The 144,179-nt window shown below is 39.3% G+C and overlaps 1 protein-coding gene across 1 annotated transcript; it reads right to left on the reverse strand.

Moving 5' to 3' along the window:
* Positions 1 to 24,657: 24,657 nt before the first annotated feature.
* Positions 24,658 to 71,807, reverse strand: TRHR (thyrotropin releasing hormone receptor). Its single transcript, XM_067711484.1, has 2 exons — positions 70,941 to 71,807; positions 24,658 to 30,830 (listed from the first exon to the last, which is right to left on the reverse strand). The coding sequence occupies exons 1-2, from the start codon at positions 71,727 to 71,729 to the stop codon at positions 30,423 to 30,425; spliced, it is 1,197 nt and encodes a 398-aa protein (XP_067567585.1). The 5' UTR covers positions 71,730 to 71,807; the 3' UTR covers positions 24,658 to 30,422.
* Positions 71,808 to 144,179: the final 72,372 nt, after the last annotated feature.

The following is a 144,179-nucleotide window of genomic DNA, read 5'->3' on the forward strand; positions in this document are numbered from 1 at the left end:
ACGTAGTCTTTTCAGATTGGTTTCTTTTACTCAGTAATATGCACTTAAGTTTCCTCTATGTCTTTTCATGGCTTGATAGCTCTTTTCTTTTTAGTGCTGAATGATATTCCATTGGCTAGATGTATAGTTTTTTATCTATTCACCTATTGAAAGACGTCTTAATCGCTTCCAAGTTTTGGCAGTTAAGAAAAAAGCTGGTATGAACATCTGTGTACGGGTTTTTGTGTGGATGTAAATTTTCAACTCATTTGGGTAAATATTAAGGAGCAAATCGCTGGATCGTATGGTAAGAGCAGGTTTAGTTTCGAAAGAAACTGTCTGTCTGTCTTGCAAAGTGGCTGTACCATTTTGCATTCTCACAAGCCATGAATGAGAGTTCCGGTTGCTCTACATCCTCAGCATCATTTGGTGTTGTCAGCGCTCTGGACTTTAGCCATTCTAATAGGTGTGTCGCAGTATCTCATTATTGTTTTCATTTGTATTTCCCCAATGACATAAAATGTGAAGCATCTTTTCTATATGCTTATTTGTCATCTGTGTATCTTTTTTGGTGAGGTGTCTATCTGTTCGGGTATTTTGCCTCTTTTTAGATTAGGGTTTTTTTTTTTTTAAATCAGGTTCTTATTGCTGAGTTTTAAGAGTTCTTTGTATGTTTTAATAGTCCTTCATCAGATATGTCTTTTGAAAATCTTTTCTCCCAGTCTGTGGTTTCTGTCTTCTCTTTCTCTTGATGGAACATCAATTAAAAAAATCTCCTCTGGTGATTTTAACATGTAACAGGATTAAGAACATGGAGCTCCAGCTAGAAATGTGAGGGATCCTTATAGAACCCTCAAGGGCTACATGCTTTAGGGGTTGAGAAAGTACAAAAGCAATCTTAAAAAACACCCTATTTGATTCTGGTGGGACTGTACCAGTAAGCAAACAATGTTGATGCCTGGTTAAAAAAAAGCACACACAAACATACCTTCAACCATGTAGGAACAAGAATTTCCTCATGCTAAAAGCAAATTCAGAGCTGCTCGTTCCCTGGCCCTGAGGGCATCACAGCAGCAGAACAAAGTCAGTGCAAAACACAGTGTGGCCTCTTTCCTTTCTCACTTTTAGGTTTTCTCCACTTAGCTCAGGCATTTGGAGTTCCCCTTGCACACTTCAGTTAGACCTGAGCCTCCCTGAAAGGCAGCCACACTAGCTGTTCCCAGCAGAGCATGGGGAGTGTTCTTCACTACTGTGTGCAGTGCAGCCCACCCCTACTCACTGCTGTGTTCAGGTCCCTGAGGGACCAGATACTGCCCCCCACAAAAATGAATGTCATCCCACTTCTGAAAGAGACTTCTGCCTTGAATCCCTATCTTTAGAGAACTTCCTGCCTAATATAGAAGGAATTGTAAAGGTCTCCTTTACTCTAATGCCTGAAAGCCTACATCAGTGTAGGACCTGCTTGCGATCTCTGGGGCCCCATCCTGACCCCTGTTCAATTCTGCAACAGAAGAGTCCCCTAAGCTACAACGGCTGATGCTATGTGGGAAGCAACTCTAGAAAGGGAGAGAGGGAAGGGGAAAGGACAGAGGTAGAAAGCATTGAATTATTTGGTAACCACTTGGAGTGAGCTACCCAATATAAATAATCCGGATTATGCCTGTGTGAAGTCTCTTCTTCACCCAGTAACCAGTGATCCTTAGTTATATGAGTCAGATCATGTCACCCCTCTTTTCAGACATCTCCAGTGGTCTCCCAACTCACTAAGAAGAAAGTCCAAAGTCCTTATCATGGTCTACAAGGCTCTATGGGACCTGCAACCCATTGGTTCTGCAACCCTGTCTCCCACTGCTCACTGAGCTTCAACTGCATTGGCCTCCTGGCTATGCTTGGTATGCGCCGAGCATCTCAGTTTGTAATTGCTATTCCCTGGGTCTGCAAGGTTCTTCTTCTGGAGGATGGCATGATCCCTCCCTTCCTTATGGGAGAGACAAGCTGACCCTCCTATTTAAGACATCACCCCATCCACCTCTGTCACTCTCTCTCCCCTTACCCTGCTTTGTATTTCTTCATAGTATTTACATCCCCTTGACACGTCAGAGAGTTTTTGTTTATTGTCTGTCTTCTCCCACTAGAATGCAACCTCCATCAGAGCAGAGGCTTTATCTTGTCCGCAACTGCATTCCCAGAGCCTAGATTGGTGATTATTAGACCTACATTGGTGTCAAGTAAAGTTTCAGAACATGTGCGGAGGGATCTTTCAAATGACACCCCTTAGCAGAGCCCTTTCTCCAGGACGCTAAGGACAGCTGTCCAACATTTCCACTTGAATGTCTCAGCATGTTAAAAGACTGTAAGCCACAGCAGAGCAAGGACTCTATTGTTTTGCCCACCAGTTTCGCCCCAGCACCCAAGACAATGTGGGTCTATGGCCTGTGCTCACTGTTTGTTGAATGAATGTTCAGAATTGAACACTTTCCCACCAGCCCAGCCATTAACCTGGGAGACAACCTTGATTTCTCCTCATTCTTCATCTTGTACATCATATGTCAATCCTTGGGGACTGTATCCCATTTACATCTATGAAATATACAGATTTCTCTCTAATCCTATGGCCACTACTCTAGTCTAGACTTCGTAAATCTCTGATTTCCTCTAATTCATTCTTTAGTTGACAGGTTTAAGAATTTTTCTATTAAAGCAGATCTGATCATGCCTTTTTTATTATGCTTAAAACTTGTTAAGGACTTCACATTGTGCTCAAGATACAGTCCAAACTCTTCAATATGACTGGCACAGATTGCATGATTAGATCCCTGCTTTGCTCTTTCATATCAAATTCTGTACACCAGACACACTGGCCCAAGGCTCTGTCTTAGCTCTGGACCTTTGCACAGGGTGTTCCTGCTGCCTGAAGAGCCTGGTTCTCTTCTCTCCATCCATACAGCTAACTCCTACTCCTGTTTTCACCCCCCTTCGAGATTGGATCATGTGCCTTTGCTGAAGCACCTCCTCAAAACACATGCATTCATTTGTACCCTTGTGAAGGTAAGGGCAGTGTCTAACTTGTTCTCCATTGTGTCACCAGTACTAATCCATCCCTGATACATAGAAATTTACCAAACTTTTTTAAAAAACAGATCTTTATTGGAGTATAATTACTTCACAACACTGTGTTAGTTTCTGTTGTATAACAAAGTGAATCAGTCATATGCATACATACGTCCCCATATCCCCTCCCTCTTGAGCCTCCCTCCCTCCCTCCCTATCCCACCCCTCTAGGTGGTCACAGAGCACGGAGCTGATCTCCCTGTGCTATGCTGCTGTATGTTTCTTGCTCAACTGAATCCTGTGTAGGCATAGTGATCAGTGTGTGTGGTGGTGAGAAGAGCATGCTGTGTTGTTTAAGTTTAAACATCTAGTATTTAGAGCAAGCCCTGTATTTCCACAATTGTTAGTTTCTTTATATGGACGGGGTAGGGTTCACATATGTATCCCTGTGGCCTAATACTGTGCCTGGCATGTTGTAAATGCTCAGAAAATGTTTGAAAAATGAAGGTTGCATATATTATTGCAGCAGAATTAAAAAACACACTGCACCTCAACTCTGGTAAAAAGGCAAAATAGTGGAAAGAATGAGAGCTTAGACAAAGAAAAACATTCAGATAATTTTGGTTGCTTTAATGTGGACTCTACTCCTGACTGTAGTAGAAATGGTCTTAATGCCTTAACCACCAAATAATTTCCAGTTTTACCACATTTTCTAAGATATTTGAACTGTTTAAGGGACATGCAGTATGAGTGTGAATGTGATGTTCACAGGATAACAATTAAATACACACACACACACACACACAAATCTTGACTCTTAGGTAATATGGTGTAGTGGTTGAGAACCTGAACTTAAGGGATCAGACAGACTTGGAATAACATACTGATGTGTCATTCCCTACATGTGGGAACTCAGGTAAATTAACCTCCCAAGTCTCAGTGTATTAGACTGTAAAATGGTAATAATAATACCTAAATTTTAAAATGATGTATTGACAAGAGGGAGGAGATATGGGGATATACGTATATGTATAGCTGATTCACTTTGTTGTAAAACAGAAACTAATACACCACTGTAAAACAATTATACTCCAATAAAGATGTTAAAAAAATAAAAATAAATAAAATGATGTATTGAGATAAATACTGTATATAGCACTTGATATACCAAGCATAAAGTATTTTAGAAATTGTGCCTGATTACTAATTATTATTAAAAGATAATCCAATTACCCTTCATGTAATTGAATTCCTACTGAGCAGTAGTTCATCCTTTGCTTCAACAAAGCCCTGAAGCTCTCTAGCCATCCTTTCATCAACACTAACTCACCATAATACCACCCAAACAGGTCTAATATTTTAAGGTTGCAAATGGAATACTGTAGGCCCACTCTTCACTAGTCAACAGAATTTCTGATACAAAAATATCAAAGATTATGCATTCTGGAAGGAGAACTAGGGAACCTCTAGGTGATCCCTCTAATGGAAATAGTCTAAATTTTCAATATAGGGGACATTATGGTGGGAGTTCTGGCTATTTTAATATAAGCCATGGATTAAGACTTGTTTGGAGGCAGGAGGATCAGGTAGCTATTTTATGAACATTCCCTCTGAAGATGAACAGTTAAGAGTGACGCATTGTGCATGAATGACAGGACGCAACACACCATCCTGAACTTTCAGCCTCTTGAGAAAACTGGGGGAAAAACACGAAAATTTTCCATATAAAAATGGAATGCGTTGAATTTTCTGAATCTTAACAGGACAGAGCAAAGAAGCTGACTTGCCAGAAGACTTTCTCCAAGTTTCGAGTAATGAGTCATTTAGAACAAAACATCTGTTGCATTTAGAAATTGACTATTGGGAGCAAAAACATTCACTGGAAAACAGAGAATTTGAATCTATGTCACAAGCAGTTTCACAAATAGTTTCCAAGACTAAAAAAAGAGAATTAGATTCAGCTCTCATGGCTAACAAACCAATATTGTTGCGTCATGCCAATTTTATTGTTTTTGTTCTATTATGAGCACTGATCTTTAAGATTCTCCTGAGACAAACAATCAGAGTGCAATTCTGAATGTCATTCTCATTTGATTACCTGTCATCCAAAACTCTGTTCTCTAAACTTGGCGTGCACATGTATTTGTTCTTCTAAACTATAGTTACATTGAAAATTAGAAGACCAACCTGTCCAAGATTGATTCTCAGTGGCATTATTATGTGATGAAAAGATAGCAGGCTTTGCAGTAAGGTCTAATTTGAATCCTGGCTTGGCCGTTGATGAGCTGTGGGAATTTGGAGTTACTTACCTTCAACTGAATGCAGTTGCCTCATATGTAACATAGGGAACATAATACCTATCTCACAGATTTGTTGTAAAGGACACATGAGTAACCATTGTGCTCATTACAGAGTCGTTTAAATGTTTTCCCTGTAGCTTCCCAAACTCCAGGGCAACTCTCATACAGTCTCCTTATAAATATCCTGGAATGCAGTACAGGGACAAAAAGTGTTTTTGATGGAAAGGCATCTTGCATTGGTCCTTGGACCCCGTGGGTAGCCACTGTCAAATTCTGTTTTCCGATGAAAGGTGTTTCAGAAGGGATCTCATGTACTCGATAATCAGCTTAGAAAAAACCTAAAGTTTATTTACTGTTTCATGGTTCACAGAAAACCGAATAATTAAACACTAATATGCCAGTTGTTTATTGATTGACTTCTATGATCTTGGCCCGTTTTACACATCATTTCAACCTTAAAACAACTGGATTTAGTTTGTATTTTGATCACCCGAAGTAACAGAGGGAAGCCCTGAGATGCAGAGTTGTGCTCACTGAAAGTAAGTGGCAAATTCAGTGTCCGATTCTAAAACTGGGCACTTTCACTTCATCACTCTGCCTCCCCAAATAGCATCTTTGGGATGTGTAAGTGGTTCAAGATCCAGGATTACTTAACACACCCTACTCAGTATATTCACATTGTAATTTTAGGAATTTGATTTCCTTTGCTCCCTTCTATGTCCTTTTCCAACAACTATAAATTGTTTTTTATTACTTTAAAAATTTGATTCCAATCTGATGTCTAAATAAGCCAAACTTATACATCTAAATTGTATTTCTCCCTGAATTCCTACCTTTCTCCCTCAGGGCCTTCCCCACCTTTTATTCTCCTTCCTTTGGTCACGTCACTCTATTAAATATTACATATGCATTTACAAATACATACATATAGAAATATATCAAAGAACTCCAGATGTCTAGTCAGAAAATGATGCTAAAACAAACATGGCCTCCTTCCCGTTTTACCTATTAACTAGTCCTGGCCATTCCACAGTCGTTTGTAAAATATGGACATGCATCTCTGAACCTGGATCAATGTTTCTTCCATATCTTCTCCATGGTTGGGGCATGTCTGGTCTAGGCCAAGAGTCAAAACTCCTTCTAATTTTAGATGTATACTCTCTAAACGAAAGAAATGCTATCCAGTAAATTGTTTGGCAGTTCTTTTTCTCCTTTTCTTCCTGAGGAAACAGATTACTACCTAACTTTCTTCTATTTGGAAACATTTCACTAGCCATTGAACTAGAGCCTTTGAGGTTTATTCATAACATACCACATGAAGAGTTGGAAAACATTCCGGTTTGATCACCAGAAAAAGCCCAAAAGTGGAAACACTTGCAGAAAGGAAAAGAATGAAGGGTCAACATATATACAAACTAACTGCACTGAAGTGAAATGAAATGAATTCCAATGAAGAATGGATTCCCATGGATATATATGTTCTGGTTCTGAATTAAGTTTTTTAGAGCAAAGGAAACTAACAACCCCTTTTAATGATAATTAAGGAAACTTTTATATAAAAACTTTAAGAAATTAAGACATTAGTTAAAGGAATTTTCTCTTGCCCTTTTCCATGAGAATTTCTGCCTAAAGTAATTTACTTGGCTTACTGTTTCCAAGGCTTCTGATGCTTTATTTGCGTTTGGTTAGAAATCCCCTAAAATTATACACTAAAGAATAAGTATGCTATAAAAGTATATGCCTAAAAGTGAATATTAAAGAATATTCTAAAGGATAGGTACTACTCTAAAGGATAGGAGAAGGATGATGCTTTAATTCGTAGCATCAACTTATCCTAAAGATGATGGAGGTCATATATGTTACTAGGGTAAAATCCTCAAACACCATATGACACGTATACAATAATACCCCATATTTCAAAAACAGTCCTCAATCTCCCATCTTCTGCTATTGTATCAGATACCACGTATATGTTATAACCCATGCCTCAAGTTTTGGATTAGGAAATACTACCAAAGCACACATGGACAAAACAACAACTAAAACAAACAAAAAAACCCACAACAAAATCCAGCCATTTCTTGTTTACAAGGGACTTAGCCAAAGGAAAAAAAAGCAGGACACAGAAAGTCTGGAAATAACAAGATACAAAAAATGTACTAGGAAAATATTAACAAAGTAAAAGAGAATGTGGCAATTATTAGTAGAGAAAAAATTATATTTCTATGAATTACTATAATGGATCTTTCTGGGATGAGAGTGTTAGATGAGACAAAGAGATATTGCATATTTTAGAAGTAAAAGATTTTATATTAAACAAGTAAATATGACCTATATACATCTAAATGCATAGCTATAAAATATGTAAGGCAAAATATTAGAAATACAAGAAATGGATATACCTACAACTGTTGCAGAAAAATCTAACAAATTTTTCTTAGAAATTAATTGATAAAGAATAAAAAAGTATATAGCAGATATAAATAATTACCAAACTATATTTTCAGTTCATGGATGCAAAGTTCTCTGCATGTTTATTAGATATACAGTCATTTTTTGTATATATGGATATGGAAAGTCTCACTAAGAAAAGAGACTATATACTAGTCCACTAACTAAATAGAAAAATTATTTTAAAAATGGGTATAATAAGGAGTATTTGATCATAATGCAATCAAATTAAATAAAGAAATTTATAGTAAAACTCTAATCACTTAGAAATTTAATCTTTTCTAAATAAATTTTGGCTTGAAAAGAAAATCAAAAAATTAAAATTTATATTGTAACAGAAGACAAATGAGAACATAATTTGAACATAAGTTTCATATGTTCATAAGTTCCATGGCGCTCCTCTGTGTACTCACAGGACCTGGTACTTCCCCCAGAAACATATCACATCACACATGTACAGGGAGCCCTTGGTTTACTGTTGTATTTCGGTGCCTGGCTCACTGGCTGGCACATCAATAGTTGCTGAAAAAACAAATGAGTTGAAGCAACTGACAAAGGATTAATCTCCAAAATATACAAGCAGCTCACGCAGCTCAATATCAAAAAAACAAACAACCCAATCCAAAAATGGGCAGAAGACCTAAACAGACAATTCTCCAAAGAAGATATACAGATTGCCAACAAACACATGAAAGGATGCTCAACATTACTAATCATTCATTACAGAAATGCAAATCAGAACTAAAATGAGGTATCACCTCACACCAGTCAGAATGGCCATCATCAAAAAATCTACAAACAATAAATGCTGGAGAGGGTGTGGAGAAAAGGGAGCCCTCTTGCACTGTTGGTGGGAATGTAAATTGATACAGCCACTGTGGAGAACAGTATGAAGGTTCCTTAAAAAACTAAAAATAGAACTGCCATATGACCCAGCAATCCCACTACTGGATATATACCCTGAGAAAACCATAATTCAAAAAGAGTCATGTACCACAATGTCCACTGCAGCACTATTTACAATAGCCAGGGCAGGGAAGCAACCTAAGTGTCCATGACAGATGAATGGATAAAGAAGATGTGGCACATATATACAATGGAATATTACTCAGCCCTAAAAAGAAATGAAATTGAGTTATTTGTAATGAGGTGGATGGAACTGGAGTCTGTCACACAGTGACTTAAGTTGAAAAGAGAAAAACAAATACCGTATGCTAACACATATATATTGAATCTAAAGAAAAAAAAGCTTCATGAAGAACCTAGGGGCAGGAAAGGAATAATGACGCAGACATAGAGAATGGACTTGAGGACATGGGGAGGCAGAAGGGTAAGCTGGGATGAAGTGAGAGAGTATCAATGACATATATATACTACCAAATATAAAATAGATAGCTAGTGGGAAGCAGCTGCATCACAAGGGGAGATCAGCTCGGTGCCTTGTGACCACCTAGAGGGGTGGGATGGGGAGGGTGGGAGGGAGTATAAGAGGGAGGGTATGTGGGGATATATGTATACATATATGTGATTCATTTTGTTATACAGCAGAAACTAACACAACATTGTAAAGCAATTACACTCCTATAAAGGTGTTAAAAAAAAAAAGAAAGGAAAGTGCTCCCTGAGAGAGTTTAATAATATGAGCCAAGGTATCTCAAAACCCACTACAGTTAAAATCCCAGGAACAAATCGAAAGAGAAGATAAGAAGGGTTATATACTCCATGCAAGCCTACCTTTTGTTCTAATATAAAAATTCCACTCTTGAGTATATATACGAAAAAATGAAAACACTAATTTGAAAAACTACATGCACCCCAGTGTTCACATCAGCATTATTTACGTTTGCCAAAACAAGAAAGCAACTTATGTTTCCATTAACAGATGAATGGATAAAGAAGATGTGAGATATATACACATATTCATACAACGGAATACTAGTCAGTCATAGAAAAGAATGAAAATTTGCCATTTGCAACAACGTGGATGTAGATGGAGGGTATTCTGCTAAGAAAAATCAGTCAGACAGAGAAAGAGAAATACTGTATGATATCACTTACATGTAGACTCTAAAGATAAACTAGTGAATATAACAAAACAGAAACAGATTCACAGATATAGAGAACAAACTAGTGGTTACCAGTGGGAAGTGAGGAAGAGGGAGGGGCTAGATAGGGGTAAGGGACTGAGAGGTACAAACTACCATGTATAAAATAAATAAGCTACAAGAATATATTGTACAGCACAGGGAATACAGCCAATATTTTATAATAACTATAAATGGAATATAACCTTTAAAAATTGTGAATCACTATGTTGGACACCCAAACTTATAATGTACACCAATTATACCTCAATAAACCCACCCCACACACAAAATATATATATAAATTCCTAACTTGGAAGGCAAGAATTAATATGTTCATTTTATGGCTGAAAATGAAATTAGAGCACTTCAGTGAATGAATAATCTGTGTTGCTTATCTTGCTAAGTAGCATACTAATTTATGGTTTCTTATTGGTGCCCAAACACCAGGAATCATGGGAAGCAGTGTAATGTATTAAAGAAGGATACTTTTACGTATCTGAAAAACATTCAGGTCAAATTAAGTAACAGTTCACATGGTAAGAATTAGGTTGTATCAAGAAGTTAGTCAATTTTTCAGGCAGACAGGGTTAATACTGCTAGTGATGGGGTGGGCAGCTATCAACATGCTATGATGGGTCGGGGACAAAAGACCTGCCTGCCCAAAGAGGCTTTTTCTTCCAGCCTTTCTGAAAATCCTCTTGGAGCCACTTGTACTGTCAGTGTCTCCAAGTGGATCTGGCAAATGAATTAATGCCTCATTGGACAGCACGATACCTTAACCTCCTTTATAAAAATGACAATTTATTTTGACATGAGTGTCCGTCTGGTGGATCTAGGGCAAGGGCTCTCCGTGTTCCCAAGGTGATCAGGGATCATCTTGTGACTCAGTTAAGGTAGAGTAACACTCGTAATCTACCGATGATTGATGGTTAAGTGGGAATAAGGGTTCAGTGTCTTAGAATCTAAGTCCTGTCCTTTATTGATTCCTACACCACTTATCCATTCTTTCCTGAAATCTTAGCAATTTTTCTGTTCATTAACATTCTTTGACATTTTCATGCTTGTTCATATTTTGTGCTTTGCCCATAACGTTCCCTTTCCTGAAAAATGTATTTTTCAGTTTTTTTCTCTATCTCAAGATTTTACCTATTTTAAGGACCTTTCTTAAATGCTTCCTCCTTTGTAATGGCTGTCCTGATATCTTCAGGAAGAATTTACCATTTATTATATGTGATTCCAAATACTTTGCTGATCGCTAGGTTAAAAAGCTTATTTCAGTGTAGCTGTGCATGTGTCAATTCACAACGGAGGATGGGGGTGGCCTTGACCTTGCACAGTGTACATTGTAGGTGCTCAATAAAAAATTATTACTTAGTAAATGAGCTTTCATTATATAATTCACTGACTCCAGGTGGCATGGGTCGATGACTCGGAGAATGTGTAATCTAAGCTAACTCTCAGGAACTAACACTTGCAGACAGCTTGTATCTGAAGGATTTATAAACTCAAATCATTGCCTCAGATTGCAAAGTCTGATTTAAAAAAACTGGCCTTTGGGGCTTCCCTGGTGGTGCAGTGGTTGAGAGTCCACCTGCTGATGCAGGGGACAGGGGTTCGTGCCCTGGTCCGGGAAGATCCCACATGCCGCGGAGCGGCTGGGCCCGTGAGCCATGGCCGCTGAGCCTGCGCGTCCGGAGCCTGTGCTCCGCAACAGGAGAGGCCACAACAGTGGGAGGCCCGCGTATTGCAAAAAAAAAAAAAAAAAAACACAAAACCTGGCCTTTGGAGTTCAACAGGCTATGCTCTAATCAGATCATATTCATTCTTCCATTCGGTGAAATGGATTTTAGCTTGAACAATCATTTATTCAATTCTCTGCAGAGTACAGCTTAGACTTAGATATATGCAGGTTATTCTGTCATTCAGGTTTAATTCTGTTTTTGATGCTGGAGGCTGCTGACATAGTGGAGTCCCGGATGGAAACCTAGGCTGTGCACCCACAGGGGGTTCAGGACCAGGTGCATCCAGCCTTGTCTGAATGGCTGACAGTGGGGAGTCACCAGCAACTGATTTTCTGGAGGTTATTTGAAAGCCTCATTGTGAGGAGCTCACCCACAAAGAAGGAAAAGTTACGGAATGAAACCTTGGTGTGAATACAATGTGGCGTTTTGAATTTAGGAGTGTGATTTATGGCTCAACCCTCTTAGCATCAATTAAGTTATCTGTGAACTCAGACCAGAACCATTTTTCTTTTTCATGCTACTTGCATACTGATGACAGAAATAACTGTAGACCTTTAGAAAGTTGCTCTTCCAAGTTGCTCAAAATAAAGAGAAACCCCTGCAATTTCCGAAATGTGTCCAAGTTGCTCAAAATAAAGAGAAACCCCTGCAATTTGCAAAATGTGTAAGCTACTCCCAGGTGGTTCTTGGTCCATAGTTTCTCTTTCCTACAGCCTCTTCCTCAGGAAAACAATCTCCCCACATGACTACTAAACCCAGGACTGCTGGCTGACGGCCCTTCAACACACCTTCTTCCTTCCTGCCCAAATCCTGGTTTTGCTCACCTATCTGTCCCTGCACCACACAGCGCACATGAGTAAGAGGAAACTGACACCATCTCCAGTACCAAGTGTGGATAATAATTAGCCTAAAGGAATCATCACATGGAATTCTCCTGGCAACTATTACTGATGCAGGAGTGGGCTTCTGACTTTAGTTGGCTCAATGAGCTTAAAGTGAAAGACATATTCCTTCCTTGAGAGCAGTGATTTCTCTCTTTCCCCCCCCTTCCCCCTCCTTCTTCCCCTCCCTCCCTCTCCCCCTCCTTCTAGATGTGAACAAGAGACCACATGGCTATAGTCGCTGCTGGCAGCCATCTTAGGACCAAAACAAGGACCATTAGGATAAAGCAAACACTCTATAGACAGCAGAGCAGAAAGACAGAAAAATCTGGGTCTCTGATATTGTAGCTTGAGCCCATGAATCAAATCACCCTGCAGTTTACTGCCATACTTCGTGTTATGCGAAATAATACAGTTCCTTATTGTTTAAGCCTAGACGAGTCATGGCTTCTGTTACTGCAGTTGAAACCGTACCAACAGATATATTATGAAAATAGCTAATTATGAAACTGCGAACACAAAATTTTGTGTTGTACTCAAACAAAACTTAAAGTTAACCTGACTCATTTAGTGGTTTATGTAATTGTTATCACACTGCATAATAATTAGATATATTATAAACAATGCACACAAATGACTAATTTCCCAGGGAGACAGTGGGAGAAGGTGACATGGAGCAATGAAGAGCTTACCTTATTCAGAACTATGGATGGAAATGTTCTACCCCACTTACTTCTAAGAAAAGGAGCTCCACATACATTTGTGATCAATAATCAGCTCCCAATTGGAAAGGGACTGTTGCTTATCGAGTACTTACTGGAAGACGAGCAGTCTCCTGGGTGCTTTTTATATAGTTGGAGTCATGCAGTCATTGCGAGCAGTAGATGTGGAAGAGTGGCTTAGAACTTGTTCCATTGGGGCACGTGCTGGATGCAGCCAATTTTGAATTGAAAGAGCAGATGGGGTATACATCTTCTCTACTCTGCTTCACCCAAATTCCACACTTGGATTCCCAAGATGACTGTTCTCTTGGCGAAATCAATCTTTCCCAGAGCACAGCCACTTTGCCCCAAGGGGCTGGTTCCAGAGGAACTTCCGATATCAGCCACATACAGTGTCAGAATCAGCCCTCCCACATAAAACTCTTAGGCCCTGGTGTTAAGGCTGGATCAACAGCTGAAATAGCTACCCTTTTTTGTCAAGGTAAATTTATTTCAGGTGCTGCATTGCTTGTCGATGAAACCTGACTGGCGCAATCCCAGAAAGCCCCATTGGGTCTCACCAAGTTCTGTTCTCAGGAACAGTGTTGGATCTGTGGTCCCTTATTCCCCAGAAGTCCTCTGGGCTCCTAGGTAACGCTTTTGAGATCCTGACTTGATCAAGTTTAAAAAGCACTAATCTAAGAGTGCCTGCTTTCCTACACTTGAACAACCAAGGGGGCTGCACAAGTGATTCAGCACTTTATAAAGGATTGTTAACATTTATATAAAACAACACATATTCAAATTATACACATGTATATGTATGCAAAATCAGATCATTACACAAATGTTCCATATCTTTTTAAAGGTCTCATGGAATTCCATCTATAAGAATACCATAATTTACTAAATCAATCTTCTAACGATGAACTTTTAGATTGTTTCTTTTTTTTCTCTTCTATAAATATTTCCTCACAACACCAAATGCATAAGTTTAAACGTTCCTGGTAACATTTTAAAAAAACTGTTCAAACTGACCTTGGGGAAATCCAGAATCACTGTAAATGAATATGGGGACTATTGTGGAACGTGTCACTAAGTCTACCAGAGAGATTACGAGCCAGAACCACATAGCTGCTCCTTTTCAGGGCAAACGCTACCCGCGTAATGGACCCTCATTCCTCTTCTTTGACCGTTTCCTTGCTGTGTCCTGTTGGGCCCTATTAGCCTCCCACAACTACTTCCTCAGCTTTTCGTGTTTCCTCTGCTCTCCCCCCAGGTGACTCCTGACCAAGGCCTTGCTCCGATTCCGCCAGCCAGGCACTGGGGTGCTTCAGGGAGCCCAGTCCACGGCTCTCTGCTTTCTTCCTCAGCCTTTTTTGGAACTGACAGCTTGCCCCAGCCCAGCTCTCTGTGACCACACGAGGGTTTTAAATTGTTCTGAGTAAGGCAGGAGTTATGGGAAGGCTGAAGAGCAGTGCTGAGGCTGGGAAGTTGAAAACTTAGGGAAAACCCGCCATTGGGCCGCACCCACCGGCCCTGCAAGGCCTGTACTTGCCCAGCTTTAAGACCCAAGAAGGGGCCTGGAACCAGCAACAGAGACATCAGTGGTTTAATGCGTGGGGGAAACTTACGTGTCTGAACCAAGGTCCTGGAGCGACACCCCACCGTGTGCAGCTGACCGCGGACAGGACATGGCGGCGTTCTTGGCGTTCTTCGCCGAAGATTGCTAGTTATAGGGGGAATTGACAGCAGGTGGGCTCATTAGTTACCAGGGAAACCAGCAGAGGGGTACGCCCCTTCCGGCCCCTTTGATGAGAACAATCACCAGCTGGGGCCTGGGGCAAGTACTAGGCAAGTCAGTCAAGTGCCTAGGGCTTAGGTGAAGCAGGCACTGGTCGAGAAGGGGATTACAGAGAGCGAGAGAACAGCCATGTTGAGTGGCCTGACCATACACCCACCTTCAGAGCACAGATCCCACTCTTTCCCTAGGTGCCTTTCAGCGATGATATTTGATATTCTACTTTATTTCCTTTTTGCCCCAGGCTAATGTTTCAACGACTGCACCTGAGCTGCAAGTTTCATTTATTTTTATCTTCTGTTGGTAAGCATCTGGACCCTACATTTTGAGAGGCACTGGCTTCTGACTCTATTAGTCCTTCTAGCCCTCCTTAGAGCTCCTGGAGACCCAGGTGCTTCCCCTGCCTCTGCTCTCGCGGTAATGAAGAGGCTGTGCTGCTCAGTCATTTAGTCATTCATTCATATTCATAGAAAAGCATAAAGACAGTTTGCTTAATTACACGGCTTGATGCTGCCATGTGTCTCCCAATTCTCCGTGTGTGGTTTCATCAGTGTAACAGTCACTCTCCATGAATTTAAGACCTTTAATTGCTGGGGAAATTTCTCCAGGAGAAGTAAGATGCAAAGAGGGAAATTGACTTCCAGGATTCCATTTAAAGGATGCTTATTTGACTCTGGTCTTATTGAGGCTGAGATTTGCATGTACAAACCAAAATTAAACTTCTGGTTTGCATTCTTCATTTGCTAATGAAAGTTTGTATTTACCTGCAGGTGAAGATTTAGACCTCACTCTCTCCTGAGATCACTGTGAAAGAAGGGAATGGATAATTGGATGGTCTCTAAAACATGGAGAGAAAAATGCAGGTTTTCACCATAAAATTGAATTACGGGAATCTATCAGTTAATGTTTACAGGTTGTGAGGAAGTAGAGTGTAGCTTCTGTGACTTTCCTCCGAATGCACTGAACAAATCCAGCCGTTCTAGGTTTGTTGGGTAGAATGCTTTGCGATCTCAGTGCAGAGTCTATAGGATTTCAAAACAACAGCTGGGGGGACTTCCCTGGTGGTCCAGTGACTAAGACTCCGTGCTCCCAATGCAGGGGGCCTGGGTTTGATCCCTGGTCAGGGAACTAGATCCCACATGCTACAACTAAGAGTTTGCACAGTGCAACCAAGAGTTTGCGTGCCACAACTAAAGATCTGGCAAGCCGCAACCGAAGATCCCTCTTGTGGCAATGAAGATCCCGCATGCCACAATTAAGACCCAGTGCAGCCAAATAAATAAATATTTAAAAACAAACAAACAAAACAACCGCTGGGAAGTAGAATAAATATCATCAAATACATTTGCTTTGAGCATCTTAAGAGCTAGATCTCCCTGTTTGATTTCAAAATTCCACTTTTATCAGTTGGTCAAACTAAGCAGTATTTTTTTCTTTCCAGTCATTTAGGGTCTGATGAAAGAAATATATGTTTCACTCTGGCTCTGCCCCTCACTCAAGCTGTCTGAATGCTTGAGGCTACTGCTGGCTGAGATATGATCTGAAGCCAGGACTGATCATGTCTGAAGCTGGCATTAGTATTACTTGTTTGGGTAGGATTGAACTAAGATTTGAAGTAAGCTAAGGATCCCTTGAGTTTTGGGGTTTTTTTCCCATTTGTTCTTACAAGTTACAGAAAGAAGAAATAAACCAGCACATCTACTTTGTTCCTCAAATTTAATCTGTTTTCAATACAGCTGTAATTTTTACGGACCCGAAACTGGGATTTAGTCACCACTCTGGTGGGCCAGTGCCCTTCATTATTTACATTCATGAGCTGAGTTGTATTAAAGGAGAAAAAGATGCCAGAGTTGGAAAGTTTTGTGATGAGTGTCTGAGAGGAGAGGTGGGGGAGAAGAAAAGGATATTATTATGGTGCTTTTCCCCAGCCTTTCAAGAGCTTATTTTTATAGGAATCATTGCTACACACAGAACATAAGCAGTGGTATGCAGAGCCAAGCTTATCTCAAAACATGGTATAAAATAGGGGAAAGAAGGGGATTATACATGGAGTAAGGGAAAAAATGCAGTTGGGTTTTGTGTGTGTGTGTTCTTTTGTGGGGGGTGGGGGTTTGGGCAACTCTAACACTTTACATCTTTCAAAGTCAGAAGAGATGTTTCCTTGGGCAAATCTACATTGTCGTGATGAGAACGTCAGCTAGGAGATACTATCTTGTTGTTTTGCCTCAATAAAGAGGCTGAAGTTGAAGACAAATAAGACAGGTCCTGAGCAAAGCGATATACCCCCAGGTCTGCAAGAAATAACTGAAAGGGAGACTGAGGCCTTGTTGTTAGGCAGGCGGGTTGACCAGCCAGTGAAATTATGTATAATACTAATGTTACTGTGACTTCATTTATATCCAGAGACCGGTGAATCCCAGGAAGATCCAGAATATATTTGCTTCTGTTTTAGATACAACTATCTGTTTGGGACACCGGATTTCAATTTGCTTGGAAACAGAGACACTGCACTCTTGCCTTAGGGCACTTTGAGTTAATGTCACATTATTGGCAGACAAGATCATCCTCTTTTGCTTCATTTCCATTGTTTCAGCATATTTGCATTCAACGTCTTTTTCTAAAATCTGATGAGAAAACTTTTCTGTTTGTTTTGTGCTGTATCAAAATAGGAGATTGTAGAAAGTGGTATCCTCCTAGGGGTGATAAGAACAAATGTGAAAGCTGCCTCTTGGCAAAGGGTAGTGTATGGAATGAGTCAGCTGCCTTTTTAAACAGAGGGCTGAGAATGGAGGGGGTGGGATGTAGGAAGGGCAACACATAGGAGTTTTGGTGAGTCTTCTAGATTGTGGACTTGCAATGAGAACAGTAAGAGGATGAAGGGTACCAAGAGTAACTCTTAAAAATTTTAAAGAAAGAATTTGTCACCCATTAATAGCTTAAATATTCAAATAGCTGCCTATCTGGTTGGCTCAGCTATCTCTCTATCATCTGTCATCTATCAGTCATCTATCCATTCACCCATCTATCTTCCTTAAATATATGATGTCAATCCTCAGTACAATAAGAATATTTTCTTCAATTTATAGTACCAGAAAAATTATAACTTTATGTTTATGTGGTTTTGATTTTAAAAATTGTATATTTAACTTATGACTTATATTGCTTTTTTGGTGGGTAAAACAGTGGTAAATTGAATACACACTTAGGATCTTTTCTGGGAAATAGTCCCTGATCAGAGTAAAAAGAGTCTCTATCAATGAACTCTTGCACCATGCTGATGTTTTAGCATCCTGACCTTAATAATGCTCCGTGAGGGACCAGGAGGAGAATGAACGGGAAGAAAATGAGAACGGTTACGAGAAATAGATGGTGGAGAAGGAGGTAGCATACTAGCTCATTTAGCACAACTAGTCACATGGTACCACTTGCCTGCAGAGGGGCTGGGATATGTAGTCTTCCTTGTGTCCATGATGGGGAATAGAGCCAGTAATCTTTATGCTTTATACGGTGCTCACAAAGATAACTTTATTGGACGTGGAAGCTCCAATTCCTCTGAAATTCTAAAAAAAATTCTCACAATGTCTATTGTTATCTATCCTTATTTCGTGACTCATGTGTGTGTCACTGTGCCAGATACATTGCACACAGTTCTTATTTAAATTTACCTAAATGTTGTTTTGGTCACTTTATAGATGCTCAGGGAAATTACACAGTCACCCTGAGATTACATAGTTAACAGTTGTACTAGTGGGATTTCAACCAACATCTACTTTAAAGTCTCAAAAGTAAGCTCCCACATTGTGATTTGATATTCACCAAAGCTGGACTGATCAGTCTTTGTAGCAGCTGGTGAATGTTGAGATCATCTTCCCTTTGAGTTGACTACTTTCTTCCACTGGCTGGAATTCTAAAAGTCTGGAGAGTCTAATTCCTGACACACTCTTCTTTTGGAGAACCATACTAGAGGCCTGGATTATTCTCCATTACCATAATGATCAAAACATTTTTTTTTCTTTTAAAAACTCTATATAAGCCTCAGCATATAAAATGTCCTAAAACAAAATAATCCTTTCAGTTATTCTGTTATAAACTGTATGGGTCACTACTTGTGATCCCAAATTAAAGTCTGTCATGTTACTTGGGATAGATTTTTTAATAATACACACACACACACACACACACACACACACACACACACACACAAACACATACACAAGATTTTAATAATTTTTATTGGTTTCTGGGACATTTTTCATTCCTACTTTGGTGGTTAATCAGAATTTTAAAACTCGTAACTAAGAGGTTCTTTCTCTTCCCAATAAACACTTGTATTTAAAATATTTAAAACATTGATGATCAAATTCTTCAAACATGCGCCTGCTTTGCTCTGGGAAATACACAATCGATAGTTGGGGCAGCATGTGTTTCTGCTCATCCCATTCCTGAAAAGACACTGAAATTCCCCTTCATGTGAATAGTAATCACAATGTTCAAGTGAGAACATAGGAGCTTAATGTTGGTCAGGTCTGCCTGGTCTTTGAGTCTCTTCAGTCTCCTTTGTAGGGCTGGGGTCACTTGACATCACTTTGAAAGCTCAGTCTCATTCCAGGCTCTCAAAGAAGTTGTGACTTCAGCTGGGTCTATGTAAACACTTACAGCTCGTGACTGTACTGCTCCACACAGCACCAAGTCACCCACACTTCAGCATGGCTCTGATTATTTACATTGATATTTGTCCAGTTAGATCTCTGAATATCATTAATTTCTTTCAAGTGCTCTCCTTGTCTAAGTCAATAAACAATTATGATGAACTTCCCAGTATCAAGTATATGTAGTGTAAGATGTATGCTACCAGTCATGGTGTTGGCACGTTGTAGATGCTCACTACCCATTTGTTGCCTTAAATTGAATTATGTAGATGCCATTTTTCCTAATAGACTGGACTCCCTCTGTGTTTCCACAGATGGATGGACCCTCACCTCAACTTCCTTCTCACAGTGCCTGCTAAATGCAGGAAGCAGTTTTAGTGCTGGGTTCCAATCTCTTTGGGTCTCCTAAGTGCCACTCTATTGATTATGTCATACCAGTAATAAGACATGGTCATATTAATTTTTATAAAATCCCAAACACATGTAACTGATATAAGAAATTAAAGGACAGCAATTCGTACTCATCGTATCCATTGCCATTTCCGATCAGTGAGCAGAAGTACAGTGTGAGGTATAACCTAGGAGAACAATATGAAATGTGGGTAAACTTAGCAAATGCTCAATTTGAAAGAAGCTGTAGTTCACCATTTGGCTTGAGCGGGTTACCAATATGGAAACTGGGGGCTGGTCAGGCTGAAGACCTTCTAAAGAACCTTTTGAAGATGCTCAGAAAGATGAGCATCTTCCACCAGAAGATGAGAGGCTGGCGCTTTTGTCCACTGGTTTTCATCCCTCACTGTCTTAATGTATTAAGATAGTTTTTTAAATTAGTCAAATGGCAAAATTAGGCAAACCTTCTTAACAAAACCACTAGCAAAGCTCATAACTGTCAAACCATAATTCAAGTGCAGGGATTATTTTTGCAAGGAGCTCTTTGAATGTCTCTCACTTGAATCAGTTAGCTTCGTATTTTGTTATATAGTAGTATAAACCAGAAAAGCCCCATCCTAACCCCAAATACACACAAACACACTGCCAGATTACAGAATATAGAGAAGCATAAAATAATTAAAAAACCAAACTGACCATAGACAGCCTTCTTCGTTTCATCCATATAACCATACGTTGACTAAAATATATCATGCATCTACTACATGACTTCACAGGTATTATAAAATGGACACTAGTTGACTTCAAGGAGTTTCTAATGACTCTGCCATTGCCAAGGTACCCTCAGAGAAACTCCATCATTGTTGATTAAAACAGTGTTTCAACTTTTACCTCACACTCCAGACCTTGAAAATCACGTCTTATGTCTTCAGCTATTATGGCAGGTGACATGGTTGTGGCAATTTCCAAGGTCTAAGAAAGACTAACTCTTAAACTGAAAAAAAAAAACCTGAAAAAGAGGTGACAATAGCAACAATTAAAATACTTGTTTGTTTGTTTAGCTTCTTAGTACTATTAGCTATGACTGGACAGATGTGTACAGAAACATCTTTAGACAGTATCCCAACAGTCGAAGGGAAGAAATATAATAACAACAACTAAAAGGAAATAAAACAAGGATTAATGAAAATAACTTTTCCAAGTATCATATTGTGTTGGATTTATTGAAAGAAGTTCTTTCAGAATTTAATAACTTCTAATATAGCACAAAATTTATGAATCACAGAAAAAAAAAGTTGTTTCTCTATACTACTCTATACTACCATAAAGGATCCTGTCATTTCAATTCATCTTTTTTCTTCTCAATCTCTCTTATGTAATTTATAAGTATTTAACTCAGCATATAATCATTGCATTTGTAAAATGGAGATAGAAACATCTAAGTATGACCTAGAATGTTTCCCTATGAGATCCAGAATTACCCAAGGACATTAACTCCCTTGAAGTCTATGCTCAAGCTGAGTGGCTTCCCACAGCTTTGAAGAAAGTTGTGAGGCAGAAAAGCAGTCACCTCGGTTTGCTGGAGCTGCGAGGGAAGAAATGTGCATGGAACTGTCCACCACAGCTGTGCTGAAATCACGGAAGCCAAAGAGGAGACGTGATGCAAGTCTCCACAGGTGGCTGCTACCACTGGTTGATTTGCATAGATTCACCTAATATTATCTCACCTTTTATAACAAATCTATCAGCAGAGGTCACAGTTTTGTGGAGTGCATGGAGTGATCACATTTGGTGGATTTTTATCTTATTTTATTTATTTATTTTTATTTCTTAATTTTTTGACAGCACCGCACAACTTGCAGGATCCTAGTTCCCCGACCAGGGATCGAACCAGGGTCCATGGCATTGGAGGCTCAGAGTCCTAACCACTGGACCTCCAGGGAATTCCCTGGTGGATTTTTATGTCAGAGGAAACAATATTAAATCATGAAGCTGAACATAGTTTAAGGTTAGTATAAATAAGTGGATGGTATTTGAGACTGAGGAGATCTAAGACTTTCAGTGTCCACATGCAACTTATACTCTTAGTAGTTATCTGTGGCATAAAATGCTTTCTGTCCATTAAATTTAACCATTTGCTAAACATATTCATTCACATCCATTAACAGATACTTTTGGTGGGTCCATTATGTGCCAGGTAGTGTGCTAGTTGTTGCACTTTACTGACCATGGTGCATGAAAACGTGTCTTCATTGATTTTTATAGCATTTTTAGGAGATTTGGGAAAGAGGAATATGCTATTTGGTAAAACCCCACTAAACTAATGACCTGGGATGGGGGCTGAAGAAAAGTGACATTGCTGAAGGTGCTACCCATCATGATATAAGAACAAATGTTTTGGAAGATAAATAGGGTTAGTGGTGGCAAGGTTGTTTTATTCTTGAATAAAGAGGATTCAAAGAATCCACTGTTGTTCACTCAATGCTGCAGTGCTTCAAATGTTATTTTTTATTTTTCTCATGTTCTCCAAGTATGAAAGAATAAGGTCATTCCAGCAAAGTTTGAGATTTACTTAAGCAAGCATTTTCTTTTACATGGCAAGATGAACTTTATCAAATAGAGTCTGTATACTAGAGCAGTGGCCCCAGGAATAAGCCAAATCCACTTCTACAAGAGCTGAACTTTACAGTCCACGTATTTTTGCCTTGCTTATTCCAGGTAAGTTGGAGATTACTTGGAACTACAAAGGTAATGGAGCAATCTGCTTTTCAATGATACACACAAGTATCTGGGTTTACTTTGCTATTGTTCAAAAAGGGACAGACACCTGAAACAATTACTTCAGTGCTGTCCACACTTCAGCCACTTGTTTAAACCTCATGATTTTTCGTCTTACCTAATATCAACATCAAGCGAACTCATTAACATCATTGACATCGTGAATTTGATGAGCTAGTCATATTTGCTCCAATACACATTAAAATGACGATTGAAATGGAAAACGTCTATCTCTGTGTTACTTATAATCATCTCAAAAAACCACACTGGTACATGTTGGGTGCCACTGGATTAAAATGATGTTCTTCTGACCAAGTGGTTAAGAGTCAAGTTGCACCAAAATAAAATAATTTGGAAGACAAAGGAAACTAAAGAGCCAGTTCTTTCAGTTTGATGCTTTATTGCTCACAATACACATATTGGTACAGACAGTTTCCCACAGCAGAGCACATGATACTGTACTTTCTTAAAGAAGAGTCCTTGTCCCACAAGGACACAGTGATTAATTCCCAAGTGATGAAATGAGTCAGCATACAACTTTCTAAAACTGATAGAAGGAAGCCAACGCATTCAGGAGCACATCAAAAGCAACATGCAAGTCCATGGTGTCGCAAGTAATCTGAAACTAATCACTACTCGCTTTTCAATACAAAGTTAATCTTAAAGCTTAAGTTCATGAAAGGCCTAGGTCCCTGAGCTAGCTCTGATTTCTATGGTTAACATAATTGGATAAATCCAGGGTTGTTAAGGACCCCTGGATAATATACACAGGTATAAATACTTTAAAATATATGGTGATGATACGATATAGAAACAAAGATATACATGTATATGTATACATACACATATTTTCCACTTCGAAAATTAAGACTATAAGAGTACTTTTGGAATTATAATGCTTATAAGACAAATAGTGCACTATATTTTCTATACATAATAAATGAAATATTTAGAAAGTAAATATAGCTGACCTATATGCTTTTTAACTCTATATTCCAGTGTATGGGTGAATATTTCCTCACCAAATATAAGCACAGGTAGGGTCTTGACTTCCTTTACTTTTTCTTTACTTGGAGTTTTATTGGTGGTGGCAAATATGAAAGGACTAGCTGCCTTCCTTAATCTCTCATGAAATGGACGTACTTTGGACCCGTATCCATAATGTCCAAAGCCTTGCTCTAATGTTTATTTGTACCTCCCTGACCTCACTCGTCTTATTTCTCCCACGTGTATTGTCTTTTCTTTATCTAAATCAAACGTATCCTTGAAAGAAGTCCTGTGTTCTCTACAACGTTATCCTTAATGACTCCAGGCACCAAAGATGTCCCTTTTCCTCTGAAGAGTTCAATTGTTTGTAGTCTGAAATCACACAATTTGGCTTCCAATTATGCATTCTGTATTTCTTATGTTTCTGTGTTAATATGTTATCATGAGATTGTAATCTCCTTGAGGGCAGAGGCAATGCATTAGTCTTGAATTATTAAATTAGGATGTGGAAGTGCTACTGAAATTGTCAAGCACTACACATATGTAAGGAATTGTTCTGACCCTCATCTAGTACACTTAATGTAGTGCCTTTCACTGAGCTGGGAGAACTGTTTAGAAAAATAAAAACCAGATAGAACTAGTTATCTTATTGTGTAGAAAGATTTAGAGGCAAATTGGACATTAGCAGAAAATTAAAAAATATATTAGCTTGCAATTCATTGATTTATTCATACATTTACCAGATACTTAGGGACATCATCCAAGTTTAGATAATTTGTGGAATACAAAGATGAAATAGACTTACTGTCAAGGAGTTTTTCATGTAGTTTGTTTATTAAGAATTATGATATTAAAAAAAAAAGAATTATGATATTAAAGAGCCTTGAAGGTCTACATTGGGGGCTATGACTCAGTGGTTTTCAAGGTATGGTCAGAGGACTCCAGGGATCAAAATTACCTAATAAGAATCTTGGGGCAACGTCAAATAAAGTGCATTTTAAGATAAGCTTCCAGGGCTTCCCTGGTGGCGCAGTGGTTGAGAGTTCACCTGCCGATGCAGGGGATGGGTTCGTGCCCCGGTCCGGGAGAGGCCACAACAGTGAGAGGCCCATGTACCGCAAAAAAAAAAAAAAAAAAGGATAAGCTTCCAGATAATTCTTATGTATATTAAAGTGGGAGTGATTTATTATTCTTGGCTAAGGTGTAAACATTTAGCCTCCTTACTGGGGCATTTTGTGCCATTTCAGGAATACAGAAAATGTTCTTAATTGTCTTCTAAATTCAGACCTGTGGCTAAGTTCAATCTTATTCTACTGCCATGTTGTGTTTATTTTTCTGTTCTGGAAAGTCTCCATCTTTATCAATATCAGTTCATAACATTCTTGAGAAAGTTCATTCTCTCTTTCTTACAAGTCAGAGAACGACCATATGCACAAAAATTAAGTCCATTATTCTGTGAGGAATGAAATATTCACTTATGGGTGTTGCTTAGAGGCTCAATAAGTTGCAGGAACTCTAGCCAACTCCGTTGTTTTTAATCCCATCCTTTTAACTTGTATAACATTCAAAATGCTTTTATTTCCATTATTTCAGTTGAGAGCCTGTAGTACGGACTTGACCCAGATGCTCCTCCACGAGGATATACAGGTGATCATTGTGTGGATTTGCTGTTTATTGGCCATAAAACTGTCTTTTGTTCCCTTGCAGGATCCAGATTTGACAGTTCGGACAATGTGCTGTCCCAGCTGAACTATTTCATCCAGCTTAATTTTTCCAGACGTAATCTCTAAAATATAAACCAATCACCTCATGTGGGATTTGCCATAAATGTACGCGGTGTAGAATAATGTAAACAAGCCTGACAACACTGTCTACAAACATTCTTGGCAATTCTTTTCACAGAGATTACTTGAATATTAAAATCAGAACCATATAGATTTAGTTTATATCAGCGTAGTCCATTTGGTTCTAACCGTCTCAGAAACAAAACTATTCCCCAGTGGGCACTCTCGTAAATGAGCTTTTCTGCTGAGTGACTTGAGATTACAGACTAAACATAAAAACAAAATATTACAGAGCTGTATCTGACCTTTCTCCCCCGTGTGATCAATGAAGTTAAAAATTAATCAATATTTCTAATTATAGTTCATAAAATAGAATCATAATACATGAACGATCTTAATTGCTTCTTTAAAACATTTGTTTCTAATTCATGTTCTAAATATTGCCAAAATGTTATATCTTGAGATGATATTATATTGATTTAGTTTTTCCTCATTGCATTGTGAAATCCTTAAGAATGGGGAGAGCCTTTTATTTTCTTAAATTTCTGCAATAGTTTTTCACATATGGAGTATTCTTTTATTGGTTTCTCAGTGCAGCTCTGAAATGCCAGACTTCCACTTATCTGTGAGGGAGAAAACATTGAGCAGCTCAACTCTACACATGACTCCCCACCATGAAAACTGGGAGATAAACAGAAACTTTAGAAGCATCAGTTCTTCCACAATTTGAACATGATTTTATGAAACACACAAGTGTTCAGAGCAACTATATATATACATATATATATATATATATATACACACACACATACATATCACATATATTTGAGAGTACACTTAAGATAGTTCATGTCCAGGTCTAGTCTTGAATAAAGTCACATAAAACTGGCTGCTCTGAGGAAAACCATGTTTGCGGAGGGAGAAGAGTTTGATAGGGGAGGTGGGGAAGGAGAGAAAAATATATTTATTACTACAGAGTGCTGTAAGACTTCTTCATGTGCATCACTCTAAAAACTTATATTCGCTCAGCCAAATCTTGGTTTTGATGGTTATTTGCTGTGGACAACTACAGATAAACAGAAAACACATTGCTAGAGATGTCCATACTCTGCTTTTTCCAAGGAGAACAAGTGACTCCAAATATTTTAAATAAATGTCCTTTTAGCCTGGATGGACTGGTTGTCTGTGGCTGTTCCACCATTCACATCCAGTTCCCTTACTCCATGATCAAATCGTCCAACCCCTTTGTGAGCTGCACTTGGGTGACATAAATAATGTTGCATATATTATTTATAGAATTCATAGAGCCATGGGTAAGCTATTTAAAACCTCCTTTTCCTCCCCAAAGTTAATCTTTTCTCTCTTCTCTCATGTTTATAGATTTAACGTAGTTTGGAATGATGTAACTCTTATTCTTTAAGAGTAAGTCCATAACCATGTGGACTCAGCTTTACTATGACATACTGTCATTATTACTCCAACACATTCTTCTGAAAATGAAACAATTCAAGTATCTATTTAAGACTTAGTTACACTAACCTAAGTTTTATGGCTATAGTCTTCTTTGACTTAACTAGCTGTTTAGCACAAATCAGCCATGTGTTTGGGTATATTGTCAAGGTGTACTGTTCCGTGCATTTGGCCTGTTTAAGAGTGATTACAGAGTTTTCACTTTTCTCATTTCTCTTTAGCGTTTAGAATATTTGTGTTGGAGTGAAGCTCTAGAACTAAACTCATAATACTGATGGAGAAGTCTTAAGAGGAAATTTATGTCTGCTTGTTTTATTCATGATCTCTGCCCTTTACCTAATTACCTCAGGTCCAAGATCTAACCAAAGACACTCAGCAATTAATGAAATTGGAAGTAATAAAATAGCTCAAGGAATTTTATTAAGGGAGGCCTTAATAACATCACTCCGTCAGCAATTTTTAATCTATTTTTCATTTGATGGTTTGTTAACTTTTGATTATTTATGGCAATATTTTATGATTTAGTACAGTGTGATAAAGAATACCTTAAAAAGTTATATTTCTGCTGTGTAAACCCAAATATCTATTGGATATTGCATGGGAACATTTAATTTCATAATGGCATTTGCTTTAGAGTTGAAACGCTATGAACTGTGTTCTTTTGAATTTCCCACGTGGTCTAAAACTAACAGATTATTAGCAAATAACTTTTTAAACATTAAAACAAAAACTGAGCCCATATATTAAATTTCCAAAGGTGGGAAGAGTATATTGTGTTCTGTGTATAACATATAAAACTAATCATAATTTTTTTCAACATCTGATATTACCACTCTGCAAAGAATATTTTTTAAATTATTTAAGCCATCAGGTCACAAGAATTTTAATCAGCATGCTGGCTTATAAAAAGAAAAAAGAAAGACATTTCTTTATTTTCTTTCCCTAATATCTATACAGTTTAGGGAATTAATTCCTGATCCCTGGTCTTATCATGAGAAAATCACAGCTGTAGTGAGACTGTGATGAAGATAATGTTGATTAAGTACCTACCAGCATGCCTGAGACAGAGTAGATGCTCAATGATATCAGTTCTTTTCCATAATGAAAAAAATCTAATATATTCCAATCCTCATGGATAAGCAATTTACGCATCCATGTGTATGTACCTGTATGCACCTGCATACGTGCATGTGTGATTTGGGGTTGGGTCACTCTAGTGCTCTATCTACATGATGCCAAAATTAATATTTAATCCAGGATGAAAAGTCAGTTAAAATAGTTTTCTTAGTGTCGTGCATATAGACCTTTAGTGTATTTCCTGTAAGTGTTTGCTTGCATTTGTTTATGGAAACAGTGACAGGATAAGAATGTTTTCATGGAGTAGATGAGGGCAATTTTCACCAAAGCATGTTCGGGACTGAGGTTCTGGGTGGCAGAGTCTCCATGAAGCAGCATTTAAAAACTGAAGTTTGAAAAATAGAGTGATATATTCTTCGTAAAGAAGGTGTTTATGTGGGTAATTATCATTAGCAATTAGGTTTCAGGGAAAAATCCACAAGATAAGTATATACCCTGGAAAGGGAAAATGCCAGTCTATGGGGCACTTAGAAGTACACAGTCCTTTTTGACCCAGTCATTAAAAGTCAGACACAGACCTACTAGAGAACGGACTTGAAGATATGGGGAGGGGGAAGGGTGAGCTGTGACAAAGCGAGAGAGAGATATGGACATATATACACTACCAAACGTAAGGTAGATAGCTAGTGGGAAGCAGCCGCATAGCACAGGGAGATCAGCTCGGTGCTTTGTGACCGCCTGGAGGGGTGGGATAGGGAGGATAGGAGGGAGATGCAAGAGGGAGGAGATATGGGAACATATGTATATGTATAACTGATTCACTTTGTTATAAAGCAGAAACTAACACACCATGGTAAAGCAATTATACCCCCAATAAAGATGTTAAAAAAAAAAAAGTCAGTTATTACTGAACCGACACCAAGGACGATTTTTACACTTGGCCAAATCTTAGTAGGTGAGTCGATTGAAAGGGATTAAAGTAGGACCTGACAGATTCACATTCACAACTCTCTAATAATCACTGGAATAGAAGAGCAGGCCTTAGTCATAACTATAAAGAGATATTAATAATGAGATGAAATTAGTTTTAGCTCTATTGGAAATAAAGCCAACAAAATTTTGCATTGCTTTGATTTAGAATCTGTAAACAAAATGTCACAAGCATTTGGAAAAAAAAAAAAAAGAGAGAGAACCTACAAATGACAAGCAGGCAGGAAGGAAAGACACTTGCAGACATGTTGAAATCCATAGGCTACCATGCTCAGTGGGGAGTCTTCAGCTGGAAGTGTAATAGTCAGCCTTTGGCTGACTTAGAATAGCAAGTAAGCTTTTGAGAATGTTTCAGACTTTTAGCTAGATTCAGCTAGAAGGATTTGCTTGGCATGGCTCAGTAGTTTATAGGATTTTCTTCTCAAATGCTCAAATAGGATTTTCTTCCGTAAAAGTCTCAGAGGAAGAAGTAAAACCTTATTTTGAATACTTGGTCTTGTCTTGGCTACTTTTCAATATTAATTATATGTTAGTATGTATCTTCACAGTTATTCAATCTTGGTATTTCTCCTGTCTCACCCATCGTTTAGACGCCTTGCAGAGTACAGAGCTGGATTTATCTAAATATCAAATCTACATGTCTTCTCAGTGAGTAATTTTGGCTATTTTGGGGTTTGGTTATTTACATTAAAGTTGAATGGTGACTCACCGTCTACACTTTGTAAGATATAAAAATCAACTCAGAATTTTATAAGCATTATGACTTTTTTTTCATACGGTGAATATATTTGTCTGAAATCTCATTTTTACTCCTCAAATTTTTTTTCTATTTTCCCCTGTAGTTTCAAATATTCATGAAAATAGCACTGTACTTTATTAAAATGAAATGCTAAATGAAAACATTAAAAATTTTCATGTTGCCAAATTACCACATGTATAAATAATTTGGGAGGGGTGAGAAAATACATTTGATAAAGTTATTTTGAATAAGGTAAACTGATGTCTAGATTTTATCTAAACTTCACAGCCCCAGAAAATAAAGTGTCAAATTAAATGGAAAATTTCCACCATTTGGGTCTTCCACAGATCTGCTCAGTTTTTCTATGATATACATTTTCCTGATACGAGAAGGAAGCTGTGAATCATTCTAACGGGTTAAAGTGTGTTGGGGCAGCAGGTTAGAGCACTGGTGAGGACTTTATCTGCTCTGTCGTCTCATACCAGTATTGGCTGTTTCCTCTCTTGGGTTGATAACTGCACAGATTCTCATTTTCTTTATCATCCATTTCCTTCTACTTCATGAATCAACTTTGGCTAATGGTTATTTCAGAAGCCAAGCAGGTGTCATCAAAAGACACTTTCGTGGCAGACAAGTAAGTGTCAGTGACAGTGATGTCATCAAGCTCTGTGCTGAAATGATCTGACTCCTTGATGACGCTGTAATTGAGGGCCACACTGTAGTTAGCCGGCTTCTCCACCGGCTTCTGCTTACAGTTGCAGAGCTTTCTGAAGGCTGCACGGAATTTCTGGGACATGAGATTGTAAATCACTGGGTTGATGGCACTGTTGAGATAAATGCAAATTCTGCAAAAGAGCAAGAACCAATTTTCTTGGAAAGGGCTGGAGAGAAATGAGTTGACAACCACAAGAGTTCTGTAGGGCATCCATAAAAGGGCAAACAGAATGACAACCACTGCCAGCATCTTGGTGACCTGTGGAGAAACAGAAATGCAGAGCAAACACAAATTAAAACAAAACAGAACCGAAACATGAAAATAAAACGACTCCGCCTCTGCCCTCCTCCAGCATTTCGTTCCCAAGATGTAGTCTGAGACAAGGACTTAAGTGTAGGCAGTTTACAGTATTTGGGAGATGAACCCAGGAAGCAGGATTAAAGGCATAGAAGAGAGTGTGAGAGAGGAGGAAAAGCCAAAATACGGTGTGTTTTTGAGACAACTCCCACTGCGGGCAACTGTGGATCAAGTAATGCGTTTCGGGATCATCTGTCCAGAGACAGGGAAGCTGAGGCATTTATCTACTGGCTGCCATCTCCCCTTTGTTGGGAGGTGCCTTAGGGGCTTTAAATGCACGGTACTTCCAAGTTTCACCTACCTGGAAACTCCTAGGGGCTTTAGACAGAACCTTGAGGCAGAGAAGAGGAGAGACAGTCAGGGGACATTGGATACCTGTAGTGCAGTGTTCTCAGCAAGCAGGAACCATCCACAATAGCCATGAAATCATGGCTGAAACCACAGGCTGTCTCAGAGGATGTGACCCAGGGCACCAAAAGTGTCTGCGGTGAACACTAGGACACCTAGGGTCTAATTCCATCTTTACTCACCTTTCCTTCGACAGCAACACTTTACATATTTTAAAATAAGTTTTTAGTATCTATAGTCTCTTACAGAGTTTGACAAATTTCAGCTTCCTCAGCCCAGACTTTCTAAATGTTCTGAACTTGAAAACTACTGCAAATAGAAGGAACTGATAGTTCCTCTTTCATCCTTCCCAACCTCTCAGCTGTTTTCCTAAAGCCCTCTCCACCAGCCTCTATCTTGTTCTGGCATTGAGAGAGATCCTGTTTTTACACAGGGCTTTTAAAAGTTCTTTAGTGTAGAAATAAGGATTCCACAGCTAGATACCCACTCTGTCATTAGTATCTACTATAAATTCAGCTCCTTGTACTTAATCCTGATAATAGAATCCATCTTGCTCTCCTGTGTTAGAATACCTTCCGTTCCCCTCCTAGCACTCCTTCTGATACTGGGGCTCTGTCCTACCCTTAACCATATCTTGTCCACCCCAGGAACTCCCCATGAATCCCACATCGTGGGGGTAATGCTACCCTCTTGCTGTTATTCTATAGTAACTGCCTTCTTCCGTGGCTCATATCATTTGCTGTAAGACTTCTCACTTAGGGACACACATAGCCTTTATCGTTTTTTGAACCACTACTATCTTTTTTTGAACAACTCCTACAACTTCTTTGCAATGGCACCTATGAGCTATCTATCCACCTACTCTCAAGCTACTGTGTTTGCTCTTCTTCCAGGGCCATTTGATCACTTTCTTGAAGTCCTTCCTACCCTCTAAGGATGTGCCCCACGCCCACCAGCTCTACCTCACTCACCGTTCCCTGCGTGACCACTGTTCGTTGTCCTTCTGACTCACCGCATGTAGGATAATTACATTTTATATTTGGCTTACTGGGGTAGGGAAGTTGTTCAGTGGGAAGGTATGATTTTCACATTGGTTCATATAATACCAAGTAAAACATTTCAGAGATTCTTGACTTCTTTCAGAGATAAAGAGGACCTATTCAGACAAGAGGTTAATGGAAGCCTGCTTTTTCAAAGCTGACTTTTAAGATTATGAGTAAATACTTTAATTGATCCTAGGAAACTAAAGGCTTAATTCAGTGATAAATAGTCTGAGCTTTGGAAGGAGCCATAGTAATTATCATCTTCATCATCACCATCATCACTCACATCCCTGCCTGATTCCACTGCCTCGTACTCCAGGTTCTCTGATATCAGGTCACTGCTTCACACTTACCAACATCCTCTCACTCCTTGCCAAGGACTAAGCAACTTATATTTGAGCCCCTGGTTTGATTTACAATTGGATTGCTAGCATCACATTTGAGTCTTTATAATGGCCCATCATAAAGATATGTAAACATAATCTTATTTAATGCTTTTAATAACTCCGTGTGTAAGCTAGTATTGGTTCCTTTTTGCCTATGAAGAAATTGAGGTTTAGAGGATATATGTGATTTGTCTAAAGACACATGGCTAGTAAGTGACAGCCATGATTCAAGCTAAGTCTGCTTAAGCCAAAGCCCATGCTCTTTCCTTTATACTTTGCTCTCCCTGTGAAAGTCTTTTGCATTTTCATTAATGATATTTCTACCATGTTACTCCCACATGGTTGCCAAAAACATTTAATCTATTCTAAGTATAATTTCAACATACTTATTGCCGCTTAATTTCTGAACTTAAAGGGTGAATTTTATCTGTTTATTTTCCCCTACTATTTTCAGATGAAACACTGAATTCACATATAATATCTACCTACCTCTTTTTAATTAATGTAAGGGGGCAACTTTCATTGTCTCAAAGAAAAGCAATCTGTTTCTAGGTTAGTATCTCTGCCATGCGCTTCCACAGGCCCCCATGCATACATTGGCATCACTCCCCAAACTTTTTATTGCAATGAGTTATATTTGTCCACCTGTCCAATAGATGGTGAGCTTCTTCAGAACATGAGTAAAGTTTATTCATTTCTCTTTCCTCAGGTATTTAATACAGTATGTGACATAAGATAGCCCTCAATTAATGTTGAATAAATTCAGGCATGGAAATAATTATTTCAAAATATGTAATCATGATCCTTTTCTGTTTTTTTTTCATTCAGTGAACATTTATTAAGCACTTGCCATATCCTAGGGACTTTTCTAGATGTTGGGGATTCGAACAGTAAGGCTCTCTCCTCTTTTCATGTTGCTTATATCAATGCATTGTGAAGTCACTGACTTTATACATTAAAAATAAGCAGACTGTGATATATGCCTTGTGATATATATGAGTCCAGGGTTCTGAGGAAGGATTAACTTACTCCACCTGCAGAGAAGGGGAGGCTTCATGAACCTGGTTCCCTTGGAGCTGATCCCTATTCACTCCATACTCCATCCTGGAGGAGACACCATTCCTCGAGTATTCCTTTTCTGGGTTTTTAATACTCCAACATATTGTTAGAGGATTTTTGCAAACACTTGATTTTTTAATATTAAAAATCCCTTTTAAATAGAGATTGGTTAATTAGTAAAATGAGTCCTTAATATACTTCAGCTTTTTGTTTGAAATATACATTTTTTAAATGTTAAGGAGGTGTTAAAATAAAACAAATGCAGTGATGTTTCTAAGACTGTCCTGGAGGAACATATGTCTCCAGTGGGATAATAGAGAATACATTCAATCTCACTCATAATTATTTTTAGTTAATTCCAAATATCTTTGATTGAGCCTAATCACTTTCTAAAATGTTCCCAAGTTTTTGGTGTAGCCATAGCTTGGATTTTAATAGTTCTTAATACAGGAGCAAATACCTAGAAAGGAAATGCCCTAGAGATTGTCTTCCATACCCAATTAATTTCACTGTTGGTTGCTGAAGTTTTATTTCTGTTGTGGTTCCAAATAAGTGACAAAAATGCAAATTTGAAAATATCGTTGGGCCATTGTTTTTAGGCATTGACATTTTTACTGGGGAAGTGCACGGGATACACAATGAGTTGAAAGATTGCTTATTTACAGACGCCTCTGCCCCAGGACCTAAAGGTCTTTGAGAAACAGCATGAAACAATCTTCAGGGGAAAATGATCTTACCATATATATATATATATATATAACCATATATTTTTGATTGGGAAGGAATTAATTTACTCATTTACTCTAGGAGATTCATTGGCATTCCTACTGTGTACCAGTCAACGTCTTGGCTGTTGAGGATTCGACAGTGACCCAGAGACACATTGCCAATAGCTTCATGTATCTTATAATCTGATACAATGTGACAAATGCTAAGACAGGGGAAAGTTTTGGTTCTATGAGAGCCCCCGATCTGGACTTGAGGTTGAGGATTGGTGAGTGAGGATTCGGTCTCAGTGGTAGTTAAGCCGAAGTCTGAAGATAAGGAGAGGCAGGACAAGTGTTACTGCAGAGACCGGGTGTGTGTGACAGTCTGGAGGCATGAGATAGTGGGGCATAGCATGAAGACCAGAAGTAATTTAGTGTGCAAGTTCTGCAGACCATGGAAAGAAGTGGAGCGATCTCTTTTCTCTAGGAAGCTTGTGGAAATCATAACAAAATCCATCATTTTCTGTGGGGTGCTTGGCATTCCTTCTGCTAGGACAGAAGGGGAGATGCAGCTGCCAAAGGGGATGTAGAGTGTTGAGTCCTAAAAGGGTCAGCTCCGTGCAGCTAAAGAGTCAACGAAGAAGTAGGCAGCCATTTTTGCAGAGTATATTGAGGGCAAGGAAAAGAGGTCATAAAAATCAGTTGATTAAAACATAGTGTTCAGCTGGAGAAACTGCTTACAGGGATGGCTGAGAAGAGCAGGGTGGGAACAGGAGGGTCTAAGGTGGGCAGGCCCCGTCCTTGGCCACCATGGTGAAGGGTTATCTTTTTCGTGAGTATCAGCTGGAAACTTTAGAATCAAGCCCTACTATATATATTTTATACTCTTTATGATATTTAATTATGTGGAATAAGTGCCATATAGTTCTCACAAGAGAGTTTAATTCAGTCCTCAAAACATCATTTTGTAATCTATAAAATCTCTAGATAAAGACCCTGTTCAAGGATTTCTTTTCTTCCTTTAAAGTTTTCTTTAAAAAAGACATGAACTGGGTAGAAGTCTATCTGACCGTTAAGGTTGAGATTACACTTCCCCGAGTGGACACAAGCTCAGCTTTGCATATGTGTGCTGTCGGTAAAAAACCAGAGGCGAACTAGTTTCTCTATTCTAGGCTGCTGAGGAACCTCGTTTTACTAACTACTATCTCTAGTACTAGTACTACGACTTTTACTACAAGTTCTAAAACTATTAGCTAACGTTTGTATATAACCTTTAAAAAGACAGTGTTAGATTTATGGAAAAGTTGCAAAGTTAATACAGAGAGTTTCCAAATACCCTACACCAAAGTCTCCCCATCACTAAGGCCTTACGCTAGCACGGTGCAGTTCTTTGTCACAATTAATGACTATTCTTACACAGAATTAGTTAACTCCATACTGTATTCAGACTTCATTAGTTTTTCTCTAGTGCCCTTTTTCTGTTCCAGGATCCTATCCAGGATACCACATTATAGTTAGTCATTACATCGTCTCAGGTTCCTCTGGGCTGTGACAGTTTCTCTAGCTTTCCTTATGTTTGATGGTCTTGATAGTTTTGAGGAGAACTGGTTAGGCATTTTATAGAATGTCTTTCAACTTGAGTTTGGGTGATGTTTTCCTCATGGTTACAATGAAGTTATGGACTTTTTGGAGGAAGGCCACAGAGGTGAACTGCCGTTTTCAACACAACATATCAGGGGCGCAGGATATCAACTTGACTTATGACTAATGATGTTAACCTTGTACATTGCTTTATTGAGATATAATTTACATATAATTAAGTTCACCCACTTAAAGTGTTCAATTCAGGTGTTTTTAGTATATCCACAGAGCTGTGCAACCATTACCACAATCTAATTTTAGGACATTTTCATCATCCTGAATAGAAACCCTATACCCATGAGCAGTCACTGTTCACCTTCCCCAGCCCTAGGCAACCACTAATGTACTTTAGGTTTCCATAGATTTGCCTATCTGAATATCTCATATAATTGGGATCATGCAGTCTTTTGTGTATGACTAGTGTCTTTCACTTAGTGTAATGTTTTTAACGTTCATCCATGTCGCGGCTTATATCAGTACTTCATTTCTTTTAATTGCTGAATAACATTCCATCCTATGTATATACCACATTTTATTTATCCACTCATTTGGGTGGTTTCCACTTTTTGCCTATAATGATTAATACTGTTATGAACATTGGTGTACAAGTTTTTGTGTGCATGTATGTTTTTATTTTTCTTGGGTCTATAAGTAAGAGTGGAATTGCCAGGTTGCATATTGCTTTTTAAGTTACAAAGTATTCAAGAATATTAAACATTTAATATTTGATGTAATTCTGAAATAATTCTGATAATCATTACAATGATGCCTAGTAAAAAGTACTAACTGATTTTACAGATCAAGACTCGAGAAAGATAAAGAGTAAAAGACAAAACTAAAATAGTTGGGACAACCCTCTTAGGCTACTCTTGTAACTTGGAGAACAACTACAAGACAGAATAGCATGAATAAGAGGAAATGAGTAGTTTTGGAGAAAAGCATTATTTATTTATACAAATAAAAACTTTAATTTATCAGGCAAGCCTGTTTAGAGTGGGTTCAAGAGAAGATGGGAAAAGTGGATAGTGATTATAAACATATCTTTTGAGTTTTTCTGGGAAAAGCAGTAGAAAAGCAGAAGGGCTGCCAGAGGGGGATGAAGAGTCTATTTTTCTAAAGATGAGAGACATCACAGCATGTTTGTTTGCTTAGGGAACAATCCCCATAGACAGGGGAAATCCTATGATCCAGGAGAAAGAGAAAGAAGACAATTGGAAGAACTATGTTCTTGAATAGGGAACAGAGTCCAGTGCCTAAGTGGTGTGGTTGGCCTCTTCTCAAGTGTAGACACAAAATTACTTTTTCAATATCTGCTTTTCTTTTCTTTTCTTTTTTTGTTCTTAGCCACACTTGATCTAAGCAATCAAGATAATCTGGGAGAAAATGCCACTTTCTTGTCAATACCCTGAATCCTGAATGGAGTCCTGATAGCAGTTAATTGTTTAATTCCTTGGAATTAACAAAGTACTTTCATTGTCCTTAAACCATCTTCTGTTCATGTCCCAGTGAGATCTGTAGGACAGGTGTTATTATTCCCGTCTCATTGATGAATGGAAACAGCTCAGAGAAGCAGAGAAATAAGGTCATACAGCTCACATATAAATAGCAAAGCTAGTTATTAAACTAAGGTCTGTCAACTCTAAGTCTAGTTTTCTTTCTAGATAATTACAAAAATCAACATATATGGTAAGCTGAAGCCTTCAAATTTGCTGTAACATATATGCAATGGAATATTACTCAGTCATGAGAAAGAATGAAATAATGCCATTTGCAGCCACATGGATGGACCTAGATATTGTCATACTGAGTGAAGTAAGTCAGACACAGAAAGACAAATATATGATATCACTTATATGTGGAATCTAAAAAAAATGGTACAAATGAAATTATTTATAAAACAGAAATAGAGTCATAGATGTAAAAAACAAACAAACATGGTTACTGGGGGGATGTGGGGGGGAGGGATAAATTGGGCGCTTGGGACTGACATATACACACTACTATATATAAAATAGATAATTAATAAGGACCTACTGTATAGCACAGTGAACTCAGTACTCGGTAATGACCTATATGGGAAAAGAATGTAAAAAAGAGTGGATAGGGGCTTCCCTGGTGGCGCAGTGGTTGAGAGTCCGCCTGCCAATGCAGCGGACACGGGTTCGTGCCCCGGTCCGGGAGGATCCCATATGCCGTGGAGCGGCTGGGCCCGTGAGCCATGTCCGGAGCCTGTGCTCCGCAACGGGAGAGGCCACAACGGTGAGAGGCCCGCGTACAGCAAAAAAAAAAAAAAAAAAAAAAAAAGAAGAGTGGATATATGTATATGTATAATTGATTCACTTTGCTGTACAGCAGAAACTAACACAACATTGTGAATCAACTATACTCCAATAAAAAAATGTTTTTGAAGTATTTGGAAAGGATAACATTATCGGCAGGAACCATTGGTAGCCCTGGAATCACATATGATTTTTTGCCCCAAATTGGAGTGTTACATTTAGAAAGTACTGATTAGGGAGAAGAAAATTGTCGTATCAAGGCAAATAGGAATCCTTCATACCAATTTCCTAGGGAAAAAACAAACAAAATTTAAAATGTGAAAGTAATAAAATAGAATAAAAAATAAAATGGAATAAAAAAATAAAATGGAAACTTCTTTTTTGGGTTACAGCTCAGTTAATAGTATGCCATTTATGAGGATCTGCTTACATAGAACCTGAGGACATTTTGATTAATTATCAGAGATTGGTTTGTTAGTCTGCCTAGGAGGTCATGGAGAATGGTTGATACCTCAGTACTCTGGGAAATTTAGTTGGAATTCTTGTACTGATTCAGAAAAAAAAATTGAGTTTTGATTCTATGTATGATTCAGAAAAAACCCTGTGCCTGGTCATGGGCCCTGCTATTATCTGGACATTCTCCCCTGGGAGATAAATGCTGTGGCATAGTCCTTCTGTGTGTTAGTGAGGGACAAAGTGCAGTGGGCATAGAAGGAGCTGGAATTGGTGTCCAGCATCTTGGTTTCACAATCCACCTCTGAGTTCTGAGGAGATTGGGCAGGTCACATGACTTATGTCTGAACCTCATATTCTGAGCCAGTAAATACACAATCTGGATTCCTCTCAAAAGTCTCTCCAGCTTGAACCTTCTGAGAAAATCGAACTTATATGTTATTAATAGTAACACAATATTCAGACATGTTTGTGATCTTTTTCACATAATGGGATTTTGTTATTTGGGGATTATAAGGCCAGGCAAAGGGAAATAACACTGGGAACATATGTATCCCTCAAGATGCTGATGAACTATAGGAAGAGATTGAGTTCCAATCACAGTGATTGTTGGTAATCATCTTAATTGCTGCATTCAGAGAGGTGATGAAGTTTCTTGAAGTGTTGAAGACATTACTAGAATTTATATTAATTTCCTGTGGCTATCTAAGAACACAGTGCATCTCTAGACCCAGGACCCTGGTTTCCAGACCAACTATTATTTCTTTTTTAAAGTTCATTATAGGGCTTCCCTGGTGGCACATTGGTCAAGAATCTGCCTGCCAATGCAGCGGACACGGTTCGAGCCCTGGTCTGGGAAGATCCCACATGCCGCAAAGCAACTAAGCCCGAGCGCCACAACTACTGAGCCTGTGCTTAGAGCCCACGAGCCACAATTACTGAGCCCACATGCCACAACTACTGAAGCCTGTGTGCCTAGAGCCCGTGCTCTGCAACAAGAGAAGCCACCACAATGAGAAGCCCACACACTGCAACGAAGAGTAGTCCCTGCTCGCTGCAATTAGAGAAAGCCCACGTGCAGCAATGAAGACCCAATGCAGCCAAAAATAAAATAAAACAAAATAAAGTTCATTATAACTGAAATATTGTTGAAGACATGGAGTTATAGAAAGATATAGAGGTATCACTTTGAGAAGAAAGCAAATAATTAAATCCTTTTTTAGGGGTACTGTCAATTTAAAAACTGAATTTATAGAAGATTTAAAAAGAATAGCCAGACAAAAATTACTTAATAAAATGTACCAAGGCCCATGCAAACCTTTGGCTGTCATTTAGGGGCAGAATATCTAAATTTCAGGGCAATCTGAAAAAGCTTTCTTAGAACTAAAAAGGCAAAGCCATATTACAGGAAGTGACAACCACGTCAGTAAATGTACTCAAAGAATATTTACCACTTTTTTTTGCGCAGGCCCAGTGGCCACAGCTCACGGGCCCAGCCGCTCCGCGGCATGTGGGATCCTCCCGGACCGGGGCACGAACCCGTATCCTCTGCATCGGCAGGCGGACTCTTACCACTTTTATGAGTGATCATCAAGAGCATCTTAGGCTAACTTCAGTTTGTAAAGAGGCTCTTTACCAATATTGGATCCCACATTCTATAATGCTAAAGCTCTGTTTTTGGCTTCATGAACAAAGTAAATGAACAACTAACTTTTGTAGGATTGCATAACAGGTTGGGAGAAGGCCTTTGTATGCATGCCTGTGATATAATAAGTGTTCAGTTAACAGCTGAATTATTATTGAGTAAATACTTATTTTTTGCAAATGTTAAAATGTAATTGTGGAGGTCTGTGTGGGTGCAGGGCTCTTTAAATTAGCGAAGTGCTCTAGTTCTTGCACTTCTGACTGGAATGTCCCCATTTTCAGAAGTGTACATCCTTCTGGACACAGTTTGTTGGTTAATGGATATAAAAGTTAGCCTTTAATCTTCTAATGCCACTTTTTGAAGGGTGACAATACATTCTGTGGTTGGAGAGTATCCACGTTCTCCTGCATTGCTGCATATTAGCAAAGTGTTCTGCTACCGGGAATATTTTGCTTTCAGATGGCCTATGATCAATGTGATCGATGTCCTCTTGTATTTTGTTACATCAGTTGAGCCAATTGAAGGAAAAACTTGACTAGACAATTATATAAATCTGAATTTAGCCAAGCTTCTACACTGATTGGGGTGCTCTGGAATTTTCCACTTTCAGCTTGTTCTGCTTTGTTCTGACTTAGTATCTGCACAGGCAGTTTAAAAAAGACAGTTATAATCAATGTGGGGTGCTTCATATCCTGGTGTGAGATCATTGACGGGATTTAAAAATTAATGATGGGGCCAGAAAAGGGCTTGGAATCAACTCAAAGTCAGTTAAAGTATAATAAAAGTGAATAAAGGCTGAGTGGTGACTCACGGTGGAGAGATTGTGGACTGTCATATCCTGTGTTGTGGATTACTTATAGATTTCTTCACAAGAAGCCACACAGGGATGCTAATGCATGGGTTCTTGACTCCACCTGTCAAGTACTATATCTAAATGTTCTATTCAGAATAGCCATGCTGGCAAGAATTCTGAAGTGTTTTCTGGGCTCTACTCTGATTAAAAAAGTCCATAAAAATGTTAGCAGAGGTTCACAGTAGAGAAACTGTGGTTGTATTTGGTGATGCTGAGGAAGGAGAAGTAGTGATTAAGTGAAAAAAATGGTGATACAAGATTTTTCAAGTATAAATTTGTAAGTGTGGTATATCCAGTGAAATTGAAAAAAAATTTTTTCACAATTCTAGGGGTGTTGAGGAAGGTGGACTTGTCCAGCAGAGCTGTTTCTTGAGTGAGACGATGTGGGGACAGAAACCTGGACTCTTGTGTCTCAGGGGGGCTTCATGTGCCAGTAGAGCCACAAGTGGCCACTGCTGTTGGTAAGATACAAGAGCACAGATGAGAGCTGAAGTAACAGGGTGGCATACTTCTGTGCAGAAGACGATGTGACCCTTCTGTTGTGACACGTCCAGGTCTCCAGAATAATCACTGAGCGTCACCAAAAATACCAAGTGTGGGTCACTTCTTGTGGGAAACGGGCAGAGCTCTGCACCCAACTCTGATGTGGGAGGAACCCTCAAAGCTTGTACTTTCTTTCAAGAGCAAAGACAGGCAGAGGCACAGACACATGAAGCGTTAGAAAAAGTGATGGAATGTTGAGCTGTCCCCGTTAGTAGAGCTAGGGTTCAGGGTAAAATTACACCAACACCTCTCAGGGTAAGAGAGACCCTGAGTGGCCGGCCGTAAGCCTCACTTTCTGAGAATCTCTGAGAATCTGTGTTAGATGGGGACTGTGCAGTATTTCTTAACATGTTTCAATCTAGAATGAAGAAAACTGGATGAAAATGAAAGGTATTCCAATCTAGCAATGGGAATTGGTAGATGAAGGAGAGAAAGAGAATTAAGATTTATGAAATACTTACTATGTACCAGACAATGTGCTTGGCATTTTCTTCATGATAGCCCTACTTTATCTGCATTTTACAAAGGGTACGACTGATGCTGAGAAATGTCATACGTTAAGGAATAAAGTCACAGTTTAAAAACACGTATAAACATGTATATTTGACTCCAAAGTCTCCTTATCCTCCTTACTATAATACCTTGAATTTGGGGAAGAAATACTTTTTTCCTGAAGTTTGCAAAACCAAAAAGAAAAAAACCCCCCATAAAACGTGCTGCTTAAAGGTTGGAATTGATGAAGGCTGTATGTGCAGGGGAGCAGGGAGGATGAAAAACTAATTCTTAAGGGAAACTTCCTACACTGTAGGTAGGATTGTAAATTGGTGAAGCCATTATGGAAAACAGTACGGAGCTTCCTCAAAAAAATAAAAATAGAGTTACCATATGATCCAGCAATCCCAGAAAAGACGAAAACTCTAATTCCAAAAGATACATGCACCCCACTGATCGTAGCAGCGCTATTTACAATAGCCAAGACATGGAAGCAACCTAAATGTCCAATGACAGATGATTGGATAAAGATGTGCTATATATACACAATGGAATACTAATCAGCCATAAAAAAGGATGAAATAATGCCATTTGCAGGAACATGGGTGGACCTAGAGATTATCATACTAAGTGAAGTAAGCCAGACAGAGAAAGACAAACACCATGTGTATCACTTACATGTGGAATCTAAAATATGATACAAATGAACTTATTGACAAAACAGAAATAGACTCACAGACATAAAAAGCAAATTTTATGGTTACCAAAGGGGGAAGGGGTGGGGAGGGATAAATTAGGAGTTTGGGATTAGCAGATACAAACTACTATATATAACATAGATAAACAACAAGGTTCTACTGTATAGCACAGGGAACTATATTCAATATCTTGTAATAAAACATAATGGAATAGAATATGAAAAGGAATATATATATATATATTTATCAGAATCACTTTGCTGTACACCAGAACTAACACAACATTGTAAATTACTTCAATTTTTACTCCAATTAAAAAAAAGGGCCGAGATGATGTTAAAAAAAAAAAGAAAGCCTCATTCTTAGTTCAACACAGTGTTTATATCTCAGCACCTAACAAAGATATTCCCATTCATACTGCAATACTAAGTCCGGACAGAACATATTTTTGGAATGTTTCTGATTTCAAGTTCTTCTGCTAAGAGTAGAAAGTAGCTGTGTGCTAGGTAACATGTGCAGCTGGACTTGAGGATTAGATGCAAAACTTGCTGCAACACTAGCAACTACTGTAGGGTGGAGGTTTCGGTACTGGTTACAGAGACTGATTATTGTGCATGATGAAAGGCTGGCTTCCTTCCTGTGGCTTGGATGTTTTCTTGTTCACAGGAGGAGAATATTTGGAAACATGCTGGGAAGGGAAAAACTCAGCTGGCATACCTGGGATTCAAATTATAATAACATCTCAATTTAGAAAATGAAATGTCAGTCTGAATTCTTTCATGAGCCACGCTGGAACAACGCTGCCGTGGGTTGAATGTCCTATTTAGTCTTTTCTGAGTGTTTGCTCTTCCAGGTAAATTATTGGAGAATGGCTAAGCATGTGGAAAAGCTTGTCTTAATAAGTCTTCCTTTGGTTTCCTTACCTTTGTACCTAGGGTATGTTTAGTTCCTTTGATCATTTTTCTCATTGGAATGAGACCTTAGAAGTTCTGAATGAGGCATCTTGGCTGGCTCTGAGGTGGGAATCCGGTTACTGGCTATCACACATCTATGAAGATACTGATCCTTTCTGAGGGAGCTATTTCCCAATCTCATCTCTCCCTTGTGCTTCTCTGGTCTCTTACGGGAGACACTGTAGACTGTAATACAGACAAGTGATCCCTCAGCTGCTCACCCACCAGGGGATGGGAAATCAATGAGAATATTTTAAGATGTAGAATATGAATGATGGAGGGGAAGGGAGGTAATCTCTAAATAGCAGTAAAGCTCTCAGGGCTGCCAAACTTTTAGTGGGCATTTAGTTGTCTTGCTTCTAAAGGTCTTGGACAAAGTCCCTTATCATGGGGCTGAGAGCACTTGGGAGGCAGCCAACTCCTTCTCTACCTGTGTTTGTCCCTGGAGAGACAGCCCGTACCATGCTTGGGTCCATCTGGAGTTACAGAGCTAATTTTCTAGCTGTCCCAAAAGAACCCACAGAGACAGCCAAAAATGGGGGAGATATGTTTCTTTCCTTCAGCAAGCCATAAATTCAGCATTTTCACTGAATTTAACTTTCTGATGTGTTAAACATGGGTCTTAGAAGATCTGGTTTGAAATTTTAGCTTCACTAGTCATTACCATTCAAAGCTTTCTGGAGCCTTGATGTCTGCATTTAATATAGGAAAATATATGTTTGAAGATTAATTGCGAGGAGGACATGAAAACAATACTCTCTAAAAATAGAGAGTGGTGGGTATAAACCCTTCTCTAAGCTCCTTTCATCTCTTCCTGTTTATTTTTTCTGTACTAATAATCACATTCTGAAGAGATCCTGTTGCTTCATTTGGTTCTTTGCTTATAGTCTCTTTTTTGTCCTTAGAATGGTGAGGCCTCCTTGAGGATCCCTGTTCTACCTTACATGCAAGGAACAACGTGAAGGTCTGGTACCGAGTAGGTGCAATAAATGTTCAGGAAAGAAATGAATGTACAAATGAAGAAACAATTCACTAATGCTATTCTAAGTTTTGCTCCCTCCATGGAATTCCACGTGGTTGTTTGATACTTCCAGCCCTAATTGCAAATGTCATTCTTATTTTGGGTCTGTTTTCTTTCCTGGTACATAAGGTCTTGATGGTGGGAATAACGTGTAGTGCACATTTTTATCTCTAGCCCCTGAGGCAAGGTTTGGCATCAAAAAATGCTTGAAGTTAAAAATTAAAATCAGTGTGTAAAGATTCAGTGTCCAGAAGGGTCATGATAGATCAGACTGAAATTATGTTGAAGAAAAATTTCTGGGGAATAGTCTGTAGAAATAAAGAATTGTTGGATATATTGTTATGAAGAACTTATGAAATGTAAAGAGCTAAAGAGATGCTAACTCAATGTGATTTATGCTGAGTTCATTTCCCATTATTGGATGTTGACTGTACTCTTAATATATACCAAAGCTTGCCTCCAAAAGATACAAATCTCACTTTACAGCCATTCTTGTTCTGTTCTTATCTGCTGCTGTCAAATTTAGTCATCTGTGGCTTCTCTGTCACTCATGAAACTGTAGAAAACTATTTTTCTAGATATCACTCTGCATCTTAAATTTGTATTTTTAGAGCCTATTGAAATCAAGGATCCTCCCATGTAACAGGCAAAGCATTTTCTTTAGGAGATACAGAGTCAAGTGAAGGCAGGGGATATACTAGCTGCTAACTTAGCCTGCCTGTGATAAGCTTGAACTTTTCTGTTTTGAGTAATTTTGTGGAATTCAAACATATTTATTTAATATGTACTTATCATTTGTTTTTGAACACTTGTCATTTACCAGTGCCTGTACTAAGTATATAATATTTTTACAAACTCTTTTGTTTTTTTTTTTTTTGTGGTACGCGGGCCTCTCACCATTGTGGCCTCTCCCATTGCGGAGCACAGGCTCTGGACACGCAGGCTCAGCGGCCATGGCTCACAGGCCCAGCCGCTCCGCGGCATGTGGGATCTTCCTGGGCCGGGGCACAAACCCGTGTCCCCTGCATCGGCAGGCGGACTCTCAACCACTGTGCCACCAGGGAAGTCCTACAAACTCTTAAATAGGAATAGTTCAGAGGTCAGCAATCTTTTACTGTAAAGGGTGAGACAGTAAATATTTTAGCTTTTTTGGGCCATATAGTCTTTGTCTCAACTACTTAACCTGGCTATTGTAATGCAAAAGCAGCCATAAACAGCACATAAATGACCAGGCATAGTTCTGTTCCATTAAAACTTTATTCAGAAAAACAAGCAGTTGAACAGGATTTGGCCCATGACTGTAGTTTGCCAACCAACTGAAGAGTTGAACACTTTAAATAAAAAAACAAATGGCATATAATGTATTTCAAACTATTGTTGTATTTTATGACTAATTTTTTTCAAGTTCTTCATTTCATTATCAACAGAGCTTATGAGAAACATAAACCAAATAATGCTGGCTTTTAGCTCCTGAACCAAAGTTTTGATTTAAAATTTGATTTCTCTTATGACAGAGGCATGGTTAGCATTACCTCTCTAAAAAACATCACCTAAAAAATGTAATGTTAACACTGTACTTTCAATAATCCTGGGAGCTACTTTTCTAGAAGATATGGTGCACTCTCACGGGTGATTAAGTCAGGAGTGTTGCAGAAACCAGTATAGGAGCCAGTTGGAGAAGGTGCATTTACATGTGGATTGGTAGTTGGTCCTCCTGTCCCTAAGCAAGCCAGGCCTTTGGTTTTTATATCAAACCCTCCTAATTTACTAATGTCAAAGACTCTTCTTTTCCAAGAGTCACTCTGTGTTGGTATCCCGGTCCCACCACTTACCAATTGTTAGACTTGGGCGCTACTGAAACTACTTCTGAGGCTCAGTTTTCTCTTCAGGGAAATGGTGAAAGAAATGTTACCTCCCTCCCAGGGTTTTTGTGTGGAAACACGAGATGATGTAGATCAAGTGCTTATGCTAGGTCTTGGGACATAGCAAATGCTAGAACGGCGAAAGGTGTTTTTGAAACTAATAATAGAAAACACTCATTACTTGCTATGCATCAAGTGCTGTTCTAAGGGCATCATTTACACATTAGCTCATTTAATCTCTACAATAGTATCGTGAGGAAGGTACTATCGTCTCCATTTTACAAATGAGGGAACCCATATACCACTTACAAGGGGTAAAACTGGGATTTGATCCAGGCAGTGTGTCCCAATCTGCTCTTTAACCACTCTGGCTGCCATCAAAAAAATGGAATTCTCTTATCCTGTCCCTAAAAAGGCAACTGTCTCTTCTTTCCCAGTTGAGAAGGGAAGATAGAGGTTGTCAGACTTTCTCTTACAAAAATGAAGAGGCCTAACGCTGTATTTGGGTAAAGGAACATTTGTCACAAACCTCTCTCAATCACTGACCCACCTAGAGGTCCCTATTCCCACCGCTGGGAAATACTTCAGTTCTGAATTAGAACGTAAAATTCATTTTCTTTTAGAATAAGTGCTATACAAGTTTATGAAATATAATTAAATAGTATCACTAATGCTATACTTCCTGTGCATAAAAGCCAAATGACTAATGTTAAGCCAGCCTGTTTTAACATTTCATCAATGGGAAAAACCCTGTTGTTTCAGGCATTGATTTATAAATGACATTTACTAATGCCTGCATATAGAATCAAAATAACACTGCACTCTGCAAATGGGCTATTTATTTGATATCTCTGACTGTCCTATTTAAAAGCATACCCCTCCTATTTCAAGTTTTCATATCCTCATTATCTGCGTAATTTTTCTCTAAAATCTGATACCCTATGTGTGTTTGTTTATATATTATGTGTATTTATTCCCTGATTCCCACCTCCCACTCCCCCTTTAGAATGTAAGGTCTACGGGACAGGGATTTTTGTCTTATTTTTTCATCTCTGTTTCTCAAGGTCTAAACAGTGCCTGGATCATTCAAGCAGGTGTTCAACACATTTTGTGGAATGAATGAATCAATTTAACTGTCACATATACAAGAAGTTCCCCTTTTCTTAGGCAGATAGGCCCACTCTGTACCTAATCTCTGAGGTACTAGTACCGTGGACAGGTATGTGAGCAAGTAGAGTATAGCGTTGCTATTAGAGGGCTTAGATCAGATGTTAGGATTAAACTCTTTCCCCTCCTATTTTTGACTGGGGGCCCTGAGCTTAATGTTGCTAAACCTCAGACCCCTCACCTATAAAACTGAGATGAGAAAATAATGTCTATGTCAGAGGCACAAATGAGATGAGATGTGAAAATCCCTGAGAAACATGCCTGGCTCAATGTAGCAAAAGCTCAATAATATTACCTATCAAAAAGGTTAATAAACAACTGACACCTAGGCAAGTGGGACAGACTACTTGCTTGGTTACACTGGTGGGAGGAAGACAAGGCAAGTGGCCTGGGGCATGATTTTAACTGAAGAATCTAAGGTAGCATATTTAAACAGTGACTCTCCACCTGGGGTGGGGAGGCTTTGAGGAGGGTTGTAAGAATCTCTTGGAAGTTTCAGCATTTTCCGGTAAGCGGACTGAGGTGACCGCTAAAAATGGTTCACTATTCATTTGACCGAGAAAACCCCACAAAATCATGCGAGTCAAGAGGTTCAAATCTTTGTGCTCACTTTAAGAACACTCAGGAAACTGCCCAGGCCATTAAGGGTATGCATATCCATGAACGGTTTTGTGAATTTTATCCTTGCTAATCACCATGCTTCAGGTTGTCTTCATGACAAATTATTGGTGTTTTTGAAAGAATAGTTTATATTCCTCCATGTTACTAAATAACTTGACTCTACCCTTAATATTGGGATTGTACTGAGTCAGTTTAGTTGAGGCAGGAAGATGGCCTTATTGAATAAGTAGAATTCTAGTTATAATATCTTTACTCTGTAACTCTTTAAAAGATAGCAGCAGCATCTGAAGGTGGGTCTGCATTTACATCAGTTTGCAAAAATTATTGTGCCTTCCTTAAATGCTACCAAGAGTTTCATAATGCTCATTAAAGATTATTTGAGAAAATTCATACCATCATAGTCTAGAAATTTCTGTCTTTTGGCTGAGTTTAATAGGACCACGAGTTTTCTTTTGGTGCCTCAGTTTTCATGATTTAAAAAAAAAAGTTCCAGAGTACATGGATAATTTTCTATTTTAAAGCATGTTTAGAAGGGGACAAGAAGCCTGGTATGATTTAATAACCTCTTTTGATTAATTATTCTGAGGAAATAGGTGGAGTTGGGGAGGAGCCAGCAACAGAAGCTGTTATTCATGAGCTTAAGAGCCACTGTGAATAACAGCAGTTTCCCACCCGTCTGAATTTCGGGTCTGCACTGGATTTTGAGTGGCTGGCACAGACTTCTTGAGATGGGAGAGCTCCCCTGAGGAATAAAGAAATATTCTGCGTGCTGCTGAAGTGTGAAGAGTCGCACTGATAGAAGAAAGTGTTACTACGTGGAGCCTCTCTGGCTTTTCCCTTTAGCATCTCAAGAGTCTTGGTGAGGCACGGGAAGCTGGTATGCTTTGCATTTGGACAAGAAGGGTCAAGCACCCTTGATCGTGTGGATCCCTATTTATTAAGGGTGTCTGCACCTCATGATACCCTCTTTCTCTGAGATAGAGTCAAGAGCAAAGTTAAAGTAAAGGACTGTGTGTTGCTTTTGTCCCAAGGCTAATTGCTTTTACGTGTGTTTCCAAAATTCTCTAAAGATAAAGTGGACAAATATCATATATCACTTATATGTGGAATCTTAAAAAAAAAAAAGGGTACAAATGAACTTACTTACAAAACAGAAGTAGAGTCACATATGTAGAAAACCAACTTATGGTCACCAGGGAATAAGGGGGGCGGGTGAGGGATAAATTGGGAGACTGGGATTGACATATACATACTACTATATATGAAATAGATAACTAGTAAGAACCTGCTGTATAGCACAGGGAACTCTACTCAGTACTCTGTAATGACCTATATGGGAAAAGAATCAAAAAAAGAAGAGTGGATATATGTATATGTATAACTGATTCATTTTGCTGTACACCTGAAACTAACACAACATTGTAAATCAACTATACTTCAATAAAAATTTAAAAAAATAAAGTGGAAAGAGCCAAGATGTTTGAGGGGAAGGAAAAACAGACTGAACACTAGGCATGTCAGCTGAGGATGCTGATAAAGGAGAGATCTGGCTCTAGGTGGTGAGGAGGGAGTTACTGCCCATGAGCTGGTCCTATTCACGATATTTTTTGAGTAAGGGGTTTATCCAGGCACCTGGCTCCTCTCCATTTGGAGGCAGGGCTCCCCATGGCAATTTTGGCAAATGTAGAAATCCCTGCCCTGTGGCAATGCATCACATCTGATGTGATCTGGCCCTTTGTCCTAAGATCCTTGCCTCAATGAAGGGGAATGAAGTGCTAAATGTGAAATTGTACCCATTGTGGATGTGTCACTTGCAACAGAAAAGGAAACAACCTTGAGGACAATGAAATGGCTCATCTAAATAGGGCACCACGCATAAAGACCTCTGATTGTCCGAACAAAGTGATGGATTTTCCTAATTTGCTGGAGAAGATGTTTACTGGAATAAGTCCCAGAGGAGGTCCACTGCAAGTACTCAGACGTCACTAAGAAATTAGATCGCCTGTAATTTACTACTGCTCCAGTTCATTTTTTCTAAACAGGAATGTGACTGAACACTGTTACCATTCTACCTGTCATCTACTTTTCCCATTTCCCACAACGAACTGCCATGTCCCCTCCCTCTGCCATTGCCCCTTCATTCTCAATCAATATTGTCCATCTTATCACTGAGAAAATAGAGACCAGCTTGTGAGAACTCACCACTTCCTGCCCCAGAACTTAAAACTGATCTGCAACATAGTCATCCTCATCTCTTTTCCTTGTATCTTATTCATTTCCTCTTTCATTCACTCACTTTTCCATTTATTTATTTAACAAACATTTATTGGGTACCTCTATGTGCCAGGCACTGTGCTAGGTGCTAGGTGACGTAAACGGGTCAGTGATTTAGAGACCAACCCTGCTGACAAGGAAAACAAGGAGGCACCCTTTTCTCTCCAAGGCTGACTGCTTTGCCTACACTCTTCATGGTATCCCTTGTTGCATCCTCAGGAACGGTGCTCTCTCCATCCTCAGTCTCACTTGTGTATCTACAAATAATTCCTCCCACTCTACCAGCTCTTTCCCATCAGGATTTATACAGGCTCAGGTTTCTTCATCTTAAGAAATAAAATACAAGTAAAACAAACATAAATACCCTGCCCTGTTTCTCACTGTCATTATTGTTCTCTCTCTCATCATCAAGTTTGTTAAGACAGCTGTTTACTCTTACTCTCTTTCCAGTCTTTTACTGCTTAGAAATTCATTCACCAACTCCATGAGATCTGATTTATCCCCCCCTACACTTTATGGAAACGCTACTCACAAAGGTTACCAACGCATGTTTTAGGTGCTTTTTCAGTTCTTATCTTTTCCTCTTTATTGATCACTATTGAAAGTCCCTTCCTCTGGCTTTTGGGACTCTACTTCTCCTGTTCTTCCTTCTTCCTCTTTGGCAATTTTTTTTTTGCGGTACGCGGGCCTCTCACTGTTGTGGCCTCTCCCGTTGCGGAGCACAGGCTCCGGACGCGCAGGCTCAGCGGCCATGGCTCACGGGCCCAGCCGCTCCGCGGCATGTGGGATCTTCCCGGACCGGGGCACGAACTCGCGTCCCCTGCAAAGGCAGGCGGACTCTCAACCACTGCGCCACCAGGGAAGCCCGTGGCAATTTCTTCTGTTTATTTCATAGGCTGTTCATCCCAGTCTCCCTACAATTCTAGCTACTCCAGGGTTTCCGTTCCATTCCACAAAATTTCTTCCTGTAATTATACTTAATCCGGAGTCTTGCACAAACCTGATTTGTTCTCAGATCTGTATCTCCAGGCCAGATGTTTCTTCTGGGCTCTAATTCTATATTTCTAACTGCACCCGTGTATCCTACCGACACTTCAAATACTGCGAAGGCAGAATTGAATAACATGCTCACCCCCACCCCGTGAAATATGTTCCTCCACCAATTGTCTTCATTTAGGCAAATTGCACTCTCCAATTAATAATAACGTTTATTATTTTCATGTTCCAGGTACTCATATGGGCATGAGATTCCAGAATGCAGACTCTCAACTGTCATACCACTTTTTTTCTCAATGGTGCAGGTGTTTGAGTCCTTTCTCTCCCCCTTTCTACACATCTGCATATATCAAATCTATTGATTCTATTCCAGATGTATCTACTTCTTTCTATCCTCACTGCTATTTACCTCATCATGTTAGGCCTTTGCAGAATTACTCCGATTATCTCGCCCATATGGTTGCAGCACTGTCCTAACTAATGCCCTTGACTTTGATCTAATCCTTTGCCTACTGAAAACAGTGATCGTCCTCAAGCGCAAATGTAATTATAATACACCTTGCCTTGCAGTCTTCCAGTGACTTTTCATAGCCTTTAGAATATTGTCCAAATTCTCAGTATCCTAGATTAAGACTTTATTTCCTGGTTTAGTCTCCTCTATTGTTGCCCAGCCTTAATGACCTACTTGCAGTTCTTTGGACTGATTGTGTTCTTTCTGGACTCCTGCTCTTCAACGGTAGAGTCTCCTTTGCATAAACCATCTTCCTTCCCTTCTTCACCTACAAAGCTTCTATTAATTCGCAAGGCTCAATTTAGGAGTCTTCTTTGCCAGAAGACTTTCTTGATGCCCACCTTTCCCCAAGCCATCTAGGTCAGGTAACACTAATCTGTGCTTTTTCCCATGATAACACTTATTCCTTTATGGCTTTAATGATCAGTTTACTTTCATGTTTTTTCCTGTTAGACTGTGACCTTTTTGCGAGCAGGAACTCAGACTTTTTCATTTTTATACACTAGTGCCCAATATAGTGCCTGACATATAGTAGGTTTTCAATTGACTCATAAATGAGTAGGTACGAATTTGTCCTTATTTCCGCTATTTTCCCATTCCATATAAGAATGCACTGGAAGGGACTGTAATAACTGAACAAGGCCATCTTTAATTCCAGGATCATACCTCCACTGTGCACTACAGTTGGTTTATATAAAAGTAGTGACTCGATTGCTCTTAACTTATTCAGAGACTTGTCTAATTGATTTGTAAAGAAATTCATGGTGGTCCATTCTAGCACTTTATAATATCTAGTCAAATATTTCTCCTGTAAATTCACCCTGAATCTGAGCTTCTTTCTATCTTTCCCAGTAGAAAAGTGCACACTTTTCTCTCACTCTTCCCACCCAGATTTTTCTATATGCATAATATTTCAAATGTTTGCCAAGTAGAATCACTCACAAAGCTGAACCCTTATCAGAGGAAACACGGCAGGGTGTCAATACTGCACTTGGGTCGCTTGACTTTAAAAATGATCTTTGAAAAGTGATGGGGTGCTCTGCATTTACTCTCTTTCCTCTTTCATTCTCATGATCATGCCACCTCGCTCACTGAGTCACTTCCTTATTTTCAAAGCTAAGAGCTGCTGCCTGAGGAAAGTATGCTGAGTTCTCCCATAGTCATAAATCCACATAAGACTCAAACAACAAAGGCACGGAATGGAGAGGCAGAGGATGCTGTACTTACTTGCAGCTACTATAAAATTATGTTCAGGCAATCTATCCAAGAGAGATAGCTTTTGGCTAAAAGTGTTGTTTACAAAAGGTTGCAATATTTTCTTTTCCAACATAATATTATCTATTTTTATTTCAACTAAATATGGATGTCAGGTGTTTTACATTATTCATCCTATCCCATGTGCACATGTATTTAGCCTTGTTTAATTTTCAGAGCTAATTTAATTTTTAGTTTATTCGAGTTCTTTTCAGGTGCCTCCCATGCAGCTCTGAAGAGCTGTGTTTGACTCTGGTGGCAAGGACACGACGCCCCAGTTTTAGATAAATCCACTTATTCATTTAACCGAACCTCCTCGCTCTCCCTGGCTCATTCTTCTTTCTTTACTTTCCCTCCTAACTGGAATCATCCACTATGGCTATGCCTTTGACACTCTGGCTGTTCGAGGACGGGGAAATTGTGTGTGGTGTTTTTTTTTCTTTAATCTGTAGCAAAGAATCCAGTCATCTTCTAGCCTCCTAAATGCAGACATTCCTCCAGAACTAGGTTTTTGTCAGTCTGTCCTTCTATTTTAAAAAATTCAACTCTAGCCAGAGTCCGGATCAAGATGGTGGAGTAGGAAGACCCTGAGCTCACCTCCTCCCAGGGACACACCCAAACTACAACTATATAGAGAACAAGTGTCTCTGAGAACAACCTGAAGACTAGCAGGACAGCATTTCTACAACTAAGGATATAAAGAAAAGGCCACATCGAGATGGGTAAGAGGGGCAGAGATGTGGTCCAGTCAGAACCCACGACCCCAATTCAGTGATCCACACGTGGGAGGGATATCACAACCATGGAATTCCCCTCTGAGGAGCTAGGGGTCTGAGCCTTACACTGGGCTTCTCAGCCCAGGGGTCCTGCACCGGGAAGATGAGCCCCCATAACAGCTGGCTTTGAAATCCAGAGGGCCTTATGGCCCAGAGAGCTGGAGGGCTGTGGAAAACTGAGATTTCACTCTTAAAGGGCTTGCACATAAACTCGTTCCCTCTGAATCCCAGCACAGAGGCAGCAGCTTGAAAAGAACCTGGGTCATATACAAAGGAGAATCATTGACTAACATAAGGGCAGGCACCGGAGGCACAGGTATCTGGCGGCACTTCCTCCGGGGGCGAAAGCACTGGTAGGTGCCAATTTTCTTTTACTTCCCTTTCACCTAGCTGGCCCAGTGCCGGCGAGTGCCATTTCTGTCACACTCCATCAACCTAGCTAAAACCGCGCTCCCCACCCTGGTGTTCTCTGGGACCCACCTCACTCAACCCACCTGTCCTGGCTGGCCCCTCTGAAGTGGCTCTTGTCCTCCCCAACCTGTCAGGCTATTCTAGCTGGCAAAGTGCCCCTTCAAAGTGGCTTCAGCCACAGGAAGCCAGCCCTACAAATCGATGTACCAGCAGCAATCGAGGTTGGACCTCCCAGCCAACTGCACTGAGGGCCAGCCCTCATATCAGCATGCCTGCAGCAGTTGCAGACAGGTTTTGTAGACATTTGGGACAGGGACCAGCCCTGTCCACCAGGGAGTCTGCAGCAGTTGTGGCTAAGCCCCACAGCTAGCTGGCCTGGGAACCAACTCTGTCCACCAAGAGGTCTGCAGCTATCATGGCTCTATCACAGTAGGAGGACATGCACATCCCACACAGGGGATACCCCTGGAGCACCTGCCTCTTTTGACTAGGTGAGATCGTACCATTGAGCCCCACAGAACACTTTCTACATAAGGCCATCCTTTCAAGACTGGGAGACATAGCTGATATATATAATATACAGAAACAAACGCAGAAAGTTAGGCAAAATGAGGAGACAAAGAAATACCTTCCAAATGAAAGAATAAGAGAAAACCTCAGAAAAAGAACTAAATGAAACAGAGATAAGGAATTTACCAGATAAAGAGTGCAAAGTAATAGTGTTGTAAAGATGATTACAACAGGAGTAGAATGGATGAACTCAGTGAGAACTTCAACAAAGAGGTAGAAACTATAAAAAAAGAACCAATCAGTATTTTTTAGTAACTAACTAGAACTAAAAAATACACTAGAGGGAATAAACAGCTATTTAGAGGATGCAGAAGAATGGATCAGTGTTCTGAAAGACAGGGTAATGGAAATTACCCAATTAGAAGAGCAAAAAGAAAAAAGAATAGTTTAAAAAATGAGGATAGTTTAGAGACCTTTGGAACAACATCAAGTGTACTAACATTCACATTATAGGGGTCCCAGAAGGAGAAAAGAGAGAGAAAAAGACAGAAACCTACTGGAAGAAATTATGGCTGAAAATTCCCTAACCTGTTAAAGGAAACAGACAATCAAATCCAGGAGGCAGAGACACCCAAATGAGATGAATTGAAAGAGACTCACACCAAGACACATTATAGTTAAATTATCAAAAGTTAAAGATAAAGAAAGAATCTTAAAATAAGCAAGAGAAAAAAACTAGTTATGTACAAGAGACTCCCCATAAGTCTAGCAGCTAAATTTTCAAAAGAAATTTTATGGGCCAGAAGGGATTGGCATGATGTATTCAAAGTACTGAAAGAAAGAAAAACTTATAACCAAGAATATTCCACCTTGCAAGGTTACAATTCAGAACTGAAAGAGAGATAAATAGTTTCCCAGAGAAGCAAAAGTTAAAGGAGTTCATCACTACTAAACCAGTCTTACAAGAAATGTTAAAGTACTTCTTTAAACAGAAAAGAAAAAGCCATAACAAGAAACAAAAAAATTATAAAAGGAAAAATTTTACTAGTAAAGGCAAGCATACAATAAATGTAGTGGATCGACTATCTATAAAGCTAGCATGAAGATTGAAAGACAAAAGTAGTAAAAATAATCTATACATAAAATAATTAGTTAAGCAACAAACAAAATAAAAATATGTAAAATACAATGTAAAAAACATACAATGTGGGGTAGGGGGAGTAGCAAACTGAATTCAACAGTACATTAAAAGGATCATATACCATGATTAAGAGGGATTTATTATTATAGGGATGCAAGGATGATGGTTCAGTATCCAAAAATCAATCAAAATGATATACCATATAAGCAAATTGAAGAATAAAAATCATATAATCACCTTGATAAATGCAGAAAAAGCATTTAACAAAATTCAACATTCATTCATGCTAAAAGCTCTCAACAAAGTGGAAATAGAGAGAATATTACTCAACATAATAAAGGCCATATATGACAACCCACAGTTAACATTATGGTAAAAATCTGAAAATTTTCTTCTAAGATCAAGAACAAGACAGGGATGTCCTCTATCAATAACTACTTTTATTCAACACAGTATTAGAATTCCTAGCCACAGCTATCAGACAAGAAAAGAGATAAAAGTCATCAAATTAGAAAGAAAGAATTAAAACTGCTGCTGTTTTCAGATTATATGGTACTATATATAGAAAATTCTAAGGACTTTACCCCAAAACTATTAGAACTAATAAATGAATTCAGTAAAGTTGCAGGATATAAAATCAATACAGAAATCTGTTGCATTTCTATACACTAATAACAAACTATCAGAAAGAGAAATAAAAAAACACTCCCACTTACAATTGCATCAAAAAGAATAAAATACTTAGGAATAAGTTTAACCAAGAAGATGAAAGACCTCTACTCTGAAAACTATAAGACACTGATGAAAGAAAATGAAGATGACACAAACTAATGGAAAGATATATAGTGCTCATGGATTGGAATAATTAATATTGATAAAATATACAAAGTAATCTACAGATTAAATGCAATTCCTATCAAAACATCCGTGGCATTTTTCACAGAACTAAAGCAAATAATCCTAAAATTTGTATGGAACCACAGCAGAATGCAAATAGCCAAAGCAATCTTAAGAAACAAGAAGAAAGCTAGAGGTATCACACTCCCTGATTTCAAACTATACTACAAATCTATAGTAATCAAGACTGTATAGTACTGGCACAAAAACAGACACGTAGACCAGTGGAACAAAATAGACAGCCCAGAAATGCACCCACACTTATGTGGTCAATTAAACTACGACAAAAGAGGCAAGAACAAACAGTGGGGAAAAGAAGGCCCCTTCAATAAATGGTGTTGGGAGAACCAGACAGCTACATTCAAAAGAATGAAACTGGACCATTTTCTTACACCACATATATATGTTCTTACAGAACAACCTGATTTAAAAAAATGGACAGAGAAGCTGAATAGACATTTTTCAAGGAAGACATAAAGATGGCCAACAGGCACATGAAAAGAAGCTCAACAGCACTGATATGAGGGAAATGCAAATCAAAACCACATTGAGATATCACCTCATACCTGTCACAATGGCTATTATCAAAAAGGCAACAAATAACAAGTGTTGGTGGGCTTCCCTGGTGGCGCAGTGGTTGAGAGTCTGCCTGACAATGCAGGGGACACGGGTTCGAGCCCTGGTCTGGGAGGATCCCACATGCCGCGGGGCAACTGGGCCCGTGAGCCACAGCTACTTAGCCTGCGCGTCTGGAGCCTGTGCTCTGCAACGAGGGAGGCTGTGACAGTGAGAGGCCCGCGCACCGCGTTGAAGAGTGGCCCCTGCTCGCCGCAACTAGAGAAAGCCCTCGCACAGAAATTAAGACCCAACACAGCCAGCATAAATAAGTAAATAAATAAATTTAAAAAAATAACAAGTGTTGTCAAGGATGTGGAGAAAAAGGAACACTGGTGCACTGTTGGTGGGATTATAAATTAGTTCAGCCAGCTTAGAAGACAGTATGGTGGGTCCTCAAAAAATTAAAAATAGAATTACTGTATGATCCAGCAATTCCACTTCTGGTTCTGGGTATTTATCTGAAGAAAACAAAAACACTAATTCCAAAAGATATATGCACCCCTATGTTCATTGAGGCATTATTTACAATAGCCAAGATATGGAAACATAAATATCCATCCACAGATTAATGGATAGAGGATGTGAGATATATATATATATATATATATATAAAGTATCTATTATATATAATAGAATATTACTCAGCCTTAAAAAAGAATGATGTCTTGCCATTTGCAACACATGGATGGTCCAACACATGGATGGACCACATAATACCTAGAGGGTATTATGCCATATGAAATAAGTGGGACAGAGAAAGACAAATACTATATGACTTCACTTATACAGGCATACCTCAGAGCTATTGTGGGCTTGGTTCTAGACCATGGCAATAAAGGGAATATCACAATAAAGCGAGTTACATGTATTTTTTGGTTTCCCAGGGCATATAAAATTTGTTTACACTACACTGTAGTCTATTAAGTGTGCAATAGCATTTTGTCTAAAAGAAACCAATATACATACCTTAATTAATTCTTTACTGCTAAAAAATGCTAACCATCATCCAACAACCCAGGGTTGCCACAAAACTTCAATTTGCAAAAATTGCAATACCTGTGAAGTGCAAAAAATGAAGTATGCTTGTGTGTGAAATCTAAAAAAGAAAACAAACAAAAGAAAACAGAAACAGACTCATAGATACAGAGAGCAAACTGGTGGTTAGCAAAGGGTAGGGTGGTGGGGTGTCGGGTGAAATAAGTAAAGAGCATTAAGAGGTATAAATTTCCAGTTATAAAATAAATAAGTTACAGGGAGGTAATGTACAGCATAGGAAATATAGTCTGTAATATTGTAACAACTTTGTATGGTGACTGATGGTTACTAGACTTATAGTGGTAATCAATTAATAATGTATGTAAATGTTGAATAACTATGTTGTACATCTGAAATGAATACAACATTGTATGTCAACTGTAGTTCAATAAAAAGGATAGATAAATAAATAAATAAATAAATTCAACCCTAGTCATACCTTCTTTCCTTGATTCTACTGGTTCACAAATGCACATATCCGATTCTGACTACTCATCAGTCTAAATTTTTCCAAATCCTAAATACTTACAATGTAAAATTTCCATATCCTCATCTTAAGCTAAAGATTTCTGACAGTGTTTTTAACATCTTTTCCCTTAACATTTCTTTCAACAATTTTACCATTTTTGGTCTCCTGAAAAAATCTTTGGAGTCATACTTGACCATTCTACCTTTATATCCAGTCTTTACTAGTTTAGTCATTTATCAGTATGTCCCTAGGCGCCATGACAGGCACTGTGGACACAAAAATGAATGGGATAATGTTTCTGCCCTTGTGGGATACACAATCTGGTGGGAGAGATATTTGAACAAATTACTACAGCAATGCGGTGCGCGCAGGCCCTCATTTGACCCTCTCATAGGTCATGACGCAGAGCAGGCTTCCTTTTTCTCCATTGGCAGGGATTGGTGTTTGTCCCTCCCATTTGTAGCATTTTGTTCTTGCATCTGTATGGAATGCTCGTGGCAGGGGGCACGAGCTGGCTTGGAGGCAGGAAAGAGTGTGGCCAGATAAGGAAACTGCTTGTAGAATGGTATGTGGGGGACAGAAAGGGGATGAGCTTGAGAAAGTAAGTGGGGAGCAGAACATAAATGTCCCAGTGTGCTATGATTATGACCTTGGATTTAAACCTATAGGGGAAAAGGATATTGGAAGACTTCAGGCAGCATGATGCTGTTATCAAGTTTGCCTTTTAGATGATTCTAGCAGCACCCTGGGGGATGAATTGGAAGAGGGCAACTAAGAGGCAGGGAAGTTGGTTAGAATGCTTATGCAACAGTTTGGCGAGGCAGAGAGACCAGCCTCCTGGTCTACAGTGCAGGGAGGACATGAGACTGGAATTAAGGAAGTAGCATTAGAGAGGAGAGGTTGGATGTTGGGGGCAGATTTCAGAGGGAAAACAATTCCAGGTGTGACAACTTCAGGAGAGTAGAAAGTTTTGAAATAGGCATGAAAAGAGGGAACCGGTGATGGTCCTGTAAATGGATCGGCAGAGGTTAACGAGGGCCCATTGGAAGGGAAACTCCAAGGCTGGGATAGCTGCGCCCTATAGAATGTGATTTCCCTGGTGTTGGTCACCAGCCTGATGACGGGCTTGGGGAGGCAGGTGGTGGTCCTGTGCTTGGTTTTCTGGTCTCATTGTTCCAGCCCCAGTCTGCATGTCCTCCAAATTTATTTCCCATAAACTTTTGGCCCACATCTGACTAATCTCATTACTATTCCTCAGACAGAAAATGCTTTTTAAAATTCTGGGCTTTTTTCTCCTGTTGACAATACTGTCATATCCTTCCCATCTCCCTCCTTTATCTGGAACGACCTCTTTCCTCTCAGTCTCTTTAACCCGGCCCAAACATCCACCTCCAGGAAACTTACTTTAGCCCTCACCAGTTTCACCTTTATTTGATTTTCTCTTGCCTGTGGTTGAAATGGAGCAGGTGTGCTGGGTCAAAATCCTGGCTTTGCTACAACCAGCAGGTCACTTTGCATTCATTTGCCTCCAAATTCTCTTCTACAGTTAGTTCCTACTTCTCAGGATTGTTGTGAAGATATATTGAGTTCGTTCATATAAACTTAATGTGCTTAATGTATTTCTCTCTGGGCACATAGCAGAGCTCAAGAAATATTAATTTGATCTTATGAATATGCTGTTAGATCAGCCTGGAAGATCAATCTCTATTATAACCTCTAAACTTTGTCGTTTTGGGGAATTACCAGTCTGTATTTTTTGCTATTTCATGTATAAGGCGGAGTAAATAATATTTTAACTATAGCATATAATTTAAATGTAGTAAATAAGCATTTTTAAATGCTTACTATGTACTAAGCATTTCCTCACAGCAACCCTATGAGTGGGTATCATTAGTACCCCATGTTACATTTGAGCAAACAAGTATCAAGAAGTAAAATAACGTATTCAAAGTTACAGAGATAGGAAGTAGAATTGAACTTACATTTTTCTGACTCTAGAGCTCATGCTAGACTCTGCCTTCAGGTAGATGTCCAATGTACGGGACCCCTGGCTCTCACTGCAGCCTGAGCTGGGAACTTGAGCTTTTCAGAGAGGTGGGAGGTATGAAGAGTGGGGAGGGCTTTACAGGTGGGAAAAATTACATGAGCAAGGTTGCAAAATCAAATGAGCTTATTATACATGGGAGAATCTGGTGAGACACGCCCGCATCTATGCGGAAGGAGTAAATATAGTTAAGACTGTTCTTCCTCTTGTATTCTGTGCCATGCTTGCTAACACCACTGCCTGCCCAGTCACTCCAGGTGAGAATCTGGGACTCACTTTAGGAACTTCTTTTTCATTTGCCAGATTAGTAGTTAAATTCCACTGATTCAACTCTTGTATATCCTTCCTAGACTTCTCTACTCTTACGCCCTAATTCAAGTCTTTGCTTTTTGCTCTGATTGCAAAAGCCTCATTTCTGTTTCCCTGGTTATGAGCTGGCTTCATTGTAAAATTTTATGAGTGAAGTTCCCGAAAGTCAAATCCAGTTTGCCACTGTCCTTATTAGAGTTCTTCAGTGGTTCCCTGGTGCCTTAGAACCAGATTTAGTTGCTTTCAGTGGAACATAGGTACTTCCAAGGTCTTACCCTGGGCTCTGCTTGGCTACGTAAATTCTGCTGGTTTCATGTTGGCCTGGAGAACACCTACTCGTTTTTCTAAAGTGAAGTGACTCTTCTCTGTTGAGGGCCTGCTCTCCAGCCTTATGTATGGTGTTCACTCATTCCTTGTTGCCTCTTCCACGCACTGTGCAACTTAACTTTGTATTTTCCAAGTGTTTTTTTTAAGTTAAAAAAAAATTATAGTTGATGTACAATATTATATAAGTTACAGGTGTACCATATAGTGATTCACAATTTTTAAAGGTTATACTCTATTTATAGTTATTATAAAATATTGTCTATATTCCCTGTGCTGTAAAATATATCTTTGTAGATTATTTTATACCTAATAGTTCTAACTCTTAATCTCCTAACCCTAACTTTCCCCACTCCCTTTTCCTCTCCCCACTGGTAACCACTAGATTGTTCTCTATATCTGTGAGTCTATGTCTTTTTTGTTATATTCACTGATTTGTTTTACTTTTTAGATTCCACATATAACTGATATCATACAGTATTTATCTTTCTCTGTCTGACATATCACTTAGCATAATACCCTCCAAGTCCATCCATGTTGCTGCAAATTGCAAGATTTCATTCTTTTTTATGGCTGAGTAATATTCCATTGTATATATGAACCACATCTTCTTTATCCATTCAACTGTTGATGGATGCTTAGGTTGCTTCCATATCTTGGCAATTGTAACTAATGCTGCTATGAACATTGAGGTGCATGTATCTTTTCAAATTAGTGTTTTTGTTTTTTCACACCTGTCAGAATGGCTATCATCAAAAAGACCACAAATAACAAATGTTGGTGAGGATGTAGAGAAAAGGAGACCCTTGTGCACTGCTGGTGGGAATGTAAGTTGCTGCAGCCACAGTGGAAAACAGTATGGAGGTTTCTCAAAAAACTAAAAATAGAGCTACCATATGACCTAGCAATTCCACTCCTGGGTATATATCTGAAAAAAACAAAAATACTACCCCAATACTATCACCATTTTTGAATGGTGATCTTTTGTATTTTACAAAAAGTTCCCATAAGACAGTGATTATTATTGGTTTTCTGGAGTAATGCCTGACATGAAATTGGTGCTCAATAATTGTCTATTAAATTAAAGAAACAATGGATGAAAAAAGCCAGAAAAATGATGAAAAGGTCAGATTTTAGAGGGCTTTGAAAGCCAGTCAGAGGAGATTGGGGATGTTTCTTTTTGAAAGAAGATGATGTGTGCAAATTGTTTTAGGAAAATTAGCAACATAGGAGTGCTCGGATAGATTTATTCTCATCTTAATACTTCTGCTCACACTGTTTCCTTCCTTAAGTTGCCATCCTTCTGCATCTCTGTGCATTCAGTCCAATGTAGCTGTCTCATTGGGGAGGATATCTGAAAGGCTCTTTGGAAAGCCAACAGGATTCTGTACAAAAAGTAAATTATGATTTGAGTCCGCCATGTTTCTAAGTCAGTCTGTTCTGTCTGGAAGAGGGAAATCTTGCTCAAAAGTCTTATCTAGTAACAAACTCACTATCACACTAGCTGGTTGCTAGTTTTTCTGTTTTGGAATTCAAAAGACATTCAATAAAAGACAATAAATTTTAATTAAAATCAGTGAAGGATATGGAATAAATAAACAATAATTTTTCAGGGAGCAAAATAGAGTGTTGGAATTGACTTAGCTCCAAAGTATTTGTGTATGTACTCTTTTACACTTTCATTTATTATGTATGATACACACACAGAGAGAAGTGTACTGATCAGTATTTAACAACTGGCTCTCCACAAAAAAAGGGAGGGGCCCTGAAATGTCATATTTGCTGATTTCTGCAGTGTTAGTACTCCAACCATGACCAATTTTAAGCAACTAGTGTGATGTCACTGAACATAGATTTGGGAAGAAATGCTAGCCACCTGCTGTATTGCAAAGCCTGTACTCTTTGGCTGCAACACACGACTATCTATAAACTCTTCTGGGAGCCTGTGACATGCCAAATTCAGTGCTGAGGGCACTAGGGATACAGGCCCTATTCTTACAGATGTTAGTGGCAATGGGAAGACCAACAGGTAACAATTATGATACATAAGAATTACTAAACCAGAAGTATATGCAATGTACTGTGGACACATAGGTAGAATACCTAACACACATGGTTATAGCTAGGCATCCAGTTACATAGATCTGCCTGAGACATTCAGGGAAGGCTTGATGGGATGCATGGGGGGCACCGTTTGATCTGAGACTTGGATGATAACTGAGAGTTTGCCAGATGAAAGGTATTCTGGCTGAGAGAACATAGCAAGTTCAGAGAACTACAAATAATTCAGTATCACCGGAGCATAAAGTCTGAGTTAGGAAAGCCATAAGTGATGAAGCTAAAAACATATAAAGGAGCCAGGATCTTACTTGTTATGCTAAGATGTTTAAACTCTAGGCCTCCGGGAACTTTAAAGCATTTTAATAACATATCTGTTTGTTAGAGAAACCCCCTAGTGAGAAATGTGCAGAATGATGTGGGGGGACAGAGGAATGGGAGTCAGAGAGGCTTGGTGAGGTGTGTCCTGAAATAGAGCAGGTGAGAAATAGTGAACTAGGACAATGGTAGTGTGACGGAGTAGGTCAAATAATGAGTTATCAGCTAGAGTCACTAGCACTTGACTATTACCTGGATTTGGGGTGAGTCTATAGGACAGAAAAGAACTTAGAAGCACTCCTAGATTTGTGGCTTGGGAATCTAAAATAGGAAAGAAAAAAAGAGGTAGGGGTTTACAAAGGAAAAAAGAATGGATTTAGTTTTAGACATATTGGATTTGATGTAATTACACGATGTCCAAAACTCAATTAGGCGTAGGGGTCAGGAAGATGTCTTTGCTAGAGCTGTGTACTAGACTTTCATAGTTGGGAGCTGTAATCATGGGTGTGGGTGTAAGTAGGTAGAGTGACAAAGGTCAGGCATGGGGAGGAGAGATGGGAGTTAGATATAGCAGGACCACAATCTGGTTCAGGTTTCCCTCAGTAGACAGTTCACTTTCATTGCCCCACTTCAATGATACTAGACTACTCTCTCCTTGAACGTGTCCAGTCCCTCCCCTATCTATTCCTCTCTTTCTGTTGAACTTTCTTCCTTTTCTCTCTGTCTCCTTATTGCTGCTTTTAGACATTCTGCCCATCTTTACAGGCCCAGATCAACGCCATGTTCTCCACAGAGCTTTCCTCCATTCTCCGCCATTTTGCTTTTCCCCTCATGGAGGCTTCGTTCTCTATTGTAGAACATAATGGTCTGCTCAGGATTATTTGTGTACATGGCCAATAGTGAGCCCCTTGAAGATGAAGAGTGTGTCTTTCTATATCCCAGTAGCGCCCCCACCTAGGACAGCACTTGGTGCTTTTAGGGTTGTGAGTGAATGTTTCATTAAGTTGAGGAGGACAGTGAATATAAAGTGACCTACTGCAAAATTCTGCTTGATGTTGACCTAGCTCTAGCTTTTTACCTTTCACCCTTCCCCCAACTCATAAAAAAAGTAAAGGAGACTAAGAACATGGTAACAGCCCAGACTTAATCTGTCTGGAACTTGGAATATCTGCAATTTGAAGAATTCACAAGAGGCTACGTAAAGAAATATACTTTGTCATTTTCAAGGTTAGCTGATTTTAAGGTGTTTTTTGGTGTGTGGTAAAATCAAGAATTCTGTACGAGTGCAGGTTTTTCCCTTTTGTAGGCATACAGGAAAATTTATATTCCTTTACTGGTGAAATTATGTCTCAAAGCTGCAGGCGTAAAATTGGGAATACACAATGTGCGCTCATCTAACCACAGGACACAAAACATGTAACTGCAGGGCACTTTCACTGAGGCAATTTACGACATACGTAGTTTTTCCTTATATAGGATGTGAATTGGAAAATGGAAAACTTTTCTTTAATAATAAAATAAGATTGCACACTTAGATAACTCTGTGCTAAGTTACAAAAATTGCACTTTTTTCCCATCTAAGAGATCTTTATACTATTAAGGATATAGTTGAACCCAGAAAAATGGAACAAATAAAACAATTAAAAATGAAAGGTGGACCTGTGAAAACAGTACAAAAACAGTCCCAGTAAACTTGAGGAACCTCTGATTTAGGCCTAATGCTGGAGAGTTTAGTATCATTAATACACTCTTTTTTGTTGTTTTTTGCCGCACCTGCGGCAGAATTCTTAATTTTCCATGAGCACATCCTACTCGGTTTACTCAGAGTCAGAGTCAGGAGGCTGCCTAGGGGAATGGAAGTCACTGAGAAGTAAAGGACTGATGGAAGGGTGGCTGATGGTACAGGAGGGAGGAGAGACAAAAAAAAAACCCCACAAATTTTGTCTGATGCATCTCATCTGATTTGAGTAACTCCATGAGGAATTGTATCATTTTATTAATGAGAAAACTGCGGCTGAGAAAAACTGACTCACAATCTTATCCATTTTCTTTTACTCTGTGCTATCCTTGAGAAGATTAATTTCACATTTTGTGTAAAAACAGCATATAAAATTATATATCTGTATATTGACTATAATGATATAAAAAAGATCAAGTGAAAATATGAAAATAAATATGACTAAATGCTAATAAATTGTAGGTTTTGCGAGATGGGGGTAAAGGATGCCTTTTTTCTTATTCCTAGTTTTCTGTGTTTTCCATAATACATGACTGCTTTTCTATCATCAGCAGCAATAACAGCAACAAAAGGCATATATTGCTTTAAAAGGAAAGCTGCCTTTGTCTCTTGGGCTACCAACATTCCTCTAGGAAGGTAGAAGTCTTTTAAGAAATTTATGTAAACAAAGACTGTTTGGCATTTCAAAGGTTTTTTAAGCCAAACAAAATCCATAATGAAAATTTTGCCATAAACTTTTGGAGTTGCTACTTGGACTATGTTGCACAGTTTCCCACCAGATATACTGTAAAAAACAAACAAAAAAGTGTGTTAGTGTGACTCAACTGAAAATGAAACTGATAGCCTGATCTGTAAAATATTCTGCATACCCCGTATCCTATGGAAATAATATATTTGAATTGAATGTGTTTATCCATAGTGTAGTCCTTTACCAAGATATTTCTGTGTCTCCAAAATACTGAAAGATCCAATCAATTCCTTTGATATATGCAGTCAATGATAAAGATATTTTATCTACACAATGCTGAACACCTAAACTGACTGAACAGAGAGAGATCTTTTGGGAGTGTGTAGAGCTGAAATGGGAAAAATGTGACCATTTAAACCATGTCTCCATTATCATCACAGCCAATTGTAAAGCAAAAGATTTCGTCAATCAGATAATTCTTTTGTCTACACAATTCCAAGCCATTATTCTGAGTAATTTGTTTCATTGAATTTACCAAATATTTAGTTGGTTTCCTAAAACATAATTGAATCTGAATAATAGGAAGAAAAAAGATTCTGGTCTGAATTTTCTGCAGAGGGGATATAAGTTAAAAGCAAACAAATGAACGAACAAAAACCCCACACTTGTCCCTTACATATAAATACTCTCTTATTTCTTCTTAAAAAGTAGTTCTTTTAGGCTATGCACATTTGACTTTCATTACTTGGTTAGAAAGACCTGGTCCAGACAGAATATTTATTAAAATGTACATTAAAATTGCCTGAAAGAAAAAACATGCAGAGAAAATATTAGAATAATAGTCCTTGGGTTATAGGAGGTGGAATTAGAACCTTTGGAAGGTTTAAGAAAAGAACAGTTTCAGAAGAGAAGAGCCAGATCAAAGGGTCACTGATTCTGGACAAAACTGACTCCCCTTCATGGCTCTCATTCCATTCATTGGAGGCACTACTGTTCTTCCAGACTCGGAACCCTGAAGCCACATTGAATTGTTCCCTCTTCATCCTTTGTATCTGATATGTTCACATCTCACCCTCTCTTTCTTTGAAAGCTCTCTCTGGTTCACACCTTACTTTACATTCTCCTGATAGAGAGTCGTACTACTTCATGCCTGAATTACTACCAACAACTTCCAAAGTGGTCCCTCTGCCACAAGTCTCTCAGCCTCCAATCCTGCCTGGTCCACAGCTGTCAGATTTATTGTCCCCAAACATCACTTTCCTCATTGCTGCCGCCTGCTCATCACTCACTTTCTTCATTGTCCCTGCACTAAGTTCAAACTCCTTGCTCTGCCTGATAGCTGGGACTCTCTACAGCCCTTTCCCCTCATTCTCCTTCTCTCTCTCTCTCTCTCTCACACACACACACCCACACACACACATCAATCCAATCTTACTTTTTGCTGTTCCCCAAAGACTTCATTTTAGTCAACCAAATCACTACATACTATAAAAATCCCCTTCCTGACCCCTTCTCCAAATCCATACCATTCTCATCCCAGCCATGTCCTCTCTGTGTAAAGTGCTGTCCCTCTTGACTTTTACTTTCCAAATTATCCTCATCCTTCCAGAGCCTTCTAAAATGCCACCTCTTCCATGAAGGCTTCTCTGATCCCTCTAGACCCACAATTTCCTTTCTTTTCTCTGAACTCTCCTCCTATCTATAATCAAGACTGAATTACATGACATATTACTTCAATACACTTCTTTTGATTTATATGGCATCCCTTGTTACTCAAGGAGGGTGTTGTTGACATTTGTAACAGGGAACTTCATTGTGCAGGGCTGTCTAGCACATTTCAGGTCATTTGGCATCCCAGGCTCCTGATGCTAAGTGACAGGGACGTTATTGTGACAACCCCAAATGCTCTGAATACAATTCCAAATGCCCTAATTATTAAAAAGTTCCTTGGAGAAGTTGCTATATCATATACACATCTGCTCAACAAACGATCTTTGTTTAAATGGTGAATGCATATTTTAAAGAATAAATATTTCCCTTACAGTTGCCAACATATTAAAAAAACTCAGAATGACACTAATTAAACATTCAGATGAACCAACACTCTATTTTAGGTGTTTTTCATAAGGTATTTCATTAAACCCTCACACCAGCCCTGGTTGTTATTTATCCTTATCTTTAAAGATGAGGAAACTGAGGCTCAGAGAGTTCTGCTTACCCAAGGTCACACATCCAAGCTTGATTAGAGCCCTGGCCTTTTAAAGCCCAGGGTGTTTGGACTCAAATCTTTGGCTTTTTCTCTTACCACTCAGCCTCTATAAGGGCAGCCTATTTGTAACAGCTTTGAAATAAGAGTGTGAACGTGTAACACAATTAGCAATTTGAAGCACATTATTAATGCTGATAGGTGCTAATGACTATAATTGAAAGGGAAGATATTAGACCAGACAAACAATTTTTTAGAATTTAAAACAAGGATCTAAATTAGAGTCTAATGAATGAATCTAGTCCTTGACCTTCTTTGCTACAGATATTACCCCATGTTTAGTCTCTAACTGAGAGGTACGTATTCTTTACTCTCTTATTGTATTCTTTACTCTCTTAATGTTTGTCTTGGCAGATGGCCAACAGATCTCTCTAAGTTTCCCTTAATCAAGTTTTGGGTAATAGATGCCCAATAGAAGGCCCAGTAAATATGCCTTGCATTAGGTAGTACTGCTAGACTCGAACAACAGAAATCTAAGAGCTGGCAATAGTTGCTCAACTCTTCCCTAGTTGCTCAAGTCTTTTCTATCACCTGGGCATCTTTAATACTAAATGTTATATAAATCAAGTACCATGGTATCATTTAAAATGTTGTATATATTTCTTTCTAGTGACAGTTCCTTATTCACTTCATGCATGTCTAACACACCTACATTTATTAGTAACTTATTTCACTATGTGCCCAATGTCCAATTACAGTTCTTCATATTTCAGCTGATCTAGAGTTTAGGAAGTGATAGTGTGGATGAGTCATGTGCTTACTTTAAAAAGTACACTCATGGGCTTCCCTGGTGGCGCAGTGGTTAAGAATCTGCCTGCCGATGCAGGGGACACGGGTTCGTGCACCGGTCCGGGAGGATCCCACATGCCGTGGAGCGGCCAGGCCCATGAGCCAGGGCCACTGAGCCTGCGCGTCCGAAGCCTGTGCTCCGCAACGGGAGAGGCCACAACAGTGAGAGGCAAAGGCTAAGACCAAGCTCAATTTGTTGCAAATAATATTGAATTTTTTTTAAATGGAAGTCCTGGTGTTAGCCTTTTATTAGAACATTTCCTGAGCAAAGTGCATTTTGAACTGCTACATGCTGGGACACTTTGTAGGGAGGTGGAAGAGAAGGTAATAGAATCTTTCTCCACTAAGACTAAAAAAAAGGAAAAAGTCAGTAACCCCTCTCAGTTTCATTACTGTTTTGACTCATCTTTTCTCAAACTATCTTGTCAAATATTTGTCAGACAATAGAATTCTTAAAAATATCCAGCTGCTCCCTATAGAAGCCAGAAATGGTCTAAATATTTTGATAACATTTCCCAGAGAGGCGCAAACATTTTAAAGGTGGAATTCTAGGGTTTTTGTTATATCTCCTTATATCCTAATAGCACGTGAACTGGTATCTGCTGATGTGCTATCAACATTTTCCCATCTATTTTTAGATTTTCAGTTGTTTTAGAGGTGGATTTAATATGTAAAGCAGAAGCTTACACTGTGACACATTTGCATGATTGTGTTTTAGTTTTACCATTAGCTAAGTAGGGCAAAGTTGATCCCATCTCACAGGGAACTCTCTCCCACATTTCCTCTGTGGACTTGGAGGTTCAGATTTGCTTACCTGCTTCCTTGAAGATACTGTGCTGTTGAAATATCTACTAGAGGTCTTTGAATTCAAATTCTTGGTCTGATGGGTTGAGTCATTTTTCCATGTCTTAGAGTTTTCTTTAGGATCTGAAGGAATGGGATTTAAGAAGAGGATCCTAGCTATGAATCCATAGAGGACAGTGGCCAGGATCATTGGAACAACATAAAAGACACCAAAGTCCATTAGGTAAATAGGTGAGTAGTAATTCCTGGAGATCTTGTAGCCACAGGACACCACAATAGCATCTTTATAGGTGCTAATATTGAGATCCAGCAAGAAGAACCACAGCATACAGTAAATGGATGTGAAAGCCCAGACAAAGATGATGATCTTTTTGGCTCTGGAAAATGTGCAGAGAAACTGGGCTTTGATGGGGTGACAGATTGCTATGTACCTCTCAATGGTAAATGCTGTGATTGAACAAGAGGATGCATTAATGCCCAAGTACTGGAGGTAAGTGATGCAGAGGCATCCAACGTAGCCATAAACCCAGGAACCATAGATACTGTCCGTTATGTTGGGGAGGCCTGCGGCCACCAGGACCATGAGATCAGCTACTGCTAGACTCACCAGGTAGCAGTTTGTGGGCGTCCTCATGTGCTTGGTTCTCATGACCACCAGGACTACCATGATGTTGCCCACGATGCCCAGACCACAAATAATGAGCACAAGTAAGATGGTGACCACTTGGTATTCTAGGGCCACCATGGCTCGAGGCTGAAGCTGGGTTTGGTTCAGTTCACTTACTGTCTCGTTTTCCATCTTTAGTGGCTTGAGGTTTCTCTGAAACACTTCTCAACACATCTTCTTGCCAGTGCCCTGCCTTTATCACAGTGGTTCTCTCCCCCTGTGAAGAATTACAATTCATATTCATTCACAGCATCACCAATTCTGATCAAGTCACAGTCACTTACAGGTAATTCTCCTCTCCTTTCACCTCCCATTTTTCCGCAGTAATAGGGCTCATATGTACTCCCTGAAACTCCTTTTATTGCAACTCTAGTGTAGGATGGAATAACTGTTTTGACTACCTTACCATAAGAGGGACCGGTTTTTTTCTTAATGGAGAAAAATGCTCAAGAAAAGAGACACAGAAAATGCTCCTTGTTTTGAAAGAGTGCTCAATGGAAAAAAAAAAAGAAACAATATCTGCTACCTGAAAAATAAATACAAAGGCATCTCTCAGATGCTTGGGAAAAGTACAATGGAGAAGAAAAAGATACGAGGGGGGAAAAAGCCAAGAGGCTCAATGATCAAGCTTGACAGAAAATGAGCATCTGCCTCCTCTGCTCTCAAAGGGTGAGATCCCTTTGCTACAAAATAGCAAGCCTTTGAACCTACCTCTCCCCATGCCCTCTGCCCTGCAGACCCAACAGAGAACAATTTCTTCTCTTACCTTTTCCTCTGTAGCGTTGCCTGCTTTTTCCAGGTAGATGAGGCAGTATTAAGCGTGAGTTTCCAACGCTGCAGAAAACCTCGTCTACTTTGTTTGACAGGGAGACTACTTAGCAGTGCTCTGTCTTCAGAACTGCGGTTCTTCTAAACCCTTGCAGCCTTTCCAACTGATGACAGACCATACAGCCGCAGCAGAAGCAGCAGCAGAAGCAGCAGCAGAGAGCCTGTCAAATCGTAGATCGTCCCCTAATGAGAACATGCTCGCTCTCTGTCTCCCCCCGCCCCCCTCCCACACACGCGCAAACACACACACTCACAATGGCAAATGCCAGTCAGTCCTCACTGATTCATAATCTTCTCCCCTTGAAGGATTTACTTTTAATTGTGCTAGTGATACAGTTCTAATCTGGAAGGCTGAAATCACCAGCAAGGGGTCCAGAGGCAGCTGGTCTTATAGTTGTTTAGAGTCTAAGTTCTACAGCAACTCCAGTACCTGAGGCAGCCCTGAAATATATTTACACTCCCTGTTTGATAGGACTTGGGGGTGGCAAATCCTTCTCAGTCCAGACACAGCCCTTGAAGCTTGAGATATGTGACTGAGCTGAAATCAACTTCTTTCCCTACTAGGGAAACCCTTAGACTATTTCTCCAGTGAACCAGTGAAACTGACTCCCTCCTCTCATATTATATGAATGGAAAATGAGTTGAAATGGATTTTAAACCATTTCAGCTGCAATCTTCTGAGGCTTATGAAGATTATTTTTTAAAAACCTGTTGGAGCTAAGAACATCAATTTAAACCCACATATGATCTGTGGACTTCGTTTTTCACCTCTGGCTCTGCGTCACTTACTAGGATCTCTCTAACTGCTCTGGACGCCTCTCCCCTCTTCACCCACCCTGTGGACTGCCAACCAACATGTAGCCCCCAGCAATGTTTTGTGTCAATTTATCTCTAGGTGGAAATCTAAACCAGGGCCACTCTGGTAACCGCCTCTGAAACAAAACTTTATAAACAATCTTTTTTAGGAAAGTGTACTTCGGCTTGATTTTTATTTCTCTGAAGTAGCCCATGGGCAAATCTTTATACTTTTTAATGGGATCTCAGAAAATATGTCTTTCTTCTCCAGGCACCAACTGAATACACCAAATGTTAATGTTTGTCTGCTTTTATTTCAGACTGACAACGAATAACAGCCCTTAACTTAATGCCCTATAGAGTGAACAGGTTGATTCTCTACTCTAAGAAGTTTAGATGTTCTTTTTTCTAGAAGATGTCAATGGAAGAATAGATTCGGTGTAGACAGGACCATGAAGGAATCAGAGTCACATTCAAGGCTAGGTAACAATGGGATGAAGGCGAAGCTTGGATCGTATTGAGTGAATTCCACCCTCTGAACCATCGAGGGCTCCTTGAGTATCTACTTCTCCTTCTAAATCAACCAGAGTTACAAATTAATGACCCATGACTCAGATTCAGGCTTCAGAAATGTACTGTTTGGCCTGCACAATGTAGGCTCAAAGGTAGACTATCGTCTGTCTACCTTTCAATATTGAGAGATTGTATAGTAAATCTGGATTTCTGCCTCTCATAAACATGGAAAGATCTGGCAACCAAGAGTCCATATTCCTGCTAGAAATAATCATCTGAAGCTGCGTAGTGGTTGTGAGTAGCAGTCTGTGGGGGGACAGGATGTGTCCTCTCCTCTTTTCCTCCCTCTTTTCTGTCACACAGGCCAGCTTCACTCAGTAATCCTGCACACCTGGCCTCTGTGAGTCTTGACTCTTGTATCACATGCAGTTCCTGAGAGAGACAGTGGAGGGTACCAGCCAAATACAAACTCTTTTACCCTGAATAGGATTTCTGCCCACCTTCTAGTTTGTTCCCTCAACTGGTTTAGCAGATTGGGTGCCAGCTTTACTCCTCTCCCTGCCCTAGAGGACAGAGATTACTCTGAACACCTTGTTTCTGGTCGAGTCCTCTGCATTTTGGAATGAAAAGTGCTTTCTAAGGTGAAAGCATTGCCTCCCTACCCCATCCCAACCCCACCACCTCCAATCTGAAAGGCCTCTTCAAAAGTCACACTTCATAAAGCACATCTTCCCCTCTCATTATCCCCAGGATTTTCGTCAGCTTTCAGGCCTTCTGAAGAGACCTTATTTTAAGTCTTGGGTAGTAAACATGAGGGGAGAGAACATCTACAGTGCTACCTGCCCTGGCAATTCCACCTCCCCCCAAATCTTAGCACATTCTTCAGCATTTCTATGTAAGGACACCATTCTGAGTCTTCAGTTTCGTTGCCTTGGGGCTGGGAAACCATTTCTCCAGGCTTCTTCTCCCCTCCCCTGCCCCCTTAGGAACAGGATTGGCCTCAGCTTCTGGGCCTATCTGCTGCCTTCCTTCTACTTCCTATTAGCTCTTCTGCTTTCCTTTGAGCTCTGTTGGGCTTAGGGAATCTTAGTTTTTATTTCCCAGCTCTTCAGTTTTTTCTTGTGATTTTTTTTTTTTTTTTTTTTTTTGCTTCTGAGAGAGCATTTGCCTTTTTTCCCCTTTCTTCCTCTCCCAACATAACAATTGTGGTAACAGAATGCGACTGCTGATTTACTGCTGCAGACTGCTGCAGTCTTCATTCTTTTAGCACTTAATTGTTAAGCTCTCCCTATGTACCAGGCATCTAGTATATAAGATTTTGTTTTTACCTTCAGATAGGTCATGGTGTATTGGGAGAAGCAGACTTATGAACAGTTACAAATATGCATAGATATGTTGAGAGGGCTTAGGTTGTGAAGGGGAAAGCATTTGTGGGCAGTAGGCACAACAGACGGAGGGGCCAGTGAGGGCTTCCGCGGCAAGGTCACATCTGAGAACAGTCTTGAAGAAAAGTATAGTTTCTTTTTGAAGGGTGGGATGAGTGAAGATATTCTGACTGGAGGAGATAGAATATATAAGGCCCAGCTGTGTAAAGTGGCAAGGATTGTGGGGGTAATTTTCTGGTTCTGCTTTGGCTGTGAGGCGTATGAGCTGGTGACCGCGAGGCAGCTTTCAGAGTAATGAGCGCTCCTTTCTGCTCTGGCTCCTCCTTCCCTCCCCTTTAGCTAGTTCTTTCCTCTCTAGAGAGTACAAACTTCTGCTTTCACCATCCCAGACTTGCCTGTCCCTTATGGTCCTGTCTGTTTTCAAGCTAATTTATGCTCTTTGCAAAATTATATTTTCAAAGTAACTGTGATTTCATAAGGTAGGTTTTTTATTTGTAAAACTCAATCAGATAATATCTAACAAATGCTCCCTAAGTGTAAAGAGCTGCACAGAAATGGACCTAGAGTCTGTCATACAGAGTGAAGTAGGTCAGAAAGAGAAAAACAAATACCGTATGCTAACACATATATATGGAATCTAAGAAAAAAAAAATGTCATGAAGAACCTAGGGGTAAGACGGGAATAAAGACACAGACCTACTAGAGAATAGACTTGAGGATATGGGGAGGGGGCAGGGTAAGCAGTGACAAAGCGAGAGAGAGGCATGGACTTATATACACTACCAAACGTAAGGTAGATAGCTAGTGGGAAGCAGCCGCATAGCACAGGGAGATCAGCTTGGTGCTTTGTGACCACCTAGAGGGGTGGGATAGGGAGGGTGGGAGGGAGGCGCAAGAGGGAGGGGAAATGGGGTTATATGTATATGTGTAGCTGATTCACTTTGTTATAAAGCAGAAACTAACACACCATTGTAAAGCAATTATATCCCAATAAAGATGTTAAAAAAAAAAAAGAAATAGTGTACAACTAGATTACACTTTACATTTTGGGTTGAGATTTTTTTTTCTCACAATAATATCTTGAATTCTAACCAACTGTGACTTCTATATCTTTTGAGTAATTCCGACTAGAGAGAAATGCATCCTTTGAAAATAGTTCAGTGGCGTCTGTTTTGAAAAAAGGTTGCTAAGTCATGGTTATAGCATGTAGATGGTGCACGAACTTCTCACTGCCCACTTTCAGTTTTGCTCCATTTCCTCTGCCCTTTAGCCAGGCCTTCTCAGTCGTGTGCCACTTGGCTAGCATCAATAAGAATGAGCATCACACTTACAGGCTCCTTTGTAAGAACGCCCTTGGACTCCAAGCTGGGACTCTTTTTTTTTTTTTTTTGGCCTGGCCTCAGACTTGACCCTCAAGCTTCGGGAAAGATTTAGCACTTCTGCTTCCCACTCTTGGCATTCCCACCCAGAGAGCTTGCTCTTGGTATCTGGCTTTCCCTTTCTTAGTTACCCCAGAAAATCATCTGCTTGGCCAAGTCTCTGTCCCTGAGACACCGTGGCTGACATGATTTTACACAAGAGGAATTCTACAAGAATTCTACATAAGAGGAATTCAGGAAAGCCCTACCCTGGTCTCTGAAGGTGATCTTAGCTGTCTAGGTAGTAGCTGGCTATCAGCTGGTTGTCATGAACCCTTTAGTAGAAAGATGATTATTTATGCTATCAGCATTTCTCAAACGTTAGCGTGCATCTGGATCTCCAGGAGAGCTTGTTAAAACCGTCCCCAAATTGCTGTCTCAGTAGCCCTAGGGTGGGACCTGAGTATACGCATTTCTCATAAACTCCAGGTGATGCTGATGCTGCTTGTCTGTGGACCACACTTCGAACAACCTTGTACTATATGATCTAGCTCAGCGGTTCTGGTGTGGGAGGTGGGAGCAATGATGAATCAGAATCACCTAGAGAAAGTTTTAAAAATTTACCTATCAGTTTAGCCCTCCTAAGTATTTTGGGTTTTGGTATATGTCCTCAGATTGGACTAGGACCTGAGAAAGAGAGTGGGGCTCTGGACAAAAGCAATTGACTTGCTCTCCTCGGTATCTATCACTCTTTTTCATCTCTACTATCATACCTGGAGCTTGGCTTGGCAGGTGGGGGATTGCTGCGAAAGAGAATATCTATGGTACTGTGGTCAAGTGGCACTGGGGTCAGAGATACTGTAGAGCATCCAGCTAGGTCAGCGGTTTGCAGGACCCAGACCATGGTCAGGAGAGGGCAAAATTTAAGGGGGTGCCCAAAACCTCAGTAATTTATACCATCAATATTTTAATGCAATATTTTTTAAATTAAAGTTTATGCAAAAAAGTCTATGATGAATACAATATCAACTTTTTAAATAAAGACAGCATCAATATTATGAATTTTCCCTTTCTGTCCCTTGTTGAATTTCAGAATCGTCTGGGGAGTTTTAAAAAATATAGATAGTTAGGTCCCTTTCCCAGATATTCTTATTTAATTAGTCAGGAAGTGAAGCCTAACCTTTGGTATGTACAGTGATGATTAAGAACCACTGAGCTACACCAACCAATGTTGGTCTCTGGAGGTGAGGGAGTGGTGGTATGTGGGTGTCCAGGCTGCGGGAGGGCCAGGGAGGTGAGTAAACTAGGTGCGGGTAACCCACCCAGATTTGGAAAGGTGACAACAGAAAATGTTGGCAACAGAACACTAGCACAGACTCTGGTTCCTGAGAAAAATTATATAACTATACAGGTTTCTAGATTTAGAAGAGCAGAGTGAGGTACAGCCTATCGAGTTGAGATTCTGACACAGAAACCACAGAAGACTGGGTCACTGGAACTGGGATAGAAGGTTTGGGTTCTGGAAGTAGTAAACAAAGTCAACTCAGGATTTGATGCTAAGTCACCTAGATACTGAACTAAGTATCCTTCAAAATTTCCCTGTTCAGATGTAAGCTTGGTCACAGAGCTTTGAGTAAAAGAAAGCATTTGGCAAACATTATAGAAAAGGTGTCAAAATTCATTTTCGCTGAAATTTAAATGTTAGCTAGAGAAAACTGTTGGCTGTTGATCAACAAAGAAAAATACTTTATGAAATGGGATTATGAAGTTGTGTTTGGGCTTATTGGAAAAGGTACAGAACCTGAAAGGTAAATAAGTTGTACAGTAATATTGTATATTTTGGGCAAAAAGTACCCTTCCTTTCTATTTCTCAACCATATATACTCTTATTTTTCCATTCCCTAGTGTCCACATTTCTGGAGAAAATAAGATCTTAGATTTAAAAATGAAGTACAGTAGAAGTCAACCTAAAAATATTTTAAAATGAAAAAGTAGAAACATATATACATAGCTTCTTACCCTCTGCAGTCTGTAGCATTTGTTATCTGGTTGGGTGAAGCATGTTCAGGAAGTGTTAACACCAGTTACAGAAGTTTCCCCAAAGTGTCATGACCTACACAAAAGATTGAAGAATAAGAATTTTAATCAAAACTTCTGAGCTCATAAATCAACTATACTTCAATTAAAAATAAATAAATAAATAAATAAAAAGAAAAAACTTCTGAGCTTCTGATTATTTTGATTTATTGCATGTTTTATGGAACACTAAATTTATTTTTAAAAATTCATATAATATTAAAAAGTTACTGTAATTTAGTTATTATAAAATTCCATTTTGTAAGCTGAACATGGCTGACTCTGGCTGCTAGGAATTTCAAGTCCGAATTTGTATCCTTACATAAATGGTTGTGTAAGACTTTATCAATAAAATGTTTTTTTTGCTTACTAAGTCTATAAACTTTGTATTTGACCTTCAGTTCCTCCTCTGCTCTTATTTATTATGTCAGACACACAGATGCAGACACATAACACTGCTTCCCAGATATGTATATATCATTTAAAAAATCAATTTTATCGAGGTACAATTTACATAAAATAAATTCACTTTAAACGTAGAGTTTTGTGAGTTATAGCAAATACATATAACTTTGTAGCCATGACCACAATTAAGATACAGAAAACTTCCATCGTCCTAAAATGTTTCCTGTGTTCCTTCCCATGCAATTCTGTATTCCCCAAACAATTCTATGTTCAGGTAAATGTTGCTCAGCTTTCTATCTCTAGACTATATTTATCTTTTGAAGAGTTTCAAATAAGTGGAATTATATAGTACGCATTCTTATGCACACATAAATCAGCATAATGTTTTTTATATTGACCCATTTTGTTGCCTGAATCAGTAGTTTGTTCCCTTTTATTGCTGCACAACATTCCATCGTATGGCTATACAGATATATCATATTTTATCCAATCGCCTGTTGGTGGATATCTCACTTGTTTTCAGGTTTTGGTTAATATGAGTGAAACTTCTATAAATATGCATGCAAATACAATGTCTGTAAAAACATTCTGCCATTTTTCTTGGATAAGAATTACCAAATTCCAAGCGTGAAAACTGTTGGGACATAAATTTAGTGTATGCTTACATTTTTAAGAAATCACCAAAATGTTTTCCAAAATGATTGCACCATTTTCATACAAATTTACATAATGTTTTGCTTTCATAGAAACCTACATAATGGCTACATATAAAAAATTCAAAGCAGAAAGTAACTGTACACATTTAGGGTGAAGTCTGCTTTATGTATTTGTTTGTCCCCCAGCATGCAGCAGAGAGAATGCATAGAGTATACAGAAAAGGCAGTTCGTGAACAACATGAATTTGTTGTATGAATGAGTGAATTAATTTTCCCAAATGATTGCCTTAAACTTAATTCATAGAACAGATACGCTGAGTAAATGACATAATATATATCAAGCACTCAGTCCAGTACTTGGCACATAATAAAAGTTTAGTATATTTATTATTCTATAAACACAATGTGTTCATGGAAAATAAAACTGGTATTATTAAATTTGCTAAACCACCACATACCACCTTTAAAATTTCTAAGTTATAAAATATGTCTTGCTGAATCCAATGGGGTTTTTTAGTGGTTTGGCTAAGATATATCTCTGTGGAGATCCTAGTGCCGTATCTCTCTTATTCTTCTAAAACCCAGTAAATGTGAATTATAACATTAAATGTTTTCATGCCTCCATAATTGTTTATTAATTAATTAACAAAATACAAGCATTTGTTCATTCACCATAATTATGTTCATAATGAATGAGGGAATTTGTAGAATTGAAATTCTTACTGATGCCTTCGAAATTACAATTGTGATACGAAACGTTGAAAAAAATGGCTTGTTTTAGTTGTCAGGAATTGTTGGCTTACATAGTATGCTAAGACAGAAAGGAGAGCACAGAATACTGAAACTGTACATATTTAAAAAAAAAAGAAAAAGGAAAATGAAGACAGTAAGTAGTTAAGAATAAAATCCGGTCACTTAATTATTAGATTGTAGCGGCAGCTGACTATTTGGTGTTACTGATGAAATCTTCCAAGCACTGATGTGCAGAAGGGATGCATCTCCCTGAGGAAATGTTTTCGGATCCCCGCACAGGTGGGCCAAACCCTTGGAGAAGGTGGGTGCGGCTTGTTGGGAGTGACGGTGATAGGAAACAGGGGTTTGTTTGAAGGAGATGAGTAAGATCTGCCAAAATCAAAAGTATAGCATCTTAGAGAATCAAAGGCCACCTCAATACCGAAAATCATTTTTTTAAAAATAAAAAGAGGCATTAATGTGGAACAAATTTTCAGTTTGTGACATTGTCATAGTAATTTCCTCTAAGGTGAGATACTTCCGTAGTATTTTGTTACAATGTTTCTTAAACTTTCAGTCTTCTGGGAAATACTTTTCCAAGAAGAATGGCAAGAAAGAAGTGTGGTGAATGAATTAAGGGACAACATTGCAGAGTGATTTCTCACCTTCAGTGTGGAGGTTCATTTGTCAGTCCACCTGCTCATACATTCACACTTGTTAAATGCTGCCTTATTGAGTGCCAGTTATTTGACAGGCTCTCTGCCAGACTCTACAGATAGAAATGTGAATATGAAAAGCATAGAGGAGTTCCCAGCCTGGCAGGGGTGACTTATACAAACTGCCAATTATAATGCAGTGTGTTAGCTGCTATAATTGAGGTATGTACATATTTTTAAAGCTGTAAGGTGTTAGGAGTGACTAATTCTATGTGAAATGGTATGGAGTAAATTCACAAGACCAAGCAGAAGGACTCCTTGGTCCAGGAGAGAAAAAAAGCAATAAAGAGTTGGACAAATGGCCCCTGACCAATCAGCTGGGGTGTAGGGAAGCTACCATGCATAGAAAATTCTCAGTGGACAGCAGTAGGTGCCACGTTCTCCCTGAGGATGTCCCATGGTGAATGCTACTCTATCACACGTGCAGTGCCTGACTCCTCCACCCTTGGAAAAACATAGAGCCCAATGCAAAGGCATATACAAAGCCCATGGTTCTTGACAGACTGACTGGGTCTTTCATCCCGGTTCACTTACTGTCTGTGGGACTTTGGTGAGTCATTTAACTTTACTGCACATTAATATCTTCATTTGTAAAGTAAGGATAATAATAGTAGCTATCTCATAGGGTTGTGTGTGGGGTTTTTTTAGGATTAAATGAAGTAACACGAGTTAAAATTATTAGAACTATGCCCACACAAGAGTGTACTGAGTAAATGTTAATGGCTACTATATTTAGAGGAGAAGAAAAAGACTGTTTTCTAAATCTGCTGATTTAAAAAAAAAATAAATGTATTTATTTATTTTGGCTGCGTTGGGTCTTTGTTGCTGTGCGCAGGCTTTCTCTAGTCGAGGTGAGCGGGGGCTACTCTTTGTTGCGGTGCGCGGGCTTCTCACTTCGGAGGCTTCTCTTGTTGCAGAGCACAGGCTCTAGGCACGTGGGCTTCAGTAGTTGTGGCACATGGGCTCAGTAGTTGTGGCTTGCGGGATCTAGAGCGCAGGCTCAGTAGTTGTGGCTCATGGGCTTAGTTGCTCCACAGCATGTGGGATCTTCCCAGGTCAGGGCTCGAACCCGGGACCCCTGCATTGGCAGGCGGATTCTTAACCACTGCACCACCAGGGAAGCCCAAATCTGCTGATTTTTGAGGCATGGTCCTCTGAAGTTGTACCCAGCTAAATTCTTGTTGATTTCAAGAAGTGGCAGGGCTGTCTACAGAAGCTGGATGCTCATCTGTATTACAAAGAAATGACAAAGCAAAGACAGGATTCGAATCTATTTAATGATGAAAGGAGTGGAGAGCGTAGCTCCTTTTTTGCTGAACAAATTCTTTTTTGTTTTCTTCAAGAGGCAGTGATATTTTATTTTATTTATTTTTTGCATCTCACTCTATTTATTTATTTATTTATATTTAACATCTTTATTGGAGTATAATTGCTTTACAATGGTGTGTTAGTTTCTGCTTTATAACAAAGTGAATCAGCTACACATATACATATATCTCCATATCCCCTCCCTCTTGCATATCCCTCCCACCCTCCCTATCCCACCCCTCTAGGTGGTCACAAAGCACCAAGCTGATCTCCCTCTGCTATGTGGCTGCTTCCCACTAGCTATCTATTTTCCATTTGGTAGTGTATATATGTCCATGCCACTCTCTCACTTCGTCCCAGCTTACCCTTCCCCCTCCCCGTGTCCTGAAGTCCATTCTCTACGTCTGCATCTTTATTCTTGCTCTGCCCCTGGGTTCTTCAGAACCATTTTTTTTAGATTCTATATATATGCATTAGCATACGGTATTTGCTTTTCTCTTTCTGACTTACTTCACTCTGTATGACAGACTCTAGGTCCATCCATCTCACTACAAATAACTCAATTTCATTTCTTTTTATTGCTGAGTAACATCCCGTTGTATATATGTGCCACATCTTCTTTATCCATTCATCTGTCAATGGACACTTAGGTTGCTTCCATGTCCTGGTTATTGTAAACAGAGCTGCAATGAACATTGTGGTACATGACTCTTTCTGAATTATGGTTTTCTCAGGGTATATGCCCAGTAGTGGCATTGCTGGGTCATATGGTAGTTCTATTTGTAGTTTTTTAAGGAATCTCCATACTGTTCTCCATAGTGGCTGTATCAATTTACATTCCCACCAACACTGCAAGAGGGTTCCCTTTTCTCCACACCCTCTCCAGCATTTATTGTTTGTAGGTATTTTGATGATGGCCATTCTGACTGGTGTGAGGTGATACCTCATTGTGGTTTTGATTTGCATTCCTCTAATGATTAGTGATGTTGAGCATCCTTTCATGTGTTTGTTGGCAATCTGTATATCTTCTTTTTTTTTTTTTTTTTTTTTGGCGGGCCTCTCACTGTTGTGGCCTCTCCCACTGCGGAGCACACGCTCCGGACCTGCAGGCTCAGCAGCCATGGCTCACGGGCCCAGCCGCTCCGCGGCATGTGGGATCTTCCCGGACCGGGGCACGAACCTGTGTCCCCTGCTTCGGCAGGCGGACTCTCAACCACTGCGCCACCAGGGAAGCCCTGTATATCTTCTTTGGAGAAATGTCTATTTAGGTCTTTTGCCCATTTTGGGATTGGGTTGTGTGTTTTTTTGATGTTGAGCTGCATGAGCTGCTTGTAAATTTTGGAGATTAATCCTTTGTCAGTTGCTTCATTTGCAAATATTTTCTTCCACTCTGAGGGTGTCTTTTGGTCTTGTTTATGGTTTCCTTTGCTGTGCAAAAGCTTTGAAGTTTCATTAGGTCCCATTTGTTTATTTTTGTTTTTATTTCCATTTACTCTAGGAGGTGGGTCAAAAAGGATCTTGCTGTGATTTATGTCATAGAGTGTTCTGCCTATGTTTTCCTCTAAGAGTTTTATAGTTTCTGGCCTTACATTTAGGTCTTTAATCCATTTTGAGTTTATTTTTGTGTATGGTGTTAGGGAGTGTTCTAATTTCATTCTTTTACATGTACCTGTCCAGTTTCCCCAGCACCACTTACTAAAGAGGCTGTCTTTTTTCCATTGTATATTCTTGCCTCCTTTATCAAAAATAAGGTGACCGTATGTGTGTGGGTTTATCTCTGGGCTTTCTATCCTGCTGAAAAAATTCTCGAAGTAAGTCAGAGAGACTAGGATGCCCATTCTTATGACTCCATCTGACTGAGGCTTTATAGTCCCTCTGCCTGTTCTAAAGGGATTCTCCCAAATGACTGATGTTTACCAAGCTCTATCAAATGAGTATTTAAAAAGAGTATGAAATTGCTAAGCATTGTTATCCTCAAACTGCAAGTTGAGATGCAATACTGAGTTGTGAAATCAATTTAAAATTTCAGGACAAATTTTTTTTAGATTGCAAATAATATGGCTATTATTTCATAAACTTCTAGTTTCACTTAATTTATATAAGCAATAATATGATGGCAGACGCTGTTCTAAGAACTTTAATGTATAGTAACTCAGTTAATTCTCATAACAATCCTAGAAGATAAAGCTCATTTCCAACTCCATTTTGCAGATGAGAAAACCAAGGCGTTAAACAACTTCACAAGGACAGAGAGTTGATATATTCCAGAGCCAGGGTGCAGACCTGGAAGTCCGGCTCTAGATGGTATGAGGTACATGGTGATAATATATAATATACATCTTACCGTGGGTATGGGTCAAATGGGTTTGAAAGCCACTCTGATGCAGAGAAGATAGGCAGCCCGCACCATACCAGCATCCCTGGGCGAATGCACTAGCTCTGTAGAATTTCCAACCTCTTGGCAATCACAGCCAGTGTTAATATTCAGGTTACTTCTGAATCTTAGCCAAATGATTTAATCAATTTAAGACTGAAAGAGGAAGGTAAGTGTATGCAAAAGAGTAAGATGTCCAAGTCGTCAAGGGCATGCTTTTAGGGAGAGAAAATGGTGAACTGCTAAGATGTGCAGATTACAAAAAATTCAGTTAATATCCCGCACAAAATATTATTTCAGAAAATAAATGTTAACTGTGCACCTTCTTATTCTAAGGATTGTGGGAAGCAAAGATAAGCAGAACAGGGTCCAATGGGCGAGACAAGCAAGCACAAAATCTGAGTTATACTATGACTTGTAAGTTCAACAACAGAAATGAGAAGAAATGCAGTGAGCTTCTCAGTTGTACATAACCGTGGCCACCAACTTGGCCTGGAGGATGAAAAAAGCTCATGGAGAAGCCAATCCTGGACCTGAATCTTGAGAGTAGAAGGAGGGAGGATTTCAGGCTGAGGGAAGAATGTGTGTAATAAACTGAAAGGGTGGGAAGGTGGAGCATGTTTCTAGAGCTCTGGGTTGTCCCAGCTTACTCACTACCATATTCCCTAGTAATGAGAATGTCTTTGGGAATAAACATTCTATTTTTTTCTACAACATCCTAATATTTGAAGACGCACTGAACCTTGCCAAAATAGCTGCATTCTCCTAGGCTCTATTGCGTGTGCGTAACTGAATACTAATGCAGCTGGAAAAAGAAAATTTCTACAACATTATGCCTGTCCCTAATAAATTCTAGCTGAATCTGCTTACTTAAGGGCTCAGTGTACTTCAAAGATCGAAACTCGATTGACTGATTGATTGCCTTCCGTGGGAGCTGCTGCAGGCAGCAACTTTCCTTGCTGGTCTCAGATTAGGGCAAGTGTTCGCCACCTCTCCAGGGCAGAACAAGTCAGGGGAATACCTTCTCCTCATTCTAGACACATGCTTTTAACAACATTTCAACAAGCAACATTAGCTTTTTGAAAACCAGGTTCAGTTTAATGTGAAGCGATCCAATGTCATATGAAAAAATAATTGGCTTCATGCTAGGAAGAGCAGGGAGGCAAGGTGTATGTGTAATGGAAAGGAAAGCCTTGAGTGTCCCATAAAAGACTTGAGTGTCCCATAATGAGCCTGGACAATTTACTTCAATTCTCTGAGCCTCAGTTTCCTCATCTATAAAATGAAGATGTTGGAATAATTGACATGTTCTGGTTTTAAATGTTTGATTTTGAGGTTATTTTAGACTCTTGTTGAGAATCAAAAGAAATGATGTTTAAGGTTCAGGTAGCCCAGAGTCCTACCCTATTGCCTCTCCTACACCGACATCTTGAGGGAACGAAAATGGAAAAAGTGGGTTTCCTCTCTACACTGGACAAAGCTGTCCTCTGGACCTAGGCAGGGAAGTGGGACCCTCTGATTGTGCCCCTGATATTTTATCACGTCTGTAAAGCTGCATTTGCTGGCAGCCTACAAGGCTGCTCTGTTTGGGTCTCCTGTGTTGGTTTACCTCAGTGTGGAAAATGCCCAAGTTCTTGTGCATCATACACGTAAGGCCACTAGCTTGCAGAGACTGCAGAGGCTAAAAGCTGCATAAGGGAACAGAGCAGAACAACCCACGTGATGTCAAAGAATCAAGCTCTTGGGGACCTTTAAACCCACTGTACATATGCAGATAAATCCCCTTGAGAGTACAGGGTAGTATCTCCTCTTTGGAGACAATTATTATATTTACTTCCTTGCTTTCTGTTCTTGTGGAATGCACATTAACACAAGAGAAAGCCAGAGCTCTACTGGTCTAATGATGTATATTTTATGGTTCTTTTGTTGAAAGTTCACCTCTTTTATTGGTTGTCTACTTGACTGTGGTTAAGGAAATGCCAAATCCTGCTCCTGTCCTGTTGCTATAGTGATTCCTGAGAGATAAAAGCCAGGCATGAAACATTCAGGGGCAAGTTTTATTAAACTAATGTTTAAATTAAAAATGGATTTTAATTTATTTATTAAAATATTTGAAATTCGGTGATCATGGAAGCTTTACTTTCCAATTTACTTTCCTCTGCCTTTTCCTCCTTGATTGCTGTTTCATGCAAACAGGTGCTTTCAGTGAGTGACTCACTTGTATTTTCTTATTCTCAGGTGAGAATCGCTGGACCACAGTGAAGGCAGTTGAGTGGCTGGATCAGCTGAAGGGACCAGCAATTTTTTTTTCAACAGTTTAACCATCCATTATTTGATGGGAGCAATATAATTAATTTCAAATAAGAGATTTAAAAATACTTCATTCCCTTCCCACTTGAACACTGGCTCAAATGTTTTTAAAGTCTCAATAATTATATTTTGGAAACTTGGTTTTGTTTCTACAATAGTTCCATTTCGTAGAATGCCCTCATCCAGTTTTGCTGGTGTGCCATGCTTCCATTTCTGTCCATACATTTCAAGACAGAATAAGCTAACCTACTGGTGGTAGGTCAGAAATGTGGTACCGTGTCAGGTTCACACACAAGAGCAAAGATTGGAGAATGAAATATCAATAGATGGCGGTAGGTGGAAAGGAAGGCTTGCTTGGACAGCGCGTTGTCACTTGGGTATGGCAAACTTGGAGAATCCTCCCCAGCCCTTTCTTAGTATTGCATAGACCAGGTGCCGGAAAACTTTTTCTGTAATAGGCCAGAGAATAGATATTTTTGGCTTTGCAGGCCATACCAACCTCTGTTGTAACTGCTCGCTTCCGCCATTGTAGCATGAGAGCAGTCATAGGCAGTATATAAATGAATGAATGGCTGTGTTCCAATCAAACTTTTGTTTATGAACAATCAAATTTGAATTTCATGTGACTCGTGTGAATTTCATGTGTCACAAAATATTATACTTCTTTTGATTTCTTTCCCCAACCATTTAAAAATGTAAAAACTAATCTTTGCTTATGGCCACTAAAATAACAGGCAGTGGGCTGATTGGGCCAGTAGGCTGCTGTTTGCTCTCCTCTAGCATAGAATGGTAACAGGGTGGAATCTGGGGTCAGATTGTCTGTCTTTGAATTCTGCACTCTTCCATTCTACCTGTTTTATCTTTTTTTTTTTTTTTTTTTTCGGTACGCGGGCCTCTCACTGTTGTGGCCTCTCCCTTTGTGGAGCACAGGCTCCGGATATGCAGGCTCAGTGGCCATGGCTCACGGGCCCAGCTGCTCCGCGGCATGTGGGATCCTCCCGGACTGGGGCACGAACCCATGTCCCCTACATCGGCAGGCGGACTCTCAAACCACTGTGCCACCAGGGAAGCCCCCTGTTTTATCTTGAGCAGTTAATTTCTCCTTGTCTTGGTTTCTTCATGTATACAATGAAGTTGGTAATAATACCTACTTGTGGAGTTTTTAAGTTTTAAATAAGGGGATAGATAAGAGTGATTAGAATTCTTCTTAACACAGTAGGAGCTCACTAATAGGAGTAATTATCATCCACAGAGGACCTCAGGGCACTAGGGGAGATGTTCTGTCATGGTGGGACTGGGACAAAGTCAGTCGTAAGATCTGACATGTGTGGAAAAAGCCAGGGTGACTTACAGTGAGAATACGACCACCCCTCCTTTCCTCCGCAGTCACCAAAGCAATACAGGCTGCCTTTTGCCTACCTACCGCCCACCATCTATGGCCTATTTATGATGAATGCTTCCCTGTGGAAATGGCTGCTGGTGCTTTGCATGGCTGGTACCTTCTGTCACACAAAATTTAATCATTTTTATTTGCCTTCCACAGCACTTTCTAAGTGTTGGCATGGTCATTTCAGGACTGGTCTCATCATTTCCAGATCTTATGATGGCCATTTTTTATACCTCATAAATCCAGAGAGGCAGATTTTTGCAGAACATCACACAGCTGTTGGGCAGCAGATAACTGCCTTTCCAGAGTTGTCCATGAAAATACAAAGTTGTCTTTATGATGTTTACTGTTTTCTCTCCTTGTTTTACTGTTCCCATTTATTTTTGGTTCCTGGTCCTTTAGGGGAGCTTAGAGCTAAGGAATATTTGTTTTGAGGGGGAGGAATTTTTAAAATATCTTGAAGTTATCCTTCTGATGATTTTCTTTTTTGATGATTGTTTTCAAATCTTGCAAATCAGTTTTCCCCAGAGGCCAAATCATAATCTTAATTAATTTTATTTTAAAGGCACAAGCCATAAGAAGGAATGATGTACCAAAATATTCTAATTTAGGAAAATCCAGGTGGCAATTTGGAGAATTTCGTAATGGAGACCGCTGACGGCACTTTTTATTGTTTCTTAAAAATGGTGTCAGACATTTTCTGAGATTGGTGATTTTCATAGGCTTGTGATTCCTATGAAAAATTTTTTAGGTGGATGATTCCCTACTGAGTCGTGTTGTAATTAGTTCTGTTTTAAAAAACTTAATTATATTATTCATTCATTCAAATCATAAAAACCTGGGCTCTGGAGTCAGCTCTAATCTTGGCCCCATCATTTACTAACTTTGTAACTTTAAGTAAGTTATTTAAGCTCCCTTTGCTCAATTTTCTTCTCAGGGTAATATTACAGGAGGGTAATAATCACACGCATCTCATAGAATTGTAAAGAATAAAAGTCATAATTCATAAAAATTTCTTAGAATGGTGCCTAGCACAGAATAAGAATTCAAGAAATGTTAACTCTTTTTATTCTTTAATTATTCATTAGGGAGTTCATTTGTCTCTATTATGCTCAGACCTTGACCCTGTTGACCTGAAACAAATAGACTGCCAGATATTTTTCCAGCAAAGATGGGCTTATTCAGGATCAGCAGAGAATTACAATTCAGGGCAAGGCACATGCAAGTCCCCACACAGCAAGGGAAGGAGAACATTTTTATAGAGGGGGAAAAGAAGTTGGGAGGGTTACAGTAAGCATAGAGCTCATGACTTTTCATTGGCCGAGTTGTTGCCAGAAAAGAAGAGTCTTTCCTCTCTCTGTTGGGCTCTGCTATCCTCACAGGGTGTGGGGGGAGCTCTCCCAACTCTATTTTAGAGGTTTCTGTTTATTACTTTTTTACACCCCTTTCACTTACTAGCTGTGTGACCTTGGGCAATTTGCTTTAACTCATAATGAGCATCTTAAATTTTTTTAAGGAAACTTTCTCAACACATCAGATTAACAATTTGAAATAGAAGAAAGAAAGCAAATAATAGGAAAATCAGTAGTTGAAATTCATTCAACTCCAAAAACAGTCTTTCATCTCGGATTTGAAAGAATTCTGCTTGTGCATTAATAAAGGTTTCCCTTCTGTCTGATTCAAGCTCATGATATAAATTACTTTCAGGTACTGCTTCTACAATGCTCACAATCAGAAAGAGGGGTTATACACGATGCATAGGCAGGGATATCCTGCCTGAAAGCAAATGTATCCTGTTGAAGAAGGAAACAGCCATGGCCAAGGCCAGCCACCAGAACATTCTACCTGTGAGCATGAGTCACAGAGTGCTTAAACAGACAAGCAAGAACCTACTTGAACTTTTCAAATCCTGGTAATAAAGAAACATACTTTTGGTCAAAGCTAATTTTTTCCATAGCCAGCCACAAGTCTGAATTCACATACTCCTGCAAAACTCCAAATGCAAATGAACATTTCTAGAGCACGTTGACAGTTTCACGGCCAGCATGCTTGATTGGTCTGCTGTCCTGGGCTCTGAGTGGGTCATGGAGCCCAAGGGATCCATCTGCACTGGGGCTTTGTAGGTAGAGCAGATGGCAGTCCTGTTTCTACACGGCGGTTTGGGGATAACCGCTCCCTTCTCAATGGGGAATAAAAATAGATTTAGTTAAGTTCAGTAAAGGCTGCAATTAAACAATTTGAAGATCTTTAAACTATCCAATAACTGATCCTACTTTTCCAATTTGTTCCCTCAAACGAAATTTGACCTGTCAGACTGACACAACTTTATGTACATTGGATTATTGAAGAGAGGAAGTAAAATCATTCCAAAGCATAGAGCTTAGACTTCACAGTCCTGAAGGCAAGCTAATGAGGAACTAGAGACTGCCTTTAACTTCTCAATAACTTTTGTCTTCAAAACAGTAATGCTAATTTAGAAATACCTCGTTCTGCTCTTTCTTTACATTATTATTTTTTAAATTTATTTATTTTTGGCTGCATTGGGTCTTTGTTGCTGTGCACGGGCTTTCTCTAGTTGCAGTGAGCGGGGGTTACTCTTCGTTGCGGTGTGCCGGCTTCTCATTGCGATGCCTTCTCTTGTTGAGGAGCATGGGCTCTAGGCACACAGGCTTCAGTAGTTGTGGCGCACGGGCTCAGTAGTTGTGGCTCGCGGGCTCCAGAGCTCAGGCTCAGTAGTTGTGGCACACGGGCTTAGTTGCTCCGCAGCATGTGGGATCTTCCTGGACCAGGGCTCAAACCCGTGTACCCTGCACTGGCAGATGGATTCTTAACCACTGCACCACCAGGGAAGCCCTTTTACATTATTGAGAATCCTTTATTTTTAAAAGATTTAAGACATTAATTATAAAGGTGTTACATTTTTATTTAAAAAAAACTGTAAGTACTTGGTTGTTCAGGTTTAACTTAATTGCTTAAGAATATTTTATGAGGTAAAAATAGAAGTTTAAAGTTCATATTTATTTGTTTACCAATACCATATTCCTCTTCTGGTTACTCCCAGGGATTTTATTCTCACAGCTAAAGTTACTTAAACTCTAACTGAAGCCTCAGCCCTGCCTTAGGCCCTATGATGCAGAGCTAGTTTTAGTTTCCCCACTTTGCTGGTAAGAAAACTGAGGCAAGGAGATGGTAAGAAACTCAGCCAGGATTGTCCAGCTCACGTGGAGCAGAGCTGGGATTTGAACTTGGATGCTCTGTTCCTGGAGCCTGTGTTCTTAACCACATGCTCTGGGTCTCCCCAATGCCTACCATAGAGAACAGACTCATTCTTTGGGTCCTCCTTCACCCAAGCAGGATGGAAAAAGAAGAAGCACACACGAGAGTGGCAAAACCCCCCACAAAAACAAGGAACAAAAAAATGCCACAGACTCTGTTGAATTCTAAAACATGAGCCCCCAAAATGTTTGGAACTGTAGCAGCCACCATAACTGCCTTCTTCCCCACGACACTTTGAAGGAGGTGTGGCATTCCCTGGGTTGCATAAATGCCACCCCGTTTGTGAGACGTTAGTCTCACTACACTGTAGTTACATGTCCTATATAGGAATCAGAAGGGCTAAATGATGAGCAAATTTTGACAAATCAACTTTCTCTCTCTCTCTTTTCTTAAAATGCTTGAGGGGGAAGGCAGTAAAAGCAAAGACAGAACATTATATTGGTTTCGTTAAGGTTTTGCTTTGTCTGGTGTAACATTCTTAATTATGAAGACAAAAAGTGTTTTGATGAAGTGTTTTTGATCAGGTGGATGAATAACTATCTTTAGTAGGTGGGTAATTCAGGTTTACATGCAGTGATATTAAATAAACACTAATGCTGTGGCCAAAGTCAAGTCTGCATAGCTTCCTCCACTTCTGCTGGTCCTCAGAATTCTTACTAAATTTTCCTTCTCAGGGCCCCTTCTTTCTCTCAACTGGAAAAATGCCCACTGGCATTTAATGAACCCCTGTACTCTCCACAACCTGGTTCATATCACGATGGCTTCATGTGGATCTCAACGTGCCAGCCCAGCCACAGCCCTCTTTGAATCAGTCTCCAGTTCCTAAGGCTGCTGGGTGCCCATGGTCTGCCTGAGCTCTAGCACTCCGCACAGCTTTCAAGTAGTGAACACGTCATGCATATGACTCGGTATTATCTCTACTGCTTCAGCTTAAGAGTTTGAGGACTTTCTTTGTAACACCCATATTGTATGTGTAGTACTTCCAACGTATTTGTGGACGATGTTAAATGAAGTCACCTCCCACAAAATAACTGCTTTAAAGCCCACCATTATATTTGATGATATTCTCATCCCTAGGGAAGAAAGCACTGTCTCGGCTAGTATGATTTGTGTCAGGAGTATTTCTTCTTGGAAATTGTGGCAGATATTGCTGTTTGCTTCCCAACATTCATTTTCCCTTGAGCAATGTACTCAGCTCTGGGCTATAATTCTCAGCTTCTCTTGAAGCTCTGAGATACAAGTGGAAATTGCTTTTCAGAAGTTCTAGGAAAGCTTCAAGAAAGCTACAAGGGATCTGGGAAGTAAGCTCTTGGAATTTTATTTTTTCCTGGAAAGTAAGTGTGATGGTCGGAGATCTAGCAGGCTTCATGGATCATAAAATAACTTTGAAGATGCTAAGACTTACTGAAAGAAAAAGCCTGGGTTTCTGATGATCATGGACAGACCAGCTCTAGACTTCCTACTTTTTTTTGTGAGAAAGAAATAAATTTTTACTTTACTTAAGGCATGACTTTATTTATTTGTTTGTTTGGGTTCAAATTTGCAGACAAATGCATTTATAACCAACAGAGAAGTTAAATGAATATCCAATTACATTTTAAGTGGCACGGAACAGCAAGAAGTTAATGGGAATTCAGTAATACTATCAGTACCTTTATAAAAGAAGGTAACATTGTTCCTCAAGTTTCTAGTCTAAATTAGGGTGGGATTGTTAACAACTGCCAAAATAGGAATGCAACAAGTTGTCATGACCAATTCATTGGAAGATATGAGAGGCAGTTTCGTAACGTGTCAACTTGGCCAGGATGAGCTATATTTCTCAGATTCCCTTTTCTGTATACTTCCAGACAGGGTCGGCCACAAGAAAGAACCTTGTAGGATATGTGAGGGCAGAAGTGAAGCCACAGCCATTTCGTAACTTATACAACGTGTCACATACCTGCTAGCTCACCGCATCACCGTGAAGCAGCGGCCAGGCCTGCAACTACTCCGCCTTCCTTTGGATCCTATTTCAGTGCCTCTGAATCCTGGACCAGGTATGTGTGTTTAATTCCATGATGAAAGGCCTAGATTTCTGCAGATACCCACACCATCAAGGTCAGAAGCAACAGGAAATGACACAGGTTTCAGTTCTTCTTCGTGGATTCCAGGATGTGTTTATGAATTCCAGCTCTTTCTGGCTGTCTCCCACTTTATCTCTGTCTTCCCTTCCTGACTGGCTCATGAGCGAACCTCAAGCTGTAACATCAGACGCAAAGACAATAACCTTACAAAGATCACTTAACCAGCTCCCACAGTTGTAGAAGGTCAAATCCCTGTAACAAATCCCTTCATATTATGGGTTCCTCCAGTGGTTCTGTTTAACTGATTGAAGCTTGACTGATGCAATGATATCAATATCATTAGTATCAGCACATTTCCAAAACAGTTTGAAATTTAAGAGGAATAAATAAATGAAAGGTGGACCAATTAGGGATGAAATGCCAAAAATAAAATATAACTAGGCAGAAGCAGAAAAGGAGTCTTGTATGTCATTCTTGATCTCATTAATTAATTCAACAAATATTTATTGGGTGACACATAAATGCCAGACACTTTGCTATGTTCTAAATGAAAATAATAGGCAACAGATTTGGTCCTTGCCAGCCTGGTACCTGTTCTAGGAACTAGTGATACAGCAATGAACCTAACAAATACCCTTGTCCTCATGGAGTTTACATTCGAGTTGGCTGATGCAACCAATAAACATGTAAATAAATTAATTAAATATGCAGATGTCAGATCATAATAAGTGAGACAGAAAAACCAAGTAGAGGTAATAAGCCCTTCATTGCATGGTGGGAAGTGGCAAGGATTTAGAGATAATGTGGGTAAAGTATCTGACCCACAGTAGACCTTTCATAAACTATAGTTATTGTTGTTGGCCTTATTAGAATTGTGGCATGAAGATAAAATATATATATATATATATATATATATATATATATATATATATATATGGAATCTAAATAATACAACAAACTAGTGAATATTACAAAAAGGAAGCAGACCCGCAGATATAAAGAACAAACTAGTGGTCACTGGCAGGGAGAGGGAAGGAAGGTGGGGCAAGATAGGGCTACGGGAGTAAGAGGTACAAATTATTAGGTAGAAAATAAGCTACAAGGATGTATTGTACAACACGGGAATATAGCCAATATTTTATAATAACTATAAATGGAGTATAACCTTTAAAAATTGCTAATCACTATATTATATACCTATAACTTATATAATATTGCACAGTAACTATATTTCAATTAAAAAATAAAAAAAGAAGGGGGAAGATGTGATAAAAATCTATGGAATAGGAATCATTAGAACTCAGTAACTGATTACTCTTGATATCTAAGGGCAGACAGAGTAATGGGATTTGAATCCTGGCCTCCAGAATGTGAGGAGTTTAAACAAAATAAAGAAATAGTCCTCTTATTGGTAAGATAGTGAAAGAAAAAACTTCATGAATTAGGAGAACTAAACATGATAAAGCAGTCTGGAATGTGGCAAGGAGGAGTGCATATGGGCATAGGGAGGAATGTGCGACCCTCCACAACATAAACCCAGGGTTCGTTGCCGAACCCGGATCTCTCAAGAGCCCTAACGAGAAATTTAAACAAGATGAAAACTGACTGGTTGAGGCACTTTTGTTTGGAGGGACCCAATTCCAAGCCTGTGTAACTTCATGGTCTTCTGATTCTTGGATGATGCTTCTGCTGGTACCTGGACTGGACCATGAAGGGAATCAGGAAGGCAGCCTGGCTGCTGGTGGGGCTCAGGTGAATGATGGACTGCTGGGGCTAATGGAACAACTAACTGTGTGAGACTGGACATGGGCACCAAGCGTTGCACCTGCCTTGCAAGCTTCCCTGCAGCCACTGCACACTCCTTAGAAATCATCCCCATTTGCCCTTAATAAATAAATATACAAGGTAGAAGAAAGTGAGAAGATCTAATTACCATCTTTAAGACACTTATTTTTCCAATGAAGAAAACTGAGTAGTAGGCGCCATGTTGTTAAGAGAATTAAAGAAAATGTTTAGCAATTAATAAAACCAAATGAGATATGATGGGCTTCATTTCAGCAGGAGATATTATAATAATAATTACACTTTCAATAATTGTACAGAGCAGAAAGTCACTGATCATCCCCCTTGTGTGCTGAAAGTTGACTCTCACCGAAGGATTAGTGAGGGACTGAGGAGAGGGTGGGAAAGCAGTGACAGAAGAGACTGGGTAGAGGTGGGGGGTTCTGTCCCAAACTGTCACCATGACCACAGATGATGACAAAGGATATTGTCCGCTTAACTGTCTGAGTGAGATATCCTCAATTACACTCACATTTTTACTGAATTACGTGGAAACCAATTCTTCAGCTTTCTAATGGAGGAAATATTGATGTTCTGGCAACATTTCCTTGCAGGAGACAAGCTATGAAAAGGTTAGGATGAAAACAAAGAATCTTTTGGTTTGGAGCGCTGAGGAATCAAATTAGTAACTCAAATAATCAAAACAGAAGGCCCTGAGACATAGACAGAAGCTACTTTCATTGACCCTGGTATGTACTTGAAATGTCAAAAGTCCTGATGTTCAAATTGGGGGGAGAAATTATTGAAGACTAAACACATTTAAAACCTGGAAATGATTTGGAATTAAGGTTTTCAACAGGAGAGTCTACTAAGCTTAGATTAGGCCCCTTTCCTGAGTTAAAGGGAGAGACTAAGCATAGTGTTCTCTAGGATAGCCTTGCTTGACACCATGATCCTGGACTGCCTCCCCTAAAGCATTTATAATACTCACATAACGCTCCTTGAGGGCAGTAACCACCTTTATTCAATAGCTTGTTCTTAGTGCCTAGTGCTGTGATTGGCTGAAAGTCATAAGAATGGTAAAATACTTTTGAGAATACTTGCTTTGTGCCAGGTAACGCTCTACACTCTTCTCCTGTATCCAACCATGTGGTCCTCATGACAATCCTAGGTAGGAGGTGTTATTATTGCTCCCATTTTACAGATGCAGGGTATAGGCAGAGTGAGGCTACACAACTGGCTCAAAGTCATACAACTCATAAAGGGACGGTCAGAAATCTGTTTTCAGAAGCTTGTTGCATACCAGCATATCATCCAGTTTATGGAAATATGGTCATCCTAGAAAAACATCTTTATAAGTATCTGTGAAATGCTCACTGGCGAGAGCAGTACTTAGTGATCTCTCCTAACTTATCCTTTTTGAACTGAGAAGATATTTGTACTATAACTGTTAAAAGGAGGGTTTTGGGACTCTCATGACAGAGTATTAGAATACCAGAAGAGATGTGAATTCTTACTATTGACTAAACATAAAATAGAGTTGCTTACAGATATGGCTGGATATGAAATATCTGTATGAAAGAACAAAAACTTCATGTATAATACTTCCTTTTAACTTCTGAATTTTAGTAACCATCGTGAATTCATAGGAGCACCATTTACTACTAAATTTTAAGATCAGAAAAGATAACATATGTAAAACTTTCTTCATCAAGATTCTGTCTTCATGACCATTACTACATTTGACCTTCACAACAGCCCTAGTGTAATGAAGACCAATGTTCCAATTTCATTTTATAAATGACAACCTTGAATGTTTGACTGACTTGCTGAAATCACAGAGTGCAAGGCAAAACAGGATGTTATCTGAAACCTGCAACTCTGAGTCTAAAATCCAATGTCATTTTTACCGCACTTCATTTTCTAATGGTTTGGAATATTTTAAAGACAACTGCAATACATTTGTTCAATATGAATGATGTAGAAATACCAACTGTCCCAGTTTGTCTGGGATCAAGGAGTTCTCTGGACACAGGACTTTCAGTGCTTAAATCTAGAAAGTCTCCAAAAAACTGGGACTACTGGGTTACCTTCTGTAAATCTAATTGTTTATATAATTCAAAAGAAACCAAAACAACAGTTGTTGATTTTAATGGCCATGTGTATTTATAGGGGGAAAAAAGCCATGGAAAGATTAGCATGCCATTCAGTGGGTTGTGACTAAAAGTGAATTAATAAATAAATGAGAATATTATTCACATTAAAAGCTGGAGGGAATAAATGTGGCAAATTGTGAATGCTCGTCTTTCGACTCATTAGAAACACATAATCATAAATCGTAGAAGCACGGAAAAACTTTGAGTAGAGGGAGGTTAGTGACCAGTGAGGTTTGAAATATTGTTCAGAGACAGATGGGATATTTTCTCCTGAGTATTTAGTGAGAGTCTGATGAAGTCTGGAACAAAAACACGGTTTTTCACAATTAAATTGAAAGTATAAATGGAATTTTTATAATTATATTGGTGTGAAGTTGGAGAATTAAACTTACAACTTCTTCAAAATATTAACAATAGCTAACACTGATTGAAAACGTACTCTTGTTCCAGGCATTGCTATAAATGTTTTACGTTTAATCCTCAGCACAACTCTGTGAAGGAGATACTGTTCTTATCCCCATTTTATATATGGGGGACTGAGGCATATGCAACATACCCAAGACCGTGGCAAAACAGAAAGACAAAAACCGAGCCAAAAGGTTCCAGAGTCCATGTGTTTAACCTCTATGCTGCATCTAGTAAGGGTGTGGCAGAAAGTGGGGTACTTCCGTTATTTATAGCTCTCCCTTTGAAATCATTTCCAAATATGTAGGAAGTAAAGTAGTTGGGAAGAGCCACAAGGAGGAGGTGTTACTGGAGGGTTAGAGATGGAGTTTGGGAAGTAATATATTGGTGCCAATAGACTGGTGCCTTATTAATGGGAATCTTAGAGGCATTATTCTCCCCTTCTTGTGTTCTCATTAAGCAGAATCTTCCCTTGGGTGGCATTCTCTGAGCTTCCCTAACTCTTGTGTTTTTAGAATACCTAAATAAGATTAGAAGAAAAGGAAACGTCAAATCCACGTGGTAGTTCTACCCCCCACCCCAGTTTTCCTGAGGAAATCTGTAGTTCATTCTGTACTTTATTCTTTTTTAAATGGAATTTTGTTGAGGTAGATTTTCAGTAATTGGAATAAGGGAGGGGATTAATGGTTAATTTATTATAGCAATAGCTACATTCCTGTAGAAAGGTATGATATTCAAGATGATGTTTGATATTCGAGTTGAAGGGGAGAAAATGTTCTCTGCCTTTGTGATTATATTGAGACATAGGTGTAAATTTTTTTTCTATAGAGTGATATTTAAATGCAAACCTTTATAAACAGAAAAAAACATATTAATTCTGGGTCTCTTCTCTTCAGAATACTTTACATAAACTTTTCTACAGAAACGGGTTATTTCAGACTATTTCCCCGTGACAATAAAGTATCGCCTTTATGCTGAAGGAAAGAAAACTACTGATGTACGAGTACCAGGAGTAAAGTGACTACATATTCCCAGCCACTAACTTCATGTTTTAAAAAACTTATATAGGACTGGCACTTTGTGGATATGTAAGATAAAGCAGAGGCTTTGGAGTTCGATAGACTTGAATTCAAATTCTGGTTGCTCCTGGCTGTCATTGGTCAAGTTTTTCACCCTAATTTCCTTTACCAGCAAAATGAAGATGATAAAACCAACCTATCTAACTCAAAGAGGTTTGAGAGTTAAACTAAATCATGGAACTAAAAAATCTAATAGATACTAGGCATATATTCATTCCATAGACCTCTTGCGAAGTTCCCTAAAAATCCTAGACTTTTTTTTTTTTTTGCGGTTCGCGGGCCTCTCACTGTTGTGGCCTCTCCCGTTGCGAAGCACAGGCTCCGGACGCGCAGGCTCAGCGGCCATGGCTCACGGGCCCAGCCGCTCCGCGGCATGTGGGATCCTCCCGGACCAGGGCACGAACCCGTGTCGCCTGCATTGGCAGGCGGACTCTCAACCACTGTGCCACCAGGAAAGCCCCCTAGACTTTCTTATGGCAAAAAATTGAGCAAAACTGATTAGTATTATTAGTTCGGACAAGTTTGTCAGTTTCCCCTGACTCTGCACTTAGAATGTGCTGTTCCATCCTTGAACATATGCTAATTTGCTAAAAGAAAATGTGCTTATAGGTTTCAAATAGACTTTGATTCTAGCTAATGCTACTTGTGTGATTACAAGTTCAGCCAGAAACCCTGATTTTTAATTGCTTCTTAAGAGCTAGTCAGGAAATATTCTCACATGTGTGTCACACAAACCCAGATCTGGCAAAGTATTAACTTTGTATTAATTACATTAGTATTATTACATTAGTATTGTATTAATTACATTAGTATTAATTACATTAGTCCTGGTAATTAAGGATTTAGGCCGAGAAATTTAAAATTTTTTTACAGTTAAAATATGTGCTCATAGATTAAAATGAATAAATGTTGGCCTTGACAATTTATCTTCTTGCAAGTTTTTCACAAGTACACCTGAATAAGGCAACAGGGATATAAGGGCAATGGGGAAGGATTAACCCTTTTTTTTCTAGTGTACTTTAAAATTAGTATTATTACCCTTAAGTATTCAGATGGAAATGCATGACCTCATATACACTTGTTTTCCCATTTATGTAAACTACCTGGAAAAACTCCCAAAGTACAATTGTTACTAATACATTATATATAATTCCTATTTCCTTCTTTTAAGGGAGATGGTAAATTCTGAGGTCAATTACAAGAAAGTGAATAATGGGTGCCCTTTAGATCTATCTCTTCAGTGTTCCTGTTTTTTTGCTTTTATTCCTGTCCTTTTATATCTTCATTAAAGGCATTTATTATAATTGGACAAATCTAATTGAAATGAAGCTCTCAGAAGCTTTTGCTGCAAGCACAAGAAAAAAAATGTTAATTTTCAGACTGATTAACAATATTCTGAATTACAGACTGATTTTATGAGCTTCCCAACCATGACAACTCAGATAAAGTTACTAAGTTGGGAAAAACTTAGAATACATAATAAGTTTCAAATAATTATATTTGCTTATATTCAAAATGGTAGATCTGTTTGTTGTGACACTCCCAAAAGCTGAAATGACATATAGAAGGTGGTTTAATGTTTCATTAACTAGATATTATGACATGCTAGAGAATGCTAACCCAGTCTATGGAAAGGGAAACAATTTATTCAACAAGTTCATGATGTCAAAGGATCGAATTGACCAGTGTTTTGACGCAGAATGTCATCTCTAGCTTTCATTCCTTAATCCCCTTATTCTCAAGTCTTGCTAGACTAGACTATTATCAGTTCCTGGAACTCATCATACTTTCTTGTCCTTTTTTTTCTTTTGCATATACTTTTGCATATTCTATTCTCTCTGCTTAGAATAGTCTTTCCCATCCCTGAAATGTCCACATTCCCAGGCTAATACTTTTGTGCATCTATCATTCAATCATTCATTCACTTATTTGATGTTCACGAACAATCCAGCACCAGTGTGTATGCTGGGTGTGGGAGGGAGGCGGTTATAGCCCTGAACAAGACTCTCATGGCTCCTCCCTTCAGGGGATTTACAGCTCTGGCAGAAGGAGATTTCTCCATCCCATTCCCTTCCCGTGTTTCTTCTCAGCTTTGCCCCTAATGCGGAGAGTCTGTTAGCCTAATAATTTTCACATTAAAAAGAAACCTGCATCTGTTAGCCTTCTAGATTAATTTACCTAATAGATTAATTTGCCTAAGAGCTCTATAATGAGCCAATAATTCTAAGAGTCCACCATCACCTTCCTGAAAAGGAACCATTCCTGCCTTGACCATCAGTGCACTAAAACTTTTGTGGAGCAGAAACCCTGGGTTGATGTTGAGGAGTAAAAAGCCAAAGTCGGAGAGAGAATAGAGCCAAATCTCAGATATTCATCTACTGTCTGAGTTAGAAGTCTCTCCTAAGCGTTACCATTTTACTCTGCTCTCACTATAATGTACTGCCATTTTCTGTCCCTTTGCCCATTTTCCCCACTAAACTTTAAGACCCCTACTAATCTCTGTGTCCTCAGAACGTAGCCCAGAGCTTAGCACATACCAGACACTCAATAAATATTTGTTTAATTAATGAATGAACCAGAGCAGCCACCAGGTATGGCTGTGAAGGTGACCTGCTGCACAACTGCAGGGGAACCATTCACGTAGACCATAGTGTGAACAGTGCTGACTGGAGTCCTCCATTGTACAACCATATGCCCTGACTCTGGAATGGACTAATACTGTTACTCTCTGCTAAATAGTAATCCATGCTAGTGTGTCTAACTTCAGATACTAAAAGTATTTCATTTTCATTTTTAATGCTTGGTCATTCATTTAAGTGTGAGGGAAAATAGGAGGGAAAACTTGTCTGTCCATACCACCCTGTAGTCCATAATCTACTTATTTATCGCTGACTTATTGAAAATAAAATGGAATTGAGACTCAGACTTGGGTTTGAGTTAAGACCCCATCACTTAATGGGTGAATGACCACAAGAACATTAATTCTTCAGTCTGAGACTTGGTTTCTTCATTTGTGACAAGAGGACAAAAATATCTAGCTCCCATATTTCTGGTCTAGAGGTCTATCCAACTTATTGTTCTCATCCAACAATCAGCTTTTGGTTTTACTGATATTCTGTATTAACTTTTCTGTTTTCTATTTCATTGATTTCTATTCTTATCTTTATAATTTTCCTTCTTGTGCTTGATTTGAGTTTAATTTGCTCTTTTTTTTCTATTTCTCAATGTGGAATAGATCACAGATCATTGACTTTAGACCATTCCTACTTGATAAAATTTAACATTCGACGCTCTAAATTTCCCTCTAAGCACTGCTTTAATAGCACCCCACAAAATTTTTTTTTTTTTACTATGGGTTTGCAAGCAATGAATTCTCTTCATTTTGGCTTGTCTGATAAAGGGTCTTTATTTCCAGTTAATTTCTGAAATAAATTTCTTCTGGGTAAAGAATTCTAGGTTGCAAGTTCATTCTACCTAGAATAAACTAGAGAGAATTCTAGGTTGAAAGAATTTTGTATTTTAAGGATGTCACTAAATTTTCTTCTGTCTTGGATAGTTTCTGATGAGAAGTTTGTTGTAATTCTTATCTTCCTTCTTCTGTATATAATAAGTTTTTCCTCTGGCTGTTTTTAAGATTTTCTACTTATTACCATGTTTTCTTTATGCATACACTCCTTGGGATTTATTGAGTTTCCTGGAAATATAGGTTTATAATTTGTAACACATCTATAAAATTTTTGGTTATTATTTCTTAGACAAATGTTTTTGTCTCACCTTCTTTCTCTTCTTTTTCTGGGACTTCAATTACAATGTGTTAGACTACTTGATGTTGTCCTATGCATCTGTTTGGTTTTCATTCCTGTTTTTCTTTCTCTGCCTCATTTTGGAAGGTTGTGTTATTATATTTTCAAGTTCACTGATTTTTTTCTTCTGCACTGTTTAATCTACTCTTAATCCCACACACAAAAAATATATATATATATTGATTTAATATTTAAAAATACTTTTCTAATAAGTTTACTGGGGTATTATTTTGGCTAGATTAAAAACAATTGAATAAACCTTGTCCACAAATAACTATTTTAAAATGGGTGTCTAGGTACTGAAGAAGTTATAGGAGAGTAAAAAGAATATTGAGCTTCAAAGCAGAAAATCTGAATTTTATTCCAAATTTCCTTACTTATTAGCTAAGTGATCTTGAGCAAGTTGCTAGTGACTTCAAGAGCAAGTTACTAATGTTTTCAGTGTGAAAACTATGGTTCAAGCACCTGCCATCTGTCTTGGGGACAAGTTTTATTGGAACACAGCCACGCCCATTAGTTTAAGTATTGTCTATGGCTGCTTTCACATTATGGCAGCAGATCTGAGTAGTTGTGACACAGACTTAATGGCCCACAATCTCTAAAGTAACTAATCTCTGTCCCATTTTAGAAAAAGTTTACTGACCTTAGCATTAGAGCCTCAGCTTTTTATCTGTAAAATACAAGTGATAGCACCCACATCACTGGGGTGCTGCTAGGATACTTACTGTGCTATACATGTGTGAAAACCTTTAGTACAGTGCTTAGCATATAGACATTGCACAACAAATGCTTGTTAAATTGGAATTTAAAATTTCCATCCCCTCCCAATGGTTGATTTAAAAACTAAGCTATTTTCTTTTCTTTTCTTTTTTTTTTTTTTGCTGTATGCGGGCCTCTCACTTTTGTGGCTTTTCCCGTTGCGGAGCACAGGCTCCGGACGCGCAGGCTCAGCGGCCATGGCTCACGGGCCCAGCCGCTCCGCGGCATGTGGGATCTTCCCGGACCAGGGCAGGAACCCGTGTCCCCTGCATCGGCAGGCGGACTCTCAACCACTGCGCCACCAGGGAAACCCCTGCTATTTTCTTTTTAACCTTACTTTTATAAGGTGAAACAGTTATCTATCAAAAAGCAAAATTTCACATTTTCCCTTTTAAAAAACTCTGTTATTTGCTTAGTCATCATGACTTTGTCAAACAATATAATCTTTATGCTTCTTTGTCATAAATAATTACAGTAACAATAGGATATTTAAAATTCTGTGGCTGATGCAGTGCTGAACTCCACAGACTTGATACAAATTGAAAGGAAATAGTAGAATATTTCCCAGTTTTTAAATGGTAAAGACCATAATTTTCTTTAAACAGCCACAAACATAAAAGCCTGTAAGTTGAAATTATTGGTGGTTCTTTCTTGAATGACACTGTTAAAGATACAGGAGTATATTTTATTTCTGTTCTTGATGATTAGAAATATATCGTGTGAAAAATGAAATGATAATTTGGAAACAAAAATAAATAGGAATATTCTACATAAGAGACTGTTCCAGCAACTGCATGCTATGTACACTGTAATTCTTAGCTACTCATGCCTATTATGGCAAGTTAAGTACATAAGGAGAGTCAAGTCACCAGGAAGTATTCCCTCCTTTTAGAACTGCTTTTATTAAATTGTTCTCTACTGCAATCATCAGTACATCCTACACTGAAGTAATATATAAGAACATTATTGAACACAGCCTGTCTGATCTTAGGACAATAATCATTGTACTAATCCTGATAAATTGCTGTTTCTAAGTTATGAACCATGTGCATTGAGGAACTGATCAGGTTTGCATTTTCCCATGAACTGGATAGAATGCTCAGGGTCACATTTATGACTCAATTGTGGCAATCATGAGTCTTCATGATGTACATTTTGCATTTTAGTATTCTTCCTGGTTGCATTTTATGCCCTTTGTTTCTTCCTTTTGCTCTGCTTTTATCTGTGCTAAGTATTTTATGTAACCTTGCAAGCCACATTCAATCTTTTCTGGAACAAGATTGGGTATAAATAGATAGGTTATTGGGAAGTAAGTGGGTAGGTTATTTCCCTAAAGTGCTAATATGTCTATTTGGTTCTCTCCTTGAAATACCTTATAAATAACACAACAAAATAGCTCTCAGCTTACCACTTCATATATTTTACAATTTGAAGAGAAAGATTTAGTTATATTAGTTGCTTGGATCCCTACACCATACAAAAAGATTAAAATAATTCTGCAACTGATCCTCTGTCTTCTCTAAAGTAAGCCTGTGATTTCAATACCAAATTTTCTTTTAGATGATGTCAACAAGAAGGAATGCTTATGGTCTGTATTTAAACCATTCAGTCATACTAATTTTATTTGCTTGATAAAGATTATTGGAATTGGTTGCATTTTAAAAAGCTTTGCAAGCGGAACTACAAATATATATATATTTCTAAGTACATGACAAACCTTATTTCTTAATTAAATAGGTATGTATTGAGCACTATGTGTCAATTACTGTTTGCAGAACTGTGGATACAGAAGTGAACAAGACAAAACTCTTCCCTCATGATACTTCTAAGAACAGCCATACCATAGTAGGGGAGTCTAAGAGTTGAGAAACAAATGGAGCAAATTTATAGTAACATTATCTTATTGATTCTGATCTATGAAGTTTAATACTAAAAAATGCATGGTATTTTAAAAGAGATTTGTTGCCTACCAGGAGAGAAATCATAGAACCCTCATCTGGTTTTGAAGATAGGGTCAGGTAGATCAAGAAGATGAATTTGACTCATACTGGCTTGATTCCCCTGAAAAGCCATTGGCCTGGAAGTGGCATCATGAACTTTTTCTTTAAGGAGGGGACTCACACTTCTCTGGAGGGTGACTACAAAGACAGAATGGAAAATCAACACTGGTAGAAACAAGTACATCCTAGAGTGGGTCAAGGTTGAGGAAACACCTATAAGCAAGGAGTAAAGATAGAAATTGGGGCTAAAGTTTACTCTGACAGGAGTTAGAGATTGCCAGAGGTTAAAACAGGGCTGTGGCATCAGAAATTGCCGATTGTTAAAAAACAAAACAAAGCCCTTGCACTTATTCATAGTCTACCTGGTGCTTCATGTCTTCTTCCTTTTATTAAACCTGCTCTTCTGTCAGGAATTCTTTTCTCCTCTATCCTTCTAAACTCAGTGAGGCATCATCTTCTCCAGAACCTTCCGTGGTAATCCAGGTTGAATGAGATGCTCTACGGGTTCTCATACCACTCTGTACTTACCTCTATTATTTCTTTCACTATCTTACATATGAAATTCTACTTTGAAGCGTCTGTAGCCCTCATTAGACTAAGAAGCTCTTTGATGGTCTGGACCATAACTTATTTCACTCTCCTTAGTGCCAACGACTTTAGGTGTTAAAAGATTTACTGACTTAAACTGAACTGAATCAGGCAAGCAATAAAAAACCACGGAACATGAGGGCACTACAAATATCATGGATCACATACTCAAATACCCTTGGGGCCTGACAGATAATATAAATAAATAAGTACATGCTCTATTTAAGGCGAACAACTAGTCCAATCCAGACAGTTGTTACCATGTAGGATTGCAGCCCCATATTGCCAGACTGGAGGTTTTGGAGAAGCCAGAAGTCTCCATTTTTTAATATAAACATTCCTATCTTAGATCCTAGTGGCAATAAATTCAGTTTAAAGATTCTTTGGGGGCCAAAACACCTGGCTGTTTCCAGCATGGGACCACCAATGTGTCTCTGCTGGTGATATCTGGTGATATTTCAACCAGGATTTTTTGCTGCAAACTATAAAAAACAAATTTAGATATCTGATACAAAAAAAGGTAAGGAAAAAATTAAATATATTGGAAGGCTATAAGAGTAGGGATAGACAAAGAATTGGAGGAATAACTAAATAACCAGATTTGAGGCAGGACAGAGCCTGGGTAGTGCTAGGGAATCTTGGAGGCAAAAACTAATGGATACTGGAGTAGCTGGACTCCATCAGGCTTCTATCTGTGCCAAGTAACCATGACTTAAATTACAGGTAGGGTTGCCAGACTTAGCAAATAAAAACACTGGACACAAAGTTAAATTTGAATTTCAGATAAACAACCAATAATTTTTAGTATGTCCCATGCAATATTTTATTTTAACAATCCTAATACCAGTAACCAGAGTCTGACTTGCTTAATTTGGGTCACACATCTATCCTTAGCTCCCTAAGTGAAACACCAAGGAACACTGCAAGTCATGGAAGAGGGATAGATTTCTAAAAGAAAATCTGGGTCTTCAACCACAGGAAAGGGCAAGGAATGTTAGGATGTCAAAATGGACCATTCCCTTCCTTCTCATTCCCTCTCCCTCTTTCATCATGACAATTTATAAAATAATAATATTTTATAGTAAAATAATAATTTATAAAATTAGTAAATACTCATTGAACAATCTGCCCTAGCCACTAGGACAAGCAAATTCTAAGTACTAGGAAAACAGCATGAACAAAACAGACACAGATTTATATATTTTCCAAGTCGATTCTCTCTCCATTCTGTTTCACAGAAAAGAAAATCACACATTCTTTGACCCACCTTAAGAGAAGAGTGTAGTAACTTTCAATAAGCTGCAGAAACTTGCCTTTGTCCCACTGTCAAAGCAGGTCCTGGGCCTATTTCTGCTGCCTTCCAGATTTCTAGAGACAAAGGTCAGATCTCAGTCCACTGTGTCCCTAATAACAATGGCTCTCTGAGTGTTCTTGTTGAACCCCTCTCCCCAACCGTCTCTCAATCCCTAGACTTGTTTTGAGGGGGCTGGAGCCACCCATCAATCTTACTGAAGGAAGAGGGGTTGGGGCTCAAAAGATGGATTTTGCCAAAGAAACTTCCTCACAAAATCCTCTTTCTCACCTGCACTCTCTTGCACTCTCTTTCATCACCCTTTTGTAAATAAGATTTTGTTTTTAGTGTTGTAAAACCAGCTTCTGGCTGGCTGTTTCCTGCAAATCTCTGCATATGGTCAGTCTCTAGAGCTATCTCAGTATTTTATGCAACATTTTTGGCCTGCACTCGAAACCAGAATGCCTGGGTTTACATTGGAATCTGAGACCCATGACAATAGCTGTGAGACATTGAACAAGTTACTTGGCCTTTTTGTGCCTCAGTTTCCTCACCTAAAGAATGGGCTTTATAGAAGTTCCTGCCTCATGTCTTTATCATGAGTTTTATAATATGAAAAGTGCTTAGAACAGAGCCTGGCCCATTGTAAGCCATTGTTATTTTATAGCCTTTCTCTGGGTCTCGTTTGAAACTTCCAAATTAGCATCTTGTTGCTTTATTCTATTCCCTCTTAACCTTTTTATTCTCTGTCCTTAGACTGATTGGGATTCAAATCCATCCAAGTCATTCATCCATACCTAGGCTTCTGCTGCTGATGACATTCTCACACATAAAAGATTTTTCCTCTTTTCTGCTCACTATGTACAGTTTACATAATTATGAAAAATGAGGCTTTTCATCAAATTTTTCCTAAGCTGTCTGAAAAATCAACTTCTAAACTATTACCAAGCAAGAAAGAGAGTATGGTAATCATTTTTCTCTTTTAGTGGCAGCTAGAAATTAGAGCTTTCTGGGGGAGGAATTTAGTAGTAACTGTCAATGCTGGTTTCTTTATTTTGTCTTTTAAGCAGGTAATTTTTCAGTGATAGTGAGTGACACTTTTGAAGTTAAGGTAATTATTTCCTACTATGTTGATGATGGCTGTGAATAATACTCCATTCTCAATTTGTGGTGTATTCAAGGAAACACATCTTTTTAAAATTGCTTTTCTTTGATTTTTCAAGGGTTATAATAGTTGAACTCTGAGTTCACAATAAGATCGTTGGAATCATAATTCAAATAATGTGAAATTGTACCACTGATTTCTTGATGCAAGACCTCTTAAATGACAACATAACAAAATTCAAAATTTTACCTACTTAGTAGATTTTGGTTGCCAGAAGAGTACTTAGCATCTTTCCTTACTGAAGTTCTTGGAATCTTTGAATATTCTCCAGTGGAGATCAAGGCAGCTTGTAATTCACAGACTTTAGGTAGGTTTTGTGAGCAGAAAAATTCCCAGCTATAAAAAAAGCAGGAAAACAAATTCTCTAAGGAATTAGAACCTCATCTATCTCAGCAAAAAGAGATTAAAGCTCTTTTTTTTTTTTTTTGCGGTACACAGGCCTCTCACTGTTGTGGCCTCTCCCGTTGCGGAGCAACAGGCTCCGGACGCGCAGGCTCAGCGGCCATGGCTCACGGGCCCAGCCGCTCCGCGGCATGTGGGATCTTCCCAGACCGGGGCACGAACCCGTGTCCCCTGCATCGGCAGTCGGACTCTCAACCACTGCGCCACCAGGGAAGCCCAAAGCTCTTTTTGTGAAACAGTTCTTCACATAGTAAAAAAGATTAGCCAAAAGATTTTTTTCTGGATTGTTTTTTATTAACTAAATAACTAGTTTTATGAATTCTTCTTTTCTTGCTTGTTTGAATTTAGTTGGTTGTTTGACTTAATCAAATCTATCGGCTGTTTTGCATTATGAGAACCAACAATTCCTGAATGTATTCCATTAGATGCTGATCTGATGGGATATTCATTCATTCAGTCTTTATTTATTGAGCACCTGCTATGTGTCAGGGATAGTTATGGGGGGTAAAGATGCAAGCAAAACAGAAAAGATCTATGCTCACATCTAGTAGGGCAGAGGTGAAATAAGCAAATAAACGAATAATTCTACATTTTCACGTAGTGAATAGTACTATGAAAAAAAAATAAGATGAGGTAAGAGTCTGAAGGACAGAGAAGGAGCTTATTGTTTTAGCTGCGATGTTTTATATATTAATAGGAAGGTAAAAACTTTCTGAGAAAGTGATACCTGAGTAGCAATCAGAACAGGGTGAATGTGAAAGGCATAGAAATATCTGGGGAAGAGCAGCACAGGCAGAAGAATAGCAATGGGAAGGGTCCTAAGGCAAAAGAGTGGTTGACATATTCCAGAGACAAGGTGGTCAGTGTGGCCCAGGGAGGCATATGTGAGGCAGGTGTTGGTGGAGGCGAGAGACCAGATTGTGTAGGACTTTGTGGACCTCGGTCAGAACTCTGATTTCCATGCTGAGTTGATGTGAAGCCACTGGAGATATTTGAGTGTGTGTGTGTGTGTGTGTGTGTGTGTGTGTGTGTGTGTGTGACATAATTTGATTTATGCTTTAAAAAAGATCCCTTGATCATTAAATAAAAAACATATGGTAGGTTGGGAGTGAGGGGTAGGATATTAATAGTATTTTTTTTTCTTAAGACTTCTGTGGTCAAAAAAGTTTTGGAAACACTACATTAAACAAAGGTAAGAATTAATGGATTCTTAATTCTTTTGTTTTCGGGGAAAACACAAAGGGAGATTAGATGTACAAAGGAGCAGAGTGAAATAACCCGCATCCTTGGGCCCAGTGAGGCTTCCTGCCTTTGCTCAGGAGGTAGAGTCTGGAGCAAACAAAATGAGCACAATGCTGTGGTGGGAGGGCTTTGGAATCAGGCATGCAGCTGTGGAATCCTGACTTTGCCACTTCCTAGGCGTGGGGCTGCCAGTTGCCTTTTTTTACATTTTGAGCCTCTATTTTCTCTTCTAATAAAGAGCTGGTGCTAGCTCCTTGATGGGGCTGTTGTGTAGACCATTCAAGATGATACATATGCAACTCATTTGTCTCTCTCCCTGGGTGGAATCTTGTTTTCACCAGTGTGCCAACTGTGAAGCAAAACTTCACTCTTTACATTCACGAGAGAGAAACCACTCCAGATGTCAGTGAACAATGTGTATTTTACTAAAGATTTGGGGGTACGGTTGAGGTGGGCATTCATGTGGTACAGGACGTAGCACGTCACTCAAAAACTCGCAGTTACTAGTTATCTTCCGCTGAGTGGGTAGAGACTGCTAACTGTAATATTATATCCATACATCCCTTCTTCCTTTTAGCAACAGAAGCCTCCAACTTTCAGTTGAGAACACAGCTGCCCAGCTAGAGATTGTATAATTTTGGCCTCACTTGCATCCAGGTGTGACTAAGTAACCAAGCCAAGCCTGTGGGGTATGAACAGTAATGATATGCGCAATACCTGGGTCATCTTCTCAGAGTTAAAGCTGCTTGTCTTGGACTCTCTTTCCTATTTCCTGTGACCTAAAGAATACTGACAACCCAAACCACCTTAGAAACTACAACTATTCATCCCTGAACTATTAAGCGGTAGCAAAATAAACCACCTCATTTAAGCCATTATATTTTGAGGTCTTCTTGTTAGAGCAGCTTAGTCTATATTCTAATTATACATAGACCAGTTCTCAGTCTCAGATCTCTCTCTCTCCTCTTATCCTCCAGGGCCTAACTTGCCAGGCTACAGTCTCTCCCCTCCTGGATCTGATGCTCCCGTCTCACTCCCTTTCACTCCTTCTCATGCAGTTCAATTTAACTTTTTTCTGTTCCCTTCAAACATCTGTCCCCCATGCATCGTTTTTTTTTCTTTCTTTCTTTCTTTTTTTCTGTATACAAGGGGCTCTCCAGTCACTGGGGTGTATCTTCTTCAGAAAGTAGAAGAGGATTATAAATCACAAATGATATTTTCCCATGTTACACATGGAAAACCCTCAAATAGAATCTGGTAGGTAACAGGTGCTCAGTGATGAGTTGTTCCATTTCCCATTTAGGCCTTTGTCTTCTCCAGGAGTTGACGCTAGTCCTGGGACAAACTGGGAAGATTTAAAGATCTACTGTGGTGCTATAACCCTGCTATAGATCAAAACTGAGCCCTGGGAAAGATCCAGATCAGTGATAACCTAAGCCAGGTTTAGACATCTTAGGAATGCTTTGGGTCAAAGAGAACCTTCTCAGCGAATCCTAAACCTGGCTGATAATCTAAAGGTTAAATAATGTACAGATTCCAGGGTCCCACCACTGGAAAATCTGATTCTGTAGCTTTGCTGAAGGGTCAGGAAATTAGTGTTGTTAGCAACCATATCAGGTAATTTTTTTTTTTTTTGCGGTACGCAGACCTCTCACTCTTGTGGCCTCTCCCATTGTGGAGCACAGGCTCCGGACGCACAGGCTCAGCAGCCATGGCTCACAGACCCAGCCGCTCCGCAGCATGTGGGATCTTCCCGGACCGGGGCACGAACCCGTGTGCCCTGCATCGGCAGGCGGACTCTCAACCACTGCGCCACCAGGGAAACCCCATATCAGGTAATTTTGATGCAGCCATTTAGCTGGTGCATGGACTAAAACTTTAGATATCATGAATCTAGGTCTTTGCAAAACTTTAGGTAGTTCAGGTAATGCTCATTTCCACTACCTTTTCTCCCCTAACTCTCAGCTTCCCTGATAACACTAGAAAAGATTAAACTGATAATTCAGGCATAGGATAAGGAGCCTTAAATTTTTCCAACCACTTCAAACTATGGGCCAGATTCCACTCTCAAGTTCAGTCACATATGGCCAAGGACTACAATGGGTTTTGAGCACATCCGAGTAAGTATCACAATTTGGCTTGGTACACATATAGAAATTGCCAATGAAAGACAAAGAGAGAAGAACAGGAAATGGGAACACATCTGTTTGGAGGCCCAGCTACCTGATATGTTAGCTTTGGCAAACCTTGCATACTTTGTCCTGCCAAAGAAGCTGCTGACAAGGAAAATTGAAACACTGACCTCATATGGCTGGGATCAGTACCAGTAATGCCACTGTACATATTAGGTCTTCAAAACAGTTCCGGAGGTTGATCTGGGGCTCAACTTGGCAGCCCTCAGCCACACAGGTCATTACCTACAATGGAAATTATTCACGTTTATTATCGAGATGATTTATTTTGAAAATGTTCATGGCCTAGAGCTCTAGAACTTGCATACAGAGAATAAATTCAACATTTAAACTAAATACAGCAACTTCCAAACAGAAAAATGGGTAGTAAAATTTCAGAGTCCAAACATTATGCAGCAGATGCTAAAGGTCAGAAGAATGTATTAAAGGGAAAAGTGCCAGGGATCAGGGAATCAGAGGCAAGGAAAAGGCCTTTGGAGGCCCTCTTTCCCACCCTCTTCAAGGAGAGGGATGCCCTCCAAGTCGTCTCCCATTGCTGACCATCTCCCTCACAGTGAAGAAGATGGGAGAAGCTGGAGGCTGCAGAGACAATGTTTAGGGGCCTTCACCACAAGACCAGGTACATGGGATTTTATTCTCTTTGTATATTTTAGTTTTAAGGAACATCAAGAAACACCATTTATAATGTAGAAAGTCTGGGATTTAATTACATTTAATGTAAAGGAAGCACTTATACAACCTTCTGATACTACTTTTGGATGTAGTTGTATTGAACTGTCATGAGAACAAGAGTTATTATTCAAAAGGCTCATCCTCTAGATTAGCACAATGGATTATGCAATTTGCCAAGATGTCAGGCATGAGTAAGAAATTACTCACTCTTGTTCTGACAGAAATATCTTCAAGCACTCTGGATTATCTTCTGGGCCTCAAGTGTTCAGAGAATCCCAACACTTGTCAAGAGATCCGTGCCAATTCAAATTATCCTGTTAGCCTGTTTTTGTGACATAGCAGGAGGTCTCAGTTTGGGCAGGAGGAGGGAAAACATATTTGTGTTCTACATGTCTGATGAGCATTTCTTCTGGACAATTCTATAATGTAGACTTTCTTATCTTTATCCCATTCCTCTTGTTTTTCTTCCCTCCCTCACCCTGGATCATGCAACTCATTCCCTAGCAAATTGCCAGTACTAAGGCTTATTGAACCCCTACTTTGTATCAGGTTTTGTACTTGGAAAGTCACACACGTACATTTATTTAATACTTTAAACACCTCTAAGTAAATGATATTATTCCCATTTTATAGATGGAAGAAATTATTACTGAGAAAGGATATTAACTTGATCAAAATAATGAAACTAGTCAATGTTAGAGCTGTAATTTGAATCTATGTCTTCTAATTCCAAGCCAGTGGTATTTCCTTTATGTTACACTGCTCTTCCATCATTGAAAACAAACACTTGGAAGTTAAGCACTTGGACTTTTTTTTTTTTTTTTTTTGTGGTACGTGGGCCTCTCACTGCCGTGGCCTCTCCCCTTGTGGAGCACAGGCTGTGGATGCGCAGGCTCAGTGGCCATGGCTCACGGGCCCAGCCGCTCCGCGGCACGTGGGATCCTTCCGGACCGGGGCACGAACCCATGTCCCCCGCATCGGCAGGTGGACTCCCAACCACTGCGCCACCAGGGAAGCCTGCACTTGGACTTTTGAAGTAAATGAATTCCAGAGCATATCTGAATTCAACTCGATAGAAATGTCATTTGATGAAAGGATTGATATACACAGACCATAGAGTATGGTACTAAATTCAAGTCTTTTTGTTTCATGTCAATTAAGAAGTTTCAGTGAAAAGAACTGTACGAAGTCTGAACCTGAGAGACCATACTCAACTCCCCAGGGGACAATGACACAAAATAAAAAACTTACCTTTACCAACTGGTACCCATGCTAACATGGTCTTAGAAATCCATGTTATGATGGAGCCTCTCAGGTAAAACAGTATTTCCCCCAGTTATAAATTTATTTTAATGGGGAAAGAAATACATTTGTAGTTGTAACACCTACTATTGAGCTCTTGCTCTGACTCTTAAAAGCTATGTAGTTTTGGCTAATCTCTGCATCTCTAAGCCACTGTTTAGAGTTCCCTGTAAAATGGGCATTTATAACACTAGCCAGGCCAATCCTCCTATCCACATTCAATGCTAGATTATACACTCTTTGGATTAGGGACTGTGTTTCTGTGTGTCTAGAAGAGTACTTGGCACAATGGAGGGATCAATTCTTCATTGAATTTATGAAGTTAAAGTAAGTTAATGAATATGAAAGTAACTTGGAAACTATAAAGAGAGTTCAAAGTAATTATTTTTTTAAATAAACTACTTATTTTAGGATAGTTTTAGATTTTCTAAAAAAAACTGTGAAGACAGTACATAGAGTTCTCATATACCTCCACCTAGTTTCTTCTAGTATTAAATCTTACACAGGTGTGGTACATTTATTACAATTAATGAGCCAATACATTATTATTAACTAAAGTCCGCATTTTATTAACATTTTCTTAGTTGTTATGTAATGTCCTTTTTCTTGTTCCTTGTTCTAGGATCTCACCCCATGGGACTGCATAACATTTAGCCATTATGACTCTTTAGACTCCTTTTGACTGTGACAGTTCTCAGACTTTGCTTATTTTTGATGACCTTGACAGCTTTAGGAAGGACTGGGTGAGTATTTTGCAGAATGTCCCTCATCCGGGATTTGTTATAATTAGATTGCGGTTATGCGTTTCGGGGAAAGACTGAAGAGGTGAAGTGTCATCTTCATCACCTCATAGCAAGGGTACGTACTATCGGCACGACTCATCCCTGTTGGTGTTAACCTCGACCACCTGGCTGACGTAGTGTCTGTCAGGTTTTGCCACTGTAAAGTTACTCTTTTTTATCCCCTTTCCATACCGTGTTCTTCGGAAGGAAGTCACTACGAGCAGCCATGTCCTTGAGGGTGGAGCATTGACATAATTTATTTGGAATTCTTCTTCATGGGAGATTTGTCTCTTCAGCCCCACTTATTTATTTATTCAATCATTTATTTATATCAACATAGACTATGGATATTTATTTTATACTTTCGGCTATGATCCAGTACTATTTTATTGTGTTGCTCAAATGTAATTGTAAATTTTACTATTAATATTATTACCAAGAAAAATCTATAGTGGACTAGTATTCTGCTGAATTTTATTTGGTAGCCAGAAAGCTGATGGTGAAGTTCAAGATTTGTGTCTATTTTGTTCATTTCTGTACCTAGTGCATGGCTCATGTGCCTTATTAATACTTTTTGAATTCATATCTGAAATACAGTACTGAGTTACAGCTGTCATTGATTATAAAGATCATGGGTAAAGAGATTTGTCGTTGTAGGATTTATATCCAGGATCACAAATGTTTGGTAGCCACTGAAACAACTTGCAAATGTATCGCTGGACTCCTGAATGTCCTTTCCTGCCCACATCACACTCTCTCATAATTGCAGCTGGAGCAGAAAATGTTACTCTCAGTGAACACCCACTGTGGGTACCATAGAGAAACATCACATGTAACACTGAGAAGGTTCATATAGTCTATGAAATTCTCTGTTAACACACAATGACCAGTATGGTTCTCCCCAGCTAGGCTCCAAAGTGGAGTGCAATCACATGGTTGAAATAGCAAGAAGCCTGTGAGAAGAAAGCAAAGCCCTGCTTCTTATCTGCCTTCAAAGCTCCCTTCATCTATCACTTAGAAGCACTCAGTTTGAGTTTGGAGTGGGCGCCTTTGACTGTGTGCCCTGCTATGCTCTGTTAGAGAACGAATCTTGAAGTTCCAACTAGTGCCCGTAGAACAACACAGGCATCAGGTTAAGCGGACTCCATCCCTCTCGTGCTGCTCCACACGGATATTTGTCCACAGTCAGGGACAAGTCCAAGTGTTGGCTTTAATTTATAGTGTCTGGCGGTTTCTACTGCTGGGCTCTTAGCCAGAGCCAAGCTCTCTCCCTCTGTCTGTCTTTATCCATCTAATTCCTCAGTTAATATTTTGAAGTATTCTTCATGAATCCCTAAATATGCCTTTTGGAACTTGACTATGATCCTCCCAACATCTGTACCACATTATTTCCAAATCATGATTTTGCCAAAGTCTAGTTCTTTCTGGAGCAGAAAAATATGGAGTTGAGTTCTAATTGCATCATTCTTGGGCCAGTCATTAAAATTCTGTGAGCTAATGTCCTTATCTGCATGGAAGATAAAATAATACCTACTTGAACAAGATGGTATGGTGAGGATTAGAATTGATTATATAAAAGGTATTAGCCTACTGCCGGGGCTAAGTAAGTGGTAAATATTTGTTTATCTAAAGGTGCACAGGGGGCTTCCCTGGTGGCGCAGTGGTTGAGAGTCCGCCTGCCGATGCAGCGGATATGGGTTCGTGCCCCGGTCCGCGAAGATCCCACTATGCCGCGGAGCGGCTGGGTCCGTGAGCTGTGGCTGCTGGGCCTGCGCGTCCGGAGCCTGTGCACCGCAATGGGAGAGGCCACAACAGTGAGACGCCCGCGTACTGCAAAAAAAAAAAAAAAAAAAAAAAAAGGTGCACAGGGAACTCTTCTCATAGAATAAATGAAATAATACACTAATAAGAAAACCAAGTGGGAAAATGTATTAGAAAATGATTCTGAAGGAATTATACATATCCCTCATTGATGGGAGGTTGAGCAGGTTATTGTGCTGATTGGGTCAGTTTGTATTTATTACTTGAATGCCATTTGTCTGATCATGGCTGGGAACAGTCCAATTAATAAATTCTCTGGGACAGAGGAAAACTGAAGGAGTTGAGACCAGGAACTCAGCTCACCCCCAAATATGGGTCAATAATGGGAATAATGGATTTGATTTTGGAGTTCACCTTAAACCCTGAAATGAATGGAAGCAGGCAGCAGAGGCATCGGGGTGGGGGTAGCGGTTGTGTTCAAGGACAGACAGTGAGCCAAAAAACCAAATCTGGGACTCAGGGATATATACAGGAATACAGAATACAAGGGAAGGAGCTAGGCAAAGTCAAGAACCAAATCTAGTGGTGGTGGGACTGGTCAGGTGTCCAAGAGCAGAACTGGAGTCTTGGTATAAAAAGGATTGACTAAGGATTTGCTCTAATTCTAGCCAGTTTCTAAAATAAGCTATCATTTTTAGGGGGTGCATTTTATTAGTTTCCTTTTTCCATACCACTGCATCTGCAAACCTACTCTATTGGCTTGTTTTTCTCCTGCTCTTGAATGAAATTTAAATAGGTTCCGTGGCTTCCATGCTAGTTCTAAAGTGTAACATGAAGAGTCTTAATTTTTAAGATAATAAACTGTCTGATCTAACCTAATGTTAGAATTTCAAACCTTCCTTCAATTTAAAACTTCTACACTCCATGCCAACCCACCTGTTGGGCTCAGCTCTGGCTAGTGACCTGCAGTGGAGGAGAGGGCATGGTTAGCTGCTTCTCCATCTTTTCCCAAGACTGCTTGGCTGCTTTCTGCTCTCATGCATAATTCTGTATCGAAGGCTGGAAGGGAAGGGAAGGGCTGCAGCACGGAGGAGAAAAGGAGAGGGAGCTTTGGATAAGTATACTTTCATCCATCACTTACGCCTTCCAGGATGTCAGCTACCTAATCATTCTTTCTCGAGTATTTGGACGTGTTCTCCTCCTCTGGGGGTCTCTCCAGCAGTTCTCTTGATGTAGGCAATTCCTCCACAGGCTGGCTGCTCTGTATTTTACCTGGGATCAACGTACCCCCTGGGAGTTTACAGGCTATTCGAGCCCTGCTCCTGTCACAGGGTCCACATCAGTCACATTGTTAGGGAAGTGTAGACAGCTCCAACGGAAGCCCATTTTACTGCAGACTGTGTATCCCTGGCCAGCCTCCCACATTTAGACTTTGATTTTTCTGGAGATCTGTTGCTAAGTCTTAGAGTGGCTCCTTTGAAATCACCCTCATACGGCTTGAGACGGGCAGTGGCAGTGAAGTCTGGCAACAATCTCACAACTCTCCTCTAAGGAAGTCATCTCCATGGCTCTTTAAATCAACTCTGTCACACGCTTCCCCTTTATATACCCTGGAGATGAGCTCTGGGCTCAGCATCACAAAATTGGAGTCAGAGTCTCTCGGCAGCTCATGCATAGATGGTCAGGTGCTTATTGCTCATGGTGTCTGGAGGTTGGCCAGCGTTCCAAGACCACAAGAAAAGTCACACCTAACATCTGGTTACCCAACCAGAAGCCTCTCTAAAGAATTTTCTTCTTGTGCTGCAGTCTTAGCTGCTGTTCTTGCATTTCCCTGTGGGGATGTTCAAGGGGCTTCACCGCTTCTCACAGTCTAAACTTCTTCTAAGAAGTCGCTACAGCTTCATGGTTAAAAGTACATGGTTTACTTTGAATGTTCAGTTAATAAAACTCTGCCCTTTATTTCTTGATACAAACTGTTTAGATCTCTCTGTGCCATACTTTCAACATTTTTGAATGGCATGATACTTAATGGATTTTTGTGAAGATTAAACGAAACACTGGTTTAAAGTACTGACCAGAGTTCTTTGGAAAATTTGACTTCATGAAATAGATCAGCCTGTTAAAGGAAGGCCCTTTTTGTGAGGATCTGGGAAGAATTAAAGCAGGGTTCATTTTATGTACTGGAGGTTTTGGTTCAAGAGTACCCTTCTCTAGTAGAACAGAAGCAAAGTCATATTGATATATGTATGGTTCAGATAGTATGTTCTGGTGAAAAATCAAAATAAAGCAGAGATATTTTGACAAATAAGCTTGCTTTATGATATATATATATATGATATATATACATATATATAAAATTATATAATACAATTATATATAATACTACAACCAAATATATATGGTTTTAAATGATCAAATCTTGGCTCTCTACATTTGATGAAGTGTTTGAAGCAATGATAACTAAATGCTGCAAGGTTGCCCCTCTGGGACCTAGTAGGAAATTATCCTGGGAAAACATGGCCTGTTGTTAAATGCATCTGAGTTGAGAGACTGAGAGAAAAGCTTCAGTGTTCATACTTTCATCACAGTTGCTGTACCAACTGTACTTTTTCTTCAGATTCAGTCTTTATCTCATTTTTAAGAATATTCTATGAGATTTTGCTAAATAGACTGCACAGTTTCACATAATTTCTAAAGAGGCCCCATCAATAAACCCTGTCACTGTAACTTTAATAGTCATGAATGTGGCTTAATAAACTCCATTTTAGGAAGGCTTGCATGCCCAATAGCCCTCTGTACCCTCTTCTCTGTTACCAGCAGATACACCTAAAATAACCTAGCATGGACTTTCAAGTTCTTTTTTAAGAATCCAATTCTCAGCATTCATTATTTTTACTCTCTAGTTTTTGAGGTATTAGTCTCAACGTATGGAAACCAGTTGCATTTAAGAATGGTCTAAAAGACCATTCATTAGACCTGAAGGAGTATTTAGGCACCCACCTATGATCCAGTTGAGAAATTATATAGCTAAAAGGTTAGAATAGAGCTAATGGATCCAAATCAGTTCTTTGAGTGTGGAAACATTGACTATGGAGTTCAATTTGGTATATTACTGTAATCTGTAAGAAAGAATTAACGTAGTAAAATTAGTCCAAAATATTTTTTTAACAGATACATTTTCAGTTACCACCTTCCTTCTTATGAATGAGATTTTCTTAATGGGCAACACCAGTGCTCTAAAAGGAACGCTTAATGGTAGAGACAACTGTGGGACTGAATTCACATTTACATGTGTATGTGATCCAGGCTTTCAACTAAATATTGCAACACTAGCTTATCCTGTAATATGGTTGAATTCCAATCCTTCTGAGTTATTTAAAACCAGGTAGTTGAAACACTTCTGTTTTTTCAATATTTTCTCTTGACATTAGTTATTTTCTACGAGAGGTCCAGAGATAGTCCTAGAAAAGACAGAGCCTGGAACAAACTACATCTTTGCTCCCTTTCACAACCTCCCTCATAGTATAAACTTGTCTAGTACAGGGGCAAGTGGTTAAAACTTTCTTCAGAATCTGAAAAACAGGGAAGAAGTCCAAAAACATGAAGGCTGAGAGAAGTGGAAATCAGGAGAGGAATTCTCATCACCTTGTCTGTGATGGGTACGTGGAAGGGTGAGTTATAGAGTGGATGGATGGATAGATCTGCCTTTCCCCACATCCTCAAGTCTACCCTAACAGGTCAGGTAACATTTAGGATGTGTCCTCTTATCAAAGAGGCTGGACACAACTATTCTAATTAATCAGAAAAACAAAAGGAGCATAACCGTCCTTGGGGAAAAAAAACAAAAGACCTGTCTAAGTTTGAAGTCCTATTTGGCTATTTAGTGATTGTGTGAGCTGTGAGAAAATTCCTCAATATCTCTGAACTTCAATTCATCCAATATAAAGTAGGTACATTAATACATACTCAACATGGTTTTGCTAGAATTCAATGAGAAAATATATACTAGAACTTTACAGATAAAGAGTGAATATTTGGACACATCACATGTTATGTTCCTCACTTCACAGGAGGTTTCTTAAATATAAAAAATACAGTGTAAGTTTCAAAGACAGGGCTAGCTAGGTTCAATACCTACCAAAGATGTTAGAAAAATCTACAGGCTCTGATATCTTCCGTGCAAATTTGGCTGAACCAAAAAAAGTTCATCCAGACCTGAAGGCTATCTAAGAGTCAAATAAATTCACTCATTCAAAAAATTAGTACTGGATGGACTACTCTGTGCTAGATACTATGCTAAGTTCTGTGCAGTTAATTTTTGCCTGGGCAAAGGTAAACTTAAATATGGGATTTATTCTGTCACAATTGTTTAAATGACACCAATGAAGACAAGTAGTTCCAGAATTAGAGCTTTGTTTGCACTTCCAAATTAAATATGTGATGCAGCCAGGTATTAAAAAACAGGGATTGGTGGGGACTGTGGCACACTGGAGAGCTCAAATCCAACCCAAAGAGAGTCAAGTTCAAATTTACTAGAAATAAGCTGTCCTTCCCAAATAAAAAGATGGCAGCATGTTGAACTGGCCTGATGGTTCTGAGTTTACGGTTCGCTCTTATACGGTCAGTTATAGACTCTGTTTATGATAGAAAGGAATTTGCAAATTCTAACATGCTATAACATTCTGGAGTTTCTGTTTTGTTTTGCTTTGTTTTTAACTGTTCTCTCTAACATTGATAGATGGCAGAGACAGCTGAAGATAAGAACTATGTGAGTCACCTCTTTTCAAGTCCTACTTCAGATCAGAGAAGAGAGAAGCAAGGAACAGGTCTGTCTCTAATTGAGGCTAGCAGAATTATACTCTTTTTGATAAAACTCATCAGAAACACAGTAGGGCACCTGCTCTCAGCCACAACATTGGGGCCCCTTGGAAGTAATATAAGGAAACAAATGATAAGTCACTTTTCTGGCCTGAATAACAGCAACATAGGATGGCCACCAGCAGCTACTAAGAACCCACACACTGTGGGCTGTACTAGTTCCCGTGAAAAGCATTGTCAAGCACCTTGGTGGACAAAATATTCATTTGGAACCATTTCCTTAGAGGAAAAAATAAGCAGAATTTAATTTCCTGGGGGGGAAGAGATTTTGTGCTAGTTGATAATAGCATAGACAGAGCTAGTAAAGACAAACATGTACATAAACATCAAGGTAATTCAAGGGGTAAATGCATATAATGGGCTGATCAGAGATAGTACACATATTTCTTGGTTTAGGTAAAGTTTCCTACAAGAGGCAGGAATGAGAGAGTATTAGCACAATTCTGCTTGTCATGTTAATAAGATTCTAAAACAACTCAACTTTTTTGATACATTGTGTTTCTATGAAGAAATAGTATGTTTGAGTTATATTGCACATTGAGACCAATGCACACCCTGGACCACATACCCTTTCTTGTGTGCCAGGGCTCAGTTTCTCAATGACTTTTGGGAATTTCCACCTAGATATCCTGAAGATATCTCGAATTCTATACTCTAAAACAGAAACTAACATACTTGTCCGAAATCTTATCTCTCACACCTCCTATTCCAGTTAATGTCATTTGTATATTTATCCAGTCTCCCAAGCTACAAACCTTAAACTTAGTCACAGTTTTTTTCCCTTTTCCACATGCATCTAATTGGTCATAAACGTTTACTTCATTGTTACAATTATTATTATTATTTTTTGCGGTACGCGGGCCTCTCTCACTGTTGTGGCCTCTCCCGTTGCGGAGCACAGGCTCCGGACGCGCAGGCTCAGCGGCCATGGCTCACGGGCGCAGCCGCTCCGCGGCATGTGGGATCTTCCCAAACCGAGGTACAAACCTGTGTCCGCTGCATCGGCAGGCGGACTCGCAACCACTGCGCCACCAAGAAAGCCCGAAAGATTGTGTTTTTAAAGACTATTTGCGTAGTCAATATGGAGACATGATGGTGACGTTTTAAATGAGATTATGCAGGGTTATGCAGATTCAAACTGGTGAAAGAATTTTTCTCAAAAGGTATTAATTTAAAGATGGATAGGGCTTCCCTGGTGGCCATGTGAATGCCATGTGAAAGTCTACGTGTTTTCAATATGGGAGTTTTCCTGGAAAACAAGTCTACAGAACCCCTGACTGTCATATTATTTTGCATGATGTGTTCTATCATTATAAGGGGTTAGCTTTTAAATGGCTTCAAAAACAAATATTGGACATTAAACCTAAGTAAATGAGCTGTGGATCAAGAAAGAGTGCACAATTTCCTTTATTTTCAAATAGAATTAATTTTTTTCTTATATTCTGCTCCAGAGTACATTTTGAAGGACTGAACTTAGATTTTATTTATAGTTTAATTTTGAACTTTTAATCAAACATCTCCAACAGTAGGATTATACAATGATAGAATCATCTGCCTCTGGAGGTACTGAGTTCTCATCATTATAGAACTTGAAGGACAAGATTGAATTTTTAGCACAGCAGATGCGGTGGTGCAGAATCCTGGTACATAGTGCTCATAAAAAGTAATGGTAAAAATGATGGCAGTGATGGTGATAGCAGTAATATATAGTATTTATCATTATTATTATAGTTAATAATGGGATGATTATATATTTATTATTATAAATAATAATGAGATAGTGTATTGTAAATTCAAACTTACGATAGATGGCCAGATTGCATGTAAATTAGGAATATTTCCACACCTTAGATTTACCGGTTCCCTAAGATTTATATCTTTAAATTCTTCTTTCTAGATTACTTTAAATCAATGTTAATTTATGAAGCACTTTAAATAAACTCTTATATTCTAAACAGAGGAATTATCTTTTAAACTAATATTAATAAATATTATACACAGAACTAGTGCTGCAGTCATTCTGTAAGCGTCAGATTGTCCCATATATCAAGGCTTTGACCTAACTTGAGGAGTGATGGGACAAATTATTTTCCTGGTGCTGTTTGCTGTTCCAGCAATAGGATTGAATTGACTTTGTTCACTATACAATTTGGGTATATAGTCTCAGCATGGGACCCAGGAGGGACCCAGAGGTTTGTAAATATTTTCTTTTAAGGGTATAGATTACTTATTTACATTCTTTCTAACTTGAGGTAAAAGCCACTATTATAAAAGGATTGTGGCACATTAAGAAATGAGCTTCTCAGTTCCAGCAATGCCTGACTCTGACCTCACACTGTCAGCTGCTAAGGGAAAGTATACAATAGATACTGTATCTGCCCCTGCTCCTAGGGGCCACCTTGTTCCTAATAAGTCCTTTGGAAATTTTATTGTATTGGGAATTTTATTTTACTTAGAGTGGAACGTGTACGTGGCCTCTAGCCACGAATCAATCTATCTATCCTCTACCTACCATATATATATTAGTTTTTAGTTATAAACCCTATTTTATTTTATTCTTTTAAAAGTATTATTCTGAGAAAGGGAGTATAGGCTATTTCCAAGGGGATCCAGGAAACAAAACAAAAAAAGAATCAAGAAATCTTGAATGAGACAAAATTTAAAGATCAAGAAACATACAATTTAGCTTCAAATCGGGGCCTCCTTTCTTCTCTTTCAATTATTAAATAGAATTTGAATTGAACCTTCAGAAATTTCTTTGTATTGTTGCCATCTTTTCAAATCTGTTGTCATTCCTGTTCCTAAAATCCCACAGCGTTATGTTTTTCTAGAACTTTGGGACTCAGTCTCTAGAAGAAGCAAAGTTGTCTGAGGACTTCAAAATATTTAAACTCATAGAGATCTGTTATATGTATATTCTTTAAAATAATGTGGTATTGGGGAATTTTAACTTAATTGCTCTATCTTAAAACACAAAAAATAGCATAATATCTTTTTCAGAATAGTACAATAAGAATAGAGGGCTCTCTGCTAGAGAGCATGAAATCAAAAGCATCACATTTTATATTAAAACCCCTAAAAATCTAGTCATTTCCAAAAACCATTTCTGGCAAACCTTTATTGCTTAATTATTCATTAAGGTCTTTGTGTAGTAGATAAACTTCTGAAGCAGAAATTTTAAAATATGATTTAATAGGAAGAGTTAGCAGAGTATCTGAGAATTTCTATTTTTTATTATAAACCTTTATTTGACTTTTTGTCTGTCCAATGTTTTAAATTGAAAAATAGCACGATGGGAAATCAGTAGCTCAGAGTTATAGGAAAGAGAGAGGCACTTTGTGGTGTGCATCCTATAAAACATAGGTTCTTGGTACTTACTTTTTGCATTGTGCTCTAGCTGTTTCCTACTTTTAGTCTCCTCCTCCTTTTAGTTCAATGATAAGGCATCCCTAAACATAGGGCAAAGTCCTCATTCATCTCCCAGCATGAGATTCTCCTTGCTTGTTGTAAGATCCCATTTGCCTGGCTTATTGCTGCATATGGGCAGTTTAAATGGCAGCTCAATGGCAATTGTCTATCACATTGATGGGATTATGGAGGAAATGAATCCAGTCCTGTGTGCAGTCTGGGACATGGCACTGTATCAGTACCGGCTCATTGATTTGTGGACTGCCATTAGAATAACAAACAATAGAAATTACACTATGAGAAAAACTAGATTTACACTATGAGAAAAACTAGATTTACACTATGAGAAAAAATATGCACTGCATATATTCCTTTCTTGGTAGAAATGTTCCAGCACTGATGAAAAAAGCTTCTTAACTATCTTTTCATTTCACAGTTGATAATGTGACTTGAGATAATCACCTAAAACTTGAATTGTGGATCATAATAGTTGTGACTGGATTTCTGTTAACTATTGTTGAATATAACTCTGGTCTTTAGAAAAACAAAACAAAACTCAATCAATACTGAAAAAGAATTGCCAAACATTATCCAGACTCCCATTATGATTTTTATGAGCATATCACCGGTGGCCAAGTTGTTTTTAAAAGTTATTTTTCTTTGCCCCAGTGGTCTATAGAGTTTGAGATGTCTCTCATTAGTGATAAATCCATTTTGACCTTGTGCAAAGTTAGTGCCGAAGCATAAAGTAGAGCTCCATGTTTCAAAGTCTATCCTTTGCTCAACAACACAACCACAAAATATATTGCAAATGATAAACTATATGAAATGAAAGTGTCAATAGTTATCTGGCCATTTTCATTCCAGTCTAGATGGTACAAAACACAGAAATTCATTATTATTGCAGAGAACTCAATTTTTTTAGAAGACCTTCAGGGAACCAAGGTCATGGTATGATTTAAACTGCGTGTATGTGTATCATGGTTTCAACTCATTTAAAAGAAGCTTTGTCTACACGACCTTAGTCAGAAAATAAAAAATTAGAAATTAACAAATGTGCTTCATTTCTCTTTTTTAGGAATTACAACGAAGATCTAACAAGCTGTTCACTGAGTCTAAAACTGTCCCTCAGCAGAGAAACCACTTTTATCAGCAATTATTTTGTTTTAAATGTATTGGTTTATTACGCTTATCTTATTTAAGAATTAAAATTCTACTGCAGATATTAGCAGGGTATAATTTGATTTTTGCAAACATATTTTGTCAGAGTTAATTGTAGAAATTGATTTTGCAGATAAACCAGTACAAAAGAGAAGCTTCAAGGGAAACTAACAATTAACGTTTCATGTTCCTCTTTATTTTAATACTGTACTTTGAAACCACATTTTGTTAAAATTAAACTATTTTCTTTTTGCTCAGAGTAGTGTGGGTAGACTAAAGTTGTAATTTCTGAAGAGTGATGAGATCATTTTTGTTTAGAAAATATGTGAATTAAAAATAGCAAATATTGGGCTTCCCTGGTGGCGCAGTGGTTGAGAGTCCGCCTGCCGATGCAGGGGACATGGATTCGTGCCCCAGTCCGGGAAGATCCCATATGCCGCGGAGCGGCTGGGCCTGTGAGCCATGGCTGCTGGGCCTGCGCGTCCGGAGCCTGTGCTCCGCAACGGGAGAGGCCACAACAGTGAGAGGCCCGCGTACCACAAAAAAAAAAAAAAAAAAGCAAATATTCTGCAGCCACCTAAAAGCTAATTTTTCACAAGCTCTTCATTAGGTACATGTTTTAAACTAGGATTTTAATAGCTAGGATTGAAGTTATGATAGGGGAAAAAAACCAGTGAATTTCATTTACAGACTAATTTTGTGTGTGTGTGTGTGTGTGTGTCTGTGTGTGTGTGTGTTTTCTTATGGCCCTATGACTTTCTTCTGCTAACCATAGGACATAATTTGTCTTGGTAGTCATCGTTCACTTTTTACTAGGTCTAGAATAAGAATATGTTGTGCGTGATTGAGCAATGCTATTATTCTAAACCAATAAATAAGTTTCAATATGCTACTTACAGTTTGTTTCTACAACTCACATTAATAAAAGGCTGAAGAAACACAAGGATATTATGAAGTGCTTTGCCATGTAGAATAGCAAATTCAATGTCAAATTTTAATATTTAAAGTTGCTAAACTTTATTTATATATTTAGAACTTGGAGCTTGCTTATACTTTAATAATTAAGTTAAATTTAGGACTAGCTGTAGCTCTATTTTTCAATAGCACAGAGAAACAGTTTACAAAAAAAGAAAAACTTAGTTGTAGTCTTACTAGTCTTACTAATGTTTTTATCACATTTCATTTGAGAAGGGCATGGTGGGAAATTTGTTGGTTATTTCTCAGAAGATGTCTTTGAGGTAGGTGGGGAGGTAAATACTACTTTTTTTGTAACTGGAGAAATGTAGTTTAGCTGACTTTCCAAAGCTCCTTTGGAAGCAGAAGTGCACAGGGCATGAAGCTTGAGTTCCTGACGCATCTACCTTGTAAACAGCACATCTCCACACTCATCAGTCTGCTCACCTTTCACACCAGCTAAGCAGTGAGAACCTTGGTTTCTCAACTGACAAAGGGCCGAGAAGTTCTGCACTGCCGGGTCTCAAGAAGAAGTTTCTAGGATGTTCCCCACCCCCATACTTCTGCCCTTGATCTGCTTACTCTTTTCTTCACACTCATACCATTTGCCATTGACAAGGGAGAGAAAACCTGTTTGGAAAGGGATTTTAGACACATCAGCACTGATAGCTGTCAATAGTGACAGAGTTTCAGAGTTACCCATTTGCTTATTTCTTAGCGTGGGTTTTCAACTAAATAGAAAACGTTGTCTGGGTAGTCATATCTATGTAGTCTGACAAATTCAGCCCACTCTATTATTTATTATTATTAGTAGTAGTAGTAATTATCCCGGAATAATTCTGTTGTTCTCTTTTCCCTTTATATCTCTATGTACTAAGTAAGAGCGAACGAGCTAAATGGGAGCTACAGGTTCTTCCTCCCTGAGGACCAGATAGTAACCAGGTAAAGAGTGAGGTCCATCTACCTTCAGGTCCCGTTTGAGTCAGGTATTTTTGCCTCAGAGAATAGGAACTTATGGTTCTTAATTTGGAACTTTTATGGAAATAATTTCAGTTAAAAATAACAGAAGGAAAACAAAGTAAGGTGCTCATGAAATTTAGGTTAATAGTTCAATTAAAAATATACATTTAATTGCAGAGACCTTTAAAAATAAGTACAGGGGGCTTCCCTGGTGGCGCAGTGGTTGAGAGTCCGCCTGCCGATGCAGGGGACACGGGTTCATGCCCCGTTCTGGGAGGATCCCACATGCCGCGGAGCGGCTGGGCCCGTGAGCCATGGCCGCTGAGCCTGCGCGTCCGGAGCCTGTGCTCCGCAACGGGAGAGGCCACAACAGTGAGAGGCCCGCGTACCGCAAAAAAAAAAAAAAAAGTACATATTTTTGAGTTAGTTTATTCATTGGTCATTGGTCCCAAGGTAGTTCTATTGTTCAGTGGTTTAGAGAGCCAGGTTCCTTCTCACACTATCTTAAAATCCCTTGGGGCTTAATTTGTTGTGCTCTCTCCATGGGTACCATTTTTCCCTATTGATGCTGCCCTTATACTTGGTTGTCATCTCTTTGAGCATCTCTTGTATTTTAGAAAAAAATGGTTAAGTCTCTGAGTACCTTACAAATCAGGTTTTACTATTACTAGCAGGATTTGTTGCACTTAGTAAAAAGTCTAGTTATTTCCTAATTTTCTCTTTTAAAACCAAGCTACTGATGCTGTTTCTCCCTTAACTGTTACACATCTTACTGCTCTTTATTTGGCAGAGACGCCCTTGCACTAATTATTTCGGTTTTCCATTCTTGGCTTGTTTTCTGGCTCTGTTCCGGGAGTTACTTACATTCCTCTCAATTGGGTGGTAGTATTTGGACTTACAGGTGGTGCCCCCAGAAGGAGGGGCCTTAGGAAACAAAGCAAAATACCTCTTGGTGGCACTTGAGGGCTCTTCTGTTTTGGGGAAATAACTGTACATCAAAACACGCAATGACAGAAGTTCCATCACTGCACATTATATGGGGTTTCATAAATATTTAGCTATATCTAGAAGACGAGAAATGTTACTCATTCTTTCAAAATTCCACCCATTTTCTGCCTGTGGTAAGCAAAGCAGTCTGAGACATATGTTTTTTGTGGGGATTTATGTATGTGTGTATGTTCTTTTTTCTTATGGTTACAACACTCTAATTTTGCTTCGAGGATCTTTCTTTCCTGACCACCTAGAGTGTGGGTGAAACTGCAGTCAAGGACACTGGTGTGTCTGTGTGGCCAGTGGGCTGGGAGAGCTTCCCGGAGGACACAATTGACTCAGTGTTTTTCAAAGCTGGTGAGCATAGGCGATAGGATGTCAATAAAAGGGTTTCTCTCCTCAGGCTCCATGGGCTCAGATCTTTTCAGGATTTTCTCCCTAAATCCACCCTGCCTCTCTTGTCTGCTGTTTGTTGGTGAGCCAATGCTTCAGATCTGGTTGCTGCCCTCTACTTGTCTCTTGTGTTTAACTCTTCTCAGTGTTCCTTGTAAGCTTGTGCTTGTCCGCAATTCAACTGTAGTTCCCATTTTCACTCTGCTCCAGAGTCAGTGTTAACTGCCAGTGTATCAGCTGGGCCAGCCCATCCTCTAGTCCCTTGCTTTTTCAAGATAGGTGGTCAGTGCAGGTTATAGTTGAAGAAGAAGGAGCTAGCCAGTTAGAAGTGAAGAGGGGGCCATATTCTGGTTCTTGGAAATGATTTAACCTATTGAATGAGTTCCATATGTTGAACTCCTTTTTTCCGTTTAAAAATTCTCTCTGGACACATGTTTCTCTTCTGGTGTTATGGACTCTGAAGTAAGAACCACAGGGTCACACAAACCTAGGGAACATTGCTTAGTTCCTTCTGACTCATGACTGTGCTGTCACTGCCCAGTCAACATTCTCTCTTGCCTACTTTGGATACAACACAATCTGACACTTATTAAATGTACTACAAAGAAAAAGGTGTTCTTTGTTTTTTATTGGTCTACCTATAATTCTTTGCACACTATCAAAGACACCTTAATCATATCTCAATCAACAGCTATGCCTTTGATATATATTTTTTTTAATGTTTTCTAATTCATTTTATGCTTTATTTTTCCTTTATATTAAAAGGATTTTTCAATGAGTCAATCTATCGACTATTTTGAAAGAACACTTGTGGTAGTTTATTCTTTCTTTTGATCTGTCCAGCCTTTCTTTGGGGAACCACTTTCTTCCTTTATCAGTCCCTGTAGCTCTACTCAGGTTGACACCACCCTTAGCAGTGGGGTCCAAAATGAGCCAGGTTTGGCCATCAGGGCATCAACTTTCCATTAGCCACAGTGATTGGTTCAGGGATAGGCATATGACAAAAACCAAGCAGATCAGTGTAAATCTGAGGGATTTGGCTTGAGTTTCTAGAGCAAGTCCCACTCCTTTCCCATTGGTGTTTGCTAAGCTGCTAGGCTATCAGCCTGAAGCTTCTGGTCATCATCTTAGCCATGCCATGTGGTAAACCTAAGAATAAAGCTCACATGTGGAAGAGCAGAGATGTAAGACCTAGAGGGAGAAGTAACTCAAGGACAAAATTTGAGGTCACAATTCAGCTAAGTTTGAAGCCTTATCACTTCCCCATCCCCAGATTTGTAGGCCAGTATTTTATTAAGCTAGTAGACAAAAAGAAAATATCATTAACTATTGGAGAGGCAATCCAAGAAATTGAGTAAGTATTGCTTCTCCCAAAGAAATGTAGTGTGGGGTTTTTTTTTTTCCTTTCAATTTTTTCTGCTGATTGTCTATAGTCTTTTAATTTAATGGGGAAATCACTACACCTTCTTTATATAGTATTTAGTGCTAGGTTTTCAAATATGTGAAATAGAAAAAATACTATAATCCAGGACTGCCACCTGCTCAACATGATTTTCATATCTTTTCTCTCAGAGTATCACCTGTGTGTGAGATCTTCCTGACTGTAGCAAAGAGAGTTTCCATCCTCTTATGATAAAGAGAAGAAATTTAGAAGCAAAGAATGTTCCAGATCTGTTGCAGGTTCATGAGACCTTGCTCTGTTGTGCTGTTTTAAGTCATATTATATATTTATTAATGTGAATATATACCATAGGAATCTTCCATCATAATATCCATGCATATCCTGGGTTTATTTACTTATTGTATGATTTTAGGAGTGTGATAAAGGAGTGTTCGCTCAAGTGCATAACTCCTTGCCAGCTCTGCCTCAGTATCTAATATTCTAACAAGAGAGGGTCATTCTAGTGGGTTGGAACTCTCTGTCTTCTGCTGTGTCCTAGGAAACATGCAAGGATAGCTGTAATAAATGAACTCACTATTCAGCCATCAATATGGCTTGGATTAATATATGAGATTATTTTTCTACCAGTGTAGAGAGAACCTGATTTTGAGAGGGAGGTCAAAAGACAGGTAGGTTTTGAAAGCGTCAGAGCACCAATTTTATTTTAAGTGGCATAACTGTGTTTCAATGAGTTCAGGACAGAACATCTTGAAAGAGGAAGCTGTTGGGGAGTAGAAAGAACTGAAGTTGGACTTTTAAAATTTAGTTTAAATTTTTTGATATGATGTGCCACATACCCATTGTATGACCTTGGGAATATACATAACATTACTGAATCTCAGTGTCTTAATTTATAAAGTGTAAATAACCAGAGTTGTGGTGTGAGGATTAAGTGGGAGCACACTACATCTGGCATATGTAAGCATCTAGGAATTACTGAGAATAAAAGAAAGAAAGCAAAATTGTACATTACAAAAAGCAAGGCTCATGGAGCTACGTAAAACAGAATTCATGTCCAGCCCCTACTAGCTGAGTGACCTTAGGTTTGGGCTTCGGTTTCCACATTTGACTAATGAAGAATGTAACCTTTACCATGAAGGGTTATTGTAATGATCAAATGAGGTGACACACATTTAGCCTCTGGCACAGCGTCTACCTCTTGGTATGACTCCCACTGAAGCTGAGTCAACTTGAATTCCACTGGAAACCCAGAGCACAAGTGGCTTTTTTTTTAAATCAAAATGTAAATTTCAACTGTCTTCCAGTAATACTGTTAAAGTGAAATTGTGTAGGAAGTAATCAACTATGTGACCCCCTACCATTAATCAGTACATACTTAAATTTACAAAATTGAGTTTATTTGGTTGCCAGGCAACCTGCCTTACACAAGATGTAATTCCAGACAACTTTTCCATTTTGTGTTTTTGCTACCTTGTTTTTGTTTGATCTACTGAAACGTAATGCTAAGTCATACCACTCAGAAGTCACTTTTTTTTTTTTTTTTTGCGGTATGCGGGCCTCTCACTGTTGTGGCCTCTCCCGTTGCGGAGCACAGGCTCTGGATGCAGGCTCAGCGGCCATGGCTCACGGGCCCAGCCGCTCCGCGGCATGTGGGATCTTCCCAGACCGGGGCACGAAACCGTGTCCCCTGCGTCGGCAGGCGGACTCTCAACCACTGCACCACCAGGGAAGCCCCAGAAGTCACTTTTAAGAAAAGAATATTCCTTGATTTCTATTTAAGTTAACTCCAAGTTGACACATGGACTTGAAAGGTGGTTTGGAATTCCAAGCACATCTGCCCATTGAAACAATATTAGCCATGGTGATTAGGTCTCCAGGTCAGCCAGAAGGAAAATAAATAAATAAATTAATGCAACTCACAAGGTCCCTGAGCTGTAGGATTAATAGTAGTAGTCTGAAGGCTGCATTCTAGAAAGAAAGGACCTTGACCCTTGGAGGCAGGGTCAGCTCAGGAACATTTTTAGAACAAGCGAAGTTTGTATTTAGCCCTTTCACATTTTCCATTCAGCACTCCTCAAGACTGCTTAATCTTTCTTTTCCCAGGCCTCATACCACACTACCTTTTAATAAAATACTCCATATAATTCTACTAAATTTCCATCCGCTCTCTGTCCCTCCCACTAAAGCCATCATGCTTTAGATTAACTCAACTTTCCTTCATCTCCAACTCCAACTCATTCCCTCAGTGCCACTATTTCCAACTAGGGAGAATCAAGAGGTTCTTTACGTCTTTAGAGGACAATTATTCTCCCAAATTAACACCTAATAAGTGGAATTTTAGGACATATAAAGATAAAGGCAAAACAAAAGACAGGCTGTGTGTCTCTGTGTGCAGATCTTCTGCCTAAGGTCATTCAGGTTCAAGGTTGGGGGGACCAGAGGAGTTACAAGTCGGGGATGAAATCCAGTCTCCATTCTCTTGGCCAAGACTTGCACCCAAGTGCTGAGTGACTTCAGATAGGAGACACCTTTTTCTAATTTGTTTGAAGGCGTGGGAAGGTCTAGCAGTGGCCCTATGTGTGGGCAAGCTAATTTGGGACAAAGGATAGACTGTCCGGAGGTCAGCTCCGTACTGGAGAGCATAACCTGGAGGTGCCACTTCCGCTTTAACCAGCTAGTTTCCAATTTATAAAATCTTTAAATGTTCAAATTTCTTTTCCCCTCTGGAATGGATTCTTGGCAGCATAGCACTGAGAGAAAACATGATGAAGATCATGTGTCGGTCTATCCTGCGCAGAGTCCATCAATGATGAGAAAGAGGCGTTTTCTTCGGTGACGTCCTGTGCCCCCGGCGAGCAGACTTTTTTTCTGCTAGCTGCTATTGCCTAAGGCTATTTCCCAAACTCTTTAAACAGATTTTCATGGTTATTTATAAATGACTCTGCATGTACCTTTCCTCTTGTTTCTTGTCTCTGTCACTATCTCCTTCTCTAGCCATAGTGAAGTACTTTCATTTACCCCCCAAACCAGGCATTCTCTTGCCTCTAGAGTCTAGACCTTTACATCCTATTCCCTTTATTGGGATCCCTTTCACACACTACTTTATCTGGCTAAATTCTGTTTAGTTTTCAGATTAAATGTCACATTGCCACGTCTGGGTTGTCTTGTCCACGTCCTTCATCTGTTATTAACTCCACTCAGGCAGGACTGGGTTAGGTGTTACCACCAGGAGATCTTAGAGCTTTATTACTTTTCATTTTAATGACTTGTTTTCCTAGAAAGACTGGAAGCTCTGTGAGGGAGCGGCCCACTCCCTTCTCACAGCTGTAACCCCAGCACATAATGTATCAGAGGTACTCAATGAATACTTGCTGAATGAATATTCGTATCACAGAAGTTGTACCTTTAGATCTACAAGTCTGTGCAGGAAAAACACCACCATCCGGATATGAGGCAATGTACCTAATCATGATTAGAAAATGGTCTGAATCAGTTATATTAGTGAAAGGCTATGCATGATTCAAGTCATTTCACACTGCATCTCCAAAATCATTTAATTTGACAAACACGTGAAAAGGTAAAAGAAGAATTAAGGGTCATTTGGAGATAGCAGTTGATTTGGTCAGGAAGAGGAAAAAAAAATCGTAAGGCATTTGGTAAGGATTGGGGAGGGCATGAGGGAGAAGAGTATCCCCACTCTCCACTGGTGTTTTTGGTCTGTGAACAACACTTGGGAGTGAGCTGTTGCCAAAGCCCTAATCTCACTTTCACTCTTTTCTTTCTCGTCTCTGTTTGCAACAGCGCACCCCAACCTTTTTGGCACCAGGGACCGGTTTCGTGGAAGACAGTTTTCCACGGATGGTGGGGGTGCGGGATGGTTTTGGGATGATTCAAGTGCATTACCTTTATTGTGCACTTTATTTCTATTATTATTACCTTGTAATATATAATGAAATAATTATACAACTCACCATAATGCAGAATCAGTGGGAGCCTTGAGCTCATTTTCACGTGCCACTCACTGATAGGGTTTGCTATGAGTCTGCAAGCACACTCACTGATAGGGTTTGATATGAGTCTGCAAGCATACTCACTGATAGGGTTTGTTTATTATGGTCTCTGTGCAGTCAGACCTCTCTGCTAATGATAATCTGTACTTGCAGCCGCTCCCCAGCGCTAGCATCACCCCCTCAGCTCCACCTCGGATCATTAGGCGTTAGATTCTCATAAGGAGAGTGCAATGCAGATCCCTCGCATGTGCAGTTCACAGTAGGGTTCATGCTCCTATGAGAATCTAATGCCACCGATGATCTGACAGAAAGCGGAGCTCAGGCGGTGATGTGAGTGATGGGGAGGCTATAAATACAGATGAAGCTTCGCTGGCTCACCCGTGGCTCACCTCCTGCTCTGCAGCCCCGGTTCCTAACAGAACACTGACCAGTACTGGTCCGTGGCCCTGGGGGTTGGGACCCCTGGTTTACCACACACTTGGAAATAATAAAATTGTATCAACCCCAAGGCAGAAAGCCAGTCTGTGCCATTCAAAACAAAATTTGATGCATTCATCCTAAGAGGAAGCCAGCAATTACAATGAAGCTATTTATAGAAGAGAATGGAATCTGCATATATCTGGAAGCCTAATGTGCCTACCTTTTGCTCTGTGTTCTTCTGCCCTTTAAATGGAGAGACCAGGATCACAGTGTTAAACCTTTTGGCTTTATAATTCCATCAAAGATACATCCAGGAAGGATGTCATTCTATTTAATTCTTTTCTTTTTTAACCCTAAGAAAAGAGGAAACTGTCTGTATAGCTACTTTGGATTGTGAAGAAACCCCAAGGTTCAACAAGAAACATTGAGATTTCACCTAAAGACTTTTCTTTATTTAGGAGTCGGTTGGAAAACTGCTAGGCACCACAAGACAGCTTATCTGCATTCTAGCACGGGCTGTGATTCAAGTGTGTAACTCCAATCATGACTATGTGCATTTCCAGTGGTTGCGTCCCACTGGCGTTTTGTACAGTGCAGTTATATGGTAATTTCCCATGTACTCATGGATGCTGTCACACCAGTGCTCACTTTCCTGGGGCTGAAAGGCAAAGAGGGATTTTCCCCTCAATGCCTCTTGACAGAGGAAATAGATGAAAACAGAGCGCTACCTGTTTTCCTTGGTGGCACCAATTTTAAAGCAGCGTTATTTTAAAACAAAGAAACAGATGGAGAAGTTAAAGAAAATGAATCCTACATCTGCTGTTTGGAAAGCACTTATGGGTAACTGCTGGGGTCTGAGTGATTTGAGGTGGGAAATAGGATGCAGATTTAATGAGATCCAGCCTAAGGGACCATTAGCGGAAGCCCAGAATGGCAATAGTAGAGGGTTATTTTCATACCTTTTGATTTTGCTTGCTTGACCTCTGTGCAATGACCGAAATTTCTTAGTCTAGTACTATGCGACGCATCCTGCCCCATTTCAATGGCATCCAGGGACACCAATATGCAAGAGCACAGAGGCAAATCAATGGCTGGGAACCTAATGCCTTTCCAGGACTAAAGGTCAGCCTGTTCCATTACAAAAGGGTTGACTGAGATGGCTGTAATACTCCCCTCAGCTCGGCTAAACTTTAGATAGACTTCTTCCTACTATAGCCCCCTGACCTTCCTTTTCTTAGAGCGTTTACTTTAGAAAACTTGCAATTATAAATTCTTTCTCTGCCCCTTTGAAATATATGAAAGTCTTCCCCAACTTTTTGCCAGTTTTACAACCCAGGAATGTCTCTCTCAAGGACCTGGGAATCGGCTCTTTGAAATGGAAACTCCGAAGGCAACAGCACCCCTAACTCCCAGCTGTGTGGCAGGGTAGGAACCTAACTTCAATGGAGACCAATTAGGAAACACAGATGGCCTAATTACTGAGACATTTGCAAACTCAGGAATAACCTATCATGCTGGACACATCCCACTGATAAACCTTCTTTGCAGTCTTCCAGTAATTTTCCATTCACTCACCCAGGGCTTAAAAACTCTTCTGCCCTTTTTTGACAGAGTTGAGTTCAGTCTCTCTCCCTTCTATCAATAGTCTTGAATAAAGCCTTCCTTGTCTATTTAACTTCGTCCAGTACAATTTTACTTTGAAAAGGGTCTAGTACAAAAAATTGTGGTGAGGATCTTGACAAACTGGGTGCATTTGTTTGCTGGGCAACTGTAAAGAAAATGCCATAATAAAATAACAAAATCTCACAGTTCCAGGGGCTGGAAGTCCAAGATTGAGGTGTCAGAAGGGTTGGTTTTGAGATAGTCTGGGATCTGGGACCCTTTACCAGAGTACTTGGGATCTGGTAAAGTACTAGAGTGCTTGCACCTGGACAAACGTCTCCTGGAGCAACAGAATACAAAGAAACTATAAGGGACTAAGAATAACTGCACGCATGTGCAGTTGGGGCAATTCTATACAATAAGACACGAAAAGGCCACAAACCAACTGGCATTCCTGAGGTGCTGAGAGTAAAAGCAGACACTGAGCCTGATCCCTGTACACAGTACCACCAAGGGGGTGGGCAGACCACCTAAGCTACACCTCCTGCCCAACCCAGGAGCCACCCCTGCTGTTACCACGTTTAAGGAACAACCTCATGCCCCCATGCCCAGCAAGGGCACCTGTTACTTGTTCTCCCTCCCTCAGGATGCAGCACGAGTGCCAGTAAAGCCTTGCCTGAATTTCGCCTCTGGCCTCTTATCAGTTTCTGGTGATTAAAGAGTGCAAGGACCTGAGCTGGTAACAGTTTCTCCTGAGACCTCTCTCCTTGCCTTGCAGAGGGCCTCCTCCCTGTGTTTTCAAGTGGTCTTTCCTCTGGGCATGAGCATCCCTCCTGTTTCTTCCTGTGCCTAAATTTCCCATATAAGGATACCAGTCAGACTGGACTAGGATGGCTTCATTTTAACTTAATCACCTCTTAAAATGCCCTGTATCTCCAAATATAGTCACATTTTGAAGTACTGGGGATTAGGGCTTTGACATACAAATTTGGGGGGACACAATTCAGCCCCCATAGCACTGGAACTCTATTTTTGTTTCTCCTTCTGAGAGGGAATGACATCTAAAAGCTGCATTTTGTGAAATGGCTCCAATCATTTTGTGAAAACTTTTCTCCAGGATAACAACCATGCATATCATATTAGTTTCCTACCCTCAGTACCAAGAGAATAGTAGGTGAATATTCAATGCTTGCCGAATAAATGATGTGGAGAGGGCTGGGGGGAGGGGAAGGCAGGGCTACTCAACAGGGAATATGGTTTCAGAAGATGAAGATATTTGTTAACACAAGCTGAACTTTTGTTCCATTACATTACATATCACCTTGAAGTGCCAATCAGTATATCTCTTTTTTAAAATTCTCTAATTGTGTTGGAACTGACATATTACATTTTTTTATTGCAAGTGAGAATCAAACAAATATCAACATTGAATTTAATGACAATTTTGATAACTCCAGTTTGGCGCTTCTCTTTGAATCAGCCATCATCCATCCACACACACATAAACCAACTTCTAAAAGACCCTGCCTAAGGCCACCCAAACAGTGCTTTGAAAGTGTTCCAAAAGACAGAACATAAAGCTGAGAAGAAAAGTTCCTTTTACAAGCCCACAAAAAATCCCCAGTATTATCTCAGACCACATTCTACTTTATCTTGGAAAACGCCAGAAATTGTAAAATCTGAATAGAACAATTCCATTAGTACAAGATATATACTTGTGGAAGGCGTGCTATGTTCTGTGACATTTGACTGCTAATTTAAAGGATTGATAAGAAGATTGCGAGCCAATGCACCTCATTAGTAGCCCACTGCCTGCCCCAAATTCATCGGTGTTCTCTAAAATAAAAATGTATAAATATAAGCAGAGGCATTTATGAATTGGGACTAAAAACTTTCAGAATGAGAAAGTTGTCCTTGGGAAAGGTGAGGTTAAAAGCCAATTTTTCTGTCGTCAAGCTGTTGGGTGAGCAAGTAAGTAAGGGAATTGTGTACTTGGCTAGTTACATGGAAGTTTTGCTGTCCCCATTAATTTTTTTTTTTTTTGCGGTACGCGGGCCTCTCACCGCCGTGGCCTCTCCCGCCGCGGAACACAGGCTCCGGACGCTCAGGCTCAGCGGCCATGGCTCACGGGCCCAGCCGCTCCGCGGCATGTGGGATCCTCCCGGACCGGGGCACGAACCCGTGTCCCCTGCATCGGCAGGCGGACTCTCAACCACTGCGCCACCAGGGAAGCCCCCAATAAATTTTTGAATAGTATGTGTAAAGCTGTACTTCTTTCCTATCTGAATTTATTCTTATCGTGCACGATTTAAGTATGTCCTTTTGTGGGTTTGTTTTTTTTAGTTTTCTAAATTTACCTGAGACACATTTTTAACCTTAAAGAAAGAGATTTTACAGATAGATTTTTTCCCAGAACTCTACAACTTTGCCCACACATACTCATTACTTAACTTTCCTGACCCCAGTGATTAATGTACTGATTCTGCATATCCATGCGATTCAAGTCACCAGGCCCCTGCTCTTATTCCTTTTTTGTGGTTTTTCTGTGGGTCTTCATTTCTCCCAAAATATTTCCAGCCTCCCAAATCCTAACACAGGTCATTGACTTTTCTTTCCCTTATTATTTTTAGCTTTTATCTCATTATTTCTTCCTTCTCCACTCATCTACTTTTTAGGGGGATTATTTGCCCACATACCAACAATTAATAATAATAATAATTACAGTGCGATTTACTTGGTATTTACTATGTACCAAGAACTAAGTACAATGTATGGATTAATTCATTTACTCTCCACAACAAACTTATGAGGTCACTGCCATTGATTGTTATCACATTTTACAGTTTAGGACTCTGAGGCACAGAGAGGTTAAGTAACTTGCTTAAAGACACACAGGCAGTTAGTGGTAAAATCAGGATTTGAACCTAGGTAGTCAGGCTCCAGAGTCTATGACTAGTATGAGTAGTAGGAATATGAGTAGAAATGATGTATGATAACCCCACAGAAACTTTTCTAGCAATCCTCCATGCATTTTTCTTTCTTAGTCTATCTCTGGGTGATGAAGATCCAGGATAAGGATGCATAGCCCCAAGACATGCATTAAACGGTTACACGAGTGAGATATTGGGGGTGAGAGATACTAAAAAAAATACAATGCCTTTAGCTTCCAAAACAAGTAAAACAGCTTGTTTAGTAGTTATTCAAGGAAGGACCCTAGATTTGAAATCATAAACCTGTTTGGTGGCAAATGGTGTTAATAAGAAGAAAATTTGGATGGCAAGGCTATTTTTTAAAATAAATACCCATCTCCAGAAATTCTTAGCCATATTTTCCTTTGAGACCGGGTTCTCAAAGTAGACCTACCTTAAGGTCATCGCAGGCAACCTCCTTTAAGCACACAGATGCCACTCTCCCCCTTTCAGAGACATAAAGGAGGGGTCCAGAGGTGATTCAGAGAGGAAGAGCTGGAGCTGCTGTAAGTTGAATTGTCTGCACACATTGGATCAGTTAGAACCATAAATGCAGTGAACTGCAAAAAACAAAGAACAAATGCAGGGGAAACTAAGATCAGATTGTTAGCATTATGTATGTTTGGATTTAACTTTTAACAAGGTCTTTTGGCACTTTAATTGCTATACAAACTATGTTTTTATAAATTTATTTTAAATTAATTTTAAAAAATTTCTTATACATACACACACCTATGCAGTTTTACATGAATGTTTAAATACGATCCTTACGTATCCTTTTATTTTTTGCTTTGTTGTCTTTTCTGAGTGCCAGCATTTTTCTTTCCCTCTTTGTCCCCGTCATTTCTCCTACTCGACCCAAACTCTTACCCTTCCATTTTCTCCATGATTTAAAAATAATATGTAAATACACACATTCATATACTAGACAAATATATGTACATAATGATAAATCTACATATAAACTCATGTATAAATATATACACATATTATGCATATACAGTCAAACATATGCACATATATACATCTATAAATACATAAATACACACATATGTGTATTTATAGATGTATATATGTATATCCCTTTCCTCCCGTCAAAGTCTGCCTCTTAGGTCATCAGTGCTAATTCCACCACTCTCTTATCCCTCTTTAATGGGTAGCCACCCATTACCCAAAGATCCCAGGTTCATCTCAGTCTCTCAGCTCCATATTCTCTGCAATTCTGTTCTCCCACTTGCCCTGTGCTCTCTGGAACTTAAGGTCCATCATCAACAAAGTCCACTCTCTTCCCATTCTTTTCTTTGACTCTTTCCTTCACCTGTATATCAGTTTCCTATGTAACAAACTTCTACAAACTCAGTAACCTAAACAACAGAAATTTACTCTCTCAATTCTTGAGCCCAGAAATTTGAAATCAGTATCACTGGGCTGAAATTAAAGTGTTAGCAGGACTGTGTTCACTCCAGAGGTTCTAGGGGAGAATCAATTCCTTGCCTCTTAAAGGTTCTGGTGGCTGCTGGCATTACTTGTCTTCTCACACCACTCCAAATTTCAAAGTAAGCATCTTCCAATCTCTCTGATCCATCTCCACACCACCTTCTCTTGGGATCTTCTCTTCTATTTGTGTTAAATCTCCCTCTGCCACTGTCTCTTATAAGGATACCTGTGATTGCAATTAGGACCCACGTGGATAATCCAGGATCATCGCCCACCTCAAGATCCCTAACTTAATCACATTTGCAGAGACCTTTTTTTTCTGAATGATTAGGTAACATTTACAGGTTCCAGTATTAGGAACCGATCTCTTTGCAACCACAAAAGCCAACCACAATCTGCTTTCTGTATCTCAAACCTGATTCTTCCCTGTGAAAACTGCTTCTTCTGCAGCACCCTCAGAGGCGGCTGGGTTTTGTTTATTTTTAATCTCCCATAGGCCAGAAGTAACTGTCTTCCTCGTTCCTGTCAATAGCACTGTCCCTCTCTCCTTCCAAAGGAATGCTAACCTTAAAGCTCATTCTTTCATACTAAACCATTCACTCCCACCCTGCCCTTTCAGCATTCTACAGACCCTCAAGCTACTCCTCAAGATTTTGTTACACAGCGTGCTCTCACTCCTCCCACGTGATTTCAATATCCATGTAAAGTGAGCTTGTTTTGCAGTCTTTTAACCTCCTCTCCTTTAATGATCTTGAAATTCCATTCTATCTCAGTTTTTCAGTTCTATGACTGTCTACTAGATCCTGTCAATAATAATAAAAAACGACATCCCTTTCACAATCTTGAATTTTAAGCGCTCCACTCTCTGACCATTGCCTTCAATCTCTTCAGCTCATTCCCTTTAATACTCAAACTCCAAAAAAGCTTTGGTCTGTCTGGGACCTATAATTTCTTGAGCCTATCACCTGTCTTTATCCATCATCCCTTTTATGTCATACTTCCTCCCCCGCTTCACTCAGGGCCAATCTTTGTGTCACCCTACCCTGTTTATATTCAACACTACCTACTCCAGATGTGTCCCTAGGCTGCTGAATGTGGCTGGAGAAAAATCCTGGTTGTGCTCACCTTAAATGTATAACCTCAACAAGAACATTAGTGCTGACAGGAAATCCTGCTGCATTTCTGTACTCATTCACTCTACCGCTCTCCTAGATGTTTATTCCTTACTTTTTCCTCTCTCTTCAAACTTCCAGTATTTCCTTCCATGTTCACCCTCACACATCACCTCTGTGCCAACACCCAGAATCTGTACCATATACTCTGCTTTTCTCTTTGTTTATGATACAGGAAACGTTATGCACCTTCTAAGACCATTCCCTTCATCTGTGTACTAAAATCCATTTCCACTTATTCACTTTAGAACATCAGTCTAGCAACTGTCTCCTTATTCTTCCATCAACAATTTTCCTCTACCAGATTGTTTTCATCAGCATACAACCATTCTGAAATATCTACCATCTTAAAAGTCAACACGAAACAAAGCACCCCCATCAGCTACTACTATATTACTGCATTATCATTTCTTTTCTTAAATCAAAACTCTCTTGCAAGATTTGACCGTAGTTGTCTCTTATTTCCCCCATTTTCCCCTTCTGTCTTGAACACTCTCCAATCAGGTTTCCATCCCCATTACAATAAAAAAAATCTTGAAAAGATTACAAATGCATAAATTATTTCCATGTTACTAAAGCCAATGGCCTACTCTATCCAGCAGTAACTGTTGCCACTCCTCTTCTTGAACCACTTTCTTTATCTGGCTTCCTGGAACTTGCTCCCTTGTTTCTCTTCCTACTACACTTACTAATCATTCTTCTTCAGTCACCCTTGTTGGCTGCTCCCCTACTCCTAAGGTTTGGCCTTTGGTCACTATTCTATAACCAATGCAGAGAATCAAATACAATGAATAAATATACGGGACACTTTTTGTTTTTGTTCTATTAAAATAGGGCCATATCATTCACAGTTTTCTATATAGTGCTATTTTAATGCAACAACCCTTCATGGAAATCCCTCTAAGTCAATTGGTATAGCTCTAATTCATTCTTCTTAATGTCTGGATCATATTCTGCATCATATTCTGTGGAGTAGATATGCAATAATTTATTAAACCATTTCCATCTTAAGGGCACTTCTTTGTATGCAGTTCCCTTATACCTCATTTCCTCATTTCTTCATCTCCTCTTTTAAAATGAGAGTAATAATATTTTTTATCTCACTAGGTGGTTGTGAAGACTAAATGAATTAGTGCATTAAAATAACATAGAAGAATGCCTAGCACAGAGCATGACTTGATAAGTATTATCTGTGTTCTTAATGGTAGTAGTAAATATTTGTTAAAATTGAGTTCTCAAGTCATTCTATGAAGCTACCACCAC

Source organism: Pseudorca crassidens, chromosome 17, assembly GCF_039906515.1.
Source record: "Pseudorca crassidens isolate mPseCra1 chromosome 17, mPseCra1.hap1, whole genome shotgun sequence".
Taxonomy (NCBI): domain Eukaryota; kingdom Metazoa; phylum Chordata; class Mammalia; order Artiodactyla; family Delphinidae; genus Pseudorca; species Pseudorca crassidens.

Bases quoted from the DNA above. Each gene is read 5' to 3' on its own strand.
- TRHR (XM_067711484.1), bottom strand. From the start codon at position 71,729: ATGGAAAACGAGACAGTAAGTGAACTGAACCAAACCCAGCTTCAGCCT. The intron at 30,831-70,940 runs GTAAGCAAATCT...GTTTCTCCACAG, and splicing joins CAGTATCTTCAAGGAAGCAG to GTCACCAAGATGCTGGCAGT.